We start from the raw sequence: 124,944 nt of genomic DNA on the forward strand, positions 1-124,944 counted from the left end.
GCTCTTGGTCAAATGATCCTAGTATTTTTCAAGTTTTATTGTTTTTCTTATGGTAGCCTTTTACAATCTAGGCAAATGGTATATACTCATATAAGAATTCCAAAATCTCACTGTACATACAATTTTGAACCAGTTTAGCAAGTTATCTAGCTGAGGGATATATAAATTGCTCTTAATAATCTATGTTTTACCACATAAGTAAGGTTCATACAAAAAAAGGCCATTTTTTTATTTGAAGAAAAAAGGGGGGACAATATTCTCAATTATGTCTTAAGTTTGGACTAATATATTTTTATTTAATGAAGAACCTCTGATAAAAATATGACTATTGGTTAGCACAGAGCTTTCCTAATAGAAATTAATAAATAAAACAATAATATTGAGAATAAAAAAGGATTTTGGTCAATATACAATATCCATATGCAGTTACCTTTGAATAACTCATATATTACTACCAGTCCAATTTGAGCTTAAAATTAGTAAAATAGTATTTGGACTAAAGCTTTATATGTTTTTCATTGCTTGGAATAGATCATAGAATGAAATAAAGTAATGCTCAAGTCAATATAACAAGTTTGGTTCTGTTATAGGTGTAACACCACTAATTCGGGCCCGGCCAGAAAGCACATACCAGAAAGTAGTACATATTTAACACAAAATAGTTCCTACGCATGAGTGTAACTTTCAAAATATATAGAATATTTAGGTATTTTTGGCATCAAATGAAAGCTGAAGGACTGGTGATCATTGTAGAACACTTTTGGACTTAAAGTTTTGAATATTAAAAAACTGCTCCAAATTTTAAAAAGAGGGTACATTTAGTCTGTTTGTCAGATCTGAAGTACCTGTTTTGGTACATCCGAAGGTCCGGGAACCAGTTCTTTTTTATATGCAATTAAAGGTATGTTAATTTTTTCAGTACAAAACACCATAAAGTGTTGCTTTGACATGCAATGATTGCCACTTTATTTGAACTTAAAATGAAAGAGGTGTGCCTGCATGAAATGGAGGAATTTAACATAGAAAGCAAAGGGACCATGAATTAGTGGTGTACTTCCTATTACAGAGAATCATCAGAAATCCAATTTTTAGAAGTTGTACCTATTCCAATGGAAATAAGTCAAATTTGATGTTAGTTATCATGTTCTGTCATCTTTTTTTGGTGAACAATTTTGTTTAAGGAAAATTTCAGCTCTTAAACTGGCATACTAAGGTAGTTTAGCCTTTTATGGTCATACAACATGCATGCAGTTAAAACTTGACTCCAAATTCTTATTTTTGCATTATATGTTATTAAAATCAATAAAACATGTATATTATAACTTGTGTATGGTACAAAATAGCTCTTGGTCAAATGATCCTAGTATTTTTCAAGTTTTATTGTTTTTCTTATGGTAGCCTTTTACAATCTAGGCAAATGGTATATACTCATATAAGAATTCCAAAATCTCACTGTACATACAATGTTGAACCAGTTTAGCAAGTTATCTAGCTGAGGGATATATAAATTGCTCTTAATAATCTATGTTTTACCACATAAGTAAGGTTCATACAAAAAAAGGCCATTTTTTTATATGAAGAAAAAAGGGGGGACAATATTCTCAATTATGTCTTAAGTTTGAACTAATATATTTTTATTTAATGAAGAACCTCTGATAAAAATATGACTATTGGTTAGCACAGAGCTTTCCTAATAGAAATTAATAAATAAAACAATAATATTGAGAATAAAAAAGGATTTTGGTCAATATACAATATCCATATGCAGTTACCTTTGAATAACTCATATATTACTACCAGTCCAATTTGAGCTTAAAATTAGTAAAATAGTATTTGGACTAAAGCTTTATATGTTTTTCATTGCTTAGAATAGATCATAGAATGAAATAAAGTAATGCTCAAGTCAATATAACAAGTTTGGTTCTGTTATTACAGAGAATCATCAGAAATCCAATTTTTAGAAGTTGTACCTATTCCAATGGAAATAAGTCAAATTTGATGTTAGTAATCATGTTCTGTCATCTTTTTTTGGTGAACAATTTTGTTTAAGGAAAATTTCAGCTCTTAAACTGGCATACTAAGGTAGTTTAGCCTTTTATGGTCATACAACATGCATGCAGTTAAAACTTGACTCCAAATTCTTATTTTTGCATTATATGTTATTAAAATCAATAAAACATGTATATTATAACTTGTGTATGGTACAAAATAGCTCTTGGTCAAATGATCCTAGTATTTTTCAAGTTTTATTGTTTTTCTTATGGTAGCCTTTTACAATCTAGGCAAATGGTATATACTCATATAAGAATTCTAAAATCTCACTGTACATACAATTTTGAACCAGTTTAGCAAGTTATCTAGCTGAGGGATATATAAATTGCTCTTAATAATCTATGTTTTACCACATAAGTAAGGTTCATACAAAAAAGGCCATTTTTTTATTTGAAGAAAAAAGGGGGGACAATATTCTCAATTATGTCTTAAGTTTGAACTAATATATTTTTATTTAATGAAGAACCTCTGATAAAAATATGACTATTGGTTAGCACAGAGCTTTCCTAATAGAAATTAATAAATAAAACAATAATATTGAGAATAAAAAAGGATTTTGGTCAATATACAATATCCATATGCAGTTACCTTTGAATAACTCATATATTACTACCAGTCCAATTTGAGCTTAAAATTAGTAAAATAGTATTTGGACTAAAGCTTTATATGTTTTTCATTGCTTAGAATAGATCATAGAATGAAATAAAGTAATGCTCAAGTCAATATAACAAGTTTGGTTCTGTTATTACAGAGAATCATCAGAAATCCAATTTTTAGAAGTTGTACCTATTCCAATGGAAATAAGTCAAATTTGATGTTAGTAATCATGTTCTGTCATCTTTTTTTGGTGAACAATTTTGTTTAAGGAAAATTTCAGCTCTTAAACTGGCATACTAAGGTAGTTTAGCCTTTTATGGTCATACAACATGCATGCAGTTAAAACTTGACTCCAAATTCTTATTTTTGCATTATATGTTATTAAAATCAATAAAACATGTATATTATAACTTGTGTATGGTACAAAATAGCTCTTGGTCAAATGATCCTAGTATTTTTCAAGTTTTATTGTTTTTCTTATGGTAGCCTTTTACAATCTAGGCAAATGGTATATACTCATATAAGAATTCTAAAATCTCACTGTACATACAATTTTGAACCAGTTTAGCAAGTTATCTAGCTGAGGGATATATAAATTGCTCTTAATAATCTATGTTTTACCACATAAGTAAGGTTCATACAAAAAAGGCCATTTTTTTATTTGAAGAAAAAAGGGGGGACAATATTCTCAATTATGTCTTAAGTTTGAACTAATATATTTTTATTTAATGAAGAACCTCTGATAAAAATATGACTATTGGTTAGCACAGAGCTTTCCTAATAGAAATTAATAAATAAAACAATAATATTGAGAATAAAAAAGGATTTTGGTCAATATACAATATCCATATGCAGTTACCTTTGAATAACTCATATATTACTACCAGTCCAATTTGAGCTTAAAATTAGTAAAATAGTATTTGGACTAAAGCTTTATATGTTTTTCATTGCTTAGAATAGATCATAGAATGAAATAAAGTAATGCTCAAGTCAATATAACAAGTTTGGTTCTGTTATTACAGAGAATCATCAGAAATCCAATTTTTAGAAGTTGTACCTATTCCAATGGAAATAAGTCAAATTTGATGTTAGTAATCATGTTCTGTCATCTTTTTTTGGTGAACAATTTTGTTTAAGGAAAATTTCAGCTCTTAAACTGGCATACTAAGGTAGTTTAGCCTTTTATGGTCATACAACATGCATGCAGTTAAAACTTGACTCCAAATTCTTATTTTTGCATTATATGTTATTAAAATCAATAAAACATGTATATTATAACTTGTGTATGGTACAAAATAGCTCTTGGTCAAATGATCCTAGTATTTTTCAAGTTTTATTGTTTTTCTTATGGTAGCCTTTTACAATCTAGGCAAATGGTATATACTCATATAAGAATTCCAAAATCTCACTGTACATACAATTTTGAACCAGTTTAGCAAGTTATCTAGCTGAGGGATATATAAATTGCTCTTAATAATCTATGTTTTACCACATAAGTAAGGTTCATACAAAAAAAGGCCATTTTTTATTTGAAGAAAAAAGGGGGGACAATATTCTCAATTATGTCTTAAGTTTGGACTAATATATTTTTATTTAATGAAGAACCTCTGATAAAAATATGACTATTGGTTAGCACAGAGCTTTCCTAATAGAAATTAATAAATAAAACAATAATATTGAGAATAAAAAAGGATTTTGGTCAATATACAATATCCATATGCAGTTACCTTTGAATAACTCATATATTACTACCAGTCCAATTTGAGCTTAAAATTAGTAAAATAGTATTTGGACTAAAGCTTTATATGTTTTTCATTGCTTGGAATAGATCATAGAATGAAATAAAGTAATGCTCAAGTCAATATAACAAGTTTGGTTCTGTATTACAGAGAATCATCAGAAATCCAATTTTTAGAAGTTGTACCTATTCCAATGGAAATAAGTCAAATTTGATGTTAGTAATCATGTTCTGTCATCTTTTTTTGGTGAACAATTTTGTTTAAGGAAAATTTCAGCTCTTAAACTGGCATACTAAGGTAGTTTAGCCTTTTATGGTCATACAACATGCATGCAGTTAAAACTTGACTCCAAATTCTTATTTTTGCATTATATGTTATTAAAATCAATAAAACATATATATTATAACTTGTGTATGGTACAAAATAGCTCTTGGTCAAATGATCCTAGTATTTTTCAAGTTTTATTGTTTTTCTTATGGTAGCCTTTTACAATCTAGGCAAATGGTATATACTCATATAAGAATTCCAAAATCTCACTGTACATACAATTTTGAACCAGTTTAGCAAGTTATCTAGCTGAGGGATATATAAATTGCTCTTAATAATCTATGTTTTACCACATAAGTAAGGTTCATACAAAAAAAGGCCATTTTTTTATTTGAAGAAAAAAGGGGGGACAATATTCTCAATTATGTCTTAAGTTTGGACTAATATATTTTTATTTAATGAAGAACCTCTGATAAAAATATGACTATTGGTTAGCACAGAGCTTTCCTAATAGAAATTAATAAATAAAACAATAATATTGAGAATAAAAAAGGATTTTGGTCAATATACAATATCCATATGCAGTTACCTTTGAATAACTCATATATTACTACCAGTCCAATTTGAGCTTAAAATTAGTAAAATAGTATTTGGACTAAAGCTTTATATGTTTTTCATTGCTTGGAATAGATCATAGAATGAAATAAAGTAATGCTCAAGTCAATATAACAAGTTTGGTTCTGTTATATTACAGAGAATCATCAGAAATCCAATTTTTAGAAGTTGTACCTATTCCAATGGAAATAAGTCAAATTTGATGTTAGTAATCATGTTCTGTCATCTTTTTTTGGTGAACAGTTTTGTTTAAGGAAAATTTCAGCTCTTAAACTGGCATACTAAGGTAGTTTAGCCTTTTATGGTCATACAACATGCATGCAGTTAAAACTTGACTCCAAATTCTTATTTTTGCATTATATGTTATTAAAATCAATAAAACATGTATATTATAACTTGTGTATGGTATAAAATAGCTCTTGGTCAAATGATCCTAGTATTTTTCAAGTTTTATTGTTTTTCTTATGGTAGCCTTTTACAATCTAGGCAAATGGTATATACTCATATAAGAATTCCAAAATCTCACTGTACATACAATTTTGAACCAGTTTAGCAAGTTATCTAGCTGAGGGATATATAAATTGCTCTTAATAATCTATGTTTTACCACATAAGTAAGGTTCATACAAAAAAAGGCCATTTTTTTATTTGAAGAAAAAAGGGGGGACAATATTCTCAATTATGTCTTTAAGTTTGGACTAATATATTTTTATTTAATGAAGAACCTCTGATAAAAATATGACTATTGGTTAGCACAGAGCTTTCCTAATAGAAATTAATAAATAAAACAATAATATTGAGAATAAAAAAGGATTTTGGTCAATATACAATATCCATATGCAGTTACCTTTGAATAACTCATATATTACTACCAGTCCAATTTGAGCTTAAAATTAGTAAAATAGTATTTGGACTAAAGCTTTATATGTTTTTCATTGCTTGGAATAGATCATAGAATGAAATAAAGTAATGCTCAAGTCAATATAACAAGTTTGGTTCTGTTATATTACAGAGAATCATCAGAAATCCAATTTTTAGAAGTTGTACCTATTCCAATGGAAATAAGTCAAATTTGATGTTAGTAATCATGTTCTGTCATCTTTTTTTGGTGAACAGTTTTGTTTAAGGAAAATTTCAGCTCTTAAACTGGCATACTAAGGTAGTTTAGCCTTTTATGGTCATACAACATGCATGCAGTTAAAACTTGACTCCAAATTCTTATTTTTGCATTATATGTTATTAAAATCAATAAAACATGTATATTATAACTTGTGTATGGTACAAAATAGCTCTTGGTCAAATGATCCTAGTATTTTTCAAGTTTTATTGTTTTTCTTATGGTAGCCTTTTACAATCTAGGCAAATGGTATATACTCATATAAGAATTCCAAAATCTCACTGTACATGCAATTTTGAACCAGTTTAGCAAGTTATCTAGCTGAGGGATATATAAATTGCTCTTAATAATCTATGTTTTACCACATAAGTAAGGTTTATACAAAAAAAGGCCATTTTTTTATTTGAAGAAAAAAGGGGGGACAATATTCTCAATTATGTCTTAAGTTTGGACTAATATATTTTTATTTAATGAAGAACCTCTGATAAAAATATGACAATTGGTTAGCACAGAGCTTTCCTAATAGAAATTAATAAATAAAACAATAATATTGAGAATAAAAAAGGATTTTGGTCAATATACAATATCCATATGCAGTTACCTTTGAATAACTCATATATTACTACCAGTCCAATTTGAGCTTAAAATTAGTAAAATAGTATTTGGACTAAAGCTTTTTATGTTTTTTATTGCTTGGAATAGATCATAGAATGAAATAAAGTAATGCTCAAGTCAATATAACAAGTGTGGTTCTGTTATAGGTGTAACACCACTAATTCGGGCCCGACCAGAAAGCACATACCAGAAAGTAGTACATATTTAACACAAAATAGTTCCTACGCATGAGTGTAACTTTCAAAATATATAGAATATTTAGGTATTTTTGGCATCAAATGAAAGCTGAAGGACTAGTGATCATTGTAGAACACTTTTGGACTTAAAGTTTTGAAAATTAAAAAAGCTGCACCAAATTTTAAAAAGAGGGTACATTTAGTCTGTTTGTCAGATCTGAAGTACCTGTTTTGGTACATCCGAAGGTCCGGGAACCAGTTCTTTCTTATATGCAATTAAAGGTATGTTAATTTTTTCAGTACAAAACACCATAAAGTGTTGCTTTGACATGCAATGATTGCCACTTTATTTGACCTTAAAATGAAAGAGGTGTGCCTGCTTGAAATGGAGGAATTTAACATAGAAAGCAATGGGACCATGAATTAGTGGTGTACTTCCTTATCCGAGTGAACACATTTTCAACAGCCTGGTGGCAAAGAATGTAAGTTAATATTTCAATTCAGTTACGTATGTTGTCCTTTTAAACCCCATGCAGCCCTTTCTACATATATAAAACAAATGAAAATATTTTAATTTAGCTTAATAACTTTAAACCTTGATAAAATTCAGAATTTATCGTACTATATCGATAATTGTTGATACATATTTAATACAAGCATGTAATCTACTTGAATGTGCTACGACAGGAATTTTGATGGTAGTATTCCAAAACGGAAAAAAAAGAGAGAAAAAAGTTATTCAGGTCCTTTTTATATATTTCATTTAATTCTGATAAAATAAAGTAGAAAACAAAAATTTCAAAGTATAAATATTTCAATGGTTAGAAACATAAGATAACTTATCATAGATGTATAAATGTATAGAGCAAGATTGATAATGCAAATCATCGTTGGGAAGGTTGAGCCTCCGTTTGATACGAATCTGGTCGCCCCTATTCAAGATAACAATCCAGTAGTTGACAGTTATTTGCAAAAGTTTCAATTGACAAGAATCAGATCAACCAAACGTAATTTATAATACAATATTTTTGTTGAAGAATGTTTCAGTAAAGGGAAATAAAGTTACAGCAGAAATTACATTCCATAAACAAAAGGTATATAAGGTAATGTATTGTGTAATACGACTACAAAACGACAACACATGGTGACAAATTTAGTTATATCTGTAAACTAACACAGTTTGGAGATTGAACAAGCCTTTACACATATTTGTATCCAGGTTGGTAATAAGATTATGCCACAAACTCTTACAAATAATAGTTCGAAAACGTATGTCAGTAAAAACATGCTATATTTATCAATGCATTTAGATTAACACTGGAAACAGTAAGCCGTGGGAAGTGTGGAAAATTTTGTTTTAGCTGTTAGAACTATTGTATACATGTTGACACGTGTTTTAATACAATGAATAGTCATTATTGATATACGGGTTAAATAGTTACAATAGAAGAACACATGTTATGTTAATCCAATTTCATTGTTAAGTATATCAATAAAATTGGATTAACATTGGAAAAGGACGTCCAGGGAAGTGTGATATATATAATGTTTAAACTGATGAAGCAATCGCGTAACTACTAAAATGTGTTTGACAAAAATCAGAATTCTCGTTTCGTAATGCCTTTATCAATTAATGATGTGTATCACTACAAACCATTAAAAGTCTGAAATGGCCTATACTCGACTGTACTCGACTGTACTGATTTTTACTCGACCAGTCTGAATTCGTCTGAGATTTACTTGATAATACTCGACTGTAGTCTGAACCATACTTAACAGTCTGAATGTGTACTTGACCAGTACTTAACCATTTTATACGAGTCTGAACCGTACTCGACCTAGTCTGAACCGTACTCGACCTAGTCTGAACCATACTCGACCTAGCCTGAACCATACTCGACCAAGTCTTAACCAACCTAGACCTATTCTTTGCATCTATCAACTGAATTTGATCAATTTTGGAATTCTTTTTAATAAAAATGAAATTTGAACAACAACTTGAAATTAAAAATGTATTCAATACAGTATTGAAATTAAAATTTCACAATAATCAACCATAATATAACTTCAACTCAATAGTAATCAACACTTACATAATAATGTATATCAACTTTTAAAATATAAATCATGAAAACAAGCTGATCAAATAATCTAAAAAAAATGAGTTGTGATTAATATTTTCAATATTATTCAAAATTTTATGAATAGTTCAAAAGTATTTTATGGTATTAAACTGGACTATTTCCACCATTAACTTAAGCCTAGTATATATTTATGGTGTCAGTTGAGTTCAGGTAATAATGCAGTGAATGTTTTTTATGAAGATATATATAAAATAGTGTATAAAACAACTTAATGAATTTAAAAAAATGAGAGCTTAATTGTTTTGTTTTATTAAACCAAAAATTTAATATAATCATGATAATAGAATTTCCAAAGCAATCCTTGATAACCTTTTTAAAAAAAAGGAAATGTATTCCAAAGTAACAGTAAAAAAAGTTTTCTTTGTCAAATTAACATGGCATACATAAAGCACTTTAATATGTTCCAATTACCTCAGTACATGTGTGTTTTACAGGTAAAAAGAAAGCCCTATTTTCTTAAATTCGTGTATTACTTATCTAGTACATACATGTATATTGAAAGGCCTTGTTATTTAATTTAAACAGGATGTTGCAATTTTGAATCAATGTTATTTAGAATTTAATACCTCTGGCCAGGTGTGATCTTATTTATGAGTTTTCCTCCAAGCAGAGGTTATACTTTATATTTCACCACTAATCAGAAAAACAATTTTATTAATTTATTTAATTTTATCCCTTTTTGATATAAGTTATATATAATATGGTTTTTTTTTTATCCTAAAAAAGATATATTTCTTTTATAAGGTTAAATGTTTTTATAAATTGTGTTGGCTGTTGTTATATATCAGTTAAAAAGAAATTTATTTTAACAGTTAAAAAAGTAGAGGTGTTTTGGTCTAGTATGGTTCAGACTGGTCGAGTATTTTTCAGACCTTTGGTTAAGTATGGTTTAGACTGGAAAAATAGGTCGAGTACATGTCGAGAATGAGTTAAGACTGTTTCAGACTGGTCGAGTAATAGTTCAGACTATTTTCAACGGCAAAGATAAGGGTCAAGTACGATTCAGTATAGTCAAGTATGGTTCAGACTGGGGTCGAGTAATGTCAAGTAAAAGTCAGACCAATTCAGACTGGTCGAGTAAAAATCAGTTCAGTCGAGTACAGATATAGGCCATTTCAGACTTTAATGGTTTGTAGTGTATAAGCAACAAATGATTCTAAAATACTAATGGAAATATTCAAAGATGCATTGTTCGTTTTTATTGAAAAAAAATGATTTCTAGTTAAAGATTGTTATTGTCATTCATGTTATTTCTTTCCAGTAAGAAAATGTCAACCCTGACCTGGTTAAACTAGTCTGTTATCCCAAATTAAATCACTTACAAGAATGCAAGAGCCGTCCAACCTTGAAACAGGTTTCTATCCACATCATTTACCTTTAAGGGTTACTGGGTGTGAAATTTTGAAATTGAAACGTTTTTTATGACAAAGAAAAGATACAAATGACTCATCATATATCACCGTCATAAAAATCAAATTTAACATGAAAATTGTCTAAAATTAGAAGTGTAAAAGAGAGACGAAATATACCAAAGAGACAGTCAAACTCAGAAATCGAAAATAAACTGACAATACCATGGCTAAAAATTATAAAGACAAATATACAAACAATAGTCAACATGACACAACATAAAAAACTATAGAATAAACAACATGATCCCACCAAAAACTAGGGGTGATCTCAGGTGCCCCGGACGGGTAAGCAGATCCTGCCCCACATGTGGCACCCGTCGTGTTGCTTTTGTGATAACAAATTTGGTAAATAGTCTAATTCGGTGGGTCAAATTTATGAAAGGGAATGAGATTGTAGTTACGACGTAAAGAACATATCCTATATAATTTGTGTAACGGTTATTCCATAACAGTCAACCAACTCGTGATGGCGTCCGTAAAATTGACGAAGGGATGATTTAAACTTTACCATTTGGAACTCTTGGTTTAATAGCTTCCTTGTGAGCAACAACCCTCTATCAAGAAAATCATGATAGGAAATGCAAGCACAGGAATATTGTATCAATTGGGAGATATATACACCGTATGCAGGTGCTGCTGGAATGTTGCTTCTTAGAAATGGAAAGTTCACAATTAGAAAGCTGTAATCATCTCTTTTGTCGTAACGTTTTGTTTTCAACCGACCCTCATTATCATTTTCTAGATGTAAATCAAGATATGAGGCCGACTAAACTGTATCTGTTGTATCCTTTATCTCTAGTTCGATGGAATAGATGCGTTCAACATAGTCACCAAATTTTGAATTATTTAGTGTAAGAACATCATCTTTATAGCAGAAAGTAAAGTTAAAGGATAATGCTAACTTCTTATCTTTCTTCCTAAGACGTTCCTGTATAATGTCAGCCTTAAATCAACTACATTTGCTGGCAAAGCATTTTGTTCGGGTTAAATCATTTACACTTGTGTAAGACCCGTCGAAACCTTTGATATGGTAGAATCAAGTATTAAAAAAATGTGAGTTTGGTAAAGAATAGGATTAAGACTTCTAAAATTTTCAATTTAGTCATTTATATAACCTTCAAAACCTCAAAATTCTTTATGCATGTTTATTACTTTTCCTTTATGATTTTTTCAACACGTGAACCTACCAAGTCAGGAATATAATTTTTGTTTTCCGATTGTTCCGTTTTATGATAAAGACTAACGTTTGAATTTTTCAAAGCTGCCCTTTTTTGGAATTAACTTTGGAGTTCGATATTTTTGCTATTTCTTTTGAACCAAATGACATTTGGAGAAATATCTGATGCAAATGGTTTTCCTTTCTCATTCAGTAGAAATTTAAAGCAACTTTGCTAAATGGGTACTTTTTAAAGTTATAATTGAACAATTTCAGTGTAGATATATAATACTATCAGACTCAATCGAAATCTGATTTATACAATCTTGACTTTCAAATATCGAACTTCGAGTGTTCCTTTGGAAGGTTAATCAGAACGGCGCTTCGGAAGCAAGAAATTCATAATGTGCTTTTTGTTTGTTTGTCTTATTTTTAAATTTGATTGTTTACTGCCAAATACATAGTTACGGTTATGGAAGTTATGTTAGACACTATTGGAAATAAAGTGCGTTCAATGTGAACGTGTTATATCATTTGGAAAACTTACGATAAAAAACACAAAAAAAAGGCAAATAAACCGAACAAACATTCAAACTCGTAATGCGACAACAATTAGTGCTCATTCATTTTTGAAATACATTTTGAACTTAATCATATAAAACATAGTCTTTTTATATGGCAATATTTATTGATAAATATTTCATTTTAAAGGAGAATCCAGTTGATCAACCTACAATGGGATACAGACTACAAGAACATTATACTTAAGATGGATTACTTTGTCTGATCAATTCATTCAGATCTATAGCAGTGACATAAATATCTTTTAAAAACAGTAGCAGAGTAAATCAAAACGAAATAGAAACCGTTCTAAGCGAATTTTCAAAATGTACATAAGAATTGACAATAATTGTTTATAAAATATGTTCAGCATATAAGTTTTGGACCAAATCACACAAAAGACAAATAAAAGTTGTCAAAACCACAAATATTTGCCTATCAGGAGGGTGGACTAAATTAATTGCACGTTAATATATCTTATCAATTCAACTATAGAAATATTTACGTCCTTGATTGCGAGTTCTAAAAAATGGAATGGGAAAATGTCAAAGAGACAACAACCCTAACAATGAGCCGATAACAGCCGCAGGTCCCCAATGGTCCTCACCGCAGCGAGAAAATACCTCTCCTCTAGGTGATCCTCAGCTGGCCATTAGATAAAGATATGTACTTGTTAAGTGATATGGACGTCATACTTAACCCCAAAACATATGAATGAACTAAAATAAAAAAAACATACAAGACTAACATTGTTTTGTTTTAATGAAAATATTAATTCCTAATTTACGAACGATATTGTCAATCATGTTATTTCTCTCAAGTATACATTTGTCTTAGTTCGATTAGAATGACGTATTCCCTGCTCCAGTTAATTTATATTTTTTTCAGAATTAAATAACTTACAAGTATTTGAGAGCTATTAAATCCCGAAACACGTTTTTATCCAAATTGGTTATCTGATTGTTATCCAGGTACCTGCAAAATAAAACTGATGCAATTATATTTAATCACAGACCAGCATGGACAGTGTATCTTGACACCTTTAGATATTAAAAAGATACACAATACAGTTCTGAGCGTGACCGCCGTTACTAAAGGCAATCATTAAAGCATGCATCTAGGACATAGATATCAATTTGTGCACATTTGAAATCCAATTAAGATAGAGTGAAGAAGTCATCAACATGATGGTTATCAGAAAAAAATATCACCTTGTGCAAGCTAAAATACATGTATTATAGTACAGTGAATGCGCATATGAATATTACAAAAATGTATTTTATATGAATCTAACTTACTGATAATCAAATGAATATGTATGAAAACAATATTCGAAATAAATTAAAACAACACGTTCAACAATTGCATGTGTCCGAAGCGCTTTTCTGGATTTACCTTCATCTCGGAAGCTCAAAGTCGAAAATTTGAAAGCCAAGGATGAATAACAGCAAATATCTAATAACAGTGTTGAATAGGTAACCTTTAAGAATTAGCTCATTAATATGATTGATAAATTGGATCGTATCAATATTTCCAGGTCCGCTTAAAGTTATCAGAGTCAAAATTTGGAGGTGCTATTCCGTTTGTTCTAAATTTTCTACAACTACATCAAAACTTGCAAACCAAGTATTTGTATCATTGACTGAATTTAGTAACGGTTTAAAGTAATTGGCGTTAATAAGACTATTAAATGAAACAGTTAAGGACCTAAAAACATCGAGGTGGTAACGCATTGCTTTTCGGATACCCTTCGTTAATATGGGATTCAAACACACAATTTTACAATGATAAACCATTTGTTCAGAGAATTATTTCATTTTTACTACAACACAATTTTGCAAATTATACTTTACTTTTGTTTCTAAATTTTCAAAGAGTAATATTTTAATGCTTTAATTTACTGACTGTATTTTGACTTTTATTAATTAATAATTGCTATAACAACACCTATTGTATTTTGTTTGTATGCATAGGTTGAAGACACCCTTGCACCGTGGTAATTTGATTAGAAAAAAAGGTTTCTGCAAAAAAACATTTGAATGTATTTTGGCATCATTTGTTGTATTCTTAAATACAAGAAAGATATAAGAAAAAATAATGGTCGACCTGAATGAATATAGTAAAAACTGGTTAGATATTACATAGTTTTATACTCACAGATGATATTATATTGATAAATAGTAAATATGTATGGAAGGACAGTTCTACCGTTGTATTAATCTATGTAAATAATGTTAATAGATAATATTAATAGATAGGGGCAAATGAATTCTTACATTTAGATTTTTCTAGACATTAACAATAAGATCCTGCAAGAATTCTGCTGACATAAACCCTTTCAAAATAGCACAGGATACGTATAATATCCTCTCGACATCTATACAATAACAGTGATGGAGTAGGGGGTTACCAAGTTAATGTCAGTGACAAATCACCTACGTCATGAGACTGCAGGAGTTTCTTATACATTTACGGCCCTAGTTCCAATGTTATATCAGGACACCTAAACCTCGTTTATGACCGACAGTTGAAATTATACCTCTATTAAGGACCCACCTATCATCCCTCTTCAATTACTTATTGGAATGGGGGTCGACTCACTCTGTATTTGGATGATGTGGTATGAGTGCCAATGAGACAACACTCCATCCAAGTCACAATTTATAAAAGAAAAACCATTATAGGTCAAGGTACGGCCTTCAACACGGAGTCTCGGCTCATACCTAACAGCAAGCTATAAAGGGCTCTAAATATTACTAGTGTTAAACCATTCAAACGGGAAAACCAACGGTTTAATCTATATAAAAAAAAGAAAAACGAGAAACACTTATCAACCACATCAACAAACGACAACTACATAACATCAGATTTCTGACTTACGACAGGTGTGAATAACTAAATCGGGTTTAAACGTTTTAATGGTACCAAATCTTGAGTTTTATCTGAAACAATGGTGTAACATCACAACATAGAAAAACACACTATAAAATACCAATTGGAAAGGCTTAAATCAATTAAATTACATGGATAAAACTAAACAGTTACTGACAAAGAATTCTTAGATTCTTGTGTAAATTCAGTAATGAGCAAAGTTAATATTCGTATTATCATTTAAAGATCATTTTACTCTGATAACAATTATAATATTCTTATTTCTCGTATCAAACATGAGTATAAATAATTCGCCATGGAATTTGTCTTTGTCAATAAATAAGGCTGCCAATAATACCATTATTGTTTGACGTAAGTTTTACTTCAAGGTTTTGCAGTAAGAAAACACCAATTCACCAACTTTCCAAAAGAGGGGCGAATGATACCTGAGGGACAGTCAAATTCAAAATTAAACTGACCTGCTGACAATGCTTGGCAAAAAAAAATGAAAAATAATAGTGCACAAGACCAAACATGGGAAACTAAAGAAATCCTGTTAATGTCAGTTTAAGAGAATTTTTTGTTTGAATCAGAGTTATCCTTTACAAAGTATAATTTATCCCTCCCTAAGACAAGATACACGTATCTACGTTGGCTATTATTCTTAATGAAACCAAGAAATACCAACTCTTTCAATTTGTCTTTTAGTTTGGAATGTGGAATATTTGTGTAAAGAGTAGAAAAGTCAAAAGTTTTAATACTATTGCAAGATGAAAGAGAGTTAGATTGTATGTACTCTAAAAGATCTTTGGAATTTTTTAGTATCCACATCTGATTCACTCCACCTCTACAATAGGCAGTGTCACAAAACTTTGAACCCGTCTTTGATTGCTGATAAAATAGATGTTAATAATTTAGAAAGAGGTTTCGTGGAGCACTTGGAATACCCAGCATTATACCGTTGTTTGTAAGGAAACTTGTGTAGTTTAAGTATCTAATACAGTTCTCATCTTTGGTTGAAATGTCAAAGGAACATAGAACAGACCTATGATTATCTAGGATTTCCTCTTTGGTACGTGTCGTCAGGGTATTTGTTGAGTTTCCTAGTGAATTGTCAATACCTAATTCGTTTTATCAAGCAGTTAATGTAATGAGTTTTACACACAAAAACGATGTTATTTGGGACTTTATCTGCGGGGATATCAACATATTTGTCATGGAGGTAGGATAAGTGTTTTGTAACATTTAGGTCTTTGAGGATTGACGTAGCATCGGTATTGATAGACCCATTGAGTTTTTTTAATTCTGATTTGTATCAATTAACTGTGCACCCCTTATTGCGTAATTGGTTCTGTATTTTATGACTAAAATTAGCCACGACCAATTGAAGACCCATTGATGGTCTTTGGCCTTTATTTGCCATTTGGTCTATTTGTTGTATCTTTGACACAGTCCCTTTTAATGTTATCAATTTTACTATAGAACTGTGGCCTATTGTTTTCAAACAGATGGAACTATTCAACACATACTGACACATGTAAACAAAGAAAACGCATTATCTAAGTATGGCTTATTTGATATAATTTAACGTATCCAAGGTGAGCTTTAAAATCTAAAAAAAAACTTCTTTTCCTAAGACCATTTGTTTTGCATTATAAACGAGGAATTTGTACACAAAAACTTTTATTTTAGTAAACATAGTTTAGGGCAGCTTGGTTGTTCACAGATATTTTTAATGGAATGAAAAGACCAAAAAAGTGAAAAAGTATATTTAAACAAAACGCATTTGACTAACAGGTCGAACAACTGATGTTATTTAACCCTGCTGACTGCCATTGGCGATTGTTAAATAAAATTGATCACAAGATTTGTTACTTCTGGTTTAAAAATTTCGGTATTATTTGAAAATTTACTTGACACTGATTCCAACAGTATATGGATGTTTATATTTTTACATTAAGGATGAAAGTTGTTCTGTTTCAAAATACCAAGTTTTTATAAGACTCTTATAAAATTTATAGTATGGAGATAAAACATCTAAAAAGCAGAACAAATATAGGGTTCGTGTGCATGTCTTCGGGAATATAAGATAAGGCGAGAAATAATTCTCTCGAGTTTTCATACACTGAACATTGGCACCTTTTATCTTTAAAAATTGAGGAAAACATTACAGAGATTGTATATGATTTTCGAAGATGAAATTTTAAACTATACATGATCAAATTGGGTCAATATGCGCAATTGTTTCTACATTGGCGGCAATGGATATCGTTTTCGTCCGTTGCTCGGTCCATATCGTTAACTTGGATATGTATGATGGCTCGTTTCAAAGCTGAGACATTTTCACATGTGGTTAAAGTTTAGGGGTACGAAGTGCGATTTCTTTTTCCGTAAATTAGCAACACCCCTATTGCAAGGGCAAATGGTTTGCAACCTAAAGTATACAGTCTTATTGCTTTATGGTGTATAAATAGGAAGTAAATTTAAAGATCAAAATCTAAAACGCCAAACTACCTGTGACGTCGAACTTAATTTTAAGATCATAAATTTAGGACCTAAAAGAAAAAGTCCTAGTGATATATACATGGGTAACGAGTTATATCATCATACGTATAATTTTTCTTTGATGTCAAAATACCCTTTCAACCAAATTTATGTGTAACGACATGTTACAACTTATATTTCATAAAAAAATAATGTTTTTGATGTGTTATACTGTTTTTGAAAGGAGATAAAAATCATCAAAAATGAACATTTATACCTTGACCTAGGTCTCTTTCAGTTATGATTTACCAGTTACAAATACATCTTGTATATTTCAAATGCATCAGGGAAAATAACTTTCAAATGGAGTCTTTCAATATCTAAGGTCTGATTGATCATCTTAGAACTGAAGATATAAAGAGTGATTTGGTAAAATAGATTTGTCATTATCTTTTACGATTGAGAAGTAGTAGTGACACAAGAAAAACAGAGTTTGGTAGAATAACTTTTACAAAGGAAAATGTGTGGTTAAGCTTTGTCAGTTAAAAGGCGTAAAATATATTCGATACTATATTCAAAATTTTTTAAGCGACACATTGTCAAACAACAATACTGTGTAAGAAACATCAGAAAAAAATAATAATCAGAACAAAAACAAATATGGTATTTCCACGGAAAATTGGAATAACCTTATTAACATACTATGATAAAACACAGACCATGGGAGTTCTAAACTTTGAAAAGGCACAATGAACACGTCCCATAAACGATAATCTAGTTTGAGATCTGAACAATTAACTTCGACGAGATGATTAACAATATGATTTATAAGAAATTGAAGTAGGACCAAAACATGTTTAATATCATTGTATGATGCTTGTTCAGTCTATTGCGTATTAGTAGCTATTTTTTTTAGTTTTTGCATGATAATTTTTCTATTTTGTAATCATCAATTTCCTCTTGTTAAAATCTGGAATAAAGATATTCATCTATATCACTAACGGAAAGCTGAATACTAAAATTTATGATAAAAGAGATGATTTTTTCATTTCCTATAGTTAATTATCCATTTTTAGATGGTGACGTTCCATTGTCACCATCTTACGGTGTTTATATATCTCAACTTGTACGATTCGCTCGTACATAAAACAATGTTTTAGATTTTAACGAGAGAAATTTATGTATTACTGAAAAATTATTACACCAGGGTTTTCGATATCACAAACTAGTCAAAACATTTACTAAATTTTATCATCGGTATAAGGACATCATTCGTAAATATAGCTCAAAATGCAGACTTCTTATACGTTCAGGTATTTCACATCCAACTTTTTATTGAAATATTCTTTATAAAGCACAAAGGTGTCAGTATTCACCTCAAAAACTAACAAAACCTTTGAATAGACTTATTAAGAAGGGATATAGTTACGATACTGTTGTCAGGTCATTAAAGATTGCATATTTTGGCGTTAATATTGATTCACTTATAGGGTCTTTGCATCGGAACTAAACACATTTATTCAAAAACCAGTTGTTGGCATGACACGGGTTATGTTCTTTTCATATATGTTATGATGGTATGATACTAGACCCCTAAAGGGAAGGATTGTGCCTGATGTTCATATGATGAAATCATAATCTTTCAGTCAGTTTAATTGAAGTCTGGAGCTGGCGTGTCAGTTAACTGTTAGTAGTCTGTTGTTATTTATGTATTATTGTCATTTTGTTTATTTTCTTTGGTTACATCTTCTGACATCAGACTCGGACTTCTCTTAAACTGAATTTTAATGTACGTATTGTTATACGTTTACTTTTCTACATTGGCTAGAGGTATAGGGGGAGGGTTGAGATCTCACAAACATGTTTAACCCCGCTGTATTTTTGCGCCTGTCCCAAGTCAGGAGCCTCTGGCCTTTGTTAGTCTTGAATTATTTTAATTTTAGTTTCTTGTGTACAATTTGGAAATTAGTATGGCGTTCATTATCTCTGAACTAGTATATCTTTGTTTAGGGGCCAGCTGAAGGACGCCTCCGGGTGCGGGAATTTCTCGCTACATTGAAGACCTGTTGGTGACCTTCTGCTATTGTTTTTTTCTATGGTCGGGTTGTTGTCTCTTTGGCACATTCCCCATGTCCATTCTCAATTTTATTTGAATTCATAAGAATTAAAAATAATTTCTAAACCACTGTATCAACTGCATCAAATTGCACAAAATAAGAAAATCATAACAACAATATATCTGTTTACGAACATACTTGCACTACTTGCACGTTTTATTGGTCTGTTCAACAGGTAATAAAAAAACTCTTAAAATTATGACAAAAAGAATATCTTTCATTATTTCAGGGCACAGTTATATTTGATATCCTAATTCTTACTTTACTGTATTACTTTTATGGGCACGTGAAATCAGTTATGTTCACGAAAGAAGTACCAAATTTCAATATACATTTTTCGTTTTTCGTTTTTTGCTATAATTTAGGTTTTACATTGACGGTAAATAGTTGCCAGGCTTATAATTTGATACGTCAACGCGCGTTTCGTCTACATAAGACTCATCAGGGACGCTCAGATCAAAATATTTAAAAAGCCAAACAAGTATAAAGTTGAAGAGCATTGAAGACCCAAAATTGCCCTAAAAATGTGTGCCAAATACGGTTAAAATTATCTTTGCCTATGATAAGAAAATCCTTAGTTTTTTTAATTATTCAAACTTTTGCAAACAGCAAATTTATAAAATTGACCATGCTATTGATATTCGTGTCAACACCGAGAGCTGACTACACTACTGGTGATGCCCTAGGGGTCGAAACGTCCACCAGCAGTGGCATCGACCCAGTGGTGTAAACAGGCTTATATATGCATACGCCGACGCGCCTTTTTGTCTACATAAGACTCGTCAGTGACGCTCATATCAAAAAGGCCAAACAAGTTTAAAGTTGAAGTGCATTGAGGACCCAACATTTCAAAAACAGGGCTGTGACAAATACAATGTACATAATGCTTAATCTAATGTGCAAAAAGTACATTTCAATCAAAATATGATGTAAAAAAAACATTTGTCTTTATTTCATTTGAATAAAAAAGGCTGCTAAATAACTATTTATATCCTAGAAAACAATTACCCGGTATTTTTATAAGTCAGTATAGATATATTACCGGCAGATAAATGAATACTCAGTGGTCCGGTGTTTGCATGATTGTTTTCACATTCCGTCCGAAAATATGATTTCATAATGTCCAAAACTTCACTTGAATAGTGTGGGGCTACTTAAAAGCAAAAGCAGCGTTATAATTTGACGAGTATTTCGAGTTAGTCCACATCAACTGAAGAAAGCTACCTGAAGTTTAGTCTTGTTATAGAAATTGTAAACACTTACATACGTAGCATCTGTTTTGTTTAAGTGGAAGAACATCTTTAATTGTAATACTCACAACTCGACTGTTGACAATGGAATGTCAGATGGGACTGCTATTATATATCTTCTTTTGCAACTGACAATCTTGTCATCATAGCATGTGCATACTGTTGGACAGCCATTAACAGTACTTGTTAAGACAGTAAATACAACAATGAAAATAATGTTGTACATGTTCTCCTTGATTTGCCTGCAATTGATAAAAAAAAAGGATAAAAGAACTACTAAGGAAAAAGATCTAATTAGCGAAATCGAGAAAAATCCAAGTAAAACCATTTCGGATGCTTGTTAACAATCAACATGATCAACATAACTCAAAAAGTGTATACTTTCCTATACATATTTAAACACTTTAGTCATTTATGTTTCACCAAATGTCGAACTAATGGGAATCGTACTTTTCTGCCTATTCATACATACTAGATATGTTAGCGTCTTTAGTTAATTTATATCAGATACGTATATGAACGTAATGAATTCTTAATCTCCGTCTATCCATTAAAGCCACATATACAAGGAATAATTCTTCATTTCAATCATTTCATGTCAGATACTAATAACAGGAATAATAATTCAACACTTCCGTCGATTTAATAGATATAGAAAGATGTGGTATGAGTGCCAAAAAAAACAACTCTTCATCCAAATTACACTTTATAAAAGTAAACACGGAGCCTTGGCTCACACCGAACAGCAAGCTATAAAGAACCCCAAAAAATTACTAGTGTAAAACCATTCAAACGGGAAAACCAATGGTCGAATCTATATATAAAACGAGAAACGATAAACACGTATGAACCACATAAACAAACAAGTCAGATTATCATAGATGTGTTAAGAAATCTTCACTTTAGTCAATGCATGTCAGATTCTTATATTAGTGATAAGCAGTCTTAACCAAAGTCAGTTCATGTAAAATTCTTCATCAGTGTTGCGAAGGCTTCACTCCAGTTAACCCAGTTAACATGGTTAATGCATGTCATATTCTTATGCCAGTGATGAGAAGTATTAACCTCAGTATGTTCATGTCAGAGGAGGATATTCATATTGACTTCATATAAACGTATTCTATTTTGAACGTGAACCAAATTACTCATGAGAAAATTATTGATAACATTTGTAAATTAGCCGGCTAATCCTCCCTCGTGATTTGCTTTTTTACTAATAGCGGTGTTCATAAACTATAAAAACGTTTATTTTGTTCAGTTTTAATATCTTACTATTTTTAGTGAAACCAATCAATCGATACTGATAAATAGGATGTTTATTTCCAAGAAGAAACTCATCTTAAATTAAAAACGAATTAAATTACGACCATCCATAGACGAAGTTATGCTCATCCTCGTGTTTGTTTATATCTCGATTTTTATTCTTTTGGTTGCGTTTCATCATTTAGGAAAACAACATTAAATTGCAATGCATTTAAAGATATTTCTTGACATAATACAAATCTGAAAATAAGCTGTTAAAAAGAATAAATCGTCCTTACAAAATTTATCCGAATGTGTGTCCGCCATATAGGGGTAATCGTTATCACAGTTACGATCCTCATGTTGACACCAGTGATTAATGTCAGATTCTTATACCAGTAATAGATCATTTGCATTATTAACGTATCAGGAAACGTGCACGGATCGACCTTTACCTATCGAACAGATTTGTTTACAATAATGATTTTTCCCCGATCTCAATTAAATATAATGCATTATATAATATTTTCATCGAGACTAACTTGACTTAATTTCTCTTTTCCTCATATACGTGTTATACGATACGTCGATACGGATACGCCAGCAAATACTTGATTAATGCAAATGCTCTAATAGAGAATTTGCATTATTCACGTATCAGGATACGTTCACGGATCGGCGTACACTTATCGAACATATTTGTTTACAATATTGATTATACCCCGATCTCAATTAAAATTAAATGCATTATAAAATATTTTCATCAGGACCAACTTGACTTAATTTATCCTTTCCTCATATACGTGTTAAACGATACGTCGATACGGATACGCCAGCAAATACTTGATTAATGCAAATGCTCTATCAAGAAGTATTCACGTTAGTCAATGCATGTTATAAGTCTTGAGCAGACTTCACTCCGGTCAATTTTTGTCAGATTCTTAATATAATCAGTGATTGGAAGTCACTACAGTTCTTATACCAGTAATAAAGGTCGGTCATTTAAAAACGTATCAGCCGTATCGTATACGTTGACGTATCCGCATCTGCAGATATATCAAAAAATATTATGTGATCCCGAGCTCAAGACCATTATACGTTTTGCTTCATTTGAAAAAATAAACAACTAATTAGAATATCTCCGAAACAATCAAACATTCACTTTCAATATTTGCGATAGTGGTGTTTTGTAAAAAAACATATAAGGGGGTCTATCAACTATTTTTACATGCCCTTAAAAAGGAGCCACTGTAGGGCAGGTACATACACAATCCTTTAATAATCTAGTTAAAAAATATTTCAAGATCTTACATGAATAAAAACATTTAACTTTGAATAGTGTTCATTTGCGATTTTATCATAAAAGGTAATAGAAACACGAGTTGTTTTCAGGTGTCATATAAATACATTTAAAAAAACAGTACTGAGTATCACTCTATTTGTCAAATAACAATTTGGTTCTACGTTCTATTTGGTTAGCACACTAACAAACGATTTTACCGTATTCACTCATATCATGGCTGTTAACTGTTCCAACTATCCAGAATATCTTTTAAAGTTGGATTACGTGTTCCACATAAACTCGATTTTCCTAATTGTTTTGTTAATTTTTTAATTAGAAATTAATCAGTTGCCCATTTGCATTATTGAAAGTACATAAAATTAAAGCTCGGAATCAGATACTGGTTTTTTTTTTTGGTATATCTGCAGATGTGGATACGTCAACGTATATGAAACGGTTGATACGTCTTTAAATGACCGACCTCTATTGGGAAGTCTTCACTACAGTTAACACTAGGCATATTTTAATACCAGTGATTATTAGTATTCACTTCAGTCAATGCATGGCATTTTATAATATCAGTAATTAGAAGTTTTAAACATGTTAAATTAAGTCGATTCATTTCAGATTCTTTAAATCAGTGATGGGAAGTATTCACTACAGTTAATACAAGTCAAGATTCTCATATCAGTGATTAACAGTCTTAACCAAGTTCATGTAAGATTCTTTCTCAGTGTTGCGAAGTCAGTCAATTCATGTTAGATTTTATATCAGTGAACAGAAGTCTTCCTTTTAGTCAGATTCTTATGCTAGTGATTAAAAACCTCCACGTTACTCAGTTCATTTCAAATACTTCTATCAGTGATATTAATTCTTCAGTTCAGTAAATTCATGTCAAATAATTATACCAGTGATAAGAATCCCCCCAGTATAATTCTAAGAAACAAATGCCTTTATGACATTGCATGTAAAACAATATAATTATAATTCACTTGAGACGCAAAGCCAGTTTAATTTGTGAAACGATAACAACTGATTTCTCTATTTTACTTTAAAGCAATTTGATATTATGAAACATTTGCTTAGTCTTATTATTGCTTCAATTATGAAAAAAAAAAATGATACCTCAACATTGATATTCACAATAAAGACTGAAATTCACTATGACCTTTTAATTTTCATTTTCCGAATAGTTCAGAGGTTGAAATTATAATTGACAAACTCAAATTACATTTCAGTTGTCAATAATTACTAACATTGATTAAATAAAGTATTTATTTTATTAGGTCTTTCCACCTTTCCGTGGAAAGACCTATTGAATTTGTTCTGATTATTATTATTATTATTTTTTTTTTTTTTTTTCTTCCGCCTAATTTTTTTTCTTGCGTATTATTGATGTTTCAAAAGATGTCGCTTAGATATTTGGAATATGGTATCGTATAGTTTATACGCTTTAAAACTTTACAACTGTGTAACAAAATACTTTACGTTGTAAGAGTTATCTCCCCAAACACTGTTTTTCTTGTGGCCACTACTCCTTCGCAACCGTTAAAGATTACGACAAATTTATTTTACCAAATTGCTCGTTACATCTTCAGGATTAGGATATTCATTTGGACCGAAGCTTTACGGAGACTCCATATGAGAGTTATTCCCCCTTTTCCATTTAATTAAGTGATATGCATTTCTAAATGGTAAACCATAAGTGATAAAGACATAGGGTCTTTAGATTTGGGGTCCTTGGTCGAAAATAATAAAAATGAGGTCAAGGTCAAAGGTCAAGGTCATATTCTAAATTTTGATTTTGGCTTATTTTCATTTATTTTCAAATACCTTATGACATTTCGACAAATAATTTTTCATAAATTGTTAGTTGCGACATGTCCTTACTTGTATATTTTGATTGAAAGGGTGTGCAGACAATAAATGGGAGTTTTTGCCCATCTTACATTTAGAATTACGCGTAAAGTGATATTACTAATAAACCAAACATATTAAAGACCTTGGGTCTTTTGATTTAAGGTCCTTGGTTTGTGAACTTGAAATTGAGGTCAAGGTCATAGGTTGATATGACGTTCTAGATTTTGACCTTTGCTTTAAATTCATATAAATACATCATAAAGCCATAGGAACTAACATTTTAAACTGATTTTTAATATTTCAATATCAAAATAGATCTTTACTAGTGGAAAGACCTACAATTGTTCTCTGAACAATTGGTTTTTAATTTTATTTATATCTATAGTTATCACAGTTCAATAAATATTTATCAAAAATAAATTTAAAAACAAAAACTTACAATTAGATCTTTAAGGAAATAAACAGACACTTTTGTTAATAGTTCACAGTATTTGTCAGAGCTGGTTTTATATGTAGTAAATGTTTTGCCCACGCACTTTTAATATACATGTATATTTCCTTATGGGTACTTTCGTTACTACTTTTATTTGTATTTGTTTTACTCTAATCCATTTTGATAGTTGCCTTCGAAAAGTTTGACAAATTTTATAAAGTTTATTAGTGATGTTAATCAACTATTATTAGACAGTAAATGAAAATACCAATTTATAATTTTCAGTCACTTGCTGTTCTAGATTAATCCTCTTCTTGAATTTTCGAATCCAATAACGGTTTAGTCCAAATACAAGGCACCTGAAATAATAGCCAAATTCATTGTAGGTCAAAATTGTATAAGGGAGTAATTATCTTATTATCTACATAGTTTCTAAATTTAGCAAACAAAAAATGGAGAAAAAGAAAAGCAGAAAATACCAAAGTGATTTGCCAAAATTGAAAACGAACTGAAAATGTCATATTAAAACAACGCAAAACGACAAATAAACTCGTCATAGGTACCAGGATTGAAAGTTTGTATTTACGACAGACGCGCGTTTCGTTTTCAAAAGACTTACAACAATAATAACAGGGATTGTTATTTGGTTGTTCGGAAGTTTAGACATATCCTGCTCCACATGCAACACCCGTTGTGTTCTACCAAAACAAAAAAATGATATGTTATAAACTATACCAGTACAAAAGCTACTGAGCTGATTGCACTCCGGGACTCCAATAGTTTTAAACACTTAAAAGTGTATGCGTACGAGTCAGTTTTCTAATATTCTTTCATCCCAGAAACACTAAAGAGCAAGCATTTTAAATTACTGGATCAGTACCAAAACACGTTAAGAGCAAAAAATATAACCCCAAAACAAAAGCCAAATCCATGTAAAGTCAACTCCTTGTTTTCATTTGTGGAGTTGGAATTTAGTTTGTTCATCAATTCTAAATTGATCATCGGGGCATTAGAAAAGTAACCTATACACCATGTTAAAACCAAACAACTGACTACTAAGCTTATGATATCCCTCATGGACTTACATTTGTATAATCCACATACAAATGTTGTTGACACGACTATACTAATATACAATGTTTAGAAGTAAATAAAATGAATAATATTAAATATATTATGATACACAAATTTGTATAAATAATGCATATAAAGTCACTTCAATACAAATCTGTATTTATTATTTCAATAATAAAGATAGTTTTTTGTTCTGTTGGGTGTTGAATTCCCCAAATTGACCTTTTAATAGTTACTGAATACTGGTATCATTTGGTATCTGGTTGATAATCCACTTGAAATCATACATCTCCTTTATTTATAATTTTACAAATGGATAGAAAATAATTGAAAAATCGTCCTTTTTCATCTTAAATTTCAAACTAAAATGTACGTCGTCTGATCGACTTATATGAAAAACTTAGTCTTTACAACCTCAGGAATAGATAACCTTAGCTGTATTTGGGAAAACCTCTAGAAATTTTGGTTCTCAATGCTTTTCAACTTCGTACTTTATTTGGCCTTTTAAACTTTTTTGGATTTGTGCGTCACTGATTAGTCTTTTGTAGACGAAATGCACGTCTGGCGTAAATACAAAATTTAATCCAGGTATCTATTATAAGTTTATTTACATGTGATTATTTATGAACAAAACCAACATGCAAATGCGTTATTTCAGCTTAGAATACCATTCTCCGTTGTCAAAAATGGAAACACAATGTGTTTGCCACTCAAAATGTAAATGTTCGAAATAAATAAATCTTCCTTGAATCAATTCAATGTACTTTTGTATACTCTAAAAGATTTGATCCTTCAGTATTTAACAAGCAAATACAAATGTGCCTATAAGCTTGGGGTATACATCAATGAAACGGCAACCTTATCTCTGAATTGACTCAAAGAAAAGAATTCATTTTGTAAATCCTGTTATGCTTTGTTTTTGTTTTCTAGAGTGCAACAGTAAGATTGTATGCAAGGGAGGTGTTTGTACATAATTTATATTTAAAGTCTCAAGTTTTAATATTAATGAATGAATTTAACTGAAACAAGTTAAAAATTTGATAATGTAACTCCCTTATTCACAGTTTACACGGAAGAAAAGCAACAGTCATGAATCGGATCTCAAAAGTGGACGTTAATTCAAACAATACATTTGTGATGATATCTCTTTCCGTTTGACAAAATGGGTGTTAATAGATGGAAATTTCTAGATAAATCTCTTGTTTAAGTTCATAAGGAACAAAATAATCCACATTTACTGCGACGTTATCTCCATTTTTAGTCATTTGTCTAACGTTTCTCATTAATGGAGAAATCTTCTCAGTCATTAACAGATATTTGGTAGATTTTTCATCAAATTCATGTCAGATAATGATGGGAGTGCTGACTTTTCCTCCTTACCGTATTAACCAAATATAGAAATTGTATTATTAAAGTCACTTTCAAGAACTCTTTACACATTAAGCAAATTTTAGGAGGCACTTTTTGACTTCTTATTTAATTAAGAGTAAGAGATAGGGTACATTAATCTGGTGTGTATAAAAAATAACTGAACAGATCTGTGTGTAAAAATTAAAACAAAGATTGACCTGTACTATTCGAAAAAGCGTTCCAATTGCTACAAGTCATGATCATGTTTCCACAACAGGAGTACCTGTGTTCACCCACGACTTTTAGTTGAGTTCTTGTTATGTATTCAAATTATATTTCTCACCTCGAATTACCAAAAAAAACCCACACATTTGATGGTTAAACCTTTATTTTTAGTTGTTCAAAATATACACTTCACACAGTGCTGATCATGGCTCCCATTTTGAGATCAGATCGCGCTAAGACACAAAAAGTTAAAAAGTCGGACTACTATCCTTAATGATCTTGGATGTCCTATCGTTGCCTGAACGCAGTAGTATACGTTTGTAACAGATTCGTAATCGCTGTCTGATCTCAAACAGGAGCCATGATCAGCACTATGTGACCCGTGGGCGACGCATTAAGTGCATCCCACAATATTCGGGAAACTCAGCCGATGATGTCTAGTCGGACTGCAATCGTTAATAGGTCTTTACAGATTCTGCTGTATCGTAGCAATGTTCTGTGTTTTCTGGACGCAGTTCTATGGGAGAGGAATGATCTGCGTAAATTGTTCATTGAGAACCGACTTAGCCGAAATAATTGCGGAACAGTCCCATGTTTCCTGTTTTCCTAGGTTTGATGATACAAATCTTAGTTATGAAAACAAAGAATTATTTCTGATAAGGAAATTTTGTCAGTTTCACTTTTCGATGTTGATTGTTATGTTATAAATAGAGTGATATTTGAAGAGAGTTATTGATAAAATCTGAGATTTTGCCTCAAAGTACTAATTTCAAGGTCCTAAATTTTATCATTTCCTTATAGAATGTTGTTTGAAATGTTATAAGTAGTTTTAAAGTGTAATTCTTCATTAACAACTTAAATAAAAAAAATACGAGTTTTCATTAATATTCTTTTCTTATAATCATAGTGATAAAACCTAGAAATAATCAAACTTTCAACACCATGCACATGGTTAGTATATCAAAGTTAATGATACTATAGAGACAAAAGCACACACGTATTCCTTTTTGTAATTTAAGTTATGTGTAAGCATTTTTAGTCATTTTGTTAGAAATATTTATTAAGGAATATACACACAAAATAAAATATTTGGTAAACATTTATTAAATGTATTACGCTTTAACTATATTTTACTTTACAGAAACATTGTTATACATAATAGACTATATTGAGTTAAGAGCCCGAATCACTTAAATAATAATATATGTTTGTTTATAATAAGTTTTTCCTTGAGTATCAAAATTAGTAGGTCATATGAAGATATGCCTTTTTTGGCAGATTTGTCTTTATACAAATATTGAATCTTAAAAGTTGATAAGAGATTATTTCGGTATTTCTACTTGCTATTCATTATTATAATTGATGTTAGTTGCATCCCAGTAGTTTGATAACATTTGAAGATACATAACCAAATCGTCTGTTGTTTTGTTGTTTGGTTTTTCTTCTGCAACTTATACGAAAGTGAATGTTAAGTTGTTGAGATTTACTCCCTATTTAAATGAGTGTCAATGATCTTTCACCATTAAAAGGAAATCTAGTTGATAGCAAGGAGTATCATTTTACTTCGTAATCTTTACAAAGATTTTGTATGTAGTTTATAGATTTTTTGCGTGAACCACCTGAGGGGTTCACGCTTATATATTGGCGATTTTTGGGTGTGTCTAGGGGCCACTCAATATCTCTGGGCCTGATGTTAGAGTACAATTCTCGGGACGTCTCCAAAGTGTTCGATCATTAATTCAGGTAATTATCTACGTCTTTGATACGATCACTCTTTGACTAGGCTATCACGTGACATTGCAATCATCAAAGTAAATTGGAAAGTAAACAATTAGGCTTGGTTGCATCAATAAACTTTTGTGCCTTTTCACGAAACATATGTGTTTTTAATAATGTGAATATTTATAAGCGCTTTGATGTGAAAGTTTTTAAACAAGTATTATGACAATGCAATTATATTTGTTTTAAAACGATCCCTGTACACTGTTTATCTAGTAGGTCAATTATAACATGGTATTGTCCATTGTCATAATAAGATGTAAACTACTTATATCTGAAGATTTAACCACGTGTGTATTTTCATCATAAACTAAGGAGAGAATCTTCTGGTTTGCATGTATATATTAGATCGGAAAACAGAAAAAAAATGTTATTATCAAAAGTATTCAATTTAATTTACTCAATAGAAATTAAAAGAAAATCTATAATTATACAAAATATATACTGTATTTATGTTTCTGTAGAAACTAAATATTAAATTGAAGTCAGAATATTTTCAGAGTTGTAATTTAGAAATAACCATTTGTATGACAAGATTTTGCTTTGATATTTTCAAATATTCATTTGTAAATGAACCATGCATAATATCTAAATCTGAATAAACCATTGCATCATACAAAAAATTAATAAACAATAATAATTATATTTCTTTGTTAATTATTTCCGACCGTTATAGGGCATTAAAAGTAATTGTTTTTTTTTTTTGTATTGTAATATATCCATAAAACGGAAAGTTTTACATTGATTAAATATTCTAGTTTTAAATAAATCGTGAATAAAAGTACTTTTGTGTTTTCAATTCACAGAGATTTTAAATTCTTGCAGCTCTAAAAAAACGTAATAATTAATAATTTACAATATTCATACCAAAATTGAATTAAGTACTATCATAATGCTTTTTTTTTTTGGTACTGTTTTAGGGACTTATTAGTCTTTGCTTATATTTTGTGTATAGTAATCTATTCATATAACGGAATGGTAGAATTTGAAATAGATCATATGATAAATAATGTCCGTATGTAAATACTTGATGTTTGTGTTTATTGATACTACATGCATATATATTCAAAATCACCAACAGATACGTATGTGAATTATAAAATTTGAATTCTATTTTTGTTATTTGTTTGAATAGTTTGACCTTATGACATCTACGTATTTGTACTGGAGTACGATTTTGAAAATTGTATTCACTGAGTTGCCCAACTATCCTACACGTCTTGATTCATTCACATTGTAGATCACATTTCAAGTGCATAGAATCGGTTTGTATCTCAAAAATTCCAATAAAACTAATTTCAATTGTGAATGCGTATTTTCTTTTTCTTAACTTTGTAATTTATTTTGCCTTTTAACTTTTTTAGTTTGAGTGTCACTGATGCTTCCATGTAGGCTGGCGTCAGGCGAACATCATTTTAATTCTGGTATCTTTTTATATCTACATACATATATAAATTTGTTATTTTTGGGGTATATATACAGGCATTCATAAATTTCGGAATTAAGATATTCTTCGACAAAACCAAGTTTCCATGTTAAATATTTGTATTGATTTAAGTGAATTCAGGAAATCCTTAAAATTTTAGATGTTTTATAAGACCAAAAAGAGTCTCTTTATAAGATGCCCCAATCAGTTCCATGCCACAGGTATTATTGCAGATGGAGTATGGACTTTAGATTTATCTATACAATTAATATCTACCATGAGTACAGACAGCTTCAATACCGAGTTGCGAACATGAAGGTCCAAGCAGGAAACAAAATATAAAGATTTGATATAAGTTTGTGTTGCGATTGGTTTGTGCAATTTGCATATGTCATCCGGTTTGTAGAAAGGAGGATTAACAAGAGGGTTATCACCAGGAAAATTATGTACATTCCTAAGTACTAAATAAAATAGTCTATCTTTAAAATGTATATTCAAATAATAGATCTAAATATAAACTTTCAACTGACTTCTTCTTATCACATTGAATTATTTCAATTCAAATTCAAATATAAATTCAGCAACAATCTTTTAGTGACTCGGCAGTCAGCGATTTAAAGTTCACGTATTGCTTTTCTTTTTTTTTTTAAAGGAAGCAGCTTGTTTTTATTTGCGCGGCAACGTAATTTCAACGTCAAATGCTTTCTTTTGAATTACATTATGATATGTTTCTTAGACAAATAAAATATTATAATTTATTTTTCTTGTTTACCATAAAAAAAGGCACTTTCTGATCTACACTGAGTCGGAAATATAACAAGATTGATAGATCTATATTTGGTTATTTTGTAGTAGTAAATTGTATTCTAAAGAAAATCCCCAATTTATGATAGAATGGTTTAATTTTGCATGTAACGCGTCTTCTGATTGGCTGACGTTATTTTTGTTAACAGCCCATAGACATAATTTAGTGATGTGATCGTGACATCATCAACGTCTTTTCATGGTTTTCTATTTTTTAAAATTGAATTTAGAATTAAATTATAAGAATTGACTCTAATATTTTTTTCTGTCTATTCGAAATAACATTAAAAATGTGGAGCACACTGTTAAATGACCCGTTACGCGCGTTTTTCAGTTTGCATCAGATTTTTTATGTTATTTCTTCATAGACAGGAAAAATATTATAGTCATTCCTTAATTAAAAAACAGAAACCAATTACTTTTATTAAATATTTTGCTGTTTTACGAGATTTTAACGTCAGTAAATGGCTTTCTCCTAACCTTACCTTGACCTACAATGGTTTACTGAAATAGATTGTTACTTGAATGAAGAGTTGTCTCATTTGCACTCATACCACATCTTCCTATATCTATTGATTATAAATTTCAAACATAGTGAACTGCCATCAAATGCATTCAACCTTGTTTATGTTGATTAACTCAGTTGTTTTCCATATTATTGGAAATATTGACAAATGGTGTACCTTTTACATGTAGTGGGGCACGTGTCTTCAGTCTTCTAAACAACTCTTAGGGAGCTACCATTTGATTTTTATGGGGGTGGGGGCTAGGATGAAAAATTGTGTCCTGCCTTTTTTTCAGCTGTAATCTCTGTCCTGCCTTTTATTTTTCACTCTGTTTGGTCCTTTTTTTTTTTTTTTTTAGTTTATCCTGACTTTTTTTTACCTAAATTGTCGTCCTGACTTTCTTTTTGGCAATTGTTTCATCCTGCCGTTTTTTTTACTCAAAACTCCTGTCCTGCCTATTTTTTCAAATTTCATCCTAGGTTTGAGTGATTGTTGCTTGTGTATTAAACGCCCATTGGTTGTTGCTTCATGTACAACACTATTCAAAATTTTCAGTTGATGGCTCTGTTATATCTACACCGAATCATCAAACACGTCAGAAGTGTAGCGTATATAACAATGATATCATCGTCAGTAAATAGTACATTTTTATAAAAACCAATAATAGTAACAAGTGTACATATTACTTTCAAATTGGTATTTTCCCATATGTAAACCTTTCTGCACTCAAGAAAAGAAAGTAATGCATGCGCGATTTGAATGAATTCGTATCAAATTGACATCTCCTTCTGGAAAAATAGATCAAAGGTTCTAAAGAGCACGTGTCGCTCACCTTGGTAAAGATGCATATAAAACATAAGAAAGTCTCAAACATTGTCATGATCATTTTTGACAAGAAAAAAAATTCATGATTAAATTCTCTGCTTTGTTGATCTTGTTTGATGATCATTTAGTCTGTTTAGTTTCTCTGGGTTTTTTTTTAGTTTTTGCTCAAACCACAAAAGACGGTAAACACAATCCTCATTTAAAGCCAAACCTTCAATAAAGAGTCATGATAAATGCTACTTTGAAAATAATCACTCTGATTCAAACAAAGAATTCTCTGAAACTGACATTATCAAGATGCTTGATTTCTTAATTGACAACTTATTTGTTACGTTTGGAGGACGTGTTTTCAACAGACTGTCGGGATTCCAATGGGAACCAGTTGTGACCCTTTCTTACCGACTTGTTTCTTTATTATGATGAGGCTGACTTCATACATGAACATATTAGGAAGAAAGATAAGTAGTTAGCAATATCATTTAACTTGACGTTTTGCTATATAGATGATGTTATCTCACTAAATAATACAAAATTTGGTGATTATGTTGAACGCATCTATTCCATCGATCTAGAGATAAAGGATATTACAAATACAGTAAGTCTGCCTCATATCTTGACTTACATCTAGAAATTGACTATGAGGGTCGGTTGAAATCACAACTTTACGACAAAAGAGATGAATTGTAATAACATTCCATTTCTATGTACCAACATTCCAGCAGCGCCTGCATACGGAGTATATTTCTCCCAATTGATACGATATTCTCGGGCTTGTTTTTCCTATCATGATTTCCTTGATACAGGATTGTTGATCACAAGGAATCTACTAAACCAAGAGTTTCAAATGGTGAAGTTGAAATCATCCACTCGTAAATTTGACGGACGCCTTCACGAGTTGGTTGACCGTTATGAAATAACTGTTTCACAGATGATATCGGATATGTCCCTAATGTCGTAACTACAATGCCCTTCTCTTTTCAAGAATATGACCTACCGAATTAGACTGTAGTTTTCTACGTTGTGTCTTCTGTACTATTATTTTTATGTTTATAAAAAAAGAAGATGTGGTATGATTGCCAATGAGACAACTCTTCACAAGAGACCAAAAGTACACCGTAATTAACAATTGTAGGTCACCGTACGGTCTTTAACAATGAGCAAAGCCTATACCGCACAGTCAGCTATAAATCGAAATGACAATGTATAACAATTCAAACGAGAAAACTAATGACCTTATTCATGTACAAAAATGAAGGAAAAACAACTATGTACCAAATAGACAAACAACAAACACTTAATTACAGGTTCCTGACTTGGGACAGGCGCATACATACAGAGAGTGGCGGGGTTAAACATGTTAGCGGAATACCAACCCTCCCCTAACCTATGACAGTGGTATAACAGTACTCCCTAAGAACGAACCATACAAATCAGTTGAAAAAAGCTTAACTCATCAGATGGAAAAAACACAAGTTGACGTGACCGGGTACATGTACATCCCAACAACAAAAAGACACTAGATACAGATCTGAGAGTAGACTTGCTACATGTCCCTTCCTAATTATTTTTTTTTCAATTTTGCCCCTTTAATAATTTTACTGCTATAACTAGGAGATTACAATTATACTGACATCTGCAGGAGGAACCAAGGTCAATCAGTAGACTGGCACTTATCAGTAAACATACAAATTAGTAAGAGAGAAATAATAGAAAGGGAATTGTGGCAAGTCTAATCTGAGAGTACTCGCAGTTAACTGACATCTAGTTCAAAGCCACTAATAACTAATACAAAAAATCATGCATCTTAGACCAAATCATTAAGTACACATCCAACATCCAATGGATTTAGTGTAAAAACGTCACAAACAGTCAGAGAAATACATGACCTTGTTTGTCTTTTTATTTTTAGCCATGGCATTGTCATTTTATTTTAAATCTCTGCGTTTGACTGTCCCTCTTGTATCTCTCGCCCCTCATTTATGCAATTTGAATTGTCTATTCATCTATCATAATTTTCCTCATTGAAGGTAAAACGCAAACAAATAAAGGGCTTCACTCCAATTAAGAGTCGTTGACAATTTCCTCTACATTGTCATGTTTGTAGATAATGTCTTGCTGTACGCTTTTGCTAATTGCAGTTTCTTTCTATGTATTTTATTTTTTAAGATTAATGTGAAAATCGTCATCAAAGGGCATGAACTCTTATTTGGAGTTAACTGACGATTTCGACCATCAGACTAATTTGTAGCACTCTTCTTGCTGATTATTTTTGATTTGATTGGTCTTCTTGCATCAGTTTGTGGTCTTTTTCTGTTTTGATGGTTCTATACAGTAGGCAGTCATCGGCGAACAGCCGTACTGATGACTTGACAGTGTCCGGGAGGTCATTTATGTGACATAAGAAGAGTAACGGTCCAAGTACTGTTCCCTGTGGAACTCCAGAGTCCACTTTTACATCAGATTTTCCCGTAAGAAACATATTTAGCCAGTTGTTAAGTGGTTCTCGGATTCCATATTCTTCCGTTTTTGATAATAGCTTGTTATGTGGACAGTGTCAAAAGCTTTGGAAAAATCCAGGATTGCAATGTCAGTTTGTAGTCCGATGTCAAATGCTTTCATGAAGTCTTGCAAGGTGACTGGCAGTTGTGTTTCGCATGAATAGCCAGATCTAAATCCATGTTTAAGTAATGTTAAGACTCTGTGTTTATCAAGGTGTTTTACGAATGTGCTTGCATATGATGTGTTCTAGTAGTTTGCAAGGTACAGATGTCAATGAGACTGGTCTATAGTTTTCTGCGGCGTGTTTGTCTCCCTTTTTGAAGACGCACGCTATGTTTGCGTTGAGCCAGTCTTTAAGTAGTAATCCAGTGTCTATTGATGTTTGTAAGATGGCAGTTAGTCCTGGTGCTATTTCTGATGCGCATTCTTTTAGTATTCTGTTTGTATACCATCTGGTCCAGATGCTTTTGGTGGGTTTACATCTTTAAGTAGTTTTTCGAGACCTTTAGTTGTTATAATAAGTTGTGGTATTGTCTCTTTGGTGTATTTTGTTGTTTTAGATATTGATGTTGATTTTTCAATTGTGAATACTGATCCAAATTGTTGAATTAGTATTTCAGCCTTCCCATTGCTGTCACTGACCAGCTTCCCTTTGTTTTTAACGGTGATACTCCGATGCTATCTGTTTTTTTTCTGGATTTGATAATTATTACTTCCAGAATGTCTTTGAGTTGTTTGTTTCTAGGCCTTTGATGATGGTATCGTTTATGTATGAGTATTCTGCTTTTCTGATTTGATGATGGTATCGTTTATGTATGAGTATTCTGCTTTTCTGATTTGCCGTTTTGCTTCTTTTTGAAAATGTCTGTATTTTGTCCACTTGGTGGTATACATGGTATAGCCGTTGTTTCTTTTTGAAAATGTCTGTATTTTGTCCACTTGGTGGTATACATGGTATAGCCGTTGTTTCTTTTTTAACAGTTTCCTAATTTTGTGGTTTATCTAGGGAAAGTTATTTTTGGAGATGATTTCTTTGGATGGGATATGTTTGTCCATGCTTTTAAACAGCTCTTTCTTGAATGCGTCGCTCATCTCTTGTGCGTTTATTTCGCGGCCCTGCATCTGTCGGATTTGTGTTGATGTTATTGTCATTTCCTCTGTAATGCTGCTCCAGTTTGCCTTAGAGTAAATATAGCACTTCCTGGGTTTGCGACGCTGATAGTACGGTTTGCAATTGGTGACACAGTCTGTAACTATCATTTCGTGGTCTGATATACCAGGTGTGTTTTTTTATGTTTTGACAAGTGATGGGTTTGTAGTTTGTACTATCAAGGAGGTTGTCTTCTCTTCTTCATGGATTTGAGTAAGGTGGAAAGATGCTGTTATTTTCGTGAGTCTAGTTTGTATCTCCCTGTCACTTGAGTTGTTCGGAACTGACATTCATTCCCAGTTTATATCTGGACAGTTATAACCTCCAGTTAGCATGATGTTGGTGTTTGTATTTGACATCATTTGTAAAGATTTCTCTAGTTCGTCTAGGCATTTCATGTTTCTATGTGGCATGTATAATGACCCAATTTAGCAGTTCTTTTTTGGCTTTAACGTGTATTTTTACCCATTCTATCTCACAGTTGGTGACTAGACTGGACTGTTCAACTGATATGATGTCCTTGTGGACCAAGATGAAGACTCCCCCACCAAGTGTTCCCCTGTCGTTTCTGTATGCGTTGTAGTCATCTGGGAATACTTCGCTTGATTTGATCGCGTCTTTAGTGCTGGTTTTCCTTGGTTTTTCTCCTTTTAGCCAGGATTCTGTTCCACAGATGATGTCAGGTTTGATGTAATTTATGGCTGCTTTAAATTCTGAGGTCTTGTCTTTTATACTTCGACAATTGACAGTTAATACTCTCAAGTTCATTTTGCTGTTCAAGTTAAATACATTATTGCTTTGTGTTCTACTTTTGTTGCTATACTTTTTGGAATTATTTGTTGTTGAGGATTGTGTTTTTAGGGGTTTAGTTCTATATCGCCTCCTAGTATAAACAATAATAGTGTGAGGTGTTGTTTCACATTTGATGTTGTTGTTAATGTGATTGGTTTCCTGCCTGCTGTTGAGATGTTTTTATTTAATTGTTGATTTTTCCATGTTTACTAGTTGTTAGCTTTGTTCCAATGTTGTATAATAAGCTAATTAGAAATATGATGTTTATTATATTCATGGTGTTGGTTTACTCTTCTGGTGTTGGTGATAGTAATGATGTTTGTGTTTTCCTTCTTGGTATAGCGCGGAAGAGCCCGTGCTGGCCAGAGATTTAGAACACTATCTATATATCAACAGTTTTGTCTATAGATGAAGAGTTCTAGTGTTAAGTGTTTTGGTTGGTCTTGCTTGTGGTGTTCAAGTTGCTTTGTGTTTTCCGTCTTGGTATAGCGCGGAAGAGCCCGTGCTGACCAGAGATTTAGAACACTATCTATATATCAACAGTTTTGTCTATAGATGAAGAGTTCTAGTATTTAATGTTTTGGTTGGTATTGCTTGTGGTGTTCAAGTTGCTTCGTGTATTCAGTCCAGGTATTGCACGGAAGAGCCCGTGCTGACCTGGATGGGAAAGACAACAGTCTGTCTGTGCTTGGATTGCTATTTTTTCAGCCAGGTTTGTGCTAAATTATAGATTTGTTAGGTGTATTCGGCATATAGTTGAAAGTTGTAGTAGCTTCTGTTTGTTTCTGTTCGATGTGCTCATTTTTTAGCTCACCTGGTCCGAAGGGCCAAGTGAGCTTTTCTCATCACTTGCCGTCCGTCGTAGTCAGTCGTCTGTCGTCCGTCGTCGTTAACTTTTACAAAAATCTTCTCCTCTGAAACTACACGGCCAAATTTATCCAAACTTAAATAAAAAGTACTTTTAAAGTTGAAGTTGGTGCACCAAATAGCATTAAGGTTACAAGGTTATCTATAAAAAATACGGATTAATGAAAATGTCTTGCAAGTTTGTCATAATTTGACGTCGCCACAAGCGTAATATGCTAGGGACGGCATGAACTGCATTCGCATGTTCCGTTCTCCCCTTAATATAAATGTCCTGCTTTCAACAAAACAAATGGATACACACATTACAAAAATACATATCTATAAGACGACCAAAAAGTAAGAAAACGTCAGTATCATAATTACAAGCTATTGTATGTCACTGCTTGAATAGAATCATACTCGGGTTGATTATATAATGCAGCAATATTCCTCCAAAAACACATAATTACTAGCAGTTCAATTGAATATTCTATGTTAATTATAAAATCATATTGGATTGGATTCTCATGGCATTTACACTTGTTTGTTATACTTTGCATTTACCCAAAAAGGAAAGCAGGAAGAATAAGATAGTGCGCGTTTCCAATTTAACGTCATTTTTCTGTTACACTAAATGGTAGCAAAATCTGACGTTGCATAGGGGTAAAATGCAGTTTTTGGCTTATAACCCAAAAACCAAATCATTTTCAGCAAATCTAACGGGGATAAAATTGATTATCAGGTCAAGATCTTTCTGCCCTGAAATTTTCAGCAGAATCGGACAATCCGTTGTTAGGTTGCTGCCCCTGAATTGGTAATTTTAAGGAAATTTTGCTGTTTTTTTGTTATTATCTTGAATATTATTATAGATAGAGATAAACTGTAAACAGCAATTATGTTCAGCAAAGTAAGATTTACAAATAAGTTAACATGACCAAAATGGTCAGTTAACATCTATAGGAGTTATTGCTTTTATAGTCAATTTTTAACCATTTTTCGTAAATCTTAGTAATCTTTTACAAAAATCTTCTCCTCTGAAACTACATTGTACTGGGCCAATTTAAACCCAAACTTGGCCGCAACATCATTGGGGTATCTAGTTTTAAAAATGTGTCCAGTGACCCGGCCAACCAACCAAGATGGCCGCCAATGCATGGCTAAAAATAGAACATAGAGGTAAAATGCAGTTTTTGGCTTATAACTCAAAAACCAAAGCATTTAGAGCAAATCTGACAGGATGTCAAATTGTTGATCAGGTCAACATCGATTTATCCTGGAATTTTCAGTTGAATTGGGTAATCGGTTGTTAGGTTGCTGCCCCTGAATTGGTAATTTTAAGGAAATTTTGCCGTTTTTTGTTTGTTATTATCTTGAATATAATTATAGATAGAGAGAAACTGTAAACAGCAATAATGTACAGCAAATTAAGATCGAAAAATAAGTCAACATGACCAAAATGATCAATTGACCCCCTAAGGAGTAATATTGCCCTTCATAGTCAATTTTTAACAATTTTCATAAAATGTAAATTTTCACTAACATAAGTCATTTTCCAGTGAAACTACTGGGTCCTATTATAGATAGAGATAATTGTAAGCAGCAAGAATGTTTAGTAAAGTAATATCTACAAACACATCACCTGATCACCAAAACACAATTTTGTCATGAATCCATCTGAAGTGTGTCCTTTGTTTAATATTCACATAGACCAAGGTGAGCGACACAGGCTCTTTAGAGCCTCTACGGCCTAGTTGTATTTTGATCTTACTTTAGTCATTTGAGAACTTTGGAGTATGGCTGTTAAATGTACTATGTATTTCCTTGACTTTGTTGTTTAACATGTTTAATAGGACAACTTGTTCTGCTAGTTCTTTGTCTTGTCTTGTCTTGATGTATTTTGCTTAACATATTTTAGCTTTTTGTATATTATCTATATCTATCATATTTTCTGAAAATAAAAATGTGTAAAATCGTCTTTCAATAGTATAATTATACAGTTTATCTCTATTTACTACAGATTGTTAGAGGTGTTCCTTTGATATGAGGCTTATACATAAGAAAGAAAAAAGAAACCATATTAACATAGCTTTCCATCCCCTTACTTATATTGCCCTGATGCATAGTGTCTACTATCGCGAGACCCTACTATCGCCAAACATATGATATATTGTAATATTACAGTGTGAAAATACATTGACATCCATTTTCTTCGTATAATAAGTAAGATATTACCTCGCTAAATTGTTCTTAATATGGCTGCGCGGCAGCTTCTATACACTATTCAGAAAACAAAAGTATTTTTTTATGGCTTAAATGAAATTTCTATGCTCCGTTCGATGAAGCATCATGATCATGTTTCTACAAGATATTTTTCATCCAAACGTAGATCACAGACGGAAATTTTGAAGTCGGCTTTGGATAATTATGAGGATTTACAACTGGCACCTCTTAAGATCAAAAACTGTAACATTGGTGTAAGCTTTTCAGAGGCTTGCCTCGAACATGAAGTGTATAGCTGTACAGGAAATGATATTATTTTATGTGAGAGTTTTTCTAATGTATTCAAAGAAGGCTTCAATGCATTACATCAATCCATTGATAAAGTCGGTGTTGGATTCTTCGATACTCCCAATATAGACAATGGGACTGAAGACGACATGTATTACTATGCACTCTCAGCACTACGACAGTTTTTGACTGAGATTGGTAAGATCTGGAATATTTATTTGCCACCTATATATGTAGCTAACTCTTTACTGTATGATGGGTCTGTAGAAAAAAGAATCAGAATATTAAGATTTAAGAATTATAGTTTCACCAGCAGTACAAAAATAACTTTTAAATGTTTTATAATCGCATTAAAAAAATTGCTTTGTTGATGGGTTACACTTACATGTGTGTCCTCAGGGACGGATCCAGGATTTTGGACATGTTGGAAAGGGGGGGCGAAGTTATAAAAAAAAATTTAGGACCTTTTTTAGCATGTTTAGGCTTTAAAAAACATAAAATATGTTTAAAATGCCCACTTTAACGGTTCGTGATGTGGAACATGTATATTTTACAGTTGCTGTAATCATAAAATGATAGTATGGAGCAAAAGCTATGTACTGATATTTGATGTTGGAGTTGACAGTAAAACATAGACATGGCAAATTCTCGTGTGTTGTATGTTAAATTAGCAGTCAGGGGTGCTACTTAAACAAGTGATTTCATTATCACCTATTTCAGTGATTTGATAAACTCAGTAATCACCTATTTAAGTGATTTTGGTGTTTCCTTTGATCTTCAAATGCGAATTTCATTGATTGCGTAAACCCCTGAGGGTTTACGCAGTATATATTGGACGAGTGATGTAGTCTTTCGGAACACCGGATGTTAGTCGGAACACTTCTGGTCTTTCTATGACCACCTTTCAAATACATGCGCAATAGCTATGACCACTTTTCAAATGCATGCGCAATAGCTTACAAATCTGTTGAATATGCATTAGCATCTTAAGTTGCTATAGAGATATTTTACGTATGATCTGAAATTTATTATGATATAATATTTTCTTGCACACGATTACAAGCTGCTAATATTAACCTACATGCGTAGTATTTTAATTAGTCAAACGATGTAACCAGCTGTGTTTAGATATGAGATAAGATTTCATGTAAACAATGCGCTTTATATTCTGAACGAAAACAATTAAAAATAAAATCTTTAGAAAGAGTTTTAGTAGCATTTTATTTTAGATTTTACGTTTAGTGAAGATGTACATGTTGTTAAAAGCAAGCTATTTATGTTTTTATACTAAAATTAAAGGGAAGTCTTTCTTGCATATGATTAAATTACGGTTATTTTTTTTGGTTAAATATTGCAACTTTATATTAATAAAAAAAAAAATGGTTATAAAAAATAAAATTAAATAGATATTGAATATGAAAAAATAAAATATTTTGAACGAGAACAATTAAAAATGATATCTTTAAAAAAAGTATTAGCACTTTTTGAAATTTTACGTCTAGGATAGACCAAGGACATGGAAATATAATCATAAATACGTGCCTCAAATAGGTGTAAAAACGAGGATTTAAAAAAAATCGTTTATTGAAAATAACGTTAAAATTAATTATGAAAGTTATGTCCGTATTTATTTTCATTAATATTGCAAATTTAAAGTTATTTTCTTTGTTTAAATATTGCAACATTATTTACTTTTTTTAATAACCTCTGAATCCTTTTCGTCATTAAAATGCGACTGATAAGTATAGATATTCAATATGAAGGGGGAAAAAATAACCGTGACTGAAATCTAGATCTAATATTTACTTTAAAAAAATACACATTTGACCATGCAGATGTAAGAAATGATACTTCAAGCAATGAAACAACGAATTAAATGTGCCACTTTAATTACGACTGATAACCTAAAAATGAATCATGCATGCATTTTTAGCAGACTTAACCAGATCGGCGATAAGATATCGAATATAAAAAAAGAAGATATCGGGTTTGGTGTCAATGAGACAACTATCTGCAAGAAACCAAAATAACACAGAAATACAAACTATGGGTCACCGTACGGCCTTCAACAACAGGCAAAGCACGTACCGCATAGTCGGCTATAAAAGGCCCCGAAATGACAATGTAAAACAATCAGTCAAAAAAGAAAATTAACAAAGTCCGTATCATCGTATGCGTAACTTAGTTGCTCACCAGAGGAACTTTACGCAAGCGTTTAAACACGCGTTCCATAAGTTTGAAGTACGTCGAAATGCAAAGGTATACGCTTGGTGAACGCTTTTACTTCAGGAAAATTTTAATGGAACATAAAAAAAATCATTCAGCTCAAGCGTTTGTCAAACGTATATACATGTACCTGTAAACTGCACGCACATAATATACACGCTACACGAGCGTTGAAAACGCTACAGATAAGTTTTAGACACGTTAAGGGCACATTGCATACAAAAATACTCGTCGCCTTAAAGCTTTCATTTAGGAAAAGAAGTCCGATACGGGTGAAACTTCATCAAACCTACAGAAGATATTACACCCTCTCTAACCATGCAACATGGGACTAGACATAAAAGTACAGGAACTACTCACATTAGTTTGAGCTGTACAAGATCTACAAAAATATCCCGCCTGCCTCAAAGGTGCATATAGGATCGACCATGGTCCAGCACTAATGATACAAATACCAACCAGAGTTACAATGACGTGGTAGTAAGTCTTTAAAGGCCACCGAGCGGCCTCCAAAAATGAAAAAAACTACTATTTAGTCGGCTATTAAATGCACCGACCATTAAGATTTAAAAACAAAAATCAATCAATCAAACAGTTTCTAATTCTTATGCACAACAAAAGTAATATAAGACAATACATCTTTATTAAACAATTATCTAATATATATATAATGCCAAACAAGCATTTGGGTTTACGATTGCATTTCTTTTTTTAAAGAAAGCAACTTGTTTTCCATATTTTCACAAACTTTTCTATAATTTTCCTACATAGATCAATTATCCCTTTTTCTATGGATATTAACTTCACCAGTGCGCTTGGGCAGTAAGTTAGTGGCTAAAGCTTTTAAAAGTACCCTTGGGAATTGTTCTGTAATCAAATATTCATTAACTACTCTGACTATCAGACAAAGGTCAACAATATTAGGTAACCTGATTGGTTTTCTACAGAGTTAGAATGATACTCTTCAAGGTTATGTCCTGATCTACAAATTATTTCAGAAAATGCATATTTTAAATAAATTGTAAAAACTGACAGGCTTATCAAGCAAAAGACAATTTCTTAATGTACATAGTTGTTTTTTCAATGGAATTCTTGTCTTTTTACCAATAAACATGATAAAATAATCAAGCTCACTAGTGAGAAAAATATCAAGAAAAAGGTTATAAACACTTATTGAAGTGATCTTCTCAAATTACTTGTTTCAGTGATTATAAAAAGTCTGTGACTATTTATAGAATTTTTAAAAATATTTCACAGCCAAAATCACTTGAAAAAGTGATTCTGAAATCACTTGTTTAAGTAGTACCCCTGACTGATTAGGATAAACTAAAGATTTCTTTTTGTAAGCAAAATATACGCCAGGCTATTCAATGGAATTTACAAAACGACCGACACGAGTTAAATTACAAACAAGCAATGTTTAGCTAAATGTTTCGTTGAAAAATTTAACCTAAACAAGAGAAGTAAGGGGTTCCAAATCAACCAAAAGGTTACGAATGAGTCTGAAATGACAACGAATTTATGAATGCAGGTCATACATATGGACACATAAAGGCCACACCCTATATGCAGGTTGCAGTCTGGTTTGAAAAAAGTATTCAATATATCAGTTCGGCAAAACAGACATTCTGGTCAGACATGGAAACCCGGCCACAAAAAAAATATGCCCGTCTTTTTTCATCATGTTCATTTAATGCTAAATAATTCTGTTGGAAATTGTCGTTTCTAATAGTAAAAAAATGTGGACAAGATTATTGTTTTCAATCCAGATATGGCCAGAATTTTTGTTTAAGGCAAACATCAGAGTTAGATTTTTTTCTCAAATATCTGAGACTGCCTCCTCAAATCTAAGTACCTGAAGACTTTAAATCTATCTAGAGCTTTAAATACTGACTGAAGATCATTGTTCAGTTAAATTATTTTGAAATAGGCTGGACGTTTGGGGTTAAACAAGTTTTTGTATGTAAATATATTGTTGTGGAACTTTTTTTTTCATGAGAGTGTAATAGAGTTTTACTTTCTGTTTGGTGGAATTGTGAAATAAAAGTCAATACGGTCTTGCTTTAAAGGTATCATGATTGTCATCCTCAGCCTAAGCAATGTGTTACTGTAATTTGAATTTCAAAATGACCACCAAGTGATGTTTTTCGATGCACTGGTCAACTCTACCAAAGCGAATCACATGACTTTGCCATAGTCGGTAAATACCAGCGAAAAATATCTTTATAAGTAAAGAATTGTTGCATATAAATTAAATACACAGGAAGTGGCAAAGTTCATGAAGTCTAGTCTGATTAATCATTTTACAAAAAAAAAAAAAAAAAAAAGTCCCAGCAAAGGGGGTGTACGCCCTCTACGCCCCCTCTGGATCCGCTACTGGTCCTGCCATTGTCCTGTTGATTTGTCCTGATTAATTTATTACATACAATAATTTGTCACTAAATAATTTTGGTCATATTTGTTACATTTATTTTGTCAAATTGCTTGATTGCTTGACTAAATCATGGAGGTCCTGATATTTGGAATGTAACATCACAAAATTAGAATTATATTATTTCAGAATATTATTTCAGAAACTGAAACTGAAAGAGTCTTAATCTCTCCACGCTAACATAAATATATAGTAATATAACAGTAGTGAAAGTTTATTGAAATCAAGATAGTCAATGACATTTTTGTACACCGCTAATTGTCCATATGGTTGCTTATCAATCAAAGAACAGGAAAAAATAGATAGTTTACAAAATGCTTTAGCTAATTTGAAAGTACCAAACACATGATAAAAATTTTCATAGAATTTAATATCACGATTTCCCCTTGCCTGCCAAAATATGTGAAAATAACCCACTGTATTTCTTCATCTATAAAAGAGGGATGAAACATACCAGAGGGACAGTGAAACTCATAGATCCAAAATAAGCTGACAACGTCATGTCTTAAAATGAAAAAGACAAACAGACAAACAATAGTACACATGACACAACATAGACAACTAAAGAATAAGCAACATGAACCCAACCAAAAACTAGGGTTGATCTCAGTTGCTCGATCTTGAAGGGTAAGCAGATCCTGCTCCACATGTGGCACCCGTCATGTTGCTCATGTTATAACAAATCCAGTCAATAGTCTAATGCAGTAGGTCACATTCATGAAAGGGAAGGGGATTGTAGTTTTGTACATGGAGTTACGATTGAACACAAGGAGAGTTTATTGAGATTTTTAGAATTTAATAGGATGATTGCATTACTAATACTTTCTAGGTTAAAATAATACCTATACATCTGTCATGTTTGTATTTCTTATTTGCATGATATCTTTAATGATGAAATATGTTTCTAAAAGAAAAAAATAAGTTTGGAAGATTTCCATAATCATGATACCGGTACATGTAATTTGTTAATTATTATAATCTTAAATTCAATACTGCTTTATATATTTTAATTCAGATTATCATGAAAAGTGTTTGAAGCAAAAGGAGCCATTTGGAGATGCATTTGACAAACAGAATGAAGCTTATGTGGCAACCCTCCTGACAAACCACTTGCTGTCTCGACTAGTGTATGGCAACAGATACCTTATAAGCAATTCTTACTTAGTACAACCTCTAAAATGTCCGTGTTTAAAGCCGTTGGAATGTTCTTCCCTGAAAAACTGTGGACAAACAGGCTTAGGTATGACCATCAAACTTTTTGTGTCAGGCAATGGTCCTTGGCACTGAGTCAGTTTGGGATAATGACATGAAAATAACTTTTTTGAGTATCATGCATGTACATCATTGATCATTTGTACATGTACTGCTATTTTCTTTCAAAAAATAATTTCTTTTAATTAAATAATATTATATTAGTTGCCCCCACTAATTTTCATTGGTTCATTTTTCACTTTTACTACATTTGTCATGTTTGTAATCATGGTATCTACAGGTTAAAAGCAAGATTGTTTAAACTTTTGGTAAAACTAAAAATTTTGGCTTATAAAAACTTTCTGAAATTTCAAGTGCAAATGATTAATAACTTGGTTTAAGGAGGTAGACCTTGGTTCAGGGAGATAACTCTTTAAATCAGTTAAGCGTTTGTAAAAGTCAAGTTCATCAATGTATTTTAAGCATTCACCTGAAACAGATTGAAAATAATCTATGTAATCTAGAAGCTTAGAATATATTTTTGAAAATGGTTGACACAAACGTACTGATGATTTTAAGAGTAATTTCCTTAACCTAGGTCTACCTCCTTAAATACTATTTATTGGCTGTCAACATTCATCTTATCGGGGTCTTTTATAGCTGACTATGTGGTATGGGCTTTGCTCATTGTTGAAGGCCGTACGGTGACCTATAGTTGTTAATGTCTGTGTCATTTTGGTCTTTTGTGGATAGTTGTCTCATTGGCAATCATACCACATCTTCTTTTTTATATGACATTACTTAAAATAGAAATTAAGTAATGCAAAAATTCTTAAACATCTTTATAAACTCTCCTTATATGCGTATGTTTCAATCAATCTGAAAATATAGTCTGCAGATGAATTACATTGTTACTTCATTGAATTTCAGATTAAATGAGTATCGGTTGATTGAAGTAATGATATGAGTATGCACGATTATCTTACAGACAATTTAAGAAAGAGTTTAAGAAATAAATGACAAAGTTACAAAATGAAGAAATACAATATAGCGGGTTATTTTTGTGGGGTGTATATTTTCACTTATTTTGGCGGGTAAGCACGGTAGAGGGAAATCGTGAAATTGAATTCCGTAAAAATTTTATTATGCGTTCTGTACATTCTAATACATTGTAATAGCTAAAGCATTTTGTAAACTATCTATTTTTTCCTGTTTGTCAAATTAATAATGGTTTGTTAATTTAAATAACATAAATACAAAAGGCTTTTGTTTCCTGGCTGTCAGGTCAAAATTCAGGTGTTAAAATTAGTTTATTGGTTACATAATAAAATAAATGATATTATTGTATAGCAATATAATATTTCCCACAGAAAGTAACCAAAAGTTAGCGTGAAATAAATTCTAATATTGCACTAGTGCAATGAATCTTCAAAATTCATGACCTCATCAACGACAAAATCTTAGTTTAAACCAATTTTTCCTTTTAAATATTATATTGCTATACAATAAAAGGGTTATTGCATGAATATTGGGGAATATTGTCCCTCGTAGAACATATATTGCACTCGCAAGCTCGTGCAATATAAAATTCTACTCGGGACAATATTCCCCAATATTCATGCAATAAACCCTATATTATTGTATGGCAATACATGTATAATATTTCCCACATAAAGTAACCAAAAGTTAGCGTGCAATAAATTCCAGTATTGCACTAGTGCAATAAATCTTCAAAATTCATGAAGTCATCAACGTCAAAATCTTTTTTTTTTTACTTTCATATATAATATTGCTATACATAAAAGGGTTATTGCATGAATATTGGGGAATATTGTCCCTCGTAGAACATACATTGGACTTGCAAGCTTGTGCAATATAAAATTTTACTCAGGACAATATTCCCCAATATTCGGGCAATAACCCTTTTATATAGGAATAACAGGAATAACAGGTGCGTTCAATATCTTAGCAGCTACACAGGGCTACCTAGATTTTTGAATACTGAAAGTGTAGCTAGCCTAGCTGCTAAATAGATCTAGATATAGCAGCTAGGCTAGCTACACGTTCAGTAGTCAAAAATCTAGGTAGCCCTATGTAGCTGCAACGATATTGAATGCAATCCTGATATCATATTATTAGCTGTATCAAAATATAAGGAAAAGATAAGACATCATGCTGGTAAAACAATCATTAAATCATAATGGTCAATAAACTTTTGTCTATTTCTACAACTTTTTAAATTCAACCATATCAGTATCCACCAAAATGGTTAATTGGTAAATAAAAACCACCAAAATTTTACTTATTCTTTGGATGCCCCATAATCGCGAAATTTTATACTCATGAAAATAACCCACTTTACGGTACGTTGATACTATACATGTACTACATTGTAAATCGTGCATGTGTCATGAATTTATTTTAAATTCTCTTAAATTTTTCTACTGATTTGTTAACACTGTTATGTCTGTTGCTTAGACAGACATTTATTCAAATAGAAAACCCTCTAAAATCAGTTTTTCTCACATTAATACTCATTTATCAGAATTAAAGTCTTAAAGAAATCACTGTGTATACTCTAAGTTTTTCTTTACTATACATTTTATACCCCCTCCCCTGTTTCAACTTTTTAAAGAATTTGAAAACAAGACTTTAATTATTGCCAGCTTACCCTATTTGCATATTTTCTGATAAAAAATTGTCTAGAACCTGTTAAAAACTGTTTTTATAACATATTGAAAGCATATCAGAATATCATAAATGTAATGTTTAGCAGTCAATCATTACAACATTCAAGATTATATAAAGTATCCAATCCAGCCTCTATCTCCAGTTCACATCTTACTGTATGCCTATTTGTCAATTAAAAAACACATTTTCTGCCTCAAATGGTCAATTTAGAATTCTTGTCACAACAGTATCATCTGTAACCATATATCTGACACAATTTAGCTTCTATATATACTAGAAGTGTTCAAACAAAGCCATATTTGCAATAGTTGTATGTATGCAGATACCAGTCTGAGATATAAATTCACTTCAAATGTTGTATAGATGACTGCTAACATCTGATTTTTGCATAACTTCCAAGCATAGTTATTGTTTTCTATATCAAGAACTTTAAAATCACAAAATCATAGTATTTACAAGTTAAATTATTTGTTTTTATGACCTAGGGGGTAGGCAATTTTCTATGTTTTTTGCCCCTGGGGCCTCAAATTTCCTAAATCATTCTGCTGTTTCTAGCAATTTGGAATATTTAGTACATATTCAGGATAGAACACACTATTGTAAGTTTTCTTGAGATATTTTTGTTTTTCTAGCTTGTATTTATTATGCCGTGGTGACAAAAAAGCAGACTTAGGTGTTGCGGCTTACTTTTGGGTTATCGAAAGGACACAAATACCCCATAAATAATATTCAGGAAGGATCTATGAGTTTCAATGACTGCGAAGAGTAAATATAAGCACTTCTTAACAATTTAACTTAAAATATGCAAATATTATGATTTAATTTTGTATCCAGGACTTTCAGTAAACTATGCATACTGCCATTTTCAAAGGTCAAAATATAGGGCTGTGCGGCATATTTTCAACGTTTCTATGCCCTGAACTTCTCAGAGTTTAAACTTACACTTATTTTCTCAACGACCCCTACCTCAAATGAAAGGTTACCACAAATTTCAATGTAAACAATATGCACGTGTTTATTTACTGGTAACATTCCCAAGTTCTGTCTCTGCGATATGGAACACAGAGAGTATAACTGGGAACCAGTATGTAAACAAAATCAATTTTCTATGAATATTCAATTACTCCCCAAAAGAGGCGTGTTTGAGAAACAGCTGTATTTACAAAGTGCAACCTAGAAAGTTTACAATTCAAGTTGTGCTTTGTGAGAGCCATTTAAGAAAAGGTTGTATTTCAGGTTCCTAGGCATCAAATTCTTACTTGAGGTATGAAAAAGGGTTTATGAGCCAGTGTTTCTGATAGTTCCATTCTATAATGCTATCTATTATTTTTCAGGCTGTGAAGACATTTGGTATGGACATCCTGACATTGTTTTGGTACCACCAAATTTTTCAAATATACCGCTCTGTTTTTTTGAAGATGATATTGAAGCTCAGATGCAAGAAGACGATGATATGTTAACGAAAGACCTATTGCAGGAGAATTACGGATCAATAGATATTAGTGAATTAAAACTCAAGATGGTACTTGAAAAACGTGCTGAGCAAATATTAAGCCAAGCTATTACATTTTCATTTTGTGAATCAAACAGAGATTCATCAGGAGGGAGAGAATGCCATACTTTAATTCCCTCCATAGTGTTAACACCTCATCATTACCTTGTGGTTATGTATGATTATGAACATGATATTTTATTAAGCAATGGCCATCAGATATCTCCATTATGGGACGAAACTGGTGTAAAATTTAACTTTTCAGCTGTTTTACAAATTTGGATGGTTCTGAATCATAGTTATTTTAAGCCAAAGCTCAGTTCTGAGTTTCAAAAAGATTTTGCCTTTACATGTGAGATTCACAGAATTTTTAAGGAGTTACAAGTGTTTGATAAGACAAAGCAAATTACTTACAGGCCGTCGTTTCGACAAGAAAATAAACACCTAAAAGACAAAAAGCCTTTTATGCTTTACTCTGACTATAAAAAAACAAATGTCATGCTTTAAAGTAGTGTGGAGAAATTTGAAGTAATGCAGTTGTTTAATTTTCTTTCATATGTACATAAAATTACAGTTGTTGAAAAAAGTTTTAAAAAGGCTAAAAAATGTACATAACCATGATAACATATTTTTTTAAATACAGTAGTAAAAACAAATGATTTGTAAAAAATTGTGTCCTTCTTTAATAAGGCTTGTTCATTTTACATTATCAAATGTCAACCATATCTATATTTAATTTGAAAAAATGTTTAAAAGATTGTTTTGATATCTAATTAATGTTTTGACAAAATTTAATTTTTTCAGACAATTTCATTATTTTTTTAATGATAATGCAGATCTTTTAAAAAAAAAAATATTGCATTGACTACTGTCGTTTGATTTGTCAAAATGTTTGTGGAATTTCACAAGACACAGGGTTCCAAGGGACTCCTTATGATTTTATATCATTGACAATATTTGTTAGCAAATTACCCCAAAACACATTTCCGATTGTTCTTTAATATATATACAAATGTGAAATGGGTAGCAATAATGTTACAAATGTGAAATAAGTAGCAATAATCTAAAACTGGCTATTAAGATCAGGGATGGGGTAATCGTAATCTGTAATTGTAATTGTTTAAATTTTTTCCAGTAATGAAAGACATTTTCGATAACATGATAACATGTAATCGTAATTTGATGGATAATAGCCAAAAATTATGATGTAATCATCGATTACTTAAGACAATCACATTTCGATTACTTTAGTAAAATAGTATGATGAAATATATTAACCTATTTGTGTTGAGCAGTCTGTGAAAAATTTAAATTGATTGTCAATTTGTGTGACAGATAGTGAAATTAGGCCAAAGATTGATTGTAATTGAATAAGAAAAAAAAGGATAATTTTTTTACGACCGCAAAAAAGTTTGTGTCCGTATATGTAGCATGTCGTCTTTTTTTTTGAAAGAAGGGGGAGGGGAAAATTTTTTCTCATTTTCTCATTTCAGATTTCAGATTTTTTTTTTCTTAGGTGGGCATGGTGGGGGGGGGGGGTCAATTCACAACAGCATAGTGTATTGTACAATAGCAAAAAATTGAATATAAATTCAAATCATATAACTAAATCTAAGTTCTTTGATAACAGTTATTCTAAGTCAGAAACCTATTATGTGTCATATATATTTAATTATCATATACTTAGACTAAATAACATATAAATTTTACCGTATGATAATAGCCTTAAATTGACGTAAATTCCATATTTTTCGAATTGGTGCTTAGCGGGCTGATATGAAAAGTTTATCACATGCTTTGATTGTTATCACATGCCTTTCCGTAACGTTATCACATGGCATTCCGGTAATACTAGGCCAATTCCGGAAAATACACCTCAATGCTACGTTTTCAGTGAAAAACATTAGAAAGTAGTGTACAAAACAATTACTTGAATACTGGAAAGTATATAGATTAAAATAATAAAATAATAATAATAATAAAAAAAAAACCAAACAAACAAACTATTTAAAAAATACATTTTTTAAGTTTTTCTGAAACATTATTTAGAAAGTTTCTTTTTTTCTCTCTCTGTTGAGGCATATGATAAAAAGGTATCAATTTTTGGGTCCCACGGCCGTGAACTTTTTTACTCTTTAAACTTCGGGAACCATGTAAAAGGATCAATAAATGAATCTGTTATTTTTCTCTACTGTTGAAGCATATGATAAAAAGATCATAACATGTCATTTTTCATATCGCATGTATTATCAGCCCTAGGTTCAATATCAGCCCAAGAGCCGCATGACAAAAATTTGACAGATTCATTTATTGATCCTTTTACGTGGTTCCCGAAGTTTAAAGAGTAAAAAAGTTCACGGCCGTCGGACCAAAAAATTGATACCTTTTTATCATATGCCTCAACAGAGAGAGAAAAAAAGAAACTTTCTAAATAATGTTTCAGAAAAACTTAAAAAATGTATTTTTTAAATAGTTTGTTTGTTTTTGTTTTTTTTTATTATTATGAAAAATGCCATGTAATAATCTGATATTACAATCCAAATTCAGACCTGTATCAAGCACCAATAATTTTTATATTGTCCATTTTTGCCCAAACTGTTCAGGGTTTGACCTGAGTCAGAGTGGTCGTATCAAGCTGTGCTCAGCGAAGCATTTTATTTGTCTTACAATTCAGTATAGCTTAGCACACATCTTAATGAGACTTATTATTCACTTGTTATAATAATATTTCAATTTAATTGTGTTACCTTTCTATTTTTACTATAAGCATAGCTTATAAATTATATGGTTAATGGAAATTTATTTTTGTTTATAATCAATCATAGGCCCAACACAATGTGTCATTATAAATACACATATTGATTTCTCCAAATAAATTTTGCATGTTAGATGAATTTTAAAATCATGTTAATGTCAACACTCAGATGGTTGTATTGTGTCACCTGTGTTGTGTGTGGGTCATCATGTCACAATTTCTGTTTATCAACAATTTCTCTTCAACTTCTAGAAGGAAAATTAATGCTCAGATACATTATTATGATTAATATTAATTATACTAATGTTATAATGAACTGTTGATGTGTACCAACTTTTATTCCTGTGAAAGATTAACAAACAAAAATAAGACATTTTTGTCGAGCCTGCAACTTTTGTTGCAGAAAGCTCGACATAGGGATAGTGATCCGGCGGCGGCAGCTACGGCGGCGGCGTTAGCTCACTTCTTAAAAGCTTTATATTTTAGAAGGTGGAAGACCTGGATGCTTCATACTTTGTATATAGATGCTTCATGTTACGAAGTTTCCGTCAGTCACATGTCCAATGTCCTTGACCTCATTTTCATGGTTCAGTGACCACTTGAAAAAAAAGTTCAAATTTTTTGTAATGTTGAATTCTCTCTTATTATAAGTAATAGGATAACTATATTTGATATACATGTGCGTACCTTGCAAGGTCCTCGTGTCTGTCAGACAGTTTTCACTTGACCTCAACCTCATTTCATGGATCAGTGAACAAGGTTAAGTTTTGGTGGTCAAGTCCATATCTCAGATACTATAAGCAATAGGGCTAGTATATTCGGTGTATGGAAGGACTGTAAGGTGTACATGTCCAACTGGCATGTGTCATCTGACCTTGACCTCATTTTCATGGTTCAGTGGTTATAGTTAAATTTTTGTGTTTTGGTCTGTTTTTCTCATACCATATGCAATAGGTCTACTATATTTGTTGTATGGAATGATTGTTAAGTGCACATGTCTAGCTGGCAGATGACATGTGACCTTGACCTCATTTTCATGGTTCAGTGGTCAAAGTTAAGTTTTTGAGTTTTGGTCTTTTTATGCCCCACCTACGATAGTAGAGGGGCATTATGTTTTCTGGTCTGTGCGTCCGTTCGTCCATCCGTTCGTCCGTCCGTCCGTTCGTCCGTCCGTCCGTCTGTCCCGCTACAGGTTAAAGTTTTTGGTCAAGGTAGTTTTTGATGAAGTTGAAGTCCAATCGACTTCAAACTTTGTACACATGTTCCCTATGATATGATCTTTCTAATTTTAATGCCAAATTAGAGTTTTTACCCCAATTTCACGGTCCACTGAACATGGAAAATGATAGTGCGAGTGGGGCATTCGTGTACTGAGGACACATTCTTGTTATCTAATGCTATATGCCATAGGTCAACTATATTTGGTGTATGGAAATATTTTATGATCTTTATGTCAGTCGAGCAGGTTTTGTTTAACCGTGACCTCATTTTCACGGTTCATTGCACAGTGTTAAATTTTTGTGTTTTGGTCTATTTTTCTTAAACTATAAGTAATGTGTCAACTATATATGTTGTATAGAAGCATTGTTAGCTGTACCTGTCTGCCTGGCATGGTTCATCTGACCTGGACCTCTTTTTCAAGATTCATTGGTCTTTGTTTAGTTATCTTGGTTAATGTTAAGTTTATGTGACAGTTGTAATAAAGCTTAGCTTTATGCTTAGGACTATCAACATAATATCAATGATTAGTATAGAAGGCGAGACATTTCAGCGTGTGCACTCTTGTTACTTTATAATATTGAAATGAAAAGGGGGTGACACTATTTGTCTGCAACTCCTCTCAACCTATTCAAAGGAATCACACCAAACTTTCTCACAAACATTATTATGAGCTGTTGATATGCACCAGATATTTTAATTTTTTGCGGTGAAATGATCTTTCTTGCAAAAAAGAATGTTTCCACTTTGTGCTAGTGAATTTTATAGCAGGGAATATCGGGTGCTCCGGAAGTGTAAGCAGATCCTGCTGCATATGAGGTACCATTGTGATGCTCATGTTATTACAAACCCGTCAAATAGTATTATTTTTGGAAAGGGAACAGGATTTTAGTTCCGACTTTTATAGCAGGGAATATTGGGTGCTCCGGAAGGGTAAGCAGATCCTGCTGCATATGAGGTACCATCGTGATGCTCATGTTATTACAAACCCGTCAAATAGTATAATTTTTGGAAAGGAAACAGGATTTTAGTTCCGACATAAGGAACATCATCTGTGAAACTGATATTCCGTAACAGTCAACCAACTCGTGATGGTGTCCGCCAATAATATGAAGGTCTGATTCCAACTTTACCATTTGGAACTGTTGATTTAATAGTTTCATTGTCAAGGAAATCATGATAAGAAATACAAGCCCGGGAATGTCGTTTCAATCAGGAGATACATACTTTGTATGAAGGCGCTGCAGTAATGTTGCTTCATAGAAATGGAAAGTTCACAATTGGGAAGCTGAAATCATCTGTTGTCGTAAAGTTTTGTTTTCAACCGACCTTTCATTGTAAATTTCGATATGGGGTAGACTTAACTGTATCTGCTGTATCCTTTATCTCTAGTTCGATGGGATAAATTTTGAATTATTGAGTGAGAGAACATTATCTATATAGCGGAAAGTAAAAGTTAAAGGATATTGCTTAATTTCTTTTCTTTCTTCCTAAGAATATCTTGTATAAAGTCAACCTCATGGGAATGAAGGAATAAGTCGGCAAGAAGAAGGCACACTTGGTTACCATGGGAATGCCAATTGTTTATTGAAAAACACGTCCTCCAAACGTATCAGATATGTTGTCAATCAAGAATGTCAGTTTCAGAGTATTTTTTGTTTAAATCAGTGTGATTTTTTACAAAGTAGTGTTTATCCCTCCCTAAGACAAGATATTTGTATCCACGTTGGCCATTCTTTTTTATGAAATAAAGCAATACCAACTCTTTCAACTTGTCTTTTAGTTTTGGAATGGGGAATACTTCATCTGTAAAATGTAGAAAAGTCAAATCTTATAAAACTATTGCAAGATGAAAGAGTCTTAGATTAAATTAACTCTAAAAGATCTTTATATTTTTCAGCTCACCTGGCCCGAAGCGCCAAGTGAGCTTTTCTCATCACTTGGCGTCCGTCGTCCGTAGTCCGTCGTCGTCGTTAACTTTTTAGATTTTGAACTTCTTCTAGAAAACCTCTGAATGGAATGAAACCAAACTTGGCATGAATGTTTCTTATGAGGTGCTGACCAAGTGTTGTTACTTTGTAGCCGATCCATCATTCAAGATGGCCGCCAGCGGGGGACTTAGTTTAACATAGGACCCTATGGGAAATGCATACAAATGACTTCTTTTAGAGAATCACTGAATGGAATGAAACCAAACATAGGATAAAGGGCTGACCAAGTGTTCTTACTTTGTAACCAATCCATCATCCAAGATAGTCGCCAATGGAGGACTTAGTTTAACATAGGACACGACGGGAAATGCATACAAATGACTTCTTCTGGAGAACCACTGAATATAATGAAACCAAACATAGCATGAATGTTCCTTATGACGTGCTGACCAAGTGTTGTTACTTTGTAGCCGATACATCTTCCAAGATGGCCATCAGCTGGGGACAAAATAGTTTAACATATGACCCTTTGGGAAATGTATACAAATGACTTCTTTTAGAGAACCACTGAATGGAATGAAACCAAACATAGCATGAATGTTCCTTATGAGGTGCTGACCAAGTGTTGTTATTTGTAGCCGATCCATCATCCAAGATGGCCGCCAGCGGGGGACTTAGTTTAACATAGGACCCTATGGGAAATGCATACAAATGACTTCTTTTAGAGAACCACTAAATGGAATTAATCCAAACATGGCATGAATGTTTCTTATGAGGTGCTGACCAAGTGTTGTTACTTTGTAGCCGATCCATTATCCAAGATGGCCGCCAGCAGGGGACTTAGTTTAACACAGGACCCTATGGGAAATGCATACAAATGACTTCTTTTATAGAACCACTAAATGGAATGAAACCAAACATGGCATGAATGTTCCTTATGAGGTGCTGACCAAGTGTTGTTACTTTGTAACCGATCCGTCATCCAAGATGGCTGCAACGGGGGACTTAATTTAACATAGGACCCTATGGGAAATGCATACAATCGACTTTTTTTTTAGAGAACCTCTAAATGGAATGAAACCAAATATGGCATGAATGTTCCTTATGAGGTGCTGACCAAGTATTGTTATTTGTAGCCGATCCATCATCCAAGATGGCCGCCAGCGGTGGACTTAGTTTAACATAGGACCCTATGGGAAATGCATACAAATGAATTCTTTAAGAGAACCACTAAATGGAATGAATCCAAACATGGCATGAATGTTCCTTATGAGGTCCTGACCAAGTGTTGTTAATTTGTAGCCGATCCATCTTCCAAGATGGCCAGCGGGGGACTTAGTTTAACATAGAACCCTGTGGGAAATATATACAAATGTCTTCGTTTAAGGAACCACTGAATGGAATGAAACCAAGCATGGCATGAATGTTCCTTATGAAGTGCTGATCAAATGTTGTTACTTTGTAGCCGATCCAACATCCAAGATGGCCGCCAGCAGGGGGAATTAGTTTAACATAGGACCCTACGGGAAATGCATACAAATGACTTCTTTTAGAGAACCCTTGAATGGAATAAACCAAAACATAGCATGAATGTTCCTTATGAGGTGCTGACCAAGTGTTGTTAATTTGTAGCCGATCCATCATCCAAGATGGCCGCCAGCGGGGGACTTAGTTTAACATAGGACCCTGTGGGAAATATATACAAATGTCTTCTTTTAGAGAACCACTGAATTGAATGAAACCAAGCATGGCATGAATGTTCCTTATGAAGTGCTGACCAAGTGTTGTTACTTTGTAGCCGATCCAACATCCAAGATGGCCGCAAGCAGGGGGACTTAGTTTAACATAGGACCCTACGGGAAATGCATACAAATGACTTCTTTAAGAGAACCACTGAATGGAATAAACCAAAACATAGCATGAATGTCTCTTATGAGGTGCTGACCAAGTGTTGTTACTTTGTAGCCGATCCATCATCCAAGATGGCCGCCAACGGGGGACTTAGTTTAACATAGGACCCTACGGGTAATGCATACAAATGTCTTCTTTTAGAGAACCACTGAATGGAATGAAACCAAACATAGCATGAATGTTCCTAATGAGATACTGAGCAAGTGTTGTTACTTTGTCGCCATTCCAACGTCCAAGATGGCCGCCAGTGGGGGACTGAGTTTAACATAGGACCCTATAGGAAATACATACAAGTTTCTTCTTATAGAGAACTACTGAATGAAATGAAACCAAACATAGCATAAATGTTCCTTATGAGATGCTGACCAAGTGTTGTTACTTTGTAGCCGATCCATCATCCAAGATGGCCGCCAGCGGGGGACTTAGTTTAACATAGGCCCCTATGGGAAATACATACAAATGTCGTCTTTTAGTGAACCACTGAATGGAATGAAACCAAACATAGCATGAATGTTCCTTATGAGATGCTGACCAAGTGTTGTTACTTTGTTGTCATTGCAACATCCAAGATGGCCACCAGTTGGGGACTAAGTTTAACATGGGACACTATGGGAAATGCATACAAAAGTCTTCTTCTAAAGAACCACTGAATTGAATGAAATCAAACATAGCACGAAGATTCCTTTCCTTATGAGGTGCTGGCCAAGTGTTGTTACTTTTAGCCAAATTTTATATTTTTTATATGATTTCAAAAACCCAAGTAGAATCAGGTGAGCGATACAGGCTCTTGAGAGCCTCTAGTTAGGATTCTTATAGCTATCCAATTCAATTTTTAAACATTTACAAACTTTTCGGAGAGATTTTTTCAACCCAAAATAGGTTAACAGATGTAATGATATGCATTTGAATAAGGTCGATTTGCCTCGGTTCAAATCATATGCCAAATATGGGAAACTGAGCACAACTTCAAACATAAGGAAGTTGCATTTAAAGCTGGGGTCACACATTCACGATTTTTACTGCCGTGCTTGACAGGACATTCCCGATTAAAATTTGTCTAAAGTCTGATCAAGATCCTGTGAATCGTGGATGGAAATTCAAACTTTAATTAAAATTTGTAAAACAAATAATTTAATCACGACAACAATCAGATATTGTTCAGGAAGCGTCGATATTCAACCGTTTCCAAGCGAATTTATCCCGATAATCCCGTTCTCAGTCCGCTTCTAATCCAATTTGTATATTTCGCCTGCTAAAATTCGACCGAGTCTGACACGACTTCGTCCCGAATCTACCGAATGTAATCCGACAGATATCAGACAGTGACCAGACAGTTAACCGACGCTGACGGAAGTCATCCTTTCGAAAACTGTCGGCAAACTCGGGATGATCAGGTACTGTCGGAACGTAATCCTATCACGGTCCGCTCTAGTAGATATCGCATTGCAAACGGCTTTGTCTGGTCTCAGTCGTATTGTATTCTGTAATTGTCGGGACTCTAGATCTGACGTGAGTATCATTGACGAATTTCGTATTAATAACGGGACTGTTCCGGAACGGTTTCGGCAAAAACGGTTCACATTCGACAAGATCTGGATGCAATCTGGACTCAATCGGAAGAAAAACAGCAATGAACAATTTTTCCAGATCATTCCCGTTCCACAGGACACCGTACAGAATACACAGAACATTGTTAGGATTTTGATCCGATACAGCAGAATCTGTCACGATATAGGCACGATTGTAATCCGACTAGACAAAATCGGCTGAGTATCCCCGAATGTTACGGGACGCACCTAACTCTCGGGGTGCTTCGCCGAACTATTCGGACCATTCCAGACCCGTAGGAATATGTTACGAACATAAACGACTGCGTTCAGAAAATGATAGGACATTTTAGATAATTGAGGATAGTAATCCGACTTTTTCACTTTTCGTGTCGTATCGCTGTCTGCATGATCTCAAATGGGAGCAATAATCGGCAGTGTATGAACCCCGCATTAGACGGGAAGGGATTGAGAAACAGCTTAAACTCCTAGACCCAACAAACGCAAACTGTCCAGATGAACTACTAAGAAGCACACTGCGAAATAACACGGTGACCGTTCTTCACAAAAACATATAAACAGTCTTCTTTGTTTTGTACATAAATTATGCCGTTAGTTTCACCGTTTGATTCGTTCATTTTTGTACATAATTAGGCCGTTAATTTTCTTGTTTGAATTGTTTTACATTTGTCTTTTCATAGCCTTTCATAGCTTACTATGCGTTATGGGTTTTGCTCCTTGCTGATGGCCGTACGGTGACCTATAGTTGTAAATTTCTGTGTCGATTGGTTTCTTGTATCGCATTGGCAATCGGACCACATTTTCTTTTTCATATTATGACAGTTGAGAAATTCCTGAAGATTTGCGACAAGCAAAATCACAGCCAACCTTATCGCAAGGTTGCAGCAAACTTCCTCTTTTACTTTTCATAAGGGTTTTTATATTAAAGACCAAAAACTACCCGAAAATAGTTAACACAGCAAACAGATTATAACTTGTAATTGATTTCAGGAGCCAGTTGAATATACTATAGAAAGCTGATACACGGTAAAAATAATATTAGGTGTCAGTTGAATGCAAGTAACGTACAGCAACATTATCAGAGACCAAAATATTTGCAGACGCGACAGCCTCTTCTATAGAACCATAAGCAACCAAATACAAATTGACCTACTGCAGAAAGACATAACGTCATTAGAGGACTGGGAAAATAATTGACAACTAATGGTCTTCAATGCGAAAAAATGATACCAACTAATTACAAGCTACGAGGACACACACTAGACATCATTTAAGCCAGCAAATACCTAGGAGTAACAATCAGCGATAACCATGATAACCTAACCTGGGACAGACATTGGGTAAAGGCAACAAAACACTAGGATTCATAAGAAGGAACCTAAATGACTGCACTAAAACGGTAAAAGATGCAGCATATTCAACAATAGAAAGACCTTCAGTTGAGTATACATGCACAGAAAACAAAACAGACTAAAATAAAGATTATTGAACAAGTGCAGGAAAAAGCAGCCCGATTTGTTAACAAGAACTTTACAGACAGTACACCTGGCTCAGTCACGGTGTAAAAAACATGGTAAAATCATTAAAATGGGAAAGCCTTGCAGACCGCAGGAAGCAAAATATGTCAGTATGCATGCTGTTAAAATACAACACGATCTATTAATAAATATAGATCGGCACTAACCATGCTAACATCTGACGCCAAACGATAGCCGGATCAAGAAAGGTCACAACACGCGCCTTCGGTCAATCCTTCTTAACATTTAGTGTGACCCATGAACATGATGAATAACCTTTAATACCCAGTCAGCAGACTAACAGTGGGCCAACGTTGGCAAATGGTCGGCCCGTTGGTCGACCGTTGGTGTTGGCTTCACAACATTGGCCCAACGTTGGCAAATTGTTGGTCCGTTAGTCGCAAATTTATGTTGGCTGTACAACATTGGCCCAACGTTGGCAAATTGTCGGTCCTTTGGTCGCAAGTTTATGTTGGCTGCACAACATTGGCCCAACGTTGGTCTGTTGTTGTAAATTCATATTATTATCTCATGTTGGTTATAAATAATCGGGCAAATGTTGGCATTATGTTAGTAGCAACATAGGGCCGATATGAAATTTTGTTAATAGAATTGATTATATAATATTTTACGCTTTATTTCTCTTGGGAGGCGGATAATTTCGATTGCAGCAGGCTTTATGAAAAGTTAATGTTATAGCGAAAGTGTTTATCAACTGAAATTACATTTACAACTCTATGTTGGGCCAATGCTGGCCCAACGTTGCGTGATCATATATTATACTCTATATATAAGTCAGGTAAAATTTATACTGGAATATCATTACTGTAATAAAAAAAATGTATATCGTAAACATAGATTGCCTGGTTAAAAATTCAAATTTATTGCAATCATTATTTATAATAACTTTATTCATTAAACTTTGTGAAACATAATAATAATAGCAATTATATGCAGAGTGATATTTGATACAGCCAGTCTGTTAATCTAGCCCATTCTGATAAGGTTGACCATATGTTCGACAAATTTCAAAGATAGTTGCTATGGTAATTAAGTTTATAGGAAATCTGAATGTAATGGGATGGTCACTTTTGTGATTATTTCCTGTTGTGTATTTGTAAGAAAGCAGTGATACGAAGAAAACAAAAAGAGAAAATCATGTCATCTGAGATTCAAAGAGAAAGATAGTAACATGTAAGTTGTAACTTTAAAAAAATCTGATATATATATACGATTCAGAATGACAAATACAATATGACTTTTTAATCTAAGGGATGTTGTTAAAAATCAAAACATATATTAATTTCTATCATTTTATAATGCTGATCTTGAAGTTTATACGTTTCGGGCGAAATATTTTCTAGATTTTAAATCATTTCAATCCTATCAATTATCATGAAATATTTGCCACTGAACAATAGTATTTTCAAACAAATGGTGAATTATATAAATCTACAACCACAACATGTATGATCATTACCGAAGTTAATGGAATAAAATTGTCTTAAGATGTACCTTATTCCGTAATGTTTCAAAAATGTGGTATAATGATTTCTACTTCATTAAAATATAAATGAATTCGTTAGTTTTATTGTATTTCTAAATCGCATGCAAACAGATACGATATATTTGTGAAACCTGATCATACACACACTTGAATGTGTAACAGTGATTTTATATATCAAATATATAACTTCATTAATACACATCTAAATTATTCTTTATATATCATGTATATTACGAATATATAAAGTATGATACCGAATTCTGAAATAATAGTAATAAGGGTTTGTTATACCCACAAATCCGTCTAATACTAATGAATTTCTGACCATTAGACAAATAACCAATATAAAAAAAATGGTTATTTAAGATTTTATTTTACAAGTGATTAAACTATTTAGAATATACATTAATTTATATTACATATCTAGAAGGGAGATTACGCACGAATGCATTAGGCAAATACACAGTTCAAGTTTACTTATAACTTTATTACAGAGTCGGTTAGAAAAAAAAACATAGCTGTAAAGAGTCTTCGGATAAGGAGATAGATGATGCAGCTAAAGATTGGCGGCGCTTAAGCCTTGACAGAGAAGGTGGCAAGAAACAGAGAAGGGAAAAAAGAATAACATATATAAATAATAATGACACTGTTGAAGTTCAAATTGAGGAGGACACTACTCGTGGTGACGACCAATGATATTAAATTTAGAATAAATAAAGTTTCATCTTCTGAATAATTTAATTTTCATTCTGGATCTGGAACCAATACAACTAAAATTACATCTCCGAAAAAACTATTTGTATGATCGCCTAACCATAAGCCATACGTCATTTGTTCTGTTAAAGAAATAAATTTTTAGGGAGACAGATTTGTAAAAGCAAATTGCTTGTTTCTGAATCCTTGATATTATTTCATTGTATAATATGTTTAATGTTGATTTATCTGAATAAATATTGTTTAAACTAAAGAAATAAATGAAATTGATATGAAAAAAGAAGATGTGGTATGATTGCTAATAAGACAACTCTTTACAAGACACCAAATGACACAGAGTTTATCTGGTCGATCCATCAAACATTGTCAAAGAAATATCTTAGTGTCACACAATAAATAAAATTAAAGAGGCAAAGTTCATGAAAAAAACAAGGACAGTAACAACAATGGGTAATACAAAAATACAGAATTGCTACCTTAAACTTTGGCAGTTTGGAATACAAAAAAAGATCAAATGCGCTCCGGAGTATTTATCATATACAGCTCCTCATGCAGCATCCGTTGTAATTTGGTTGAAACGATAGACCAACGTATTGCCAACATAAAAATGAGAAATACCTACATTGGACCAACATAGTGCCGACATAAGAAAAGATATTTCTACGTTGGTCCAACGTTGTGCCAACATGGATTTCGTTTTTCATACAATGGGCCAACGTTGGCTCTATGTATTGCATATAACCGTACAACGTTGGGCCAACATGAAGCCATCATGTTGGGCCAACGTAGGCCCACTTTGCACTTATACGTTGGGCCAACGTTAAAATACAACGATGGGCCAATGCAATGATGTACGTTGTGCCAATGTTGGGCCAACATACTCATGTTGTCTGGGTAGTAGACTCTTCCGTAAAAACATCAAGCAATTGCTTGCAACAGCAAAAAATATCACATATTTACATATTTACATCAAGGCAATTTTTAAACAACAATCATGATTTTCTAACTATTCAACTGGAACTTGATTTTAAATTGGGTGTGAACGTGCGAGGTGCGAACATGTAGGGTGCGAAAGTGTATTGGGCGCGAACGCACCTGATACCCTTAAATCTTCGTTCCAATTAAGGACCAATTGCCAACATCAGCAAGATCAGCAGACACAGTTGAGGGATTCAGAGCTGCCATAAATGCACGCTCTTCTAAAATCAAGACAGTAACATCCTGTACATAGTTTTAACTGCATATATAGAGAATGTTAAAATGTAAATAGCGGCAAGAGAAAACTGTCTGTGTTGTCCGACACTGCGCAAAGTTTTCGCGGGACCTTATAAATACATTCAGTTATTGTATCGTTTCCTTACCTGGAAGAAGAAGAAGTAACTAAATTACAAATTTTCTTGCATATATTTGACTAAGTGCCGATTTTACCAGGTGCCGATTTGACGTGGGGCCGAATCACAAGGTGCCGATTTGTGCTCCGTATTTATGGAGGTGTTCCTTGATTGGGAGAAACTCGTATACTGATTTCATGTTTCATTCCCCTTTACTTAATTTCCCCTTTTGAATTCGGATTGTCCACACACACATGTATACAAGAAAACGGCGTTACAATGAATCTGACGAAGACTCTGACTGTGAACTCAATTCGAGTGGATCAAGCAGTAAATCCCAGGAGATGACAACAATCCCTCGTGACACAAATAAATGGAAACCGTATATACTGGACAGGCTTCACCTAAGTTGGGATGGTGCGCCAAAAAATCATAAAGAGTTGCTGAACATTTGTGCAGATGTTCCTCCTCTTAATGTAGCATCAAAACAAGCAGCTGATTATATATCTGAAAAAATAAACATTGACTTCCCTTTTGAACATTTAAAAGTAATGTCACATGCAGATCTTGATTCAATTGGACAGGAACTAGGTGATATTAAAAGTCATCTTCAAGAACTTGCAACAGCAGGGACTTATTCGTAAGTGTATTTCTAAGTGGCTAAGTATACAATAAACAATGACATGTGCACTGCAATGTATTGAAAATCAGAATGACAGTGTCCATGGTGTCATTGGTTTGTTTTCTTATTTTGTCTTGATGCTTGAAATAAATGTGAAATGAGTTTAAATTGTATACATATAAAAAAGAAGATGTGGTATGAATGCCAATGAGACAACTCTCCACAAGAGACCAAATGACACAGAAATTAACAACTATATGTTACTGTATGGCCTGAGAGTACTAACTAGTTACTGACAGCTAGTTCAAAGCCAGTAACAACTACTAAAAAAACTAATTCATGCCTCTAAGACTACATTATCAATTAGTAAACATCCAACATCCAATGGATTTAGTTTAAAGACTAAATAAACAGTCAAAAGCATGATCTTGTGCAATGCCAAGGTACAGGTATCAAAAGACTGCATGTAGATCAATGAATTAGTGTATATATGTGTTTATATATATTATGCATGTTGCAAAACATGAGCCAAATATCAAATACATTATCTGTGGCAGATTACATGACATTTTTAAGTTTTTCTTTATATTCCAAATATGTTACCATGGTTACTAACATGAATCGATGATTAAGAAATATTGAAATAAAATTTATTTTATTTATTTTATTTTCAGGCAGTTAAAAATGAATGTTCATATTCATGGACAAGGTTTTGTGGAAGCTGTAAAGAAACTAATCTATTTTGTAAGTGTGGAAGAAACTTCATATGAATCACTGTTTGTTCCAGTGTTGAGAGAATTTTGCAAAGCTTGCAGTTTCTTAGGATGGTATGTTTTATGTTAAGTTCGATATATAATATATATATATATATATACTCGTTTATATTTTTTCGTTTGGGCTTGTATCATATTTTCCCTCCGGTTTATATGATCCGTTCATCCTATATTGACTCTTAAAATTCAAGAGTCTATCTAAAAATGAGGGTACATTTTATAGGGCCTTCCATATACCGTTTCGATCCCTAACATCACTGAAGAGACATTTATTGTCGAAATCCGGATCTGGTGTACAAAAAAAATATTGACACCTTATGTTTGTGGCATAACATCGTGACCACAAGGTAATTGTTTTCTGTTTAGTATTAAATTTATATTAAGATCCATTGTGTTACATTTTGTACATCTTGTGATCTATTTTATTTGGCAATCGCCAATAGCAGTCAGTAGGGTTAAAGAACATCAGTTGTTCGACCTGTTAGTCAAATGCGTTTTGTTTAAATATACGTTGTTTTTTATTTGGTCGGGTTGTTGTCTCTTTGACACATTCCCCATTTCCATTCTCAATTTTATTTTCCACTTTTTTGGTCTTTTGGAAAATGTTGTTTGTGCTGTATTTAGACCCTTCTAACCCAACGAAATTTGTTTCACATGCACACGTATACAAATTACGTTTATCCAACTCAATCATAGGTTTGAACGTAGTTTTCAATACATACAATGTATATACATAAATACTAAAATAGCATTATTCAAAACATTCTTTAAAAAAATTGGTGTACTCTAAGGATTTGACATTTGCTATTAATTACATGTATCATAATCATTTAAATTAAATTCCGCGAGGTGAACCAACGCCTGTGAAATCGTTTTGGTAGAGTCCCTGAAGTGGATACCTTGGTATGCCGGGTTGTCAAATCATGCAAATGAATGCAATCCTTAAATAATAATTAAAATTGACAACAACACTTCAAAAGATCTGCAATTTTATTATCTATGTCTACATGTTTCGCCTGCAAGGCAGGCTTCATCAGGACAATTTTTATACAGAAATTGAGCCCCTGAAGTACTCAAAGTGGTGCATTGAATTTGACGTCGTCATGGTGAGAGAAACAATGAAAAGTGAAAGTAGCAATACAGAGTTATAAATAGATAAGATAAATATAGAAAATTAAAGTTTGTATACAATGTAACTTGAGTTCGTTTTACTATTATATGATACATGAAATTGTTCTAAAGGCTTGGCATCTAATAGGACGAACTTCCCATGGTTCCTACCACTTCGCAAGGCTTCTCTTCCAACCTGGCCATAGTTGGAGGTTACTACTTCCCGGCGCGTCGGCAACAATAGGAAGATTATGATCGCCGCTGTGGATAATAAAATTGTCAAAAACTGTTCCTTTGTTAATTATTTGGTGACTATATAATTTTTGGATCGTCTGCAGTAGTTGGTCTGTATAATGGCATATAGTTGTGAATTCCTAGTTCATTTAAGATCGGCGCCCGTGGTACGTTTCTTCTGCAATCATTTATATCTGCTATCATTTATAGATGTATAGGTGGTATCGGACATCTTGGTCATCTTGATTCAGTTGTTATTTCGTTGTAAGTATGGAATATTCCTTGGTCCATGTATATGCTGGTGGCCTGTAGATCGGCGCTGTTAGCTTGGCGGTTCCTTTCGGATGCAGGGGTTCACGATTAAATAATAAATTAAATTCCGCGAGGTGAACCAACGCCTGTGAAATCGTTTTGGTAGAGTCCCTGAAGTGGATACCTTGGTATGCCGGGTTGTCAAATCATGCAAATGAATGCAATCCTTAAATAATAATTAAAATTGACAACAACACTTCAAAAGATCTGCAATTTTATTATCTATGTCTACATGTTTCGCCTGCAAGGCAGGCTTCATCAGGACAATTTTTATACAGAAATTGAGCCCCTGAAGTACTCAAAGTGGTGCATTGAATTTGACGTCGTCATGGTGAGAGAAACAATGAAAAGTGAAAGTAGCAATACAGAGTTATAAATAGATAAGATAAATATAGAAAATTAAAGTTTGTATACAATGTAACTTGAGTTCGTTTTACTATTATATGATACATGAAATTGTTCTAAAGGCTTGGCATCTAATAGGACGAACTTCCCATGGTTCCTACCACTTCGCAAGGCTTCTCTTCCAACCTGGCCATAGTTGGAGGTTACTACTTCCCGGCGCGTCGGCAACAATAGGAAGATTATGATCGCCGCTGTGGATAATAAAATTGTCAAAAACTGTTCCTTTGTTAATTATTTGGTGACTATATAATTTTTGGATCGTCTGCAGTAGTTGGTCTGTATAATGGCATATAGTTGTGAATTCCTAGTTCATTTAAGATCGGCGCCCGTGGTACGTTTCTTCTGCAATCATTTATATCTGCTATCATTTATAGATGTATAGGTGGTATCGGACATCTTGGTCATCTTGATTCAGTTGTTATTTCGTTGTAAGTATGGAATATTCCTTGGTCCATGTATATGCTGGTGGCCTGTAGATCGGCGCTGTTAGCTTTTTTTTTTTGTCAACTTAAACTGTATAGCATACATTGTACATTATATATAAACATAGTAACAAACGTCACCATGGTCACCATAATGACTTTTTGGGTAACAGATTTTCACATGACATTAATTAGCATGTTCAGTTATTTATCTCCATTTGATATTTTCAGTAATGTTTAAAAAAAAACCCAGCTTAATGGTAAAGTTTGTGTTATTAATTATGTTTGCTGATTTTGTTTTTGTCAGATTCAACAGGTTTTCCAGCTGTCATTCAGTACATTAAAAAAATTGATGGGGAAAGAATAATATAACTTTGGTTAAGGCAGGGGTGTCAAGTCTCATGCATGTTCATGCTTTTTAGTGGCATTTTCCTTATATGAGACAATATCTGAAAAAGTCTAATTTCCATGTCCCGCACTTCACCAGCAATTATTTTTTTATTCAACCATCTTTTTTGAAAATTTTAAGTTTCAGTATAAACTAAGTTATATAATGCACCATGGCCTGCCAATTAAACACTCATTCTTACATTTCTTCCAATAAAATATTGTAATTTAAATGTTCAACCCCCCCTAAAATCATGTTGTCCCCTGTGTTTTTTTGAAAACTAAATCATTCAAATAATATCCAAATTAATTAAACAGGCGTCCGATTCTCACATATATGATATATTATACAATAAACTTACCCCTAATTTGTCTTTTTATATTATAACTATATAGCATGTAATAAAATTTTGCAAATTTTAAGAGAAAAAAAATTTGTCCCCAGGGGTGATTTCCCTCCTGTTACTACTGGTTTTTTTTTTACCTGTGGAAACGTTTACAAGACCAAGAGTTATTTTCCCATTATGTATTGTGAAGAGCATCATTTCCTGAATGCATTAGTACAAAGAAATAGTTGGAAAGGCTGCCAGGTTTGAAAATTCAAGCCCATCCAAGGTAATAATTTATAGAAAATTACTTATTGGTGTTCTATCCTGTTACCATGGTTACAGCCTTTTCTTACACTTTCTGAAAATATTTTTAAGTGTGCACCACAGCATTAAGTGTGTTTTTATATCATCTTTTTAAAAGTTATATGTCACAGGAAATACACTTACATTTAATGTGATAAAAAGGACAAAAACTATCGCGTAATTCCTTTCTGTTACGTTCTGTCATGTTACCTGATAAAAAGTAACAGCATAACCATCATCAGTTACAGGAAGGATGTTCAAGACAATTTCACTGAAGAATCGAAAAGTTAATCTACTATATGCCAACCATTTCATTTAATATAAGTTATCACCACCATATTAAATAAATTTCAAAATAATATAAAGTATATTGAATAAAAAAATAGGTTTTTTGCTTTTGATAACAGCAGAGAACATTGTGCAATTCTAGTTTAGTAGATAGTAACAGAAAGGAATTTATTTTAGAATTTTTCATTACCTAGGCAGATTTTTCATCTTGCAAATACAGTTTCAAAGGATAAATGACATTGTTTAATTTGCTGTTATCTTCCAATTGTGACCAATTTAAACATGTTAAAATGATGTATTTTTCTTAAACTTTAAAATAAAGCAGAAAAATCCTATCTGTTACCAACTCTGTCCTGTTACCGTTGTGCTGTTACTCAAGATTCTTTCATGTTACCGACATATCTGACTATATTTAAGTATATTTCTAAACCTTTTGTATTGCAAATGCTAAAATCAATAATTGGCATTTGATAAACTATTGCAGGATATACTAGTAAACCACAAATATTGTCTTAAACTTATTCCTTATTCCCATTAGAAACTTTTTAAAATTGATTCACTTTGGTAACAGGAAAGAACTGGATTTGTTTTTGTACCATTTTCAAAATAGCCATTGTTTCCTTATTAAACAATTGTTTGAATTACAGACAACAGTTCCTAGATCCCCAATGTGTGTTCTTCGATTTGTGCTATTAAAATACTGGGTTTTTTCTTATTTCCAAAAATTAGACTTTTTTCAGATATTGTCTCTTATCTATTTTTTTTCCTTTTCATCTTTTCAATTTTGGCCAAATCTCACACATTTGCTTCATGAAAACTTGGCAGAACTGTTCAGCATTGAGATGGAATCATGAAATATCTGGTATGGGATGATGAAAGCAAATAAATACAATTTAACTTCAAAATCTTTTAAAATATCTTGTACATGGTAATAAAAATCAGAAAAAAAGATAATTGAACAGTCGTTTTTCTGTCAAAATTATTCAACTGATACTTAATGGTACTGGACACTAAGATTAACAGAAATTACAGTACTTTTAAAAAACCTCAAATGGTGGCACACAAGCTAAGTAATGGGAATCAACTAAGAATTTAAAGAAGTAATCTGCCTTTTGTAGTTTTGTGAAAACAGCAATACACTGATTTTTCTAGGATACTGATCATAATGTTGAACAATATTGACAGACAGTTTTACCTTGTTCAAAATTTGTCCTTAAAATTCAATGAATTAGATTTATCTATTGACCTCACACCAGTCAGGGGTGCTACTTAAACAGGTGATTTCATTATTACCTATTTCAGTGATTTTTTATATTCAGTTATCACCTATTTAAGTGATTTTGGTGTTTTCTTTGATCTTCAAATGCTAATTTCATTGATTTTCATATTTTCACAAACTTTTCTATAATTTTCCTACATAAATCAATTATCCCTTTATCTATGGATATCAATTTCACCAGTGTGCCTGGGCAGTAAGTTAGTGCGCTAAAGCTTTTAAAAGTACCCTTGGGAATTGTTCTGTAATCAAATATTCATTAACTACTCTTACTATCAGACAAAGGTCATCAATATTAGGTGACCTGATTGGTTTTCTTTAGAATTAGAATGATTTATTTTAAGGTTATGTCCTGATTTACAAATTATTCCAGTTTTTGCATATTCAAATAAACTGTAGACAGGGGCGTAGCTAGGTTTCAGTTCAACTGTAGTCACAAATCGGCAGGGGGTCTTGGGGCCGCTCAAGGCCCCTAGCAGGTCCAGGAGGTCGAAGACCCCCAACGGAAAACGGTTTTCAGCATTTTAGTTGCATAGTTTTGTGTACAAAAATATCATATTTACTGGTTTTTATCATGATAATATTCATGAAGAAAAGTTCGAAGAATTATGAATAATATTACATTAACACCTGAATTAACGTAGTACAAACAAAAATCTGAAGAAAAAAAATAAATATTTACAATATGCCCAGTATGATCAGACTAGTTTTAGATTAAGGCCCACAAAGGGTCAAAGGAAAAGATTTTCAACTTTTTTGAACAAATCTTTTAACTCAAATTTGGGCAAAAATTGGTTAAACAAATTTAATATTTCTGAACTTTTATGAATAACTTTCAGATCCAGTTTCATACACAAAGACAATGATACATTTTCTCAAAGTCAAGTTGACGGTTTTTCTGCCGATAAAATAAGTTATACTCGCATCAACATCAAAATTGAGGTGTCGGTGGATGTGAAGAAGAGATAGATTTGAAAGTCGCTCGTCTCCCATTGTCGATCTCAGGTAGGATTTGACGCGTCTCATCGCGCTGAAGGATCTTTCAGTAGTTGGCGATGAAACAGGCATTGTCAATAAAATCCAAACTCCTATACACTGAAGGGTACAGATCGATGTTTGTTACGTTAACAGGTTAAGGACACCAAGAAGTCTATCTGGTCTGTTGTCTTCAATACGCCAACGGGCTTTCCCTTGTGCTATCTCATCTTCAAATTCTGTTTTTTCACCTAAATCCGAACGGTAAGAGTTGTAAATTGTGTCTGCTATTTCTGGAGTGAAGTTCCCTAATTTGGCAACAATACGCATTAGAATAAAAATGTTTATCTTTTTTAAAAAAAAATTTCCAAAAGGGGTATAATCGGCAAATTTATGTATAGGCACGTGCCTAGTCGAGCCTTAGGTAGCTACGCCCCTGGTAGAAACTGTCAGGCTTATCAAGCAACTGACAATTTCTGCATGTACATAGTTGTTTTTTCAATGGAATTCTGGTCTTTTTACCAGTAAAAAAATAAGGCTTGTGGGAAAAATATCCAAAAAATGTTATAAACACTTATATTGAAGTGATTAAATTTTAACTTCTCAAATTACTTGTTTCAGTGATTTTGAAAAGTCTGTGCGAAAATTTTAAATATTTCACAGCCAAAATCACTCAAAGAAGTGATTGTTTAAGTACCACCCCTGACTGCACACATTTTGTATAAATTTCAGTGATGGTATTAAAAAAGAACTAATAATAGAGGGATGTCCTGTTGCTGCATTTCCCGATTTAGAATTCCAAGCAATAAAAATACCATTTGGTTCTTTACAGGGCTATGCTACTGTTTCTACTGCAGAGGTAGGTTTCATATCTCATATTTTGAACATTGGTGTTCCTGTAAATACTTGAATTTCAGACTTTTATTATTGGGGTCACATTTAATTTTCTTTGCTTGATCACCATTCTATCTGTATATATGTCCATAATCTATCCCAGGGAGAGAGTGAGAAGTACTATGTAGTATTTGGTAGGGATGAGTCGCTTTAATTGGTCACTATTTTCAACTACATGATATATGGTAATAGAAAAAGCAAGGAAAATCAATACATGCACAGCAAAAAAAACAACATGAAAAGCAAAGAAACAGTGCTTTTATTTCTGTTCATCATCTCAGAGTCAATGTTAGGCCTTCAATACCGAGCAAAAAACTCTTGCCTCACTGCAAGTTTACAATTTCCCTAGCACCGCTTAAGCTGAATTATTTGCAAAAATAATTTGGATAAGGTCTTTTGAAAAATTTTAAGAAGAAATATATGAAAAGGTTGCTGATTACACCATAACTACATGAACTATGGTAGAAACAATTACAATAACTTTTGTAAATGCATCAGATTTTGCAAAATCTGTTTTCTTCACAATGAAATAGTTATCATTTATCATGATAGCTATATCATGTATATGTACACTGATACAGATGTATTCTTTATATTAGTTGGCTATAAAAATGAATAAAATCAAATGGCATGCTTTATGACAAAACAATAAATTGGAACAAATATGACAGATAGCAACCAACACTTTAAGGGAGTTCGCTTCTCTGTTCTAAAGTAATTAACTTTTCAAAACACTAGTTTATATAGATAGGGGGTTATTAAGGGAATCCAAAGAGCAAAAAAAATAAATAGGTCGCCGTGCTTGTTTTCGAGATATATGCCATTGAAATTTTGGAGGGAAAATATTCTCTCTTGACTTTTCATAGCTTTATCATTGACAAGTTGAAGATCTCAAAAACTGTTAAAAAGTAATTAAAACTTTATTAGACTTTTAAAGATTGCTTATCATTATACATGTAAAATATTTCTAAAAAGAAAAATGGGGGTCACCGGGCAAATTTTTTCCAGGCATTTAAATGGATAAAACCAGAGGATTCCGAAAATCTGTCAAAAAATCCAAAACATGACAAGCCAGCTTCCTTAATAACATTTGGTATACATCACCTGATCAAGATTGATAACACAGGGCAACTGTAGATTTTTTTTAGTGATGATTAATTGATTATAGTTAGAAAATATTTGACTGGCATTTCAGTCCGATATGCGGTTTAAATAGAACAAAAGAATTTGACCTCTTGTGTTTAGAAGGTAGAAAAGTGAAATGAACTTTGTATACGGTTGTCAAGATGTCACAAAAGTTACTTTCCGTAAAGTCATTATAAATATTTGCATTCACGTTGTTTAATTTTCATATTGTACAATTGTTAACAATGCAACTTGCAATCAATTGTTTTTTAAAACGACCATAAGTCAAGCTGTTACGTCATTTAGGGGGTCTCCTTAAAAACTGTTACTTTTTTTTGCCCGACATAGAAAAAATCTGGAGAAAATTACAAAAATTGAGAAATGAATTGTCAATCGTTTAAGACCATTCCCAAAGTGGCACACCTAAAATTGACATTTGGACGCAATTTCAAAGTTGGATGTTATATGACGGGGTTTTGTTAATTAATTTACACATCGAACACACCCGTCCTATATATGTAACATCACATGACTTTTAAGTGATTAAAACTACATTTTTAAAAATAATATTTGCATGTTTGACATGTTTTTTTCTTAAACAATTACATTTACACCGACAGTCATAATTTCTGTATTATTTAAAAAAGTTTTGTTACACATTTTGTTACATCTTAGTTATACAGTAACCCGGATTGGTTGATCATTGTGAAGTTGCATATATTTATATGGTTGTATTCCTTTTGTTTGTGTTAACCAATTGTCGTTCGGAATCACAGTATGTTTTATACATCATGTATTGATCTTGCAATTTCTTGTAATTCAGTTTGCGTCTAATTTCTTTGGTGTCATATTTTGGCTATGTTTGTGTTCGATCATACAGTATAATAAGTCGGTAGTTGCCCGCGAATGGATTTTTTTTTAATTTCTTGTGACTCTTTGCGTCTTATTTGTTGATTGCAGTTGGTTTTTGTTTTGTGTCATGTGGAGATATGGTGTGATTTTGTTTTTGTTTTGATGTGTTTGCATCTTAGATTGGGATTGCACTGAGTTATTTCATGATTTCTTTTGTGCTATATTTTCGATACATTTTTATTGTCCCACCTACGATAGTAGAGAGGCATTATGTTTTCTGGTCTGTGCGTCAGTTCGTTCGTTCGTCTGTTCGTCCGTTCGTCCCGCTTCAGGTTAAAGTTTTTGGTCAAGGTAGTTTTTGATGTTGAAGTCCAATCAACTTGAAACTTAGTACACATGTTCCCAATGATATGATCTTTCTAATTTTAACGCCAAATTAAAGTATTGACCCCAATTTAACGGTCCACTGAACATGTAAAATGATAGTGCGAGTGGTCATCCTTGTACTATTGACACATTCTTGTTAGTCTATCTTATAGCATCTTACAATTGGCTCACTTTATTTTTCTCATACATGCTCACTATTACAAGTCAAGTACTATAGTAGTACATCGGTGTCTTCATATTTCATGTACTACACATGTGTATATATATATATTACTCGAATGTGAAACATGCAACAATACTCTACCAAAGCAAGCCAGGGAACAATCCATCAACAAGGAAGTAAGTTAATCATTTAACTTTAAAGGGGGTATGGTTTTCTTGTCTGAGGGCGACCATTTATTGTCCGCCTCCACCAATCAAATATTTTTTCTTTCAAAACTTAACACTATAAGGTTTTAGAAGATCAGAATTCATTATATTTTTTCTGGTTTTAAAGTTTGCCTGACAACAATATTTTTTCGAACAAATTTTGGATCAGACGATATTTTTTTTTAATGAATCTTACCCCTCACTCTTTTTCACAATTTGAAGTTAAATTTTCGTTCCCGTATGTAAATAACCAGCACAAAGACTTTCATTTTTTTTATATACATTTGAAGACTTCCATCGCACTGTTCAATCCAATATTCAGTGGCGGATCTAGAATTTTACATATTCTTGAAAACGTGGTTCTTATACATACTTACCTCCATGTTATTGTTTCAAGTCTTCTGTCTTTGCAACAAACATTTACAATCAACCAAGTCGTTGCTAAGACGGTGCTTAAAAGAGCAGCGGCTTGGGTTAAAGTTGTACTTACTAGACAGTTTTTGATAATCTGTTACAGTTTTGTACAAGAGTTAGTCCTTTGTTGTTTTAATAATAAAAACAGAACTATTATGATGTTATTGGAAATATCGAGTATGCTTGATATTGACAAATCAAAAATTCAAGTCACATGGTAATGTTTCGGATGCTTAAACCTTTGACATATTTTGTAAGTTGAAAAATGAATATAATAAATTTAAAGACCTTTTTTGGGTGTTAACATTTACGGTTGACTAGCATATTTTATGTAGAATGTACAACCTGTTTTATTGAGAAAAAAAATGATGATTCTAAAAGATAACGAAAATTAAGCATATGCTCTTTATATTGTTCTTGAACAGGGCTCCAATTTAAAAAAAAAGAAGGGTTCAGATGATCAAGTTCTTTGAAGAAGGAGAAAGGGGAAACCAATGGCACTGCTATATCGTCTCAGAAATTATATAAATTATTACCATCAGTATTACAAGGCTATGAAGGATGCATTCACATCTCTTCTGTTATGGATATGTTTAACAAATTATGTATATAAAAAAAAAACAGTTCCTTTTGTGGCATAACTTTATTCATATAGATTATTTCTCCTACATATCTTTATATATTGCTTTCTTTAGTTCAAATTGGAATCTCAGATAAGCTTCTGGTACTTTAAAACCTCTCATCTCTGTTCTATGCCTCTGGTCGACATGTGTACTTCAGAATAATTCCTGACTGTCAGATGTATAGCAGACCTTTCACATAACTTCTTGATAAAACTGCTGTCTATCTCCCTTTTCGACACTGCAAACATAAACATCGAACAGGCAATTAAAGAGGGGGTTGCAACCACATGTTCCCCGTACAAACGGATCGGAACTAAGAACTCTTTCCCGGAACTGCCACTCGATTTATACATCAGATGCATCACAAAATATAAACATGTTATTTAATATACTAGAATATAAAATAAAGAAAAATATAAATCGAAAATGTTGAATTATAATTTATGTCTACGAAACGGCCAAAGTTCCTACTTAATATGGCCCTGTTTTCAAATCCTATCAAATGTTTTCATTGGTCTTCACATGTTAGAATAATGTAGGTTATTGCATATTCTTCAGAGCTGTATCTTGAACTAATGAATTGAAAAAGAGGGGATGGATATACGTACTAAACATTTGTCTGTATTTTCAACATATCTAACAAACATGTGAGAAAAAATAGATTTAGAATACGAAATATCTCTCTCATTCTGTAAACAGATATTGAAGGATTGTTAAGGTATTTTGGTGTTTTTACCCCCCCCCCCCTTTTTGGGGGGGTAATATACACCACAAAAAAACATTTAGTTAGGATAAAGAACTAATAAACGATAGTCCTATAATGTAAGGCTTCAGAGTTTCATTTCATTTACATTCCAACATGTTTATCGGATTTTTTTACTATCAATGTTGAACCGTTATTTTTTATCAGATTTTTTTTAACTACCAATGAACCGTTCAACATTGATAGTAAACAAAAATTCGATAAAAAATGTTGAATGTAAATTATATGAACCTCCGGTCTTATATTAAAGGACAATATATAAGACTTCTGAGATTCATATCATTTACATTCAACGGTTTTATCGGATTTTTTTTTATTACTATGAACCGTTCAACATCAATAGTAAAAAAAAATCCGATATCAAAACGTTGAATATAAGTGATATGAACCTCCGAAGTCTTATATAGTAGCACTACGGTAAAAAGAATAATTGAAATTTAGTTAATTGAGTGTGGAAGGCTATTTTAATCCACTTATGAGTGTGTATTATATAATGTTACAATGTAACAAACCTATCGAACACACCGTGAAAAATAACATTATCTCCCCTGGAAATGCTTAACAACAAGATACAAAAAGCTGCTACCTTTTTTTGCCCTATATCACATAATTATGAAAACACATTACATAGATTGGGAATACTGTGCTTGTGTACACGTTTGAATGTGTAGGTGGCACACTCAGAACGATCGTCTCTAGATTTTTTTTTTAAATTCGTCCCGGCCTTTCCGTGTTCACGTAGCAACACGTATTTTTCCTTTCCAGCTATTCCTGATTATGAATAAATCCAAAACATGCATTTACCCCAAAGCAACAACTATTAAACAACTCACCTATACCAATGGTGATCGTCTAATTCCTAGCTGATTCCTTTAATCGTACCTTTCTTGACGACACCCATCGTTGTAGCGTCTACCATTGGAGGTAGCGAAATTACATGATTTTACAGGAGAGCGAAATAAACAAGGGGAGTAATTTTTTCGAACCGCATTCCGGACTGATTTTCTGTGACAAATGCTATCATTTGTAAAAAAAAAATATTGAAATTAACACAAGCTCTTTGATTTTTTGACAGAGAAAGTGAAAAATATAAAGAATGAAATCTAAATTTAATATGATCATGATGATATATACTACATGTATTTTGGATAGTTGGAAGAATGTGATGATTCAAGGGATGATGTACACACAAGACCAAACACAAGACTTAGCCCAGAACAAGTAGAGTCTGTTGGTTCGAAGTTTCTTCCTTGGGATATAAAAGGAGCAGCTAAGCATGCAGGTCAGCTGTTGCTGGAAGTTAAAAGATCGGCTTTCAAGCCATGCAGTTTTGGAATGATATTAATTGGATCAAAGGTATGAACGCTTGAATTGATCTTGTACACTTATATATGTACTTACTTGAAATTAATGGGTCATTTAACACATCAAGGAGTTGATTCTTAAAAAATCAGCTAAATGTTGTTATCACATACTATTAGTGTTCTTAATGATCAAAATAAATGTTTTTCAAACTGCTATGTATTTAAGGTGATACCAGACACCTTTACTAAACTAAATTTGACTCATTTAATTTCAATAAAATTTGGACAAAATATTTACAATGACCCTTTGACAAAATTATAAAAAATACAACCAGATGCTCCGCAGGGCACAGCTTTATACGAACGCAGAGGTTGAACCCGGAACGGTTGGGGCAAGTATGGACACAACATTCAAGCTGGATTCAGCTCTAAATTTGGATTGTGATTAAATAGTTGACACAGCATAGGTTTCTGACACAGAATGAATGTGGTCTAATAAACTTAAAATTTGTTTTTTGCCTTTGAGCAATTCACTATGCTGTTGAATATTAATCCTCTCAAAAAAATGTTTGAGAAATTTTCTTTTTATTTATGAAATCTGGAATGAGAAAAATTGAACCCCCCCCCAATTTTTTTTCTCACATCCCCCTTTCCCTTATTCCAAAACTGATCTCAATTCAAATTTCTAATGGAGTTTGCAACAATAACTACTCATTTAAATACATCATAAAATATTAAATGTAAAAAAAGTGCTTGTCAGAGCTCCAGATAAGAATTCACAAATTGGGTTTTCAACCCACCATTTTCAAATATAATTGGGTGAAAAAGTTTTTTAATTGCATGATCAATTCCAATTCACCCCTCATGTTAATATCAAATTGGGTTTTTCACCACCAAGCTCCTTAATGTATTGGGTTTTTCATCAACACAATATTGAATATTTAGGCAATAGCAACCCCAGATTTTTTCCATCTTAAATATATATGTTTCTTTCTTTGTTAGGGTTATTTGATAGCTATAGCTGTTTTATTTGGTTTATTCACTGAGGAGCAATTGTAGGTTTAATTTGTGTTCTGTTTCAAACCTTCTGCCAATTTTGTATTTTCTCATATAAACTGTAAAAAAACGGATATGTGTATTCTCAGGAACTCGTCTTATACCTTTATATAATAAATTCTGCATGTGTGTGTATTCATTAATTAACAGTAAAATGAAAAAAAATAGTATATAAACTCTAATTATACTTGAACGGTTTTGTTTTATTACAATTTTCATAAATCTGGGTTTAGTTGTCTTTTATTAGAATTTTTGGTTTCTGATGCTTTATCATGTCATAATTGATTTGGCCTTTCACTTTTTCCATCTGATTTCGTTTTTGAGGAAACCCTGATTTTATTAGCAATGTTCTCGTTAAGGTACGCACACACACCCGTGTGTTCGATGGACACTTCCTAAAAACACTGGCTGAGTCTTGTTATCTTCAAAACTTTCCCTCAGCTTTTCAAAAGAAGCAGAAAACATGCTTCTATTCAATATTTTTACCGGACATTCACTTTCGTTTTAATTCAATGTATGTTATGATAAATCCCGAGCAATGCGAAAAAAATATGACTACATGACACACGCTAATTGGATAAACGCCGAGAAGATCGAAATGTTTTCAAAAACACGTGTACCCTTTGAGCAACGGAAAACTCTAACAGGGACCCATTTCAGCTACTTGATGCAGGGATCTATTTTTAGAACGAAAGGAAATTTCCAATTATAAATATTATAAAAATAGTTTATGCGACGACTGTAAAGAGATATGGGTAAATAACGCAAATAGTAGCCAATAAAAGGGTTGAGAACTCATGGTTTTGGCATATTATTGGGTTTTCCTTTGAATTAATTGGGTTATTGAACCCTGCAATGGGCAATTGCATTGGGTTTTTGTCGAGCCTGCAACTTTTGTTGCAGAAAGCTCGACATAGGGATAGTGATCCGGCGGCGGCGGTGTTAGCTCACTTCTTAAAACCTCTATATTTGAGAAGGTGGAAGACCTGGATGCTTCATACTTTGTATATAGATGCTTCATGTCACGAAGTTTCCGTCAGTCACATGTCCAATGTCCTTGACCTCATTTTCATGGTTCAGTGACCACTTGAAAAAAAAGTTCAAATTTTTTGTAATGTTGAATTGTCTCTTATTATAAGTAATAGGATAATTATATTTAATATGTGCGTACCTTGCAAGGTCCTCATGTCTGTCAGACAGTTTTCACTTGACCTCGACCTCATTTCATGGATCAGTGAACAAGGTTAAGTTTTGGTGGTCAAGTCCATATCTCAGATGCTATAAGCAATAGGGCTAGTATATTCGGTGTATGGAAGGACTGTAAGGTGTACATGTCCAACTGGCAGGTGTCATCTGACCTTGACCTCATTTTCATGGTTCAGTGGTTATAGTTAAATTTTTGTGTTTTGGTCTATTTTTCTCATACTATATGCAATAGGTCTTCTATATTTGTTGTATGGAATGATTGTAAGGTGTACATGTCTAGCGGGCAGATGTCATGTGACCTTGACTTCATTTTCATGGTTCAGTGGTCAAAGTTAAGTTTTTCAGTTTCGGTCTTTTTATCTAATACTGTATGCCATAGGTCATCTTTATTTGGTGTATGGAAATATTTTATGATCTTTATGTCAGTCGCGCAGGTTTTATTTGACCGTGACCTCATTTTCACGGTTCATTGCACAGTGTTATATTTTTGTGTTTTGATCTATTTTTCTTAAACTATAAGTAATGGGTCAACTATATATGTTGTATAGAAGCATTGTTAGCTGTACATGTCTGCCTGGCTTGGTTCATCTGACCTTGACCTCATTTTCAAGGTTCTTTGGTCTTTGTTTAGTTATCTTGGTTAATGTTAAGTTTATATGACAGTTGTAATAAAGCTAAGCTTTATACTTAGGACTATCAACATAATATCAATGATTAGTATAGAAGGCGAGACATTTCAGTGTGTGCACTCTTGTTTATTATTTGTATTGCGTGATCACGCAAATACGCAGCTTATCTGGAGCTCTGGCTTGTTATCACTGAATGGTAAAGATGAATATAAAGTGAATATACATTGTATATTGTATAAAACAATGATTTAAGTTGATTCAACTACTATTCAAAGAAAGATAACTCCAATTGAAAATTTCTTGCTATTGTGCAATTAGATATTTCTTGCTATTGCGCAATACTGTGCAATTGAAAATACTTGCTATTGCACAATACTGTGCAATTGAAGATTTCTTGCTATTGTGCAATACTGTGCAATTGAAAATTTCTTGCTATTGCACAATACTGTGCAATTGAAGATTTCTTGCTATTGCTGAATACTGTGCAATTGAAAATTTCTTGCTATTGCACAATACTTAATAAAGTATAATAATTTTGGATCCTGATTTGGACCAACTTGAAAACTGGGCCCATAATCAAAAATTTAAGTACATGTTTAGATTCAGCATATCAAAGAAGCCCAAGAATTCAATTTTTGTTAAAATCAAATCTAGTTAATTTTGGACCCTTTGGACTTTAATGAAGACCAATTTGAAAACGGGACCAAAAATTAAGAATCTACATACACAGTTAGATTTGGCATATCAAAGAACCCCAATTATTCAATTTTTGATGAAATCAAACAAAGTTTAATTTTGGACCCCGATTTGGACCAACTTGAAAACTAGGCCAATAATCAAAAATCTAAGTACATTTTAAGATTCAGCATATCAAAGAACCCCAAGGATTCAATTTTTGTTAAAATAAAACTAAGTTTAATTTTGGACCCTTTGGACCTTAATGTAGACCAATTTGAAAACGGGACCAAAAATTAAGAATCTACATACACAGTTAGATTCGGCATATCAAAGAACCCCAATTATTCAATTTTTGATGAAATCAAACAAAGTTTAATTTTGGACCCTTTGGGCCCCTTATTCCTAAACTGTTGGGACCAAAACTTCCAAAATCAATCCCAACCTTCCTTTTGTGGTCATAAACCTTGTGTTTAAATTTCATAGATTTCTATTTACTTAAACTAAAGTTATAGTGCGAAAACCAAAAGTCTTCGGACTACGACAATGACGATGCCAAAGTGATACCAATATACGACCAAAAAATTTTCAATTTTTGCGGTCGTATAAAGACTTGAACCACACACTCTAGTATTGGAAAAATTTCAACGGATATATAACAGATTGAAAAACACTAATTTTGTTCATTGAGAAGCTTAATATTTCCTTAACAATATTAGAACCATGAGAACATAATTTAATGTTCAGCTGATTTTTACAGAGACTAATGAGAGTTATCTCCCTGTAGTGTTGTGTGTCACCTTAAATGAATTATTCCTGTGAAAAGTGGCAAACACAATAGCCATAAAATTAAAAAGACAAAAATCAGTACACAAAACACAACATAGAAACACTAAACACTATGGAACATCAATACATCCAAAAACAAAGGGTGATATCGGGGTGATCTTGGGTGTAAATTATACAATGCAGATTTAGGGATTGTTTTAAATTTTTATAAAACTAAGTAAATATTTAGCCACGGTTGACAATGTTTTCTCTGGGTAACAATCTGCTCTATCTCCCTCTTAGCTATGTGCTATTTATAAATTGGTGTATGGAATGATCGTAAGGTGTAAATGTCTGTCCTTTATCCAACCTTGACCTCATTTTCTCGGTTCTTTGGTCAATGTTAAGATTCTGTGTTTATAACAGGTTGTCTCTTTCAAATACTCAAAGCAGTAGGTATAATATATTTGGTGTATGGAATGATTGTAAGCCTTGTATGTCTGTGTGCAGTGTGTGGCAGGTATACTCTGACCTTAAACTCAATGTCATGGCTCATTGGTCAATGTTAAATTTTTGTGTTTTGGTTTGTTTTTCAATACCGTAATTATAAGCAATATGTATACTTGGTGTATTGAACAATCATTAACTGACAGGACTTATTTGACCTTGATTTCATTGCTTGGCATTGATAATTAACAATGTTATGATTATGTGATACTTGTAGTAGAACTTTGTCTTAGGGCTATTCCAGAAAAAAATGTATGGGGGGGTTGGAAGGCAGTTTCTGTCAGCATCCGCCACCCAGACAATTGTAATAGAGAATTATAGTGTGAAAAGTTGCTCTGATACCCATCACCCATGTATTATTAATATAATGTGCCTTCAAACCCCCCATACATTTTTTTCTGGAATAGCCCTTACATAAAAAAACATTGGTCAGTAAAGCAGGCGAAAACACTCTTGTTTTGTATATTTGTTTTCTCTGTCTTAAATTGATGAGTACTGTGGATTCATTTATTTTCGTAGGTACCAATTTTCGTGGTTTTAGGAAAACATATATGCTTGTGGATAATTAATTTCATAGTTTTGCTGAAATCTGCATACAAGCCTATAGAAAATGTGCTATTCTTTGAACATTTAATTTTGTGGTTTACCTGTTCCCACGAAATCCACGAAAATTGATATCCAACGAATAATAATGAATCCACAGTATCTAATAAGATGTTTTTATTCTGTTTTACAGATCATAATGACATGTCTTGAAGTCAGTCCATATTATTTAAATCATATAGGAGAGCGATTGAGAGAAGAGGACAAAGGAAAACTGTACTACACAGACATACTTGATATTTTTAAGGCTGACGATCGAAAGATTTTGGTCAACTCATTCCTCAGATTAGCACAAGCTCAGTCAGTAATGACTTAAATGAAGGTGACGATGAGTTGTATTGATATAAAGAAGGACATCTATTGTGTTGTCATTCTGAATAACTGAAATGGAGAATGTTGATCATAGAAATCTGTTTTTAGTTGAGAAGAAATATTATCCTTCCATGTGGTTATATGATATGAACACACATATAAGTTTTGACAAATGTTGAATTTATTTATTTGCCAAACACTCAAATAGCCTATATTGGAAACTGTTAAAACTAAATATATAACAACGAATTGGATACACTAAATATCATTGCAAAAAAAAATCCAACGGAAATTCAAAACAGAAAGTTCCTTAACGAATGGCAAATCAAAAGCTCATACACATCATGAAAACAATATATCTTAGGGAGGTACCATTTGATTTTTATGGGGGGGGGGGGGCTAGGATGAAATTTGAAAAAATAGGCAGGACAGGAGTTTTGAGTAAAAAAAAAAGGCAGGATGTGACACTTGCAAAAAAAAAAAAATCAGGACGACAATTTAGGTAAAAAAAAGTCAGGATAAACTAAAAAAAAATAGGCAGGACCGATAAGAGTGAAAAATAAAAAGGCAGGACAGAGATTACAGCTAAAAAAAAAGCAGGACAACATTTTTCATCCTAGCCCCCCCCCATAAAAATCAAATGGTAGCTCCCTTACTGGTACATGCATTTCCTTATGTAGAAAATGATGGATTAAACCTGGTTTTATAGCTCTCTAAACCTCACACTTGTATGACAGTTGCATTAAATCCATTATACAATGTATTGGTTCTCAATGTGTGAGCATTAATACAAATAAGAATAATGGGTAAAAATGTTAAAATTGGGGTACAGCAGTCAATACAGTGCTGTAATCCTAATCACTTTGAAAACAAATAACTATGTCAACGAAGAAAAACAAAATTGATTGTCAAAAAACTATAGACAAAGCACATACACAAACAAGAAATACAAGAATACAAATTTGACCATAGCACAATCTCATGCTTCTAAGCTTCATACAAAATGTACTTTGGTCAACACTTTTACACCCCAAATGAATTTACAAAAAAAAATTAAAAAAAAAAGAACACTATAACATGTAATTAAGATGATAAACAAAGTCTGTACCTAGAATCTATACTTCAAATAGACAAAACAATTAGCTTGACATAATTGGCCCATTTGGGTAGGATTGCTACAGATGATTTCAACAACAAAAGTAGGCGTGTTATACACCATTGTGAAATAAATAAAATTAGGTTTACGACATAACAAGTTTAAGTGGGGTTGACAGCCAAGAAATCGCCATATAGTCCAGTCAAACTAATTGCAACAGAAAACGTTTTAGTTCTAATCTATAGCATTAAGCTCCAAATATACACAGAAAAAAGTCCCATAAAATCTAACTTGAGGAAAACTCAAATTTTGCATTTTCAATTTCTAATGGAAATAAACATTGGAAAGGGAGATAACACAGCAAAAATTTGTATTTTTTTTCTCTGTTTTAGGGTTGATATTCATAAAATTCATGTATAATTATTAATATGATAATTTGATGGGGTTTTAAGTTTGTATTTGACTATATTATATAATCTTCTGCTCATGAAATGTACAAAACCGAAATGTTGAGGGTATTTTTTTTTTTTGCACATTTTTCAATAAGAAATTGCAAATTTATGGCTTTGTGACCATTTTGGAAAAACGTGAATATTGGGTAATGTTTATGTCTGTAAATTATATTTGTTTAGCATATACCTTGTTTAAAGAAACTTTAAACCACAAAAAGAAGAATATATGCCTAATTAGTTTTATTCAATTTGAGATTCTTTACCTTGACATGCTGAAAAATCTAATAAATGGTATGAAATCCATGTTGTAGCTTGATAAAAAATATGAAAACACCTTTAGAGTTGTTTGTTATACTCTTAAGACTGCTAAAATATCAAGAATCAGTCAGGAATCTGCTGACCAGTAGTTGTCGTTTGTTGATTTGGTTCATTCTAGCTTTCTATATAGATAAGACCCATGGTTTTCCCATTTGAATGGTTTTATACTAGTCATTTTTGGGGCCCTTTATAGCTTGCTGTTTGGTGTGAGCAAAGGCTCCGTTTGAAGACCGTTCTTTGACCTATAGTGGTTTACATTTATAAATTGTGACTTGGATGGAGTGTTGTCTCATTGGCACTCATACCACATCTTCTTATATCTTTATACCAAGATTATCAGGTACTCAATCCGACTTATTAAGTAAAATCTGCCCATCTGCTACTGAGCACAAAATATGGTCTTTTCAGACTCTAAGCAGTTTGTAGGGAAATCTTCTTGTTGGTTCAATTTACAAATGAACACTTCTTTTTGTCTTTTCTAAGCCAATCGAGATTAAGGAATAGTAATGAAACTTCTATGTAATGTAATTGTGGGTAGAAAAATGGGTACTTTATGGATTCGAGCGTCACTGATGAGTCTTTTGTAGACGAAACGCACGTCTGGCGTATTTACTTAATTTAGTCCTGGTATCTATGATAAGTTTATTTATATTATGCCAAAAGATGCTTCTGTAGAAATTGGTAAAATATGAGCAATATGTTGCAAATCAGATAACAATAGACCCAAGTCATGGCAATAACTCAACTAGACCAATGATGTATCTTGTATAAACTATTAGTCTGATTAATAGAACACATAGAGAGGCAAAAGATATTAAATTAGACATTGAAACTCGTAAATCAAAAAACAAACTGACAACACCATGACAAAAAAAGGACAAACCTACCAAATGACAAACAACAGTATACATAAACAACAACTGAGCAACACGAACCCCACCAAAAACCAGGGGTAATATCAGGTGACCTGGAATGGTACGCAGACTCTGTTCCACATGTGGCACCTGACAACTTCCTCATGTAAATACAAACACAACTGTTTATAAATATAATGTATTATGTTTGGTATGTAAATCTACAATTGTCCTCAACATTTCATCTGCCTTTGGATTCTTCTGGAAAAAAAAGAAAGTAAAACTTGTCTGTAAAAATGTTTGTATGGTTTTATCAGTATAATACAAAACTATATAAAAAAAACTTTCAATGAAGCATAAAACAATTGGAAAGATTACATATTTTTAAATCCATAATGACTTTAAATCACTTAGTTTTGGAGAGATCTCAACTTATCAAAGCCAATAAAGCATAAGAGAACTTTTTTAACAGAGACTCGTATTATCATATTATCGGAAATGAACCTTACAAAGTAATACTTAAATGCAAAACTTAATAAAATTCAAAAACATTTTGAAGGCTCTGAATTAATTATGATGTATTGGTCATGTGATTGACATTTTGTACATTATATTATCGGGTCAAGTGTTGTAGATATCCATTTATAATAAGATCTATAATCTCCAAAATTTGTATTTTCATTAAAAGATATTCTATACAATGAATGATAGATAGTTAATTTAATTTTTGGTAAATAATCATGAACACTAGAAGTAGTATGTGAATCCAGACATAGAACAACTCATATTAATATTTATTCAGTACTTATTTAATTACCTCAACTATATCTTTGATTGGTGTGGACTGTATCAGGGGTAGAAAACATCTCATGGTAGCAGAATCTACCTGTATACTATCTGTGTAACATGCATATAGTACTGCTATTACTTTGTTTACTTGACAATAAGATAAACCTAAAAAAAAAGTATATATAAAGTATATAAAACATGTACAAGGTGGTCTTGTTTATGAGTTTTCATGCTAAAAGTAAAATTACCTTTTCAAAAGTGTCAATTGTGCAATAGATATTGTATATGGAAAGAGAGAACAAAAGTAAGTAAGAGAGAGAGAGAGAGAGATAGCTACTTTGTCCATTTTTCATATCTTCAACATTAAAATTGAAAAGGGGGACCTAACTCAAATTCAAAATAAACTTACACTGAGCAGGTAGTCCTGTTACTATATTTGGTTGATCAACATAAGGTGCTAATGGAGTTCCTAGATACTTTGTGGACCTGAGAGATCGTAAGAATGGTACCTTCATGTCAGATATTGGTATATCCGCTTTATATTCACTTGTATGAGCTGAACACAATATGGATACATAAGCATCTTCTAAGTTGATGGAAGGAAATATCTACAAAAAAAAACCAGAAATAAAACATAATGGGTATTGAGCACAATCCAATACACCAATCTATAGCTTTTTAATGAAAGAATTACATTGTTTAAAAAAAAAAAAAAAAAATAAATAGAAGAAAAAATATATATTAGATACTTCCCTCATTCAAAAAATATAAATTAAAATTGATCAGGAGTTATCTCCCATAGACCTAGAACTATCCTAAAGATTTATGTAATTTCTCCAGGTCACAGTGGCACCCATAACAACTATGTTTTGTCAATAACTTGGTTTTTATCAGGTTAATTAGTGTAAATGTGTATTCATGTGGTTTTTTGTTTAATTGTACTTTAATCATTCTAATCATTTTCTGTGCTTTATTTTGTAATTCATTTGATTGTATAGCTCAAATTTTGGGCACCATGATTGGTTAATAAAAATTATCTTATCTTATCTTATCATTGGTCAATCGGTGTAAATGACCTCATTAAACAATCTGTTCTTACAGTGATTTTATAACATGAGCATTGTACGTGACATAGGAAATGTTCAGGTCAGAAAAATACACAAATTAGAAAGTTTCCTATCTAAATTTTCATGTTTATCTTGCTTTTTGAATCAATATTTAACATTACAGGTAAATGTAGTTGCTTATGAACTTTAAACATTCTCATGTTGACCATACATTATTATTTCAACATTTAAGTGATGCACACAAACTTTATAAATCGAATATAATTATGTTATGAAAAACTGTCATTAATATGTTTACACGTAAAATGTTAATTATGGAGCCTGTAATTCAGTGAATGTGCTTTGTGACTGTTTATCATATTTATTTTTCATTCATTGTTTTTGACATAAATCAGGCAGTTAGTTTTCTTGTTTGAATTGTTTTACATTTGTCATTTCAGGGCCTTTCAAATCTGATTATGATGCATGGGTTTGTCTCAATTTTTAAAGGCTAAACAATAAATTTATTCTTTCTATAAATGAGAAGGTTTGTTCTGGTGTAACTGTTATGATATATTGACACACTAGTAGAATGATTTACATGTTCTGGTCTAACTGTTATGTTACATTGACACACTAGTGGAATGACTTACTTTTTCTGGTGTAACTGTTATGTTACTTTGACACACTAGTGGAATGACTTACTTGTTCTGGTGTAACTGTTATGTTACATTGACACACTAGTAGAATGATTTACATGTTCTGGTCTAACTGTTATGTTACTTTGACACACTAGTGGAATGACTTACTTGTTCTGGTGTAACTGTTATGTTACATTGACACACTAATGGAATGACTTACTTGTTCTTATGTTACTGTTATGTTACTTTGACACACTAGTGGAATGACTTACTTGTTCTGGTGTAACTGTTATGTTACTTTGACACACTAGTGGAATGACTGACTTCTTCTGGTGTAACTGCTATGTTACATTGACACACTAATGGAATGACTTACTTGTTCTGGTGTAACTGTTATGTTATATTGACACACAAGTGGAATGACTTACTTGTTCTGGTGTAACTGTTATGTTACATTGACACACTAGTGGAATGACTTACTTGTTCTGGTGTAACTGTTATGTTACATTGACACACTAGTGGAGTGACTCAATAGTTCTGGTGTAACACAGTCGTGTTACATTGACACACTAGTGGAATGACTCACTTGTTCTGGTGTAACTGTTATGTTATATTGACACACTAGTGGAATGACTCATTTGTTCTGGTGTTACTGTTATGTTACATTGACACACTAGTCACTAGTGGAATGACTCATTTGTTCTGGTGTAACTAATATGTTACATTGACACAGGCACACTAGTGGAATGACTTACTTGTTCTGTAAATGAAAAGGCTTGTTCTGGTGTAACTGTTATGTTGCATTGACACACCAATATTTTTGGACAGTCTTTCTTTCTGTATAGGAAGCAGGATTTATCTGTAGGTGTTTTCTGACTGAGTGTATTAATATCATCTTCATGTAGTCCACTAAATAATCCAGCAATTATTTCATAGTTTTTATGAATAACATATGTCTGTATAAAACCTTTAAAATTAAGGGGGGAAATCAAATTAAGATCATATGACATGTGATACCTTATCCCTGGGTATGTTTTATCAACCGATTACACATTTTTCCTGTTGAAGGTTTTGGTTTTCTCTATGAACTGTGTCTGCAAGGTTTTTTTTCTGAGAATTGTGTATGAGTTTCATAAACTTTGGAATAAGTATCATACTTAAGTTAAGAAGGAAGATGGTAGGAGTGGGAGGACAGCCTGTCAAAGGTAACACTTAATGCCCTGCTTGTCTACGACTGGGAAATAATAAACATGCACAGAGCACAGAGCAGCTACTACTTTTAGTTGGCTAAAATCAAAAATAGTGTTGGTGTTAGATATTCTATCATGTGTAAATCATTCACAATTTGTTTTAATTCAGATCTAGACCTAGAGCTTAAGCATTTTTTTGGCAACTTGTAAAGTTGTGCAAATTATTTAGGAAAAAAACTTTTCACATTTGTCATGTTTGTTAAACATGTTAGAGGAAACTTGAATGGTATATTAAAATACTACAGTGTTCAGTCAGAGCTCATTTTGTTTTTGCCTCTGACTTTGTTTTTAGAAGTCAAAATATGTATAATGATTAAATATTTTTACAATTTTGTACTTGTATCAATTTTTTGTTTATAATCATGATAATTTATGTTTCATAAAACAGCTGGTACTTTATATTCCGCAAAATAAAATTTATTTTGCCGAAAACACAACCAAATAGGGATTTATATCTATAGCTGACCTGTAGCTGCTGGTCCCACTGCTATAATTAGTATTTCACATGGTAATTTCCCTTCTCCTGATTCTGACATACTATGCTTAGCTGCTCGGGTCCATAAGGCTGTTACTCTACTGAGAAATATAAGATAAACAATTAATTACTAAAAGATAAATATATATACTATATGTTGCTAGTAAGGTTTTCATCCCCCTTAGTTTCACATATAATGTTGAATCGCAGAGCCACATTTTTTTTATGGTAGAGTTATCTTTCATGTACATTATTTCAGTCAGGGGTACTACTTGTACAAGTGTATTTTATTTACTTGAAGAGGTAAAAAAAAATATACACATATAAGTAAATTTTTAGGATACTTATACAAGTGAATTTTATTTACTTGTATAGGTAAAAAAAAATTGGCTTAGTTATGTCCCTTAGTCATTCAGAATTTTTTACTTGTATAAGTAAAAAAATCATCCTTTCTTCTTTTCTTGAATTCTTAAGATTTCTTAGCTCTAATAGAATTTTAAATTGTGTACCCTTTGCAGATGTCTTTACTAATCATTTAAGTGTAATTTCATGGACAATGAAAGTCCCATTTGTCTGTTATCTTCTTAACACTGCTCATTTACAAGCCCCAAAGGAGCAATTTTTGAATGCCTTGGGCAAATATACAAGATCTTTGCTCAATCAGTTTCTTTGATGAATTAATGAGATGAAACATTGAACTTTAATGAAAAAATTTGAGCAAACCTGGGAAAAATCATTAAAGGCATGATTTTACATCTCAAAACTTGAGGATTTGTGTGGGATTGTAAGAAAAATTTACTTATACAAGTAAATTTTTCAGAAAATTAAGGGGAGATTATTCAAACATTATTTATTTACTTATATGTGTATATTTTTTTTCACTTCTTCAAGTAAATAAAATACACTTGTACAAGTAGTACCCCTGACTGTATTTACTTGTTGGTTTCTTTTTATAAAACAAGCAGTTACATTATATTATGGGAAGGTGTAAAAGGCAATACAGAGATACAAGATACGAGATACGAGATACAGCGATACGAGAAACGAGATACGAGATATGAGAAACAATTATAAGTAATATGAAAAAAATAAGTCAAGTGTGTTGAACTACACTAATTTCATTTAGACAAACTGTTAAAATTGTAAACTCTGGGAACTAATAGATAAATTTGTCAACATCAATTTAAAACACAAGCATTACAATAAATAAAAGCTTCTGAAGATTATACACTTTAATTTTATTTGAGGTTATTGGCCTGTGCCATAATTTGATACTACCATGGTCAAACATAAAAATTCTTTAGTGATTTATTTATTTAAAACAGATAAACATCTTGTTAATTATATAAATGTAGACTATTTCAACATAGATTTTTAAATTGATTTCTTAATCATTTGTTTATTGTCATCTTATTTAAAAATAATAAAGTCATATTAATATTCACTATAACAATTATGTTTTTGTGTACCTTATAATTTGTAAAAGACTTTCTGTTTTCTACTGGAGTTAAAATGACACACACAAATACTTCTGTGGAATTTTATCTCATTCATCTTTGTGAAATTATGCTTTAATGAGTTATCTGTTAACTATTTTTTTTTTCACAATCATAAAAATTACCATTTAACAATTGGGTTAAAACTTATTTATAAGGGTCTGGAGTGTGGGGGTGGGGGTCTGTTATTCTGTAAACATTTAATTTTCACCCCTTTTTATACGACCGCAAAAAATTTGCGTTCGTATATTGCTATATATCACGTCGTCGTCGTCGTCCGTAGACAGATTGGTTTCCGGACAATAACTTTAGTTTAAGTGAATGGATCTCTATGAAACTTAAACAAAAGGTTCAATACCACAAAAGGAAGGTTTGGATTGTTTTGGGGGGTAATGGTCTCAACCGTTCAGGAATTAGGGGCCAAAAGAGTTGTCCTTACAAGACATATTGACAAACAAACGGACGGACAGACAAAAGGACAAACCGATAGACGAACAGATGGATGAACGGAAATCCGGAAGGAACGATGGACGGACAAATGGATGGACGGACAGGGTGATTCCTATATATACCCCTAATTCTTTTTCTGGTGTATAATTACAATCTAAATTCAGACCTGTATCAAAGTTGAAAACTGTTCAGGTTTTGACCTGTGGTCATATCAAGCTGTGCTAAGCGAAGCACATTTTTACTAATTAAAAAGATAAAGGTATATTATTTTGCATCAGAGGCCAATCCATAACTTTTTAACTCCCCTCTCCCCCAAGGTAATTATTTCAACTTAAAGGTCATTAAGAAGCAGAAACATATTGACGACTGAATACTGATGAATGGTGATAAAAACAATAAATTTCTTCAGTTTATTTGAAGGTCATATAATGTTGTATTCACTGTTGATAAGGAGTATTTAGTGCTTTCTTGACCTTAACATATGCATGCACTTTTTAAGTATGACATCATTCAAAAAACGAAAAGGGAATATTCTTGTGAAGGGAAACACAATCATTGCACAGAAGTAGAAAAAAAGACTTTTATATATTTGTATAAAATGAAATAACAATGGTTTTATTAAAGTCTAGTCGTTTATTTAGATTTAAGGAATATTTAATATCTTATCAAGAAATGAATTTTAATTAACCCAATGCAATACCCCAATCAAAAACAAGGTGTAAATTATTTCGAGTATTCTTGTTAATTACACCATAATGTCGTTAGTGTATTGATACCCTGCTATTATCATGCTTTCCCGTAAAATAAGGTAAAAATCCTGAAAAAAAACGTTTTACATTAATCATAATATCTTGTTTGTACAGTCCTACATCTATGCCCGAAAATTCGTTTTCAGAGTGAATTTTTTTTATCTTCTCTCAATTATAAAATGGTTAAGAAGAGGTATAAATCTGTCATCCCATGCTGATAAGGCGACAAATAATATTACTAAAGAAACAGATGTTTAAAACAAGACACTGTAAAAACTTTAAAAGTTGAAGAAAAATGTAGAAGCATATGGAGTGGACCCCCCTTTTTGTGTTTCATTTTTATTTAAACCATTCTTTCATATTTCAACTTATTTTCATTTATTTTAAGTGTTCTTACTATGAGATTAAATAATAACAGAAGTGTGTACGGTTGGTATATATGGTACACCTCTCTTCTTATTTCCACAACTTGCACAAGGCAAGAAAGATTTCAAGATCTTCAAAAATTAGAAAAAAAATTGTTAATATAAGTTGAAATATAAAAGAATACTGTTTTCAAATAAAAATTCAAACACAAATAAATATACAAAAAAGGGGGGGGGGGTCTATTTCAAAAGTGCCTGAGGAAATGGGTTCTAATTTTTAATAATCATCAAATATATATATGAAACAAAGTGAAATTGAAACATAGAAATATGAAAAATAATGCATTTATAGATGATATATTTTATTGTTTATCTTGACTTTCAAGATATATTTGAACATTTTATTATTTTTAATATTCCAATCTTTGCAATAAGTTGACAAAAAAATGAAATTCAATTTTGTAAAAACAACAATGTGTCCATAGTACACGGATGCCCCACTCGCACTATTATTTTCTATGTTCAGTGCACCGTGAAATTGGGGTAAAAACTCTAATTTGGCAATAAAATTAGAAAGATCATATCATAGGGAACATGTGTACTAAGTTTCAAGTTGATTGGACTTCAACTTCATCAAAAACTACCTTGACCAAAAACTTTAACCTGGGAAACGAACGGAAGGACGGACGGACGAACGAACGGACGCACAGACCAGAAAACATAATGCCCCTCTACTATCGTAGGTGGGGCATAAAAAAAAAAAAAAAAAAAATACTGAAAAAATACATTTCTTGATCAATTGGTATTGTGTATTTACAATTAATCCCTTGTGAAACAATTTTCACCTATAAATGAAGAAAACAAAACATGTGGTATCTATTAACTAACATAAATATAATTGGTGTGACAGTTTAATTTGAACCTATGGTGTTTTCTAAGTGGTGCAGGAGATAAGTTCAGTTTTTATTCAACATCATTTTGATGCGAATTCCTGGGCTTGGATGTAGGACTGTGTAGATAAGATACACCTACTTGGGTTAACCCCCTCATGGTGTATCTATTATAATACATACACTATATAGTACCTGTCGCGAGACGGGAGGGTGTAATTTTACTGGTTGTCGCTTGTTGCTGTTCCTCATATTTGTTTTTCGTTTAAAGTTTTTTAAATAAATCTGGCCTTTGGTTTGTCCTGTAGGAATTGTTTTACACTTATTTTGGGGCCATTTATTGCTTACTACAAGTCTTTGCAGTGTGAAGCTCCATGTTGAAGGCTGTGACATATGATTATAACCTATAATTGCTTATATTTACTTCTATACATGTATGTATAGGTCTTGGACGGAGGGTTGTCTTATTGGCAATCATACCATATCTTCATGTGTTTATATGTATAAAAATGTTAGGTAGATATTTCTGTTAATTTTGCATATGCTGACTTCACAGGGTCTGATAGTGTTAATGAACCAAATGTGCAATCATGCACTATTATTTGAATATATAATATTTGAAATTTATGTACGTTCAGCCACACATTTTACACCCACCATGGCAGACATGTTTATTCACCTTTCAGGAACAAATTAACAACACTTAAAAAGGACATTGACAGGAACATATCTGCAAAGTTTGGTGAAATTATATTTAGTGGTTCTCAAAACAAATATCAAATCATGAAAACTTAAGGAATGACACAGACGACAGACTTCAAGTGATGACAATAGCTCACAGTGTAAAAGTCTAATAATAAGAAAAAAACTTACCTTTCATTTCTCGTTCTGGTAAACCCCTAAGGGCTTCTGCATAAGTTTTCTTTAAAAAAAAATTCTTCGACATGTTGCTTTGCTGAACCAGTATCTAGCAGTGGCTTATTTATTGTCCAACATTGGAACCATTCCCATAACCTCAGTTTATTATATTTTTAAGATGTAAAGTGACACTATTAACCTCTGTACTGTTTCAAAATTGTTTAATTGCTGACATTGTGATAAAAAGTTTACTGATAAAAATGCAATTTTATTACCTTTTCCACATACACTTTCAACAAATTGTCAGTATATTTTTTTATTTTTGAAAGGGACCTATGGTTTGTTAATTTGATATGCTACATTTCATGAGTGTTACAAGCATTGACAAGGTTGTGTCTTAAATATTGAAAAACATAAAACATTTTTTTTTTAATTCTGATAACAACAATTAAATGTATACATATTATGTCATTAAGATAAATATGATTCTTCAATTCAAAATAACTGAAATAATTGATAGATATTCATCAATGCAAGTTTTTATCTTGCAAGATCTGTCACCAAATAAGCAATTTTATATAATTTTTTTCAAATGAACCATAGAGAATTTAAAATTATTTTTTTTTTGCATAAGACTGTGTCCTCTTTATGCCATTGTATTAGAATAACTGAAATTTGTAAAAACATTAATATCAATGATTAATGCATTAACAAGTTTCATGTATTTCCATAATACAATGTATACATTTTTTTAGCTTTAATTAATTATTATATAATTTTCAGTTATTTTGTATCTCGTATCTCGTATCTCGTATCTTGTATCGCTGTATCTCGTATCTCTGTATTGCCTTTTACACCTTCCCTTATATTATAGACAGAAGGAAAATATATTTGTTTCTAAGATTTGATTTGATTTCTGGTGTTTTAACAGCACTAATAGCTCCGCATTTAGGCTATTTCGTGGCGGCCAGTTTTTATTGGTGGAGGAAGCCAGAGTGCCCAGAGAAAACCACTGACCTTCGATAGGAAAACTGACAATCCCAGTCAAATAAGATTGGGAGTCAAGTGCACCAGCACATTCGGGGTTCGAATTCACAACCACAGTGTTCACTGGCTAATGATTACAGTAGTAACTACTTAGACCACTCAGCCACGGAAGCCCCTTTGTTTTTAAGAACATATATGTTAAGAAACAAATGGTAAAATACCTTTATATCATACATTTATTTTTACTTGGAATTTTTTTTTATATAGATCAGTTGATGACTGTTAAGAAAATATTGAAATTGATAAAAAAAAAAAAGTAAGTTATACTAAAAACATTAATCATGTTAATTATGATAGTTTATAAGAAATATTTTAAAGTGAAGAAGATTGTTGCTTTGACCAGCCTAATATTTAAATAAATGAATAACATGAATAATGTGTCCATGGGACACATATAATTTTAAATAGGGATATAACACAATAACTGCTAAAGTGACCATAATTGGGACTTGATCAGGGTTTTGTGGTAATAAACATTGTATGTACCTTTCATACCATTTAGTTGAGGAAAACTTAAGTTAGAGAATGTTTATGAAAAATTTGGCAATATTTCCAATTCTAAAGGGGCATAACTCTAGAATACTCAAAGTGATGCTACCAAACTTCAAATTTGATCTGTGTTTTGCAGTAATAAGCATTGTGTATAACATGTATAAGTTTCATAACATTTGGTTGAGGTACATTAAAGAAAGAGAACGGAAACAAAAAAATCAGCAATTTTTCCATTTGTAAAGGGGCATAACTCTAGAATGGTAAAAGTGACACCACTAAAATTCAAACTCGATCTGTATTTTGTGGTATCATGCATTGCATTGTGTAAGTGTCAAAACATTTGGTTGAGATAAACCAACTTTGGGACGTACCGTAAGTGTGGACGTACATCATGTACAAGGGTATAACTCAATGCCTCTCTGCTACGACAGGGCCATAAAACATGTTTCTATTCTAGTCCATGTAGTCATATCGTCGTGTAATGTGTTTTCGTACTAATAACAATTTTTACTGCTTACGGTTTTCACTGTGAGTTTTTATTCAGGTGTTTACTTAAATTTAAAAAGCATGTCCTGTAGATTGATTTTAGGTACTTAGTTTTTTGTCAAGGCTTACTACGATTTTTTTAATGTTTCCAATAACTTTGAAATTTTTGTATGTCAAAAAAACGGCGTCATATGTTTTCGTATGAAATAAAAATTGGATAAGTACACGGACAGGAAATGACTATAAAATCCGAAAATTAATATTTTCTAAAGTCGTGGTTCTGGTGATCGCTTGAATCATAAAAAAAGTTATTTAATACTTTTCAGTACTAAAAATTACTAGTAAATAGTTTTAGGTTGGTGTTTCATGTGCTGAAATTATTAGATTTTTATTAATTTCAGATTGGCACCTACAAATGTAGTTTGTACAAAATACATTATTTTTTCTAAAATAAAATGCAGCTTTCAAAATCTAGGATTAAATATAAACTGATAAAAAGTTAAGACTGTATTCATTTTCATGTATCAAGGATGTATAAAAAGAATCGTCAATAAAATATTGAATAATTAGGTTTTGAACAACTACATGTATTTTATCTAAGAACCCTGTTAATTTTAACTCGCTGATTTGTAATTAAAACGACAAAAAAAAAAACACGACAGTCACATGTCTTGAAGATCAGATGTCTGAAAGGCAAAAAACCTATCTGGACTTTATTCTAATCTTTCAGATATTTTTTCCACAACTATTCTAGTGATGCATATTTTTGACATTAAATAAAAATGGCTAAATAGGTCAGTTTTATAAAATTTGTTCTAACGTCTTTAAAAAGTGACGTTGAATCTTTTAAAATTGTCAAGTTGTAGTGGTGTTAATTAGTGTTCTAAATAAAGAAACAGAAAAACACGCCACAATGTACGTGTATGCAGTCGAAACCAACGAAATGTGGTTGATACGAAAACATATGACACGACGATAATCATGATCCCTGATCATTTGTTAATTGTTAATCATCATTTCTATGATATATAAAGAATTAATTATGCTTTTGTCATGTAATTGTTTAGAAAATACAAAAAAAAATGAGTTGGTAATGTTTGGGAAAAAGTGGGGCGATTTTGTGAGGGCGGTTTTCAACGGGGCGAGTTGGTCCGCTTCCCAAAGTTAGTAACAGACAAGAATTTCCAACTATCTGAATAAAACCTTTCAAAACATTCGGATTCGCTGTCGTTGTCATCGTCTTCCTCGACTGCTCTAGAAACTACTGGGAGCACTTCTCCAAAAAATGTTGCCATGCTTTGTAATGTTTTTATATGGTGATTTGTTTTCTTGTCAATATACACAGAAACTTGCTTCTGAAAAACAAATGAATGATTCAGACTTGTTATTTTCATTGAAGTGTCAAGGTCGTTGAAAGCTAAGTTAAATACTTTGATCTGACCTTCTTGCTACTATCTCCATAACTTTTCTGTTGAAGTCAAAACTTTACTTCGGTCAATATATTAAGTTGTTATAAAACACCTTTATTATTATCCCATCTTCATCTAAATTACGAAATTTAGGGAAGAAATCCAAGAAATGTGTTGTAAATGATATTGATTTCAACTCGAAAATTAACAGTACTTATTTTTTTCGAAGACGGATGACATCATTTCCGTCTTGTTGTAAACATTGAAAATCGATAATTCCGTCAGCTGTGAATGAAATAACAAAAACAAAAATGTTTAGTTCTATGACAAATTGGTTGGGAATGAGCCAAGAGAGGGAAGCTGAATCTGACGAAGAAAACAAAGAAAACAAAGGCAAAACTGAAAACAAAGAAAAGAACCCTGATTCTGAGAGTGAGAAAGAAAAGTTGACATCAGACCCAGATAAAAAAGAACCAGAAAACAAAGAAGAAGGAGATGGTGATATCGACATTTCTTTGGATGCAGCTAAACATAAACTAGAGGATGTATCTTCTAAAGCATTGAATGCTGCTAAAGAATGGGGAAGTATGACAATTCAGTTGTTTTATTATGATTTGAACCCTTAGGACTTACTTGCCTTAGCCTAGGGAAAATTATATAACAAGAATACAAAAATAATCTCAACATAAACACCAATTTTAAGCTTTTTTTAGTATGAGGCAGGCATTCCCTGTGAAAGGGGACGAAGTCTATATATTTTTTTTATTTTTTATTCAAACATATTTTTACTTAAAAAAGAATCGGAAATACCTTAACGATTCCGATTTAGGTTCTGTTGTTAGGGATTTTAGTTGTGAGTCTTGTGACATTATTTAAGTAATGACGTCATATTCAATGTAAACAAAGAAAGGCTGACATCAGGTTACTTTTTTTTTCATATCAACATCATGAACATGATCAAAGAATAATTAAAAATGAAATTGTTATTGTGTTCCTTCCTATATTTTACTGGACTGACTCTAAATATATACAATTTATTTCACTCCAAGTCTCGTGACAAACAAGACCGGAAGAAGGACGTAGATTTCTGCGCAAATGCAGGAATTAAAAAAAAGTTAACGATTTGGAGTTCATTAATACAATGAAAAATTTCAAGTAATTTTCCAATTTTTTAAAAATTTAATTTTTTTTTCTACTGTTATAGGGGACTTCGTCCCCTTATGAATAGTATTATCACTATTTTGGACACTTGACCTGATAATGAGCGACACTTTTAAAAACTATTGACTCCTACAATAATCACTTTTTCTTTGTGGCCATCCACATTTTCTACTCACATTGTTGCTATTTATTCCAAAACAGATATGTTCTGAAATTTCACAACTTTTTAAGACATTGAACCTTTGGTAAAACTTTTCAAAGTGGCATTTTTAACCATTGTCATGATTGTAACCATGTAACAGTAATACTTCAAGTCTTCAAATACATGTATATCATATGATTTCAATTTGTGTTTAAAAAAAGTTTATCATAAAATTAAAATATAAAAAATTAGTATGATTCCATGACAAATCGCCCCACAGGCACACAAGTGAAGCGATTTGCCTGTGGGGCAATTTGTCCTACTTCCAGGAATGTGTCAAAGATACAACAACCTGACCAAAGAGCAGTAAACAATCTATCTGCCAGATATTTTTATTGTCTGTTACTTTTACACTGTACTTACATTTGTATTTATAATAAATGTGTATACATTTTAACTGTGCATGTCTCCTTTATATCCATGACTACACCACATTACACTACATTGCAATTGGTAATTCTTCAAAATTTTAGTGACACATGTACAATGTACATGTATCCAAATTTTTATCTTGATGTTTTGTTGTAGGTTACCTGTACAGTTTCAGTAAAGAAGCAGGCAAAACTGTGGCAGATAAAGCCAAACTTATTGGCAAGTCAGTGGAAGATAAGGTATATATCATACAAAACTGTGACAGATAAAGCCAAGCTTATTAGCAAGTCAGTGGAAGATAAGGTTTGTATCATACAAAACTGTGGCAGATAAAGCCAAACTTATTGGCAAGTCAGTGGAAGATAAGGTTTGTATCATACAAAACTGTGGCAGATAAAGCCAAACTTATTGGCAAGTCAGCGGAAGATAAGGTTTATAGCATACAAAACTGTGGCAGATTATAATAAAAGCCAAACTTATTGGCAAGTCAGTGGAAGATAAGGTTTGTATCATACAAAACTGTGGCAGATAAAGCCAAACTTATTGGCAAGTCAGTGGAAGATAAGGTTTGTATCATACAAAACTGTGGCAGATAAAGCCAAACTTATTGGCAAGTCAGCGGAAGATAAGGTTTATAGCATACAAAACTGTGGCAGATTATAATAAAAGCCAAACTTATTGGCAAGTCAGTGGAAGATAAGGTTTGTATCATACAAAACTGTGGCAGATAAGGCCAAACTTATTGGCAAGTCAGTGAAAGATAAGGTTTGTATCATACAAAACTGTGGCAGATAAAGCCAAACTTATTGGCAAGTCAGTGGAAGATAAGGTTTGTATCATACAAAACTGTGGCAGATAAAGCCAAACTTATTGGCAAGTCAGTGGAAGATAAGGTTTGTATCATACACAACTGTGGCAGATAAAGCCAAACTTATTGGCAAGTCAGTGGAAGATAAGGTTTGTATCATACAAAACTGTGGCAGATAAAGCCAAACTTATTGGCAAGTCAGTGGAAGATAAGGTTTGTATCATACACAACTGTGGCAGATAAAGCACAAACTTATTGGCAAGTCAGTGGAAGATAAGGTTTGTATCATACAAAACTGTGGCAGATAAAGCCAAACTTATTGGCAAGTCAGTGGAAGATAAGGTTTGTATCATACAAAACTGTGGCAAATAAAGCCAAACTTACTGGCAAGTCAGTGGAAGATAACCCTTCCCTAGATCTTCCATCAATTTCTTCATTTTCCATCAACACTTGATGGACAATTGATGGAAATTGGATGGTACTTGATGGAATTCCATCCCAAACCAAAAAAATCCATCAAAGGATGATGGAAATTAGGAATATTTTTTCCATCAGCATTCTTTTGATGGAAAATTTGATGGCATCTTTAACCCCTGATGGAAAATTGGATGGCATTTTTACCTTTTGATGGAAAATTTGATGGCATTTTTACCCTCTGATGGAAAATATGATGGCACTTATTCCATCTGATGGTAAATAGGATGGAAATGAAAGAATTTTGATGGAAATTGGACTTAAACATTTTTTTTGATGGAAATAGGGATGGAATTTAGACTGTCATTTTTCTTGATGGAAAAAAACTTAGAAAATTTTTCCATCACAGGTGTCAGGTGCCAATCTGTTTTCCTTTAACCTTTGTGTACAGGATGTGACATCATAAATGAACACAGAGTTTGAGGCCCAATGAGGAGAGCACATGTTTTTATGCATTCTTCTGCAATATCTCTAACTTATGACATAAAGATAAACTACAAACAAACAATAAATATTTTTTATATAATTTATAGCAATTATTCAAGATTTAGATAATTAAAAGTATGTATTAGGGGCACATTTCAAAGGAATCAAATTGTCACAAGACCCTACACAACCTCAACAAATCAACAAATTCAAATTTGAACTTTCATGAACATGCAGACAAGAAGCAAAGATGTCTTCTGACATTAACAAATTATGAATTTTACAATGGATTTAGATCAAAAAGTTCTTATTAATTCTATTGACTTGGATTGAACAGTGCAGATGTATTCTTCTGATGACATAATTGTCTCTTGGATTTAGGAAGATTAGTGTGGACACATGTTCTGGATTAAATCTTTTGGTAAGTACAATGTATTAGAATTTCCACCATTTTGAATATATATGTGCATGCTCTTTTAGTTCAAAGTTAAGTGACATTTAAAATGTTTTATTAGCTTTTCAGAGTCAAGAGAAAAAAACATAGACCATAGATTTATAAAAATTATTAATCAAGAAGATGTGGTATACATGGTATAATTGCCAGTGAGACAACTATCAACAAGAGACCAAATGACACAAAAAATGTGCATATACATATCATAAAATTGTGTACGACAGGAATCATATTTTGTATCATTTTAAAACATTATTTGTTTTATAAAATTATTTAGTACTTAATTCCAATAAAATAACTTTGCTATACAATTAGAGATCTGTGGTATGACTGACAATTATACATTTATATATCCACAAATGACAAGTAACTAATAACCTTACTTTATGTCTTTACAATGTTAACTTATTCTAATTTATCATGTTTATAATATGCTAGATTCTTTTACTTTTATTTTGCAGAATTTGCCATCAACTAATTCAACTTTAAGGACAGAGATTCCAATGGGACACTGAACTAAAAGATACACACATGTAACTGGACTACCTATAGACGACAGAGAACAAATATTGTTTTATCAGTGTTCTCCCCAGGCCCTTAAAGGACCACGGGCCCGCGATGTATAATTTTCTACCGTGGTGGTATCGTCCTTGCCGCGATGTATAATTTTTCACCGTGGTGCTAAAATTTTCGGTAAAAAAAATCATAACGGTAAACCCGTTGGGTATAAAATTTTAGATGAAAATTGACCAGTTCAAACCAGTTCAATCCAGTTCTGACAACGAAGATTGTTTACACCACGTGATCGATTTACCTTTTGAGGTTTACCTAAGTGATGATTGGATTTAATCCATGTACATGATTCTTGTGTTTTAATTAATTAAGAGATCATAACTTAATGATCACAGACTTATGAGACTTTTGTGGGACAAGCAGACATTTGTTAATAAACTCTATTACTCCAGCCTTTGGTCATAAATGATTTGCGTATTTTTAAAACGTGAGTTACTTCCCCCGATTTAGCTTATTACAAAAATGTGCTCCTAAAATATTATCCATCATTTAAAATAGAAATAAAGTACAAATTGAATGCAAAATATGAATTTGAATATACCAACAAAAATATATTGCAAATTAAAGCACAGACATATTATATTAAATAGGTAGTATACCCATTTCTACTTCCACTGACTGAGCTAGGGCTGTATATTTAAACAAGGTTGTTGAAATCATCTATTTGATATGTAGTTGAGTAGTATTAAAGAAGGTTAATGATTAACTTTTACGAAATAAATTTACTATGATTGGAATTCAGCTAGACATGACATCCTTTCACAGTGTCCACATAGATAATATAAGTATACTTTTCATGTCTATCATGAAATAACACAATTATGATTTTAATAATAATTTTATTGATGTCTAAAAGAATAATGTCTAAAGCTATGGAAAATAGTATTTAATTTACTAAAGGTTCTACATTAAAATTTAATCTTGTTTAAAGTTAATTGTTATGGTGTAATCTAACAAAAATGAGGAATGTGTAGTGTAACTATACAAGTATCAGGACAAAATTGGCTTGATCAAAGTATAAAAAGTGACTAGTTTAAAGACTAAAGGTGCTTTCTGTTATTTATTCTTAAAAGATATTAAAGTATACAAACTGTTTGATTTACTTTTTTTTTACCAGTATTTTTTTTTACCCAAAGTCTACATAACACAGTAAACAAAACAAAAGACAAAAAGGTAATGGCACAAAAACTAACAAGAAGAAAAAATAAGCGATGCAACGCGACACAACATATTGTACAAATCATTTCGACACACGTTACCCTGGTGCTATCCCAAAATCCTGGGGAGGACACTGTTTATGACATCACAGAAAATGCCATATATGGAAAGATTTTCAAATTCCATCTGATGGTCAATTCTCCATCAAGTTTCCATGCATTTGACAATTGTAATGGAAAATATTCCATCAGTTAAAATGTTCCATCAATTATCCATCAGATGGCAAAAATACCATCAATTATCCATCAGATGGAAATTATGCCATCAGTTTTCCACCATCATGAACACAAATTCCATCTAAAAATTTCCATTAACCATTTTCCAGCATTGGTGGAAAGTTGATGGAAAGCTGTTCCAATACTCCATCAAGATGATGGAATTTGATGGCATTTGTTCCATCACAAAATTCCATCATGTTTGATGGAAAATCTAGGGAAGGGAAGGTTTGTATCTTGCAAAACTGTGGCAGATAAAGCCAAACTTATTGGCAAGTCAGTGGAAGATAAGGTTTGTATCATACAAAACTGGCAGATAAAGCCAAACTTATTGGCAAGTCAGTGGAAGATAAGGTTTGTATCATACAATTCAGGAGCCTTTAAATCAGTGCTCTTGGCTGTTGTTGACTGCTGTTTATTAAGATGGCCACTTTAGCTACACCATAGAATGAGCATGATGAGGGGTAAGGATGGAATAAATCACCATTTCAAGCTATATGGTATTTGATAAGTTTTATAAATCGAGGTGAAATATACTGTAAAAACAGAAATTTTGCGAGGAGGATTTAATTTGTTTATTTCATGGAAAGAATATATCCATGAAATTAAAAACCCCACGAAAATTAATGTTTCTACAGTATCACATTCAGATATTGCTCAATTTGCTGATTTGAAATTATACAATGTAAAAGTTTTTGCAGATACATTTATATTTAAAACCACAGTCCTTTTATTTCAATGCATTTAAAATGCATCAGATATTTTACTTGTCAAAGTTATTTATCCCTTTTCTCTATGAAATAGTGTTAATTTGACAGCTTACATACCTGAATACTGTGTGTCGGTGTTGCAAACCTTACTTTGACCTACATATATAATTGTTTCCTTTTACAAATTGTGACTTGGATGCAGAGTTGTCTCATTGGCACTCATACCACATCTCCTTATATCTATTGGCAGACAAGAAGCAAATTAAATACATGAATAATGTACCACTTTGAAATCTTAGGTGTGAATAATGTGAAATGTCATCATGTATAAATGAACAGATGTCAGTTTTACAACCATTAGACCTCAAAAGATGTGAATTTGATTTTTGTATACGCATGTCAAAATTTTGACGGGACGTATTATTGCATACAAATGTCTGGCATCCATCCTTCTGTCTGTCTGTCCGTCTGTCCGGCGTAAACATGTCGCACCGTAACTTTAAAACCGCTTATCCAAATTTCATTAAACTTAACAAAGTTGTTTCTTATGATGGTCAAACGATCTGTATACTTTTTGGTGTAAATAGGATTTAAACTTTTTGAGTTAGGGGACTTTATATCTAAAACAGGGGTGTGTATTTTTCACATGTCGCGCTGTACCTCAAAAGCGATTACTGATTATTGCTTTAAACTTCACACACTTCTTAATTATATTAATCCAAAGATCTGTATACTTTTTGGTGATGATTCACAATTTTATTTTAGAGTTATTGAGTTTTTTGTAAAAAAAAAAGGGGGGGGGGTTCACATGTCGCGCCATATCTCATAAACGATTAACGACTTTTGCTTTATTCATGTACATCTAGTAGACCCCAAACTAACTTTTAAAGAAAAATGTTATTTTTACAAACATGACAGAAGACTGCACTAAATAAAACATATAATTCCTTTAATATGCATGTAGATAACTTTTTTCAGACTATAATGGGAGATTTTGCAAAGGAGCAAAACAAATTTGTAACAGAAAAGAAAGAGAAAGCCAAGAGATCAGAAGCAGCAGTACCACCATGGGTTGGTTATAATGAAGAAGAGACAATGAAATCACAGATTATGGCCTTGTCAACAGTATGTTTTCTCCTTTTTGTACATTGTTCTTTCCTTTTATGTCTTTCTATAGTCTGGCAACATAGGGACTCAATCTGCTAAAAGAGGGTTTGGTTTGAATTTTAACAGCAGAATTTTAAATTCACACCATGAGACAGAGTGCACCTCTGGACCTGTTTAGTTGCATACATGTACAAAAAATGTAGATGTCATCTAAAAGAGATATATATATCTGAAGTACATTGTCATTCCAGCATTTTAATAGTACTGTAAATTCTGAAACTAATGCATGCATTTGTTATTGCAAATCACTGAGTACTGGTAAAAATACAAGACATAATGTGATTGGAAAAGTTTTGTGAAAGAAATTTGTTTTTATTATTGCAAACCTCATTCTGTTACATTTTCGCTTTTACTAGACTATGGCAATAATATCTGAATTTACTGACAATAAATATGTATATTGACCTTTATGAATAAAGTGTAGAAGATACCAAGGGAGAAATCAGCAGAAAAACGTCAAGGAAAATCAGACGAAATCACCATGCATATGGCCAAAAGAAGAAAAACGTCAAGGAAAATCAGATGAAATCACCATGCATATGGCCAAAAGAAGAAAAACGTCAAGGAAAATCAGATGAAATCACCATGCATATGGCCAAAAGAAGAAAAACGTCAAGGAAAATCAGATGAAATCACCATGCATATGGCCAAAAGAAGAAAAACGTCAAGGAAAATCAGATGAAATCACCATGCATATGGCCAAAAGAAGAAAAACGTCATGGAAAATCAGATGAAATCACCATGCATATGGCCAAAAGAAGAAAAACGTCAAGGAAAATCAGATGATATCACCATGCATATGGCCAAAAGAAGAAAAACGTCAAGGAAAATCAGATGAAATCACCATGCATATGGCCAAAAAAGAAAAACGTCAAGGAAAATCAGATGAAATCACCATGCATATGACCAAAAGAAGAAAAACATCAAGGAAAATCAGATGAAATCACCATGCATATGGCCAAAAGAAGAAAAACGTCCAAGGAAAATCAGATGAAATCACCATACATATGGCCAAAAGAAGAAAAAAAATCAGTCCATGCCGGCCATAAAACACTAAAAAAAAGCATTGATTAAGAAATACAAATTGAACCCTAACAAAAAAGAGGGCAATAGTGTCAACTTGTTACTGTTAAAATTGGTTAATGAATCTTTTCAAATTTGAAGACACACGAAATAGCAAATTTGCAAATATCTCTTCAGTCTTTATTCATGTTATTAAGGATAAGACTTTTGTCCAAACTATTGGTACACATTAATTCCACTTAGAGAACAGAGGATTTCTTTTAATTTTTCAGGACAAGAGAAATTTTGTCAGAAATCCTCCTGCTGGTGTTCAGTTCCAGTTTGAATTTGAAGCATCATACCCTGTTGCCATGGCAACCCTTCAAGAAGATTCTAATTTACAGAAAATGAGATTTGATCTTGTACCAAAACAGTAAGTTCTGTAATTTTATTACTTTCAAATATATAAAAAAGAAGATGTGGTATGACTGCCAATTAGACAACTCTCCACAAGAAGCCAAAATGACACAGAAATTAACAACAATAGGTCACTGAACGGCCATCAACAATGAGCAAAGCCCATACCGCATAGTCAGCTATAAAAGGCCCCTAAATGACAATGTAAAACAATTCAAACGAGAAAACTAACGGCCTTATTTATTTTAGGAAAATGAACGAAAAAACAAATATATTAAAAAAACATTTTCTGGAACTTTGTTCTTTTGAAGCCTGATTTGCATCCTTCCTTAGCTTTTAAACAACCTTCTCAGGGTTAAAACTCCATAGAAAAGTTGAGAATGCTGAACCTTTTTGTTTTCATCTTGTATTGAGATTGATTACATGTATCTAAAAGTAATCAACCTGACCTTGGCTGTTTTTATGCTTCAGTGATTAATGTAAGGTTTTCTTCCTACTTTATTTTAGATCTTTATTTCTAAGACTTTTAACTCTTTTTAGCTCACCTGTCCGGAAGGGACAAGTGAGCTTATGCCATCACTTGGCGTCCGTCGTCGTCCGTCGTCCGTCGTCTGTCGTCGTAAACTATTTCAAGAATCTTCTCCTCTGAAACTACTGGGCCAAATACTTTCAAACTTTAACTGAATGTTCCTTAGGGTATCTAATTTATAAATTGTATCCGAAGTTTTGATCTATCAACAAACATGGTCGCCGTTGCTAAAAATAGAACATAGGGGTCAAATGCAGTTTTTGGCTTATAACTCAAAAACCAAAGCATTTAGAGCAAATCTGACATGGGGTAATATTGTTTATCAGGTCAAGATCTATCTGCCCTGAAATTTTCAGATGAATCAGACAACCCGTTGTTGGGTTGCTGCCCCTGAATTGGTAATTTTAAGGAAATTTTGCTGTTTTTGGTTATTATCTTGAATATTATTATAGATAGAGATAAACTGTAAACAGGAATAATGTTCAGCAAAGTAAGATTTACAAATAAGTCAACATGACGGAAATGGTCAGTTGACCCCTTTAGGAGTTATTGCCCTTTATAGTCAATTTTTAACCATTTTTCGTAAATCTTAGTAATCTTTTACAAAAATCTTCTCCTCTGAAACTACTGGGCCAAATACTTCCAAACTTTAATAGAATGTTCCTTAGGGTAACTAGTTTATAAATTGTATCCAAAGTTATGATCTATCAACAAACATGGTCGCCATTGCTAAAAATAGAACATAGGGGTCAAATGCAGTTTTTGGCTTATAACTCAAAAACCAAAGCATTTAGAGCAAATCTGACATGGGGTAATATTGTTTATCAGGTCAAGATCTATCTGCCCTGAAATTTTCAGATGAATCAGACAACCTGTTGTTGGGTTGCTGCCCCTGAATTGGTAATTTTAAGGAAATTTTGCTGTTTTTGGTTATTATCTTGAATATTATTATAGATAGAGATAAACTGTAAACAGGAATAATGTTCAGCAAAGTAAGATTTACAAATAAGTCAACATGACGGAAATGGTCAGGTGATCCCTTTAGGAGTTATTGCCCTTTATAGTCATTTTTTAACCATTTTTCGTAAATCTTAGTAATCTTTTACAAAAATCTTCTCCTCTGAAACTACTGGGCCAAATACTTCCAAACTTTAACTGAATGTTCCTTAGGGTATCTAGTTTGAAAATTGTATCCGAAGTTGTGATCTATCAACAAACATGGTCGCCATTGTTAAAAAGGGTCAAATGCAGTTTTTGGCTTATAACTCAAAAACCAAAGCATTTAGAGCAAATCTGACATGGGATAATATTGTTTATCAGGTCAAGATCTATCTGCCCTGAAATTTTCAGGTGAATCAGACAACCTGTTGTTGGGTTACTGCCCCTGAATTGGTAATTTTAAAGAAATTTTGCTGTTTTTGGTTATTATCTTGAATATTATTATAGATAGAGATAAACTGTAAACAGCAATAATGTTCAGCAAAGTAAGATTTACAAATAAGTCAAAATGATGGAAATGGTCAGTTGACCCCTTTAGGAGTTATTGCCCTTTATAGTCAATTTTTAACCATTTTTCGTAAATCTTAGTAATCTTTTACAAAAATCTTCTCCTCTGAAACTACTGGGCCAAATACTTCCAAACTTTAACTGAATGTTCCTTAGGGTATTTAGTTTGTAAATTGTATCTGAAGTTATGATCTATCAACAAACATGGTCGCCATTGCTAAAAATAGAACATAGGGGTCAAATGCAGTTTTTGGCTTATAACTCAAAAACCAAAGCATCTAGAGCAAATCTGACGTTGGGTAATATTGTTTATCAGGTCAAGATCTATCTGCCCTGAAATTTCCAGATGAATCAGACAACCTGTTGTTGGGTTGCTGCCCCTGAATTGATAATTTTAAGGAAATTTTGCTGTTTTTGTTTATAATCTTGAATATAATTATAGATAGAAATAAACTGTAAACAGCAATAATGTTCAGCAAAGTAAGATCTTCAATTAAGTCAATTTGACCAAAATTGTCAATTGACCCCTTAAGGAGTTATTGCCCTTTAAAGACTTTTTTCACAATTTGTTCATCATGTTGACTTACTTTAAAAAATCTTCTCCTTTGAAACTGCTGTATCAATTTCAGCCAAACTTAGGCTAAATGAGTTTCAGAGTATCTAGTATAAATTTTATATTTTATTTCCTTGTATGTCAAGAAACATAGCTCCTATGGCTAAAATAGAACATAGGAGAAAATGATTATTTTTTTTTGGCTTTTGAAGAAAATAGGACGATCCAAAAAACATTTAAATAAATTGAAAAGCCAAAATAATCATTGATGAGAGATTTAACCAAAAGAATTAAGGTGAGCGATTCAGGCTCTTGAGAGCCTCTTGTTTTCAGTTGTATTCAATTAAGAACACATTTATTTCACCTTGTTCACTTTCTAAAGACAATTTGTCACTCCAATATTTGGACAAGTGATGGCGCCGACTTTAATATTCCTAGATTTTCTTTTGTTAATTTTCAAACATAATTGTGGGTGACAGGTAATTAATGTATTGACCTTGTAGATAAGGCAAATTTTACAACTAACATGACTATCTGTAATCAATTGCTTCAAAGTATGTTTAAAGGATTGATTGATTGTTGGTTGCTTTACGCCGTTAGCACAAAGGTAAATTTTACTTTATTTCAGAGTGAAAGAAGACATTTTCTGGAGGAATTACTTTTACAGAGTTTCACTTATCAAACAATCTACACAACTGACATCACTTGCACAAGAAACAGGTATTTATTGAAAGAAGATGCTGACTGTACTAGAGGGATTTATTTTCAATAAGGATTAAGTTGTGGAAAATATCACCATCTATTAAAAGTATAAATTTCATATTATTAATATTAGCCCTTATTATAGATATTAACTGACAGTGCTTTGTGAGCCTTTGAAGGCTGACTGATTGACTTTATACATTTTATATCGGGTTGCACTATAAACATGATAAATAAAATTATATATATTATCCTGGGTTAGATGATGATGTTCACAAAGGTGTAGAATTGGCCCTAAGATTTTGATGTTTTTTTTTAATCTGACTATACCTTTTACATAGATAAACTTGTGAATACTATTTAGACAAAACATACATTTGTTTGGCACCTTCTCTTCATCTTCAAATTTATAGAGCTATGACCCAAAAAATAAACATTATTTGTATTTAACGTCAATTTTAGTAAGTATTTTCATAATTTTGATTGTTTTTTGGCATAATATCTATTCCATCCATGATCCAAAAAGTTTTTATAAATGTCAGATGAATTCTATATAAAAATTGGAATCTGTTGGTTACAAACATTTTGGATTGTAGGTGGCGGGTCAAGGCTTTCTAAAACTTTTAGGTTTGTAAATTGCTGAAGATGCAACTATTCAGGGGTAGTAAAACAAAAACAAGAATATCATGTTTATTTTACAGGTTCTATGGGAAGTAGGTCTAACAGTACAGGGTCATTTAAGTCTTCAGACGAAAACCAAGAAAAAGGTATGACTAACTGTACTCCAACAATTTATATCATTTGATTGTAATTTATATCACAGTTTCCTTTGCTTTAAAATCCATGATCCCATGTTTTAGTTTGCTTTTTATTCCAGTTTAGCTACATGTACTGACAGAAGCAATAGATATATATTTACACATGTATTACATTACATTAATTCATACAAGTTCCTGTAATTACATAACAATTTAAAAAAATTGACATCACAATTAAAAAGTGATTGTGTTTGACGTCAAAAGGTTATTAGGAGCAGATCTTCGATTAATCAGAGACAAAATTCAGGTAAATATCAAACATGTAAACACGTTTTGATATTGGACTGAAATATTATCATCAAAATTGTACTTGCAACTTATAGATGTTACATAGTGATGACATATATGTCAAGTTTGTGTGGCATTCCAGAGGATCTTCTTTTACAAGTTAAAAGCCATTACAATTTGAAAGTTTGTATAATAGGTGTACAGTGAACTTCACTTTTTGCTTTGCTGTAACACTAGATCATGAATATAGAAAACCAACTCATTTTCATGTATATTTTATTTAGCACTAAATTTTTGGTAGTCATTTTCATTGCAATTTATTTTCATGATCTTTTTAATTTCTTGATATGTATGGAAAGATACAAGTTTCATGTATATATACGATTTAAAATCATGTTATGTTGTCTTCTTGCAAAATTAGTAGGTTTACAGTATATTGATTTTTTTTGTATATATGTTGTTTTGTAGTAGTGAGTCAATGATTGCTAATGTATTGATAAAGGAAAATATGACTCATGGTCATCTTCTATGATGTTGACATAAGTGACAATCAACATTGTGTTCTATGGTCCGGTTGTTGTCTCTTTGACACATTCCCCATTTCCAGTCTTAATTTTATCTCTTCTTTTTTTTGTAACAGAATCAACACCTCCACAGGCAATCCAACAGAAATCTAAAGTAGAAGATGACATTCCTTGCAGTCCCGCAGAGAATGAGTTTGTTAGTGATACATTCCAAGCTGATGCTCTCAATGATGAAGATTTGAAAAAAGAAATGCAACAACTCCATGTAGAAGATGACAAAAAGGGAGGTAATACACATCTGCCTTAAAATTAAGAAAATGAGGGTTATTTACCAGTCTGCACCATTTGCCATTTGTCCGATGCCCCAGACTTGGTAAATTTTATTCCGACTAGTACAATTTTTCAAAACTTTGTTTAGACTTAAGAAAAATGTTTGAATATTGGTCCTCGAACTAGTAGTAAGAAAAGATTTACACTTGACAAAAAAAAACCAATTTGAAATTTTATGACCTGGTCTGTGAAACATGCAAAAAGAGACTGCATTCCTTATATCTATGAAAATAAGAAGATGTAGTATAATTGTCAATGAGACAACTCTCTCCAGAGACCAAATGACTTAGAAGTTTACTTTTATTTTATTTTGACTATTCTCTTTCAAAGTGTAGGCATTTGGTCCAAAATTAAAAAGTTCATATAATCATTACATTTAATCAAATATTTTTTGGAAAAAGATGACATACTAAAAATAGATTACCAGATTATGGCTAGGAGTCTAATGTTAAAGTAATTTTGTCTGATTCAAATGTTGTAAAGAGAAATTTAAGATGAGAAGAAAGTATATCTTTCTTACCTCTATAAGTAAAACAGTCTGAATGACAAAGGTAGACAACTCTACATAAAGAAATTGTTTACCTGAACCAGTAAAAAAAAGTAACTTATATTAGTATTTACCTCTGACTGTATCATATGTATTATCTAATATGTGTAAACATATTAAGATTGAGTACCAATAGTTACTGTGAAAGCCACTTCAAAATTAATTAGTTTGCCTTTTTTGTAAAAGTTTAATTGAAAATGTGCCCATGATTTACAATTATTCACCAGAGGTTAATGAAGTTAATATCAGCAATTATAGGACATTGTATGGTCTTCAACAATGAGAAAGAGCAATAATGTATGGTCAGCTATTAAGAGTCCAAACATGAAAAAATGAAACAATTGAAAAAAAATGATGGCTTTATTCATAAGAGAACAAATTTTGAAAACAAATATTAAAGATTTGAACCAACATCTACCCACTGAGCTACAATCCCCTGACATTATTACTTGTAAAACTGATAAAGAGTATATGACTGCAAAATAATTGTGAAATCACTAATGAAATTTTGAAGGTAATTTTTTATTAACAACCTGATGCTGTTGCATTTTTAGAACTTTTTGTCCTAAATGCTCTTTATTGTTATCAATTTCTTACTTTATTTGATCTTTTTGAATTTTGATTCAAGCGTCACCGATGAGTCTGTTGTAGACAAATTGCGCGTCTGGCGTAATAACAAAATTTCAATCCTGGTATCTATGATGAGTTTATTTCACCTAAATGCAATAATTTCTGAGTTTACAGTAATACATTGTGTGATAAATTTATTTTGTTTAGATGACAATGAATGGGAAAATGAACTACAGGCTGAATTGAAAGAATATGAAATGGTGGGCCAAGAAGGAGAAATCTTAGATGATGAACTAGAAAATGAAATCCTACAAGAAATTGAAAATGAAACCAATAACATGTAAAACATAGACTATAAATCTTGATATCATATCGGGGAGCTTATTTTCATCACATGGAAATTTGTATCTTCATAATGGGGCAATTCATGCTGAACTTCATGCTCATTCATATGTTGTGATAAAGAAATTTGTGATATGATTAAAACAAAGACCTGAAAATGAATAGGCAAATTGCACTGGCAAATTATTTTCCCCTAAATCCAACATCTAATTCCAACTGATTGGTCATAGGTTTGGGCAAGGAATTTATTAGATTATATATTTTCTGATTTCCAACATTTGGTTAGTGCCAATCTTAAGAAATACCAAAAAAAATAATTTGTGAATGGTCATCAAGTTAATTTAGTGTCTTATAATTTTGTATATCGCTGTAATATTGAAAATGTATACTTATTTTCATATGATTTCATCTTATGGTGGAGAAATTTAACTACATTGAAAAGATATTTATGTATGTTCATGTATATGCTGTATACGTCATGGTATATGTAAATCAGTAATGTTAGTAGTTTGTTCGATTAAAGGGAAGGAGTTCAACATATCATATATTAATGTTTATGATTTGACAAAAAAAACATTATATGACAGTGGGGTTTTTGTAAAGATTCATGCATTTTAATCTATAAACTTAAAAGTGATGAGATTTGTACAAAAGTTCATATTTTCAACTTATCTGTTCGAGATATGGGATAGGTAAACCGTGGTATAGAATTTTGTTTCTTGTTTTTTCTATGATTTTGTATTTTGTATAAACGAGTTAAACAATTGGGCTGGATATTTGTTGTAAAATGATAACAACTAATAACTGAAACCTATAGGAGCTGTTGCATTGAAAGACATCTTTATGCCAATTTATTCTTTTTATTATTAAATTTAATTAAAAAAAAATGAATAAATCTTATTAATGTATGGTAGGTGCTATCTGATGAGTTAGTCAGTCAGTCTGAATGTTACATTGACATTTTCACATGCACAGTAAGGGCTATTCCATTTAAATGTATATGTGGGAGGGTAGGTAGGGAAGTTTAATTTTTGATTGTGGGTCATGGGTCTTTTTTTCAGTATGCATCTATTACCATTATGCCAAATTATCTAAAAAAATGGTTCTTAGTTGTAGGGATATTTAGAAGTCCTTTCCTATCCTCTCACACACTTGTTAACGGTACAGCCCTAATGTCATGAATGTGATCTATGTCAATCCAATTTTTATGTTTCTTTATATTATTGAGATTTTAATGTATAATTTTTTTTCCTTTACAACTTGAAACCTTATAAAGTTAAAAAATTATCTGCTAAACATATGAGCTGCGTCGGATAGAAATCGACCTTATGCAAGTGCATGTACACATATACACATCTAAAACTTTGATCGATTTTGGAATAACTAAGATATAAAAGCGACATTTTTGTATGTTTAAAAGGGTTATCTTCTTATGAAAACCTACTTTGGAACAATTACAGACTTTCAGTAGAAATTATTTTAACCCAAAATAGGTTAACAGAGGTATTGATTTTTGTTTGCATAAGGTCGATTTCTACCCGACGCAGCTCATATGTAGATGCATTTGATAGGTAAGAAGTAAGTAAAGCATTTTGCATTGGATTGCCTAGTACACTCATCTATTTTACGGTTTCGGTATTTAGTAGGTTCCTATAAATTCATCTAATGAACGATTTCAAAATTTGTTAAGGCTGTGGGTAATTTGATTCTTAGAACAGGAAAATGAAAATAACTTTCATATATATTGGTTGGACATCTACTATTTAGGACAATGTAAACCAATTACAATGGTTCAGTCTATGCATTTGAAAATATTACCCAGAATGCATTACATTTTGATTTGATGTTGTCTTCCTATTAATCTGATTTTATTTGTGTTTTTACTGATTTTTGCTGTTCAAAGTTGTCTCTGGGGCTTTTTACAGAATGACTTTCTGTAAGGTCCTTGCTCAACATTGATATAGTTGTTCCTTTTCTTGCTTGTTTGACTGTGTGGGGAATATTTTCATTATTGGCAGTCAAACCACTGCTTCTTATTTTATATTCTGTAATTGATGGATAACTGCTAACAAGCATTTATTCTTATTTTATTTAGTTGTCATTGATGTCCAAAAATGTAACTGACTCCAAGTCTAGTAATTTTGTTTGTCTATAAAGTCAACTTGTTATAAAACGTCAAGAAATTACTGACACAACAGGTTTAATTTTTTTAACCATTACCTGTGTGATATTTTTTTATTTTAGTGATCATAGAAAAATCATTATATTGTACTGCCATTATTTACTCTTCTGTTTTAGATAGTGCTGTTCTGTTTGGTATTTTGGTAGATGTGATACGAAACATGTACTAGTTATGTATAAAATTATGTTATGCAATTGTTTGTTGAATTTATTGAGATTTAGTTATTGCTATTATATCTTGTTAAATTTTGTATAATTCGGTTTGATTTATTATTATTTTTATACACCTAATGTGCATATTGATGTGTGTGTATTTATAGATATATTGTTGTCTTAATATTTTTTGGGAGGGGAAACTCAAGAAAGACCCTTTTAGCCAAACAATTTTGTGTTTGTAGTGCATTTTTCCTGATTTTTGATTGCTGATCCCTCTTTATTTTTTCAGAGTGACTCGAGTCCCATCTCCTTTTTGAAAGTCTTGGGTCCGCAAATGCTATTTGCCTCTTGATTCATTGTAAGCATGTTGTGTCTTAACTTAAAAAGGCACGCTGTAATACCTGATAACTTTTTATTATGTTGTAGCATGTTTCTACTGAAATAAAATAGCTTATTCTTTTGTATAAAGAAGAACAGTTCCACTTCTTATGCAATTGCTATGACAGTTGTCTGTTTATTTACAAAATGTGATGAAATGTAAATTTCTACTCAAAATTAGATGCATTTCTTTAGTATTGGTTAGAAATTGTACCTTCATTAAGTAATCAACTCTTTCTTTTTGAGGGGCTTACAGGTTAGCTTAAGGGATAATGAAAGATATTGTGTATGTACTGTTTTGTCAATTTCACTTACTGTTTGTGGTGTTGTGAAAATGAAATTTTTCAGAACGTTTTGTACTAACAATAAACAGAAACATGTTAAATGTGACTTTAACTCACTCTGAATCATAAATATTGATCCCTATAATGGCTGAATATAGCTTATTAATAGTGGTTACATATATGATGTCTCATTATGAAATAATTTCCAGGCTTATATATAAGAGTAGGTTAATACTATATACAATATGTATATTGATATTATTTAAATACGAAATGTTAAAACTCTGTAGTATTCACAAATCACCTTATGATGTAGTGAAATGAATTTAATTATGTGTAAATATATAAATAAAGAATACAACAAAGTATATGACTTGAGTTTTACATCCCCTGCTATTAGAAAGAATTGGAGAATCCTGCATCAACATCATTGAAAAAATGGCTAAAATGGCCGTATTTTCACCTCAAAATTTACTATGAGTACAGGCAAACCTGTGCATCTGAAAACGTTTTAAGGCATAGCATGCCCTAGATAAATAAAATTCAAATGCATTGTATGATTTAGAAAATTCATAACTTAACTGGATTTTGCCGTACACTTTTTTTTCGTCCCTGCAGAAGATGATAAAATTAACAAACAGTTGAGTTTACCTTGATATGGTCCACTCAGGTACACAGTTTAAATAACCAATTATTGGCATGTATCTATTGTCCATCTAATGTCAATCTCAATCAATACTGCTCACTTCAATTATTACCTGTGGGGAAGTTCTCAAACCTGTTTCCCAACTTAGTTTATTTTGGCACCTTCTGGAGGAATGAAAAAAAGTGCACGGCAAAATCCTGGTAAGTTTTTATTTTTCTAAAACATAAAACATATTTGAAATTATTTTATCTAGGGCATGCTATGCCTGAAATTTTTTACAGATGCGCAGGTTTGTCTGTACTCAGAGTAAATTTTGAGGTGAAAATACGGCCATTTTAGCCATAGGGTCCACATGAACCTTAAATTTGATATTGATTAAAGTTGACATTCTAATAACTTGCCAAAGGTTTGATTGATTTAATGTTTGTATAGATTAAATTGTTGCCAAGTTTTATTTATTGCCAAAATGTTTAAGGTAACTCCCAACAAAGAAGAAAAAACGAAACTGTTAAAAGCATAAGTATCAGCCCGATTTAAAGAAAATAACATTCAACTATTTTTTATTTAATTTTAGTCTTAATATTTGTCATGCTGTTGAAACAGTTAATTTCCCGAAAGGGCTTTAAACATATCACAAAAATAAGCTTTTTCTAAGGATAAGCAATTCGTTAATATTGCAATATACAATGTAATCGTAAGTTATCTAAAGTAATCATGATTACCTTAAAGAAAAGTAATCTAATGTAATCGATTACATTTGAAATAAGGTGTTATTGTAATGTAATCGATTACATTTTATTAGCAAAGTAATTGTAATTTAATCGATTACATTTGAAATAAGGTGTAATTGCAATGTAATCGATTACATTTTATTAGCAAAGTAATTGTAATTTAATCGATTACATTTGAAATAAGGTGTAATTGTAATGTAATCGATTAAATTTTCTTAGCAAAGTAATTGTAATTTGATCGATTACATTTTAAATTAATCGACCCCATCCCTGTGTCGGGCTTTATTTGTGTCTTTTGGAAAGTGTTTTCTTTGTTTCGCCAGCAAACCTGCAGAAGATGACTGGATAATATCGTGTCAAAGTTGTTGAGGCTGGGTCAACGTAGTTGACGTCATAACTCCGTGATATGCATTTTTTATTTAGAGCTGAGCAGAGTGATATAGACAATGGGACGACCGTTAATGCTTTATGTTATACCACTGTGTTTTAATCATTGTATATTGTATTCGTGGTAATGAACATCACGTCTGTGTTTGTCTTGCCTGTGACGAACGTCGCAGAATGCTAGACGTATAAAGGCTTATCCGGCATCGGCGACTGTGTAAACTTGTAATACGTATATGAAGATTTATATTTCAGAAGAAGAAGGACCTGAATACTATATACATGGCTTCAATTATATTTTGAAGTTTCTCTCTGTTATGTGTCAATTATTGTTATATGGCCTCATTGTCATGGTTCGGCGATTTCTTAAAAGCTGTATAGATTATTTTTTACACAAATTTCCTCTGTACTATGAGTAATGTAAATCTCATTTGGTATTTGGGATTCTTGAAAGGTCGACATCATTCAGGTATCATCTTTCCTCAACCTCACTTAATGGATAAGTGACTTATGTTAAATGGTTGAAGTTTCATGGTCAAGTCTGTTTCCCATATATTTGTAGCAAGATGTTTACTATATATGATGTATGCAATGATTGAATAGAGTACATGTTGGACTGCATGGCAGGTTTCATTTTCATGGCTCGTTAGTAAACCTAATGTTTTTTTGAGGGATTGGTCGGTTTCTCTGATTCTATCAAACCATTTAAGCAAATAATACATTATTTTTGGTTTATGGAATGCTGTCCGTCTGACAGATTTCATTTTATCTTGATGTCATGTTCATAGTTTATTGATCAACATTTAGTTTTAACTTTATTCGATACTATACGCAACCGCTAATTATAATTGATGTATATCATTATAATCAGTCTTACAGCATTCATCTGAACTTGACCTCATGTGCAAGGATTATTGATAGTGTAAATACATGCCAAAATAATAGAATAACCTTTATCTTAAAGACATTCAACCATTGAAGTAAACAGGGAGACATATTCATGCGTACACTCTAATATAGTTTGAAACTCTACTTTAAAATGTTTATGTTATTTTTCTGCATTGACATCTTGTACAAATAAAACCCCCTTTTCCCCATCTAGACCCATCTGTTTTGATATTCATATCATTACAGTTCCATTAGTGTACACAGTGATGTCTGCGGTTCGAACATTATTATCAATTTAGATAGACGATCGAGTTATCAATGATTAATATATTTTGACAATTTTATCATGTTTATAGCATTTATAGTTTTGTGTTTTGCAATTTTGTATCAAAATACGATCAACTTAAACAGATATTCCTGAATTACGTTCAGTGTTATCGATATATTTATATTACACTGTTGATAAATGTTTGAATATATGAAATAGACTATGATATTCAAACTGTTTAGGATGTAGCCATTTTTTGTCTCGTCTTGAAGGAGTCACAAAGTGAGGCATATGTGAAATAGTTATTTGCACGTCAATTTTTTTGTGTGTAAAATTGTACTATTTGTTAAGCCAATAATGCTTTTATGACTGATTAGATTTTTCTATGATAAGATTCACAGAATGAATTCACGTGTAAACAAATGATTAGGGGTCATTTGTGTTGTTTTAATTAGTTACCATGTAGTATATTAAGAAATAAAAGACCTGCAGACGATAATTCAAGAATTCTAACGGAAGCATATTTGTGAAATAATTACATTTTTATTTTTTGCATTTGTATATTTAGAGAAAGTTTTTAATGCAAACGTAGATTTTTGTAATTGGTTAAATTAAAAAATGAATTTTTATATTAAATTATATTAATCATTTTAATTATTTTTCCGGGTTTTAAACATGTGGGTTAAGTGAAATTTTGGAGTTGAAACTTTGCGGCAAACGCACACAGGTATAAACACGTATATTTTGTCAGCAGAAAAGATTCACATGTAAAAGTAGAGCGAATTATATTACATAACAGAAGTGGTTGCATTTTTGAACCTGAACAATTGTACCATATTACGCTAAGGGACTTACTCTCTATTACGATTTGAATAAAACCATGTCAACGTAAATAGTTATTATCTGCCACGAAAGATCCCACATTTGGCGTCGTCGACAGGATGGCAGAAGACTCTCAGCAGAAACATCAACATGTATGGTACAAGAAGATCGAAGAGGTAGTGTAGTGAAGTGTAAGCATACCAAGAATAAGACTTTAAAACGTATATGAACATTGACAATAAGTTTTAATAACATGAGAAATGATGAGCATTTAATTTTTTTTTTTTAAATTTGTTTGAATTGGTTAAGAGAAAGCTGTTGTTGTTTGATTGGTAATGTTATAAAACAATATTTAAATACGGTTGAAAGGTTCAAAAAGGAAAAATATTTTTATTTTCTTAAAACTTTTAATTAAGATTTTTTAAAGTAAAGTAGAATAATAATTTAATTTCAGTATAAATGAGGATAATGCTGTACCCCAATTGCGCGAAGAAGTTGAGAGATTAGCTGTCTTGTGAAAGAACACAAAGTAAAGACTAAGAAGCAAGATAATGCTTGGAAAAGTCGAATCAACAAATAAAGACCCGGAATAAATTATTAAGATATTACTGAAAGTGCTCCAACAAAGATTTTACGCATACAAACAACAGGAGGAAGACCTAATATTGGCTCGTTGAATATGGTCGAGTTGTACGATATAATTATTTAACACGACGCTACGTTTGCGGCTTGTAGAGACGCTGCTCTGAAGGGTAGATTTGCAGAGTCAGTGAAGGACGATGGTTTATGTAGAGAACTCCGCCGTTTAAATTGAGTCTCCCGCGCTTAAATTCTTTAAATTGAGAGACAGAAAATACATTGGCTAGGAAGATTAGTAGCAGACTAGAAATCCACTATAAACCTGGAAGTCCAGTCGGCAAGTCTTGAAGCAGGTGCAGTTTATTAGATACACGAGCACAGGTGTCAACCATGACAAAATCCTTCTATAGGAACCACATGGCAGATTTTGGAGACTT

General features: G+C 32.1%; 4 protein-coding genes and 2 long non-coding RNA genes across 7 annotated transcripts; 4 read left to right on the forward strand and 2 right to left on the reverse strand.

Moving 5' to 3' along the window:
- The first annotated feature begins 41,380 nt into the window (after window positions 1-41,380).
- Window positions 41,381-53,319, forward strand: LOC143049889 (uncharacterized). The gene is made up of 3 exons (XM_076223655.1): window positions 41,381-41,971; window positions 47,446-47,670; window positions 51,647-53,319. The coding sequence occupies exons 1-3, from the start codon at window positions 41,518-41,520 to the stop codon at window positions 52,309-52,311; spliced, it is 1,344 nt and encodes a 447-aa protein (XP_076079770.1). The 5' UTR covers window positions 41,381-41,517; the 3' UTR covers window positions 52,312-53,319.
- Window positions 53,320-63,000: 9,681 nt separating this feature from the next.
- LOC143048983 (uncharacterized) lies at window positions 63,001-64,888 on the forward strand. The gene is made up of 2 exons (XR_012969974.1): window positions 63,001-63,898; window positions 64,706-64,888. It is a non-coding gene; the product is annotated as an uncharacterized LOC143048983 (long non-coding RNA).
- A 1,568-nt stretch (window positions 64,889-66,456) lies between these two features.
- LOC143049891 (uncharacterized) lies at window positions 66,457-86,352 on the forward strand. The gene is made up of 5 exons (XM_076223657.1): window positions 66,457-66,896; window positions 67,553-67,705; window positions 74,425-74,551; window positions 80,272-80,475; window positions 86,001-86,352. The coding sequence occupies exons 1-5, from the start codon at window positions 66,511-66,513 to the stop codon at window positions 86,181-86,183; spliced, it is 1,053 nt and encodes a 350-aa protein (XP_076079772.1). The 5' UTR covers window positions 66,457-66,510; the 3' UTR covers window positions 86,184-86,352.
- Window positions 78,358-80,095, reverse strand: LOC143048984 (uncharacterized). Its single transcript, XR_012969975.1, has 2 exons — window positions 79,953-80,095; window positions 78,358-78,594 (listed from the first exon to the last, which is right to left on the reverse strand). It is a non-coding gene; the product is annotated as an uncharacterized LOC143048984 (long non-coding RNA).
- Window positions 86,353-89,082: 2,730 nt separating the features above from the next.
- LOC143049892 (proteasome assembly chaperone 1-like) lies at window positions 89,083-101,317 on the reverse strand. Of its 2 annotated transcripts, none has more exons than XM_076223659.1 (6): window positions 101,137-101,317; window positions 93,092-93,198; window positions 92,131-92,342; window positions 90,098-90,296; window positions 89,717-89,853; window positions 89,083-89,160 (listed from the first exon to the last, which is right to left on the reverse strand). In XM_076223659.1, the coding sequence occupies exons 1-6, from the start codon at window positions 101,226-101,228 to the stop codon at window positions 89,086-89,088; spliced, it is 822 nt and encodes a 273-aa protein (XP_076079774.1). In that variant the 5' UTR covers window positions 101,229-101,317; the 3' UTR covers window positions 89,083-89,085. The 2 variants fall into 2 exon arrangements, with proteins under 2 accessions (XP_076079774.1, XP_076079773.1); XM_076223658.1 differs by having other exon boundaries at window positions 93,092-93,201; window positions 101,137-101,315.
- A 264-nt stretch (window positions 101,318-101,581) lies between these two features.
- LOC143049890 (synapse-associated protein 1-like) lies at window positions 101,582-117,598 on the forward strand. The gene is made up of 8 exons (XM_076223656.1): window positions 101,582-101,927; window positions 103,234-103,316; window positions 108,934-109,080; window positions 110,418-110,557; window positions 113,758-113,849; window positions 114,533-114,598; window positions 115,518-115,688; window positions 117,056-117,598. Exons 1-8 carry the CDS (start codon window positions 101,654-101,656, stop codon window positions 117,190-117,192), a joined length of 1,110 nt encoding a protein of 369 aa, XP_076079771.1. The 5' UTR covers window positions 101,582-101,653; the 3' UTR covers window positions 117,193-117,598.
- The last annotated feature ends 7,346 nt before the right edge of the window (window positions 117,599-124,944 follow it).

Source organism: Mytilus galloprovincialis, chromosome 10, assembly GCF_965363235.1.
Source record: "Mytilus galloprovincialis chromosome 10, xbMytGall1.hap1.1, whole genome shotgun sequence".
Classification (NCBI taxonomy): Eukaryota; Metazoa; Mollusca; class Bivalvia; order Mytilida; family Mytilidae; genus Mytilus; species Mytilus galloprovincialis.

What these genes read in the sequence shown, in the direction of transcription:
- LOC143049889 (XM_076223655.1), top strand. Translation starts at nt 41,518, where the DNA reads ATGGCTGCGCGGCAGCTTCTATACACTATTCAGAAAACAAAAGTATTT. An exon ending in ACAGTTTTTGACTGAGATTG is followed by an intron (nt 41,972 to 47,445) that starts GTAAGATCTGGA and finishes ATTTTAATTCAG; the next exon opens with ATTATCATGAAAAGTGTTTG. An exon ending in CTGTGGACAAACAGGCTTAG is followed by an intron (nt 47,671 to 51,646) that starts GTATGACCATCA and finishes ATTATTTTTCAG; the next exon opens with GCTGTGAAGACATTTGGTAT.
- LOC143049891 (XM_076223657.1), top strand. Translation starts at nt 66,511, where the DNA reads ATGTATACAAGAAAACGGCGTTACAATGAATCTGACGAAGACTCTGAC. An exon ending in GCAACAGCAGGGACTTATTC is followed by an intron (nt 66,897 to 67,552) that starts GTAAGTGTATTT and finishes TTTTATTTTCAG; the next exon opens with GCAGTTAAAAATGAATGTTC. An exon ending in GCTTGCAGTTTCTTAGGATG is followed by an intron (nt 67,706 to 74,424) that starts GTATGTTTTATG and finishes TATAAATTTCAG; the next exon opens with TGATGGTATTAAAAAAGAAC.
- LOC143049892 (XM_076223658.1), bottom strand. Translation starts at nt 101,228, where the DNA reads ATGGCAACATTTTTTGGAGAAGTGCTCCCAGTAGTTTCTAGAGCAGTC. An exon ending in CCTTTTCATTTACAGAACAA is followed by an intron (nt 90,297 to 92,130) that starts GTAAGTCATTCC and finishes TTTTTTTTGTAG; the next exon opens with ATATTTCCTTCCATCAACTT. An exon ending in CAATCAAAGATATAGTTGAG is followed by an intron (nt 89,161 to 89,716) that starts GTAATTAAATAA and finishes TTTTTTTTCCAG; the next exon opens with AAGAATCCAAAGGCAGATGA.
- LOC143049890 (XM_076223656.1), top strand. Translation starts at nt 101,654, where the DNA reads ATGTTTAGTTCTATGACAAATTGGTTGGGAATGAGCCAAGAGAGGGAA. An exon ending in TTTGATCTTGTACCAAAACA is followed by an intron (nt 110,558 to 113,757) that starts GTAAGTTCTGTA and finishes ACTTTATTTCAG; the next exon opens with AGTGAAAGAAGACATTTTCT. An exon ending in ATCACTTGCACAAGAAACAG is followed by an intron (nt 113,850 to 114,532) that starts GTATTTATTGAA and finishes TTTATTTTACAG; the next exon opens with GTTCTATGGGAAGTAGGTCT.